Source organism: Orcinus orca, chromosome 2 (genome assembly GCF_937001465.1).
Source record: "Orcinus orca chromosome 2, mOrcOrc1.1, whole genome shotgun sequence".
NCBI classification, from domain to species: Eukaryota; Metazoa; Chordata; class Mammalia; order Artiodactyla; family Delphinidae; genus Orcinus; species Orcinus orca.
Window position 1 is genome coordinate 159,088,913 of NC_064560.1, and position 144,179 is coordinate 159,233,091.

The 144,179-nt window shown below is 41.7% G+C and overlaps 1 protein-coding gene and 1 long non-coding RNA gene across 2 annotated transcripts; both read left to right on the top strand.

The window, feature by feature from the left end:
- The first annotated feature begins 3,225 nt into the window (after nucleotides 1–3,225).
- LOC117196401 (uncharacterized) lies at nucleotides 3,226–54,624 on the top strand. Its single transcript, XR_007475747.1, has 10 exons — nucleotides 3,226–9,217; nucleotides 11,465–11,549; nucleotides 20,548–21,054; nucleotides 31,089–31,167; nucleotides 31,268–32,453; nucleotides 32,832–33,001; nucleotides 43,746–43,816; nucleotides 47,322–47,406; nucleotides 50,317–50,482; nucleotides 50,693–54,624. It is a non-coding gene; the product is annotated as an uncharacterized LOC117196401 (long non-coding RNA).
- A 13,749-nt stretch (nucleotides 54,625–68,373) lies between these two features.
- Nucleotides 68,374–78,574, top strand: DACT1 (dishevelled binding antagonist of beta catenin 1). The gene is made up of 4 exons (XM_033404676.2): nucleotides 68,374–68,940; nucleotides 71,132–71,264; nucleotides 72,348–72,503; nucleotides 75,624–78,574. The coding sequence occupies exons 1-4, from the start codon at nucleotides 68,596–68,598 to the stop codon at nucleotides 77,417–77,419; spliced, it is 2,430 nt and encodes an 809-aa protein (XP_033260567.1). The 5' UTR covers nucleotides 68,374–68,595; the 3' UTR covers nucleotides 77,420–78,574.
- The last annotated feature ends 65,605 nt before the right edge of the window (nucleotides 78,575–144,179 follow it).

Sequence of the window (144,179 nt, forward strand, 5' to 3'; positions counted from 1 at the left end):
TCTGGTGGCATCTTTAGGATTTTCTATGTATAACATGTCATCTGCAAACAGTGACAGTTTTATTTCTTCCTTTCCAATTTGGATTTCTTTTATTTCTTTTTCTTCTCTGATTGCTGTGGCTAGGACTTCCAAAACTATGTTGAATGAAAATGACAAGAGTGAACATTCTTGTCTTGTTCCTGATCTTAGAAGGAATGCTTTCAGCTTTTTACCATTGAGTATGATGTTAACTGTGGGTTTGTCATATATGGCCTTTATTATGTTGAGTTATATTCCCTCTATGCCCACTTTCTTGAGTTTTTATCATAAATGGATGTTGAATTTTATCAAAAGCTTTTTCTGCATCTATTGAGATGATCATATCGCTTTTATCCTTCAGTTTGTTAATTGATGTATCACGTTGATTGATTTGCAGATATTGAAAAATATTTGCATCCCTGGGATTAAATCCCATTTGATCATGGCACATGATCCTTTTAATGTATTGTTGGATTCAGTTTGCTAGTATTTTGTTGAGGATTTTTGCAGACAAGTTCATCAGTGATATTGGCCTGTAATTTTCTTTTTTTGTGATATCTTTGTCTGGATTTTATATCAGGGTGTTGGTGGTCTCATAGAATGAGTTCAGAAGTGTTCCTTTCTCTATAATTATTTGGAACAGTTTCAGAAGGATAGGTGTTTACTCTTTTCTAAATGTTTGGTAGAAATTACCCTTGAAGCCATCTTGTCCTGGACTTTTGTTTGTTGGGAGTTTTTAAATTAGTGATTCAATTTCAGTACTGGTAATTGGTCTGTTCATATTTTCTGTTTCTTCCTGGTTCAGTTTTGGGAGATTGTACTTTTCTAAGAATTTGTTCATTTCTTCTAGGTTGCCCATTTTATCGGTGTATAGTTGCTTGTAGTAGCCTCTTACGGTCCTTTGTGTTTCTGTGGTGTCAGCTGTAACTTCTTTTTCATTTCTAATTTTATTGATTTGGGCCCTCTCCCTTTTTTTCTTGATGAGTCTGTCTAAAGATTTAGCAATTTTGTTTATGTTTTCAAAGAACCAGCTTTTAGTTTCATTGATCTTTTCTATGGGGTTTTTAGTCTCTATTTCATTTATTTCTGCTCTGATCTTTATTATTTCTTTCGTTCTACTAATTTTGAGTTTTGTTTGTTTTTCATTCTCTAGTTCCTTTAGTGTAAGGTTAGGTTGATATTTTTCTTGTTTCCTGAGGTAATCTTATATCGCTATAAACTTCCTTCTTAGAACTGCTTTTTAGCAAAAGCATTTTTTATTTAAAGGTGTTGGTAGTTTTTTCACCCTAATCAGAAAACCTGCCTTTTCTAGTTTAAGGTAGAAGTATAATCTTTGATTTATTCCACTTTGTATGTACTTGAGCTTTTCTTAAAAAAAAAAAAAAGTTTAGTATCTTTTCATCAGTATTTTGTTTGTTTATAGGATTATTTCTGGCCAAGTTTCCATCTGTATATATTCTGCCAAGCACCTCAAACTTCTTGGAGTAAAATTATGTAAGTAAAAGTAAATGGCTTAAAAAAATTTTTTTTTAAAGTAAATGGTAATTTTGATGTTACAAGCTTTAAAACGTTCATTTTATTTTTAATTTTATAATTTCCATCTTCCAGCATGAACTATTTAAAAGACATGCTGTTAATAAGTAGACTCTATCAAGATCAAGGCTGTTACTATTGTTGGGCTTACATGCCAGGGTAACAGGTATTTTAAATGTTTCGTTGGTTTAAATCCTAAAATAAATTTGCTTTTTGTGCATTTTAATAGAATCTTGAAAAAATGTTTTTATTTTCAAAAGATGATTACATCAGTATATTTCTTATCACTTGCATATTTCTGATCTCTTAATTTTTCTTTTAAAATATTAAACATATATTTAAAAGTTTTTCTATTAAAAGCTCAACATTTTTCTAAAAAATAAATAAAATAGCATTTCTTAGTTTGTGGTGGATTACTGCCCCCGATCCAAGAATAATTCTGTAGTTGAAACATTTTTTGAAACAACTTTTAAAAAATGTCCTGAAGCCATCATTTCCTTATAGATGAGTAACTTGAACTTCTGTGATGTTGCTAAGAAGAAACCCACTGAAATATTCTTTTCTACTATACATCTATATATATACCTGTTTAACAAAACTTAACTCTGAATGCTGTTGGACACACAGTGCGGTGTGGATACTTACGGCCCAGGCTGGGTAGCCATCTCAGGATTCGTCATTCTCGCCCTTTGGTCATCTGCCTCTCCTGGAGAATGAAGGTTGACCAAGGAATTGTCTCTTCCTAGTATGGGATCACCATTTGGTCACCTAACATCAGTTACACAGCAGTTTTTAAAACTCTCTTACAGATGCATTGGAAAAAATGAATATTATAATGAGAAATCCCATCATTACAGTTTAGAAAATTTCAGGAGGCCAGTTTTTTACTTGACCTAGCCCATGCCAGGAGAATAGATTCCAAGTCTCAGACTGTCAAACCTTTGAGAGTAATCAGCCTGTGTCTGTACTTTTTAAAAAATTAATTAATTTATTTTTGGCTGTGTTGGGTCTTAATTGCGGCATGCGGGATCTCTGTTGCAGCATGCGGGATCTTTCGTTGGCGGCGTGCGAGCTCTTCATTGTGGTGTGCGGACTTCTCTCTAGTTGTGGTGCACAGGCTCCAGAGCACATGGGATCTGTAGTTTTGTGGCACGTGGGCTCTCTAGTTGTGGCCTGCAGGCTTAGTTGTCCCGTGGCCATGTGGGATCTTAGTTCCCCAACCAGGGATCGAACCTGTGTCTCCTGCATTAGAAGGCGGATTCTTTACCACTGGACCACCAGGGAAGTTCCTGTGTCTGTACTTTTTAAAGGTATTATTTCTTCTTGTACTGAAGTGTTTACCTAGAAACAATCGGAAATATTAGCTAGAGTGCAGATGTCCCCCTGGTGAGGCCAATAAATATTGTAAAGCTATGTGATGGAAAGCAAACAAATCAAACCTCTCTTGCTGGATTATTATAGTGTGAATGGTCTCATTTAATAGTTTCAACCAAAGTAAGGGATAAATTACTGACACATCTCTTAAATTCAGGGACCCCTAACCTAGGTAAAAACCCTCAAGCAAATCAATAGACTCCTCTAAACTTCTGGGAGGTCGCTTCTCTGAGACCTCTGAAGAGACCCAGATAGTGAGACTGAACAGGATTTAAAATCTTGAAGGGAACTGGTAAGAAGTCCCAGGAATAGTTCTTGGTATGCATAGAGATCACAGATAAAGAACAGGCCTGGCGCTGCACAATTGATATGATCTATATGTAAAGAGTTGAAAGTGTATGTCTTTTTCCCTGAATCATTATGACAAACAGTGGTAAGGATTTCAGTCGACACTTTGTAGCCTGCTTTTCCTGAATGAAGATATATTTTTCTTTTCTATTTTTCACGAGATGTTGCATTAGGAATAAGTATCAAGTGAGGAGGTATTTCTACCATGGGGATAGTTTAATGGGATTTCTTGGTAAGCTTGGTAAGTATTTTTATTTCCTCTTTGCATGGGTTATGAAAGTACCATAAACACTCAAGATTATTTTAAGAGGTGATTGGGTTGATTTTTCTCTCTGGATAAAATATTGGCTGTGTGTAATTCTATATAATTATAACAACCAGCCTGAATGTCTGGGTTGGGAGATAATCATTGTAAGTATAAAGGAGATGTTCAGATCATACTCTTGACGGGCTGTTTGCTAGTGTTAAGCAGAGGTATTCCTATGATTTGAGTGACCCCTGGAGTTGGAAATGGGTAACAGGCCCAGCAAGAGGTCAGGTTAGTAGATGAGGAAACATTCTTAGAAACAAGGTGAGGAAGTAATATATTTTGTTTCAGAAAAGGGAGGGGAAAATGAAGAAAAGTAGAGTCATAGAAAACACAGAGAAGGAAATCAGTAGTCCATAGTGACATATTAACAATCTTACAAGGAAGGCAGTAGGTTTGATTGGATATAATAAAGTTCTAGTTTTGTTTCATTGTCTTGGGTGGAATTTGCACTTCTGAAGTTGTCTGCTTGATCAGAAAGGTCTCCGATAACCTGTTTGTGCCTTGAAGCCATCTGCTTCTGGAGGCTTCTTTGGTTAGCCTCAACTTGCAGTCTGTCATGGGAGTGAACGTCCATTGGTCTGAGTTGGAAGTTCCTTTTCATTATGACATATTACACCCTGGGTAGACTTCTGTAGCTGTTGTCAAGAGGACCTGAAATGGCTCCTTTCAGTAATTTAAAGCATTTTTGCATCTATATCACTTAGTATTTTCTGCAAAACAAACCACCCCCAGACTAGGTAGGTTAAAACAACCATTTATTTATTCATGATTCTGTGGAGCAATTTGGCTGGGAACAGCTGGGATAGCTTTGCTCTGCTCTGCTCCTCATGGTGTTGTCTGGCCTTATGCACACATTATAGTCCGCTGATAGTTGATGGTCTCATTCACACATCTGGCGGTTGCTGGCTGTTGGCAGGGCAACGGAGGTAACTGGGCCCATCATCTAGCAGGCTAGCCTGAGCTCATTCACATGATATTGGTTGAGAGTTCCTAAGAGCAGCAAGAGAGGGCAAACTCCAATGTGCGAGCAGTTTTCAAACCTCTGCTTGGGTCATGTTGTTAATGCCTTGTTGGCCAAAGCAAGTCATTTCCAAGCCCAGACTCAAAGAATAGAGAAATAGTCTCCATCTCCTTATGGAAAGATCTGCAGTCACATACAAAGAAGCATGCATATGGGATGGGAAGAATTTGTGGCCATTTTTGCAATTAAACACACACTGATATCTTTTCTGGTGAAGCTGGTCACTGAGCTAGGAGTCATACAAAGATGTGGATGATGTGTCTTTTGGAAAGGTGGCTTGTGCATGTTGAGCATAAGACAGTACACTAGATTGACTTCTTACAGTATTCAGCTAGATCTGCATGCAACAAAATAGAGTGATTGGTGGCATTTTTCCCAATCACATAGGACATCCTGTAATGATGTCCTATGGAAAACAATCTGTATGAGCTCTGAGGAGGTGATCATGTGGCCGTTAACAATACTGACAAAACATTAGACTAAGGCAGATTAAGGATTTTTGATAGTTTAGGAGTCAGCAAATTTTCTCAGTGAAGGGCCAGATAGTAAATTTTATATCGGCTTTGAAGGCCAAATATAATCTCTGTCACATATTCCATATTCTCTTCCTCCTCCTTTTTTTTTTTTTAAACAAAATTTTAAAATACGTAAGAAACACTTTTTTAGCTTGCGGACCGTATGAAGAGTCTGTAGGCCAGATTTGTCCCATGGGCTGTAGTTTGCCAACCCCTGATTGGGACAGTTTTATCTTCAGTGTCTCATTTATTCTTTCTACCTTTCCTGCATGGGGAGTACAGTTTTTATGTTAGGAGAGAAACCCTGCAGAGTTCCTATATGATTGTTACAGTGAAATGAATTCCACAGTCACTGGGTAGGAAAGTAGGCATTCCCCATGCTAGGAACACAAAGTCTAACAACTGTAACATCTGTAGCTTCTCATCAAGGAATGGGTTTTTCCATCCTGAAAACTTACAGACTACTGATAGTAAATATAGCCTAGAGACCTGGCTAGTTGTATAAAATCGGTTACTAAATGTTCAAAGGGCCTTGAGAAGGAGTTTCTGTATTTTGTCTTGACCCTCTCGGGTTTACCTGGGTTATGTTAGCACAGGTAAGATGTAATTTTACCACTTCCTAGTCAAATTTTGAAAATTTTTCCATTATTTATCTACTGTGGAACTTGATTTGTTCCTGATGTAGAAAATCATGGGAAATTTAATTAGCATCCACTGGTTGGATCGTGGTACTCCTGAGCAGTTGTCAGGAGATTCTCAGAACCCATCTTTATGGAGAAAATGTCCCTGTAATTGCCAATATTGTTTTTCAGAAGTTTGGGTTGACTGTTATGAGCCAATTATAGCGAGTCTAAATTGAGCCAGTTTTCCTTCCAAGTTTGGTGGGGATACATGTCAATTTGGTAGAACTCATAGTTGGGGTAATAAAAGCTGCTTGTTAGAATGTGAGTTAGCAAGGGCATTCATTGGTTTCTGGAAGAAGGTGTTGTCTATGAGTATCTCCCTTAACTGACAGGTGTTTTTCAATATCGAATAGCTTTTAGTGAATCATTAATATCTTTACCATTTTCATTAAGGTATCTTAAGAAACCAAAATCCCCTTTTTTTCCCTTAGCATCCCAAAGTTATGAACAATTCCAAAGTCATATATATCTGTTTAATGTTTACCATTTCTCCATTTGCCAGAGTGCAAGTCAGAGAAATCAGTTCATTCACATGGGCAGATTGAACATTAGGCAAAATGGAGCAGCTGGTAGCTGCATGTTCAGTGGTGGCAGTGTATCCTGCTCAGGAAGTGCCTTTATCCTTTCTAAGATAAGAGCCATCTACAAACAGACTTAAATTAGAATTGACTAAAATTTGACCTGGGCATTCTTATGTATATAGTTTTTGCTTTTTCCTGAAGTATATAATTTACACAGAAAATTGCTCATCCTGAAGAGCTCAGTGAATTTTCACACGTGTATACATACCTGTGTAACTACCTCCCAGCTGGAAATAGAACATTTCCTAGCACTTCAGAAGGTTCCTTTGTGCCCCCTTCCCAGTTAAAACATACCCCTTCTTGTCCAGAGGTAACCACCTTTCTGACTTCTACCACCATCAGTTAGTTTTGCTTGTTCTTGAATTTCGTGTAAGTGGAATCATACAGTGGATAGTCATTTCCTTTTGTCTGCTTTTGTGCAGTATAATGTCTCTGCGTTCATCAATAGTTTGTTATATTTATCGTCATGTGGCATTCCATTGTATATATATTCCACAATTTATTTATTTATTCTCCTTTTGACGGACACTTGAGCTATTGCTACTCTTAATTCTGAATAAAGCTGCTATGAATATTATTGTATTCTGGTGGACAGATGCACTAATTTCTCTTGGGTATTTTTCTAGGTAATAGGGTAAGCAGATGTTTATATTTAGTAGGATTTAGGCATTCTTAATCCCCGAGATATCATTAAACAGTCATGGATTCCTCTTCATCTAGAAGGGGAAGTGAGTGGTGGAATTAAAATGTGAATGACGTTAAGCTGCGATACGTGAAGTGCACAGTGAAGAATTTCCTAAGCCGTACAGCAGCTGACAGAGAAAAGCTGAGTGTTGCCTGTAAGTATCAGGGATTGCACAGCACATGGAATGCAGAGTTAGTGCAGAAGTAAGCGCTCATCAGCCTAGAGCAGAAGCTTTGATCAATTAGATGCTGCTGCCCTCATATGTGGGCAGGGAGGGTGGGTTGTGACTCCAGATCAAAAGAGTTGTTCAGATAGGCAACAGACTTCTGGTGTGAACCTCTCTACTAAATTAACACACCTAGCGCTCGCTTCGGCAGCACATATACTAAATTAACACACCTATTAGGCAACCTTGTCTTCCCTGAACGATTAGAAGGGTTTGGCACAATTAGGGACATGCAAAGTATAGAGTTGCTGTGGGGAGCTTCTACCTTAGGAAGGGTTCTGGATTCATGTTTTAGTACTCTTGTTTGGGCAATCCTGAATATCCTCTCAGTTGTTTTTGAGTTTAGGCGCTTGAATATAATGGAATAGTTTTTATTTTGGAGGAGGACAGAGAGTGTCTGCCTATAGACAGATCATGACCAAAATTAAGTAGTTTCATATTTTATAGTTAGTTTGTAGTTACAAGTTTTCAATTATGTAGACCAGAATTACATAGAATTGTAACTTTTCTCTAGACGCTTTGTGTCCTTTTTCAGTCAATTTTATTAAGAGATATTTGAAGCCTTCCTGTGAACAACTCGGATCAGGAGAACACAGCAATAAATTATCTACCTGTTGTATTAGAGTGGATTCTCATGGGAAAATGGAATCATTAAGGTAATTTACTTGGACACTGAGAAAAATATGAGGGTGATTCCATAAGTCCTCAAGCCCCATGGTATTTGCACATGTCCTCAAGCCCCTCAAGTCCTCAAGCAAGAAAGCAACCAATTCTTCTTAACTACTGGTTGCTAAAGAATGCTGCACATATATCCACTGCCATAAAATAATTACTTGTAGAGGGAATGGAGAACAAGGTAGTATTTGGGTAGGAATATGATGAATCTAAGAATCATAATTCTTTTGATTTCTCTGAGGTCTTAAATCAGTAGCATTTCCCATTAGGTTTATTAATTAGCAATGTGAGCATTGCAAGGACTGGTGCAGCAGAATTAGCCCATGTTCTTAAAAAATGGCTTTGAATACGAGATCCTTCAGGTTTGAGTAAGTCTTGGGTAATTTAGGCAGGTGTTTATAAGGATAGATCTGAATCTTAATAGGGTCAGTATTAATAAGCATAGCCCTTAGCCTTTGGATATGGTTCTTATTCCTAAGCTATGGCCCTTCTAGGATTTCAGTGGAATGTTCAAATTGTTTACCGGGCTCCTCTCAATTGGAGGGACTCTGTCTTTCCAGTATTAGGCAACTGTTGACATCTCTACTCAGCTCTTTCATACTTCCAGCTGTTGCTCTCCACTGGATCCTTGGATTTTCACCCAGCACATGTCAGGAGTCAGCTAAGGATTTGAGAGTTTGTATGAAAATATTGCAACCCCCATCTGTGGCTCTCTTCTTTATGGACTTTCCCTGACCAATATTCAGCCTTTCTGAGAGCCCTGAACACTGGTCCTGACTTCCAAGCCCAGCAAAACTGCCCCTTTGCTTGAGTGTATCCTCCACACGTTGGGAAGTACCCCGGATAAATGTGGATCTCAACAAGTGTGTTTTCCTTCTTTCAAGGTATGAATGTTCTCTTGTTCCTGCCTGTTTTTGGTTCCTCTTCAGTGCCTTCAAATGACTGGTTTTTATATTTTGTCCAGAGTTTGTAATTGTTACTGGCAGGAGGCTTAGTCTGTTATAAATACTTTACCATTACTAGAAACCAGAATAGGAGCAGCAGTAAAATGGTGAGTGAGAGGTAGCCAGACCTTCATTTTTTAACCTTCTCCTTCCTTCTGTCTCCCCTCTCTGCCATCAATCTTTCCACCACTGACCCTCACCTAGAAAGGCCCTGGATCTCAGTAAGAAGAAAGGAACAGAATAGGCTATTGGCATGAAGGGGTGGCTCAAGAATTTGGGGAAGAAAGATGATCTCCCTCTGCAAGTAAGTCTCCTCTCATCAATGATATCCTGAAAACACTAGAGTGGTTCCAAATCTGGCTCTGCACAGTTTAAAAACCAAGATGCACAGGCCCCACTCCACACCCACCAAATCAACAGTGGGTGGAAGGGCCAGGTGATTCTGATGGTTAGTCAGTATTGGGAACCATTACCAGAAGAGGCAGGACTCAGATGTCTCTTGAATGAACGAGTGAATGAATGCATATGCACAACGGGCGATGGTGAGGTCATTCCCACAAGTTAAAACTGCCTGCTCTTCCAAGCCCTGGTCTCCAGTATACTGAGTTGTTGAGGGCTTGTCCGAGTGCTGTGGAAAGTAGCAGCCAGAGTGTGTTTTGACAGTGATATATGATGCCTTGCTTCACGGGAAATAGTTCAGGAACAGCCAGGAAGTCTGAAGTCCACTGAGAATGTGTTAAATGTGAGGTGTCCTGTTAGGTTTCTCAGTCTCTCAACAGTCTTGAAATTGGTTTGTCCTTGTTCCAGTTTATATGCTCCTGAAAAAGGCCTTTTATTGTCCTGCGTCTGTCACTTAAAGATATCCTTAACTCAGGAAACAAACCTCACTTATCTTTAGAAGTGTTTTACTTGGATCAAAAAGCAGCTGAATACAAATGCTTTATGATGCCTGAAAAACAACACCCAGAGGCACAGCTCTAAAGCGACTTTGAAATCCTCCCCTTTTAATACGAATCTTTCTCCTTCGGGAGGATAATTTTTTGAGAGGTAATAATCTGGTTCTTGGTATCAACCCAAGACCCTCTTGCTATTAATTGTTGTAAACAAAGCTCTTGCTTGTAAGATGAACATACATCAAGTTTCAGGGACTTTAAGCTTCCCAATAAGAAAAGGGACGATTTGCAATGAATTAATAGCCTCATTCTGTGACCACATTGGAGGACTTTGGTTTAGGGCAGGCAGACCATCCACCAAAGGGCTTACTTGGGGTAAAAAGATGTGGTTCCCATCCTCCAAGTGCTAAAGATGGTATAAGTTGTCCCCTAATAGATTTCTAGAAGGTACATTGTTATATCTTCACTTTTACTGCAAGTTTATTGCAGTAACACTAATCAATGTGTGTGTGTATTTGTGTTGTGATTTTTCTCTTCTGAAACACAATCAATAAACCAGTTTTGTTTTTAGTTGGTTCTCTTTTTTCTTGCTGCACATTCACATCTGGATTTTCTCTTTTGGAGTGTAACTTCCTGTGAAGCAGCAATGATGATTTTAAAGAAAAAATGAATATAACACCTAGCATAAAGTCGTAGTCCTTTAATATACAAAAGTTTTTTGATACTTATTAATGATAATCATATGCACCATTTGGGCGCCTTGTGAAATCATGGACTATGAAAGCAGAGCTCGAATTGTACTTCTTTGCCACCTATTTTTCCAATAGAAAAGACAACTAGGTAAAAGAGAGTATCTATTTAGAAACTTTATCAACATATTTTCTTTTTTTTTAATTGAAGTATAATTGATTTACAGTGTTTCAGGTGTACAGCAAAGTGATTCAGTTTTATATATATATATATATATATATATATATATATATATATATATTCTTTTCCAGATTCTTTTTCATTATTGATTATTACAAGATACCAAGTATAGTTCCATGTGCTGTACAGTAGGTCCTTGTTGTTTATCTATTTTATATAACATACTTTCTTTTTCATGTTAGAGTTTTCTAAAGTTTTTGCCCAGCATTATTGTTTTATTTGATTTAATCATCCACATGGAATAGAGAATTAATTAGAAGGAAGAGAAGTGGAAAAGAATTAAAATGTGTTTTGGGCAACCAAAGAATTTAAAATGTATACTTTAAACTCAAATTGCATTGATCCTTTTCATATCTATTTGGACATAAAGTTTATGAAGGGGCCCCTAAATTCCTTGTTTTTATGGGATTCTTCCTTAATCTTCTCCCCTTTTTTCCTTTCTCCCTTAGAATGCTAAATATCCTCCTTCTATGGAGACTAAATTAGGTGCATCTTGAATTCATTTCTTAGAACATAAGAAGTCTTTCTCTTCCCCATAAGCTGTCAGTACCATTTATATTTTAAATGAAAGGCAACCCTTTTCCTGAAGGAGGAACTCCAACTTTCTTTAGGGATTATCTAAACAATGTCACGTGTCCTCTTTTCTCTGCTCCATCTTCACATGAGAAAGCATAAATCATGTAACCCAACAAATAAACACAACTGACATGTTATTTCTTTTTCTATAGAGACATCAGCTCTTTAATCTCCTATTTCTTGTGAGCAGGCCTACTTTGGAGGACTGAAATCCTAATGTATACACAATGGTATTCTGTAAGTAAGAAGGGAAACTCTAATGGAACAGTGTGTTAGAGAAATTTAATGTAACATGACTACATGAATACCTCTTGCTGTTTTGCTTCTCTCATCCAGTTTGGCTATAAAAACCAGAAAGCATTCCTGCAGAAAGGAAAAGAACAGCTAGCTAAGAAAGTCTAACCGTGAAGGGCTGGCAATGCTCAGTGCCAAGAACCCGAGACTTTCTTTCAAGCATGATGTTTCATTGTTAAGGTTTTATAAGAAGTTAGCTTTAGCCTATTAAGAAAAGGGTGATTTAGAAATTGGGGGAAAAGGAACAATTTTCCCCCATTCATTCTTCTCTAGTATAAACAAGGTATGAGGCTAATGCTTTCTTGGCATAACATGAAGCTCTGAACTAACAAAAGAGTGCAATTAAAGCTCACCTGGCCTCAGAGGTCTTCTTTCCATAAAAGTTAAACTCTAATGATTGGCACTCAGTGGCCAAGATTGGCTCAGGATATTGGCAGCATATTTAATTGATACAGAGCAGTTCTACCAAAATAAAAGTCATTAAACCAACTGGAGGAAGCTTAAGAGAGGAGCAGCAGGGAGATCCTCTTTACATATTTTTTTTAAGGGTGAGCCCTGTGGATGGGGTCTGCTGGTGCGAATGTTTGGTTTGTGAGCCTCTCAAGGCAATCCAGGGGTATCTTTAGGAGGCTGCTTCAGAAAGACCAACAACGTGAATCTTGTTCCCAAAGAAAATTTATTTTATTGAAGTATAGTTGATTTACAATGTTGTGTTAGTTTCTGGTGTACGGCAAAGTGATTCAGTTATACATATATATTCTTCTATACATTCTTTTCCATTATGGTTTATTACAGGATATTAAATATTGTTCCCTGTGCTATACAGTAGGACCTTGTTGTTTATCCATCCTACATATAATAGTTTGCATCTGCTAATCCCAAACTCCCAATCCCCCCTCCCCCTTGGCAACCATAAGTCTGTTCCCCTATGTCTATGAGTCTGTTTCCTATGTCTATGAGTCTGTTTCTGTTTCATAGATAAGTTCATTTATGTCATATTTTAGATTCCACATATAAGAGATATCATATGGTATTTGTCTTTCTATTTCTGACTTACTTCACTTAGTATGATAATCTCTAGGTCCATCCATGTTGCTGCAAATGGGCATTATTTCATTCTTTTTTATGGCTGAGTAGTATTCCATTGTATATATCTACCACATCTTCTTTATCCATTCATCTGTCAATGGACATTTAGGTTGGTTCCATGTCTTGGCTATTGTAAATAGTGCTACTATGAACATGAGGGTGCATGTATCTTTTTGAATTATAGTTTTGTCTGGATATAAGCCCAGGAGTGGGATTGCTGGGTCATATGGCAACTCTATTTATAATTTTTGAGGAACCTCCGTACTGTTTTCCACAGTGGCTGCACCACTTCACATTGCCACCAACAGTGTAGGAGGGTTCCCTTTTCTCCACACCCTCTCCAACATCTATTGTTTGTAGACTTTTTAATGATGGTCGTTCTGACCCATGTGAGGTAATACCTCATTGTAGTTTTGATTTGCATTTCTCTAATAATTAGTGATGTTGAGCATCTTTTCATGTGCCTCTTGTCCATCTGTGTGTCTTCTTTGGAGAAATGTCTGTTTAGGTCTTCTGCCCATTTTTTGATTGGGTTGCTTGTTTTTTTGTTATTGAGTTGTATGAGCTTTTTGTATATTTTGGAAATTAAGCCCTTGTTGGTTGCATCATTTGTAAATATTTTCTCCCAATCTGTAAGTTGTCTTTTCATTTTGTTTATGGTTTCCTTTGCTGTGCAAAAGCTTATAAGTTTAATTAGGTACCATTTGTTTATTTTGCTTTTATTTCTATTGCCTTGGGAGACTGACCTAAGAAAACATTGGTATGATTTATGTCAGAGAATGTTTTGCCTTTGTTCTCTTCTAGGAGTTTTATGGTGTCATGTCTTATATTTGTCTTTAAGCCACTTTGAGTTTATTTTTGTGTTTGGTGTATTTTAACTTCAGTGGTTTACATGTGGCTGTCTAACTTTCCCAACACCACTTGCTGAAGAGATTATCTTTTCTCCATTGTATATTCTTGCTTCCTTTGTCGAAGATTAATTGACCATAGGTGTGTGGGTTTATTTCTGGCCTCTGTATTCTGTTCCATTGAGTCATATGTCTGATTTTGTGCCAATACCACACTGTTTTGGTTACTGTAGCTTTGTAGTATTGTCTGAAGTCTGGGAGGGTTATGCCTTTTATCTTGTTTGCTTTGGTCCAGGTGATTCCCAACTTTCAACCAATAGGGAGCAGGCAGTGGAGCAAGGCATTCTGGGACTCAGGTTTGGTGTGGTAGCTGCACTGATAGCATCTAGGAGAGCCAAGTTGCTTTGTGTGGAATAAATGAATCCCCTGTAACAAGCAGATAAAATGAACTCTTTTTCCCAATCCAAGGCTAGATAATGGGTGGTAAGTATGCCTCCATTCTACAGTGAGGTACTAGACCCTCATGGAGGACCGGCAAAGGGAGTGGTGATAACCTGACCCCAACACTCACCTCAAAGATAGAAAAGGCTGATGCTAGATATTAGAGAGAACTTAGGCAGTTGGGTGTGTTTTCCCCCCAAGCAATATATCACCTGAGCCACAGTAGCCTGTAATGTATGGCTTTAATATATTACCAAGGGAAAATGTTCCAGGGTGGGTGGTGGTGAGTTTGATGGGGCCCAGAACAGGAAGCTTCAAGGAGACCACTTGGAAACCTTGTTGTGTCCTGGGAGTTTGAGGAACCCCCTGGACTATTGTCTCAGGAATGTAAAAGTGAGATGTTGTGGCTATTACCCTGATGCAGCAAGGAGAGAGAGCGAGAACAACTGTGATGTATCAGGAACTAGCTACACTTCCCACCAAGGGGGAGGGGGAAAGTCCAGGGATATGTGAGTGGTTTTTTCTTGGACCAGAAGTAGGCAATGTGGGAGAGAGCCCTGCTGGAGGCATTTTGCATCTTCCCAGAAGGATGAACTAGAGGGGTGATGTGACCCCATCCAGGGTTGGACAATGGAATTCCCTGGGGCTGAGAGGAAGAAAGAAAAACAACCAGCCAGAGGGAAATGCATTACACACGTGAAGAGAATTATAGTCTAATGTTCCCACTGTGATCTCTGAAGAACTCAGAAATGCACCACAAGAAAGGTGGTCAGCTTGAAACATTCACCCAATTTAGGGAGCATCAGCTTAAGATAGGTATACAGCAAGAGGAGATCCACCCCAGGTGATATTGGTGTCAGTCAAGTAAGATCTTTTATGCTGCTGTCCCCTCCCCCTCCCCCATTCTACAACCTTTCAGGAGGCTGGGCATCCTAGTGAGTTGGGGAGAGCAGAAGTGGGAGAAACAGAAAAAGAAATAGAGGGCTTCCCTGGTGGCACAGTGGTTGAGAGTCCGCCTGCCAATGCAGGGGACGTGGGTTCGTGCCCTGGTCTGGGAGGATCCCACATGCCGCGGAGCGGCTGGGCCCGTGAGCCATGGCCGCTGAGCCTGCGTGTCTGGAGCCTGTGCTCCACAAGAGGAGAGGTCACAGCAGTGAGAGGCCCACGTAACACACACACACACAAAAAAAAGAAATAGAGAGGAATCTTCCCTACTGCAGGTCTTCCTGCTGCAGAGCCCTGGTCTTTGAGAGGGGAGAAGGTTTGACTTTAAATGCAGTTCAGAATTCTCACAGTAACACTGGGCATTTCGATTTTTGTGATTTTTTTTTTGTCATTGTCAGTGATCAGAGGATTTTTTGTTAACTAGGAATGAGTGGATAGCTGTGAGTCCTTGTATTACTTGTGATTTTACTTATTATCTAAGAATTAATAGTAATATAATAATTAATCATGCTATTATGCTATTATCATGTAAGAGTGAGTGGATAAGCTGTGGGCCCACATGAGGTGTCATCTGGGGGTCAAGGAACAATGAGCCTCAGACAGTGAACTTGAATGGGACTTGAACAGGAAAAGAGGTATGTTCTGGTTGACCAGCGCACGAGTCAGTTCTGCTCAATCAACATGCCAGGCAGAATTAGGAAATTACTTTATAAAAGAAGATGTTTCCCATCCCTCTTCCTCCCCCTGACATAGATATTTTATGCTCCTGAAGTGCATTTTGGGTAAATAAACAATCAAATAAATGGTTTCTGGAGCAGCTAAAAACGTCATTAGAGAATTTAGTGTTTCATGAAAATGAAGGGGAATACACAGCCTCTTCAAGGTTCACAGACTATGTTAAATGTTACTTTGTCCAGGATACAGGTATGTTTCATAGCGATCATCCTCCCAGTGGGTAAGAATCTGGAAATAAAAATTAATAGGACCATTTTTATGCAGTAGGAGAGACATTATGTGTAGAGCTATTGGTGGCAGGCACATGGCCACTTTAATAACGTCTCACTTTAAACATCCACCAACACTTGATGAGATCACTTGTAGGTTTTTTTTAATGGTGTGTTAAGTTCTAAAATATCCAGTTGGTAATCTGTTTCTGAAGTAGGGCTCTTCAGAGCACGACAAGGTAATCAGTTCAGAATAGCAAAACTCTGCTGGCTAGTGCAGCTCTCTGAGGTCAGGTGGAACATCGGCTCTTGAAGAATGTAAACTGGTGAAATAAATTGTAGATGAAGATAAACTTGTTCATGCAGGAGGAGGAAGGAGACTAACAAAGCTGCTAAACTCTCGAAAAGCATCATTTCTCAATGCATCTATGGAGTCTTTGGAAGGAAATGGTGATTAGCACAAAGGCTGCAGGGTGTCTGATAATTAACGTTTTATTTAGGTTCTTATTTGATTAATGTCTGCTCATCCACTTAGCTTCCTGAGAGCAAGAACTCCTTGTCTCTCAGATTTAAAATGCTGCCCAGGCCTACAATCATTTGGCCTCTTTTCTTTTTCTTTCATTGTCAAGGGTATTTCCCTGGGAAGGACATCATCTACTGTCTCTCTCATCAACAACTCCCTCTACTAGGCCACACACGCTGCCCACCTTCGCGTGTCTCTCTCAGGGCTTGCGGGTGGGGGTAGTGGAGGGGTGTGCAGGCGAGGGGCTCCTGCACACACAGGCCTGCGGCAGCTTGGATACACTCGGGAGACACTGGCCCTTTGCGGCAAATCCAGAAGTGGTAACTGACCTCTAGTGAATATCCCTTTTATTTTGGTTGGTCAGTTTTTCTGGTAGAACATACTTCAAATTGCAGAGAAATGTAAGCCTTCTTACACTGTATCAGGGCGGCTTGGTACAGTGAGAAAATAAAATGCAGAAAAGCGCCAGGGTTTACTCTTTATCCTGGGGCCCCTTCTTCTTCATGTCAGCACTGATAACTCTTGTCAGGCTACTCTCCATTTCAAGAATAGTAAACAGACTGTGGGGTGTGTGTGTGTGTGTGTGTGTGTGTGTGTGTGTGTGTGTGTGTGTGTGTGTGTGTGTGTGTGTGTGTGTGTGTTAAGCAGGGTATAGACCATAAGGAGATAGTAGGAGATATTGTTCACAGAGGAGAAACAGAGCATGTACCCTTAACCCTGTTCTTCATCCGATGTCCGTGGGTCCCCATTCTATAACTTCCTTCATCAGAGTTTGCTTTTTAGGATCTTTGTATTTATAAACTATCCCTCCAACAAGCGATGTTAAACTGTTTTTAAAAAGTGAATGACTTCTGGTTTTATATTTTGGTTGTTGTGTTTGGCAACTAAACGGGAAATTCAGGGCAGGCCTCTCTCCTCAGAATGTATAACTAGGGGACTGGGCTTTCTTCCTTCAGGGAGACTCATGGTAGAGAGACGTTTTAACAATTGTTCATCTTGAAATGCACCTTAAAAATTTCAAGTAACTTGTACACACACACACACACACACACACACACACACACACACACAAACACATTAATTTTACCAATGGGAAGGCAGATTTAAAGCAAAACTAGTGAGATATTCTCATTCCTTCCAGAATGTGGTCCAAGATGAATACATTAAGTTTAGAGCTTGGGATTTACCTAATGGTTTTCAGAAGCCAACTCCATAGCTTTGATTAATGCTGCCTCATAATACCAATAATGTTGTACCCCAGTAAATCATTGGAACATTTTCCCTTGGTAATATATTAAAGCCATACATTACAGGCTACTGTGGCTCAGGTGATATATTGCTTGGGGGGAAAACACACCCAACTGCCTAAAGGCTGTGTTGTACACACTTGGGTGGAATTAAGCCCGGCTACCTTTTCATGGAATCTGTTTGCAGCATTGAGTGTGTTCAGAGAACTTTTGTTTCCTGCCCCCCCGCCCCTGTGCCCGACATTGAAGACATGCTCCTCAAATTTGCATTGGTTTTTTGTTTCAAAGGACCAAAACTCTGCTCAAGTGCAGATGCATGTGAAAAATGTTGAACCAGTTAAAAGTATGGATTTTATAGTCCTCAAAATTGGTGGGTTTGAATTACAGCTGTTTCATTCAATGGGCTACATGGTCTTGAGTGAGTAAGTCATTTAGACTTTCTATGAAATGGGGAGTGTGTGTGTACGTGTGTGTGTGTGTGTGTGTGTGTGTTTGTGTGTGCTGTCTACCTTGCAATGTCACCAAGAGGATGAGCTGAGATCCTGAGTGTAAGTGGACAGTCCAGTGCTGGGCACCTAGTCATTGAGCGGTAGCTAGTTTTGAATGTTCTAGCAGGGACCTCCTGACCAGCATTTCTATACCCTACTTGGAGCCTTCCCACAACAACTGCTTTATATTGAGCTGCTTTGAGTGACTAGGTTTATACAGGAGTTAAGGTTAATGACCCAGGTAATGGCCTTCCATTTGGAAATGGTATGGCAGAGTTGCAGGGCCGTGCGAAGTACCCTGTCCAGCAGGCTCCATCCTCCCTAGACTACCCTCCTTGCCAGGCAGTAATGACCAGCTTAGCTCTGCGATCTGCGCACAGCGCGGACAGGATCTCAGGGAGAGAGGAAGTAGTGGCCATCCTAGTTCTTGTCCTGTGTTTTGGCTTTTGGTGCTAGAGGTAAAAGAAAAAAATGAAACTGAAGAGACAGCTTTTATCACCAAGTTCAGGTAAAATAATTTGGTTTCAAGCATCTCAGATAATCTCTGCTAAACTTTGCCCGCAGCTGAGGCTGCACTGGTCTGATCTCACAATCAGCAAAACCCACAGTTACCTTTTAAAAAATGCCCCACTTGGGTTGTTATAGAAATCTACCTATGCCTCATGTGAACAACTTGTGGGGGGAAATCATATTTATTGTACATGAAACATATCGATAATAACACAAATAAGGAATTCTATAATTTCACCTGCCTGACACAGCTACCACTTTCATTTTCCTAGAATCCTCTCTAAGCTTTACCCTATGCATACATAATTTTATATAATTACATTATTGCATAATTAAAATCATTAATTTAGATTAATTTTATTAGATAAGTAATATATAAATATATATGTGCTATAAAAATGTAAAACTAGAATTCTATAGAGCTAACAGGGGAAGTCTTTATTACCTCTCTCCAACCAGTTTTTGTTTTGTTATAATTTGGGGGTTTTTTTCAAAAATGACATCATCTACAAGTGTTGTCTGTGACTTCCTTTTATTCACTTAATATATCTTAGAATTTTCCTTGTTGGTACCTAGACCAACTGTTACAGCCTTCCTTTTGTATTTAACATTTTTATAAACTTTTCTTCACGTTGCCAAATATTTTCAGAATTTTCATTATGAACAATGAGTGTGAGTGGAATTGAGACCCACATGGCTTATTTCTGGGACATGAAACAATCTAGCCACAAAAGCCTTTTCCCCAGATGAGCAGTGTTTATTCGATACTTAGTTGGTTGGTGAATCATAGAATGGCTCACTGGGAAGGCAGTGAGCCTATTCCCATTTTACAGATGAGGCAACTGAAACCCTTCCCCACGTTTTCCTGAATGGAACACAGCACATCTGAGGATGAGGACCATGTGCTAAGAAAGGGCTTGGGTCCCTTACGACTTCTTTGAGCAGTTCTGTCAGCTCTGGGTTGCCTGCCTCTGGACTTCGTATTACATGAGAGAAATAACCAGCTACTTGGTTTAGTCGCTATAGCAGGGTTTCTATCACATGCAGCCCAACACTTTCCTAACTGATACAGCTGTGTTCTCTCATTTGTTTATCCACTTACCATTTATTGATTTCTGGTCATGTGCCCACAATGTACAGATTATGCACATAAGAATAATAGTTAGCATTTATAGAACACTTAGCATGGACAATGCTTGTGTCATGACTTTCCCATGTCTTCTCATTTAGTATTCACAATAACACTCTAAAGTAGATATTATTTTGCTATTTTTACAAATGAAGAAACAAACTCAGAGAGATGAAATAACCCACTCAACAGCACTCATCTAGTAAGCTCCAAGCCTCTCATTTAACCACAAGAAACTGCACCCCATTTATCCTTTAGGGAATAGGGACCCAACAGAATTTTTTGAGAAGCCAGACCATATGATTAAATAAATCTTTACACTGTGAAGTATGTATGGTTATTCCCATTTTCAAACGAGATCCAGAGAGATCAAATGACTTCAATGCAATTAATTCAGTTTGACAAGCATCCACTGGGCACTGGGTTCTGGAGACTTTCTCAGGTGCTTGAGGCTACACAGCCAGATGAGGCAAAGCCTGGCTGAAGTGAACACTGCAAGGGAGGCAAGACTTTTCTGGAATTAAAGCAGTTGCAGAAGTTGTGCTTTCTCCGGCTGGCATCAATTACTGACTTTCTGTCAGCAGAATATTCCAGATGGGCTGGTTTCTATAAAATCCCTAGGGAGAATCCCAGGGCTTAGGTTCTGGGGGAAAGGAAGGGAGGAAATTGGCAAAAGAGACTGTTTGAAAGGGCCGTTTTTCAGTCTTCTCAAATCAGGTACAAAATAATGAACTTTCACAGAACACTTTCTGTTTGTTAATTGTTCATTTCTCCCAGGCACAGAGAGGAGAGTGAGAGAAAGGCAACCTTTGCCATGTGATTGGACTCAGATCTGTTTACCAGATCAAAGCCCGTGGGTAATGGAAACTTCAGAGGGGGAGAGGGTGGGCCCGGGGAGCAGTGCCCGCAGCAGCTACTTAGCTGAGTGCATCATTCTGTACGCTCTGGAGCCTGAACTGCATGGCTTGGAAATGCTAGCTCTCTTCAGACTTGTCACAGGAGGGTTCTGGGGCGCTGGAAGTGCTCAGGGATGCTGGATGCTAGGAATGTTTATAGAGTGAAGCTGCTGGATCACGTTCCTCTCCTATTCTGTAGACATCTCTTGTTTCTTAAGGGAAAAGCAACAAGTTCTTGGTTCCCCTAACATGTGTGTAGCTAATTTTGAAACTATTAACATTTCCTGATGATAAACTTTTTTTTTTTTTTTTTTTAATAGCCAGCAGAAATGTATTTCTTCTAGTTCTGGAGGCTGGAAGTCTAAGATCAGGGTGCCGGCATAGTCAGGTAAGGTCCCTCTCCTGGTTGCAGAGTTCTCGTATCCTCACATGGTGGAAGGGGATGATAAACTTTCTGAAGGGCTCTCTGTATATCTAATGTCTTCCAGGGAAATATGGAACCTACACTGTTATGGACTGCATAATTCGTATGTTGAATCCTAATCCCCCCAGGGATGGTATTAGGAAATAGTGGGATTTTGGGGAGGTGATCAGGGTTAGATTAGGACATGAAGTGGGGACCTTGTGATGGGATTAGAGCCCTTATAAAAAGAGGAGACAAGGAATCTCTGACTAAACCATACACTGTAATAGTTTTACTGAGAGCCATTTATAATTTAAAAAATTAACTATAAATGTAGAGCAAAAGGGAAGGAAGGATGTACCACAAACTGATATCCTGGTCATCTCCAACGAGGGAAGCGTGGTGGGAAGAGGGCCAGGAAGACTTTTACTTTAAATGTATTGTTTGGATTTTTCTTATAATGAGTCTGTACTAATGTGTTACTTCTATAATTAAAATATTTTTTTCTAAAAAGAAAAAATTCTTTACACAATACTTATTAAGAGTGGTTCTTGCATTTAGTTATTTTCAAACTACGAGGATTCTTATTAATCCTTTAAAAGAACAACTCAGCATAATGCCAGGTCTTGAAGAGTAATGTTTTTAAATGACAAGATAGTTTAGGATTAGAATTCCCTTATAAATTGGAGGTTGTTTGCACTAGGAATGGACGGATAATACTTTGCAAACAGCGGTTGAATGATTTGTGATTGCTAAGTGCCCAGAGGATGAGCAGTCCCCAGTGCATGCTTGGTACTGTTATTAATGTATCTTTCATCTTTTGTGCACTCTGCAAATGTTAACTGGTTCACTCTCAAGAGTGATATGAATAAATTCTTACTGCAGTTGTAACCTGAGGTATAGGGAGAGGTCAAGGGGATTTTTTTTACTATAATTTTTATGAGGGTTGATTTAACAGTGGATGGAATAGTCAGGGTCTGGGAGACAAGACTTCTGTTTAATCACCAGCAGAATGACCTTTATGTTTTATGTCCAGGGTCTCTGCCTCTGGGCCACATTTGGGACACAGGCGTCACTGGTGAGGCTGGGGGTCCCTGTGCCTGGGGTCCTGCCTCCTTGGGCCCACCATTGGTAAACTGTTTTAAAACACCCTTTCCCTTTCAACTTGAGGTTTTTACTTTCTGTTAACTTTCTCTGTTTCCTCTGAAAACCTGAGAAAGGTACTGTGGCAGCTGTGTTATTTCTAGGTATAGTAACTTGTGGCAAAAATGACCCTTCGTGGTGAATTGTATCTGCCCTGGGAGAACTAAGAACCTGAGGGGAAGCATAGCTTTGGGCTTACCTGAAAGCAGTGACTCTTGAAACTGGGCAAGTCCCTTGAGGGCACTGGGCAGCTATGCCTGTGGAAGATATTGGCTCCTGTACAGCACGAGGGTCTAGACGGGGGCGGGGATCCCATACCTACCTCATGTGGTCTCATTCTCTTGTACTGGAACCCTGGGAAGCCAAAGAAAATAGCCCGTGATGGCTATGTGGGTTGCTGCATGGATCACTCCTGGGGAAAAGGAACACTGCTGCTGCCCTGCTGGCAGGATTTCCTGTCTTATATATCCCGAATCCAAGTGTGGTTGACTGTGGTCTTATGCACGTGGATACTGAGTTGAGTCTAAGAAGCTGCCTGTCCGGGTAGGTTTTTCAGATCCACTCTGCAGCCATTTCCTGAGGTCTCGTGCCTCTCAGGGGGTTGTTAGGCATCCAGGCCAGGGCCACTTCAACTTCCTGTAAAATCCACTGACCTCTCCCCTTCTCAGACCATTGGGAACCTCTTATTCTGAATCTCCCCTTGAAGCCTTTTTGATATTCCCATTTTCCTTCCTACTCTTAACACTATCTCTTTGGCAAGTATAGTCCTTTAAATAAGACTGGAAGAGCCATTGCTTTCAATCATCTTTGCCTTCTGCCCTGCAAATATTGCTAAGAAAAGGAAATACAAAAGACCACCTGTTAGGAATGGTGGGCAGGTGATGGAAAATAAAACTCTAATATGTGAAAAAGTCATGCTACCACACCTGTTAATATTAATAATAAAAACTCTTTCTATTATACAGGGCTTGGTTATTTGCAAAGGGTTTCCACAGCCAGTGTCTCATTTCAGCCTGACGATATTATAAGGGAAGCAGGCAGTGGCAAGCCCTGGGAAGGAAGAGGGAAGACTTGCTTTGTAACATTTGCCTATTTCCATGGTGTAAATGCTCACACCGTGGCCAGTTCCAAACTACCAATGACTTAACAAGTCTGAATTTTGGGATATTTAACAATCAGCTTGGGAGAGTTGATGCAATCTGGCTCCAGGATACCACTGGAGTCAAGACACATATAATCACCGTAATTTAAACGTGAGCAAAGCAAAGCTCAGAATTTTTGTCCAGGGTCACAGAGATAGTAAGAAGCAAAGCTAGGAACTTGAACTCACATCTGCTATTCTGTTCCTTTTTCTTGCTGAATCAAGTCTGTCCTTCATGGTGTTGGAATAGTAAAAAACTGAGTCTATTTACCACCTGTGAGAAATACTTTAAAATCCCTTCAAATGTCTGCTTTATCATCAGTCTTACTTCCCTCCTTCACCAACCCCCTGTAAGGAAAAATTCTCTCAGTGTGCAGAATCCTACCCCTCCCCACTTATCTGGAACCACACTCCAGCAACTGATTCCTCTGTCTTACATCTTTGAATCATCTCTTTCTCCCTCTTCCCTCACCTATAACTCCTTTTGCAATTTCTCTAATCCAAGACTGATGCCCTGCCTCTGACTTGCTCACCATCTACTTCTGATGATCATGCTTCTTTTCTTTTTTAATAAATTTATTTATTTATTTTTGGCTGCGTTGGGTCTTCGTTGCTGTGTGCGAGCTTTCTCTAGTTGTGTCGAGCGAGGGCTACTCTTCTTTGTGGTGCGCGGGCTTCTCATTGCGGTGGCTTCTCCTGTTGCGGAGCACGGGCTCCAGGTGCTCAGGCCTCAGCAGTTGTGGTGCGTGGGCTCAGTAATTGTGGCTCGCAGGCTCCAGAGCGCAGGCTCAGTAGTTGTGGCGCAAGGGCTTAATTGCTCCGCGGCATGTGGGATCTTCCCAGACCAGGGCTTGAACTCGTGTCCCCTGCATTGGCAGGAGGATTCTTAACCACTGCGCCACCAGGGAAGTCCCTGATGATCATGCTTCTCGACAAAGTCAGACTTATTTCAGCACTTCCACTCCTGCCTTAGGTCACTGTCATTTAACTTGCACCCCCAAAGTACCCAAATCTCCCCTCCCAAGGCCAAGTCCCCGCTTTATCTCAGTTGTTCTCTAGTTTATCCTTCTTTTGCACTTGATACTCTAACGATATTCTCAAAACGCATTTCTCACTTGGTTTTCCTGCTTGGTCAGGCTCCACGGTTTCTCATTACATCTTTCTGAGTGATCCTCCTCTTGGGAAAGGGAGCCTCATGAGCATCTGGACAGAGCCTGGAGCTAATGCTTGGTTATTCGGTCACTGACTCTGGCACCCTCTCTCTTCCATTTCTCTCTACTGTTTACATCCAACCTGACACTTGGCAGAGCTACCTGGCTGCCTTTGGAACCATCACATTTATTTCACTTTATCTGCCCCATGGCTCTGTGAAGATGATGCACCCACTAGACAGCATGTATCCAGATGGTATATGAAAGGAATACAGCAGAATAGCCTGTGTTTCTAGGAGAGATCCAGAATAGGGAGACCTGATGGAACTGGCCCCTTGACCCACGCCTCTGAGTCTTATGGTCCCTGACTTTACTATTCTCATATACTTCTCTTGAGTCCTTTAGATTTCCACAGTTTAGCCTGTTGGAAAGAATGTAGACTTTGAGGTGAGAAGGATCTGGACCTGAATTCTGGTTCTGTCACTTACTAGCACTGTGGCTTTGGGCATGCCCTGTAACCCTTCTAAGTCTGCGTTGTCATCTGAAAAAGCTAAGACCCTGTTTGTAAGGAGAATGTGAGCTGTGAATAGCATATGAAAAGGGTCTAGCATGGCTGTCCCTCAACAAATGACAGGTCATTATCACTGTCCTTCTAACCAGGTTTGTGTTTGGTGTCTCCCCACAGACTCTCTCAATCCTGGCCACTCACCCCTTCTGGCTTGATCCACTTTGCTTCTGTCTGGAGCACCTGTCCCACAGATGGCATTCCTATTCAGACCCTGGCCTTTGTCTCTTTGACCTCTACTTTATTCCCAAATTGAAGACATATAGGAAAGAAGTTTTCACTCTCTTTTAGCCCAGCTAGCTTTGCCAATTTCCTAGGTTCTCCTTTGCCTGGTTTATGACATAGTAGGGCCACATTTTGGTTTGGAATTTCTAAATAATTTAATGTAAACTGGAATGCTTTTTAGGTGAGGTTTAATATGTGTGCAGGTCTACATTTGTCCAAGTTGGCTGGCTGTTTCTTTGATTGTTTATTTGTCCTTTGAGATCTGTGAAAAACGATCACTTCTTGGTTTGGAAAGAAATGCCTATCTCTTTTGTGCTCCAAACCAGTGAGTTTCTGAAAGCTAATTATGTTTAGCTCAAAGAATATTTTTGTATTGTTTTGTTTAGAAACACATTTCCCAATGCTGAGTACTGAAAAGACACTTTCTCACTAACTTCTGTTTGGGGGATGAATTAACAAATATAGAATTTCTGCCCTAAATATATCATCTGTAGTTTTGCTTGTTTGTACATTTGTTTATACTTGTACCCTACTTAGGACTAGAAAATTGTGAAGATACTTAAATCAGATAATTATCATGTATTTCTGAAAGGATTGAAAAGATTAAAAATCTTTTAAATTATTATTTGAAGAATAATGTATACTCAAATTCAGTCTAGAATCCTTAAGCTATAACACTATTAGCATAACCTTTTAGATGACTTTTTGTACGTGTACTAGCAAATGTATGTGTGAAAAAATATATGTGTATGTGTACGTGCTTGTGTGTGTGTGTATTCACATAATGCTTTGCAACTTGCTTTTCTCACTTACAATGGACTGTTATTTCTTTCTTTTTTTAATTTTATTTTAGTTTTTGTTGTTTGTTTGTTTTGTTATTTCTTTCTGTATCTGTAAATAAAATTTTGGCGTCTTTATTTTTTAATCATATGTATAATAATGCTATTAAACAGAGGTACAGTTTTAAGTCAACTCGTCATTCTCATTCCTTACAACCACAGAACTTCTGGTTCTTATAAGATTTAACTGAATAGTACCTAATTTTTTAAATAGACAGCTCTTCCTGCCTGATAATTTATGAATAAATAATTCATTAGTAACTGGGGACTACCACAAACCTAGATTTCCTAGGAAAGAGGGGGCTTATTGAGTTAGGAGGATTTGTATACCTAAGCAGAAACAGCATGACATAGAAGAGAAAACACTGCACTACAAGCCAAAGATCTTTGGTTCTAGTTCTGATTTTTTTCTGTTGAACAAAGCACAAGTATCACTGGGCTTCAGTAGTGTCATTAAGATGAGGATATTAATATCTACCTGCTTAACTCAAAAGGTTCTTGTGACGGTTCATAAGATAAAATATATGTAAGCACTTTAAAATCTATCATTTTTGCTAATAAGTGTTATTTAATGATTTCAGTGAGTTTGAGCAATTGAGAATAAGTTGGTAGCTTACACTAATGTAGAGATCTCTAATTATACCAGGTCTGGGAGATTTGATGGGCACAAATTCTTTGCTATATCTTCTATTGAGAGGTGATGTCTAATTCTCTTCACCTTGAATTTTGACCCATAGAATGCAGCAGAAGTAGTGTTCTTTGACTTCCAAGGCTAGATCATAAGAAGCCTTATAGCTTATGCCTTGGACTCCTGGAACATTTACTCTAGGTGAATCCAACCAGCATGTAAAAGAAGGACCAAGTAATCTGAAATCACCATGCTGTGAGGAAGCCTAAGCTATTAGCCACAATGGAGAGGGCATGAAGAGAGAGACACCTGTCCAGTCCCAGCTGTTCCAGCCTTCCCAGCTTGGGTTCCAGACATGTGAATGAAGAAGCCGTCTTGGATATTCCAGCATTAGCAGACATGACATGGTGAAGAGCCATCTTGGATATTCTAATACGTATACAAAGTACGTATACTCAGTATATACAAAAAATTCTTATAACTCAATGATAATAAGACAAAGGGTCAAATTTCTCTCTGCCAACCCCCTTGAGACTAGGGTGCAGACACTTGGTCACTTAGCAATCAGATGCATCTTCTCAAGTCGTTAAATCTTGAACTGGTGATGTGAACATACAGAACCATTTAAAGTTCATGCTGGTGGCATCTAGAGTCCAGAGGCTGGTGACTGGGGCTGCAGAGCCAGCAGAGGTATCCTCAGAATCTGTTCCAGTGATGATGTGGCTTTGATTTTGGGTCCTACTGGCCACCTTGAGTTCTGGCCATTTTCCTAGGCTGATTCTCCAGCCTTCTAAATTATCCTGTGAGTCACCAGATACCTTTCCAATAAGTTCCTTTTCTGAGGTCAGTTTCTATAGTTTGTAATCAAGAACTCTCACTAATTCAACAGAAAAACCTTCTTGGGATATCAGTGAGAGAAGATCATATATGCAGCTTCCTTCCCAACTCAGCAATCTGTCTTTTTATAGGAACTTTCCTAATATTCTTTTTGTGTTATCTAACCAAAGGACTGGAATGCATAGTCTCTCTAGGTATCAGCCTGTCTGTAGGAATTTTTTCCATTTAGTGTTGTTGAGTTTTTCTCACCTTGGAAAATTAAAAGAGAAGCCATTCTGACACTTTTGGTGTTAAGTTTAAAGTACATTTTGTCTCAGAATGTAAAAAAAAAAAACTCAAAAAACCTTGTTTTGGTCAAATCCATCTGGCCAGAAGAGTGTCTTGCTTTATTAATTTTTCCCATGTTCCCAGAATAAGATGCAGCAATTGAACATCAGTTCAGGCTCCCTCACAACTCTGACTGAATTTTAAAAAGAAATAAGTCGTGCTTCCCTGGTGGTGCAGTGGTTAAGAATCCGCCTGCCAATGCAGGGGACACTGGTTTGATCCCTGGTCCAGGAAGATCCCACATGCCATGGAGCAACTAAGCCCGTGCACCACAACTACTAAGCCTGCATTCTAGAGCCCGTGAGCCACAACTACTGAGCCCACATGCCACAACTACTGAAGCCTGTGCGCCTAGAGCCTGTGCTCCGCAACAAGAGAAGCCACTGCGAAGCCTGCGCACTACAATGAAGAGTAGCCCCTGCTCACCACAACAGAGAAAGCCTGCGTGCAGCAACGAAGACCCAACGCAGCCAAAAATAAAATAAATTTATAAAAAACCAAACCAGAAAAAAAAAAAACACTTAAAAAAGAAAAAGAAGTCAATGAGAAATAAGCTTTCTGCTTTAAAGGTGAAGTCTCAGAGAAGAGGAATGAGTGAAAAGTTAGAAGAGGGGGCTATAACAGGGGTGGAGAGAAGATAGGGACACTAAAAAGATATGAACTCTGGACACAGACCCAGGCTGCCTCTGTTACCATCACGTTCATATTCTTCAGGTAGTGCCCTGAGACCCAGCTCTACTGCTCCAAACCGCCCAGGAACTGGTGAGAGGCAGGTGGCCAGCTCAGTTAGTCATGGTCCGGGAGCCCTAAATTATATGCTTTCATCATGCCCTCCCAGAAGGAGGAGTGCCCAGACCACAAAGTCTCCAAGCTCGCCCCAGAGAAGGGAGAATAGTGAATGGGCACTGGCTGTGGCTCCCTTTGGGTACAACACCCAAAGTTGCCTCCTTAACTTCTCTCTAATAAAAATCATCATGTAGGGACTTCTTTGGTGGTCCGGTGGGTAAGACTCTGCGCTTCCAATGCAGGGGGCCCGGGTTCGATTCCTGGTCAGGGAACTAGATCCCACATGCATGCCGCAAATAAGAGTCCGCATGTCGCAACTAAGGCCTGGCACAGTCAAAATAAAGAAATAATAAATATTTTAAAAAAGAAGTAACATTAAAAAAATCATCATGTTATATCTAATATATATTTTAAAACATGGGAAACATACACATAAGGGAAGAAGCACAGTGATAAAATGGAGACCCTCAATCCCACTACCTAAATTAAGAACTAGATAGTACAAGTATGAATATTAAATTTACCCTTTCCTTTCTTTTTAAAATTCCTAAAGTGGAGTTCTTAATTCTGTCAAAACACATACATAGACTAACAGACTATAAATAAACCATAAACCAGCATCCTTGATAGGTGGATATCCAGTCTTTAATTACATACTTCCCATGACAGGATATTCACTGCCTCATAATGCAAGTTACTCTGTTATTGAGCAACCCCCTTTTAGAAGAGTCTTCCTTATATTCAACTGAAATCTGCATCCTGTAACTTCCATCCATTTTAAAAGGTAGAATTTTAGTTTTCCTTCAAGTAAAAGGGAGTAGGCAGTCCAGAGCTGGTACTTTTCTGCTCTGCTATTTTTAGTGCACGGTTTCATGGTTCAAGATGGCCACTGAGTTCAAACCACCATCAGAGTTCCAGACAGAAAACCCAAAAAGGGAGAGAGGGTGCATGCCAACAACCTTTCTTCCTTTTAAGAAGATTTTCTGTAAATCGTAGTCAGCAATGCTCGCTTACCTGTCATTGGACAGAGCTAAGTCACGGGGCCATCCTTGGCTATAAGGCAAACTGGGAAATGTAGTCTTTTAGCTAGAACATTACCATCCTAAATAAAAGTAGGTTTCTGACACCAAGAAAGAAGAGAAGAATGGATATAAGACAGGCAACTTGCAGTCCCCACTACACGAGTGAATCAAGCAGTAAGCAGTGCAGAGTGTATAGACATAGTGTAGAGTCAGTGTTCTCCAGAGAAAAGAACCAATAGGATTCATTTTAAGGAATTGGCCCATTTGACTGTGGAAGAGGACAAGTCTGAAATCTGCACGGAGGCCCAGCTGTAGATCCAGGGAGGAGCTGAAGTTGCAGCTTGAGTCCAAAGACAGTCTGCTGGCAGAATCCTTTTTTCTTGGGGGACCTCAGTCTCCTCTCCTAAGGCTTCATCTAATTGGATGAGACCCACCCACATTATGGAGGCTAGTCTGCTTTACTCAAAGTCTACTGGGTTAAATGTTAATCACATCTAAAAAATGCCTCGACAGCAACCTCTATACTGGTGTTTGACTGAGTGCCATGACCCAGCGAGATTGATACACAAAGTCAGCCATTACACATGGTCACAGATACAAGCAGATATCAAGCAGGCTGCTCTGTGCCTTTGTTTCTAATGGATTGAAGTGGATGTGAAGTTCAGTGGATCGCCAGCCCTGGAGGAACTTGCCAGGTCAGAAGAGCCCAGAGCCTTGGCTTGTTGCCTTTTGCATCTTTTCAGGCTCGGGGGTGGGAGGAATGCTTTGACACTCTGGGGTCACCTTTTCACCAGGGATTGGAGTCTCTGTGTTAGTCACAAAACGTAGTTACTTCCATGTTTTATTTCTTACTGAGTCCTAAGGCCTAAGCTCACTTTCAGCGCTACAGGCCTAGTTGGGGCCCACTGAGAGTCACGAGTGGGTTCTGTCAGCTCTCTCACCTAGAACTCTCCCAGCATGGGGCTCAGCACAGGCCAGGGCTCAACAAAGCTCTACAAAGACCTCATTCTCATTCCTTACAAATATCTGATTGTCACTCTCATGTCTTCTCATAAGTATTTCTTCTCCTACACATACCTGGTTTCGGTCTTAGCACTTTGTAACCCTAAATGTACATTGTCGTGTTGGTGGGTGCGGGGTGGTGGTGATGGGGGCATGGGAAATGGGATGGATTAGCGCATTTGCTCATTGTAACAGATGTTGGTGCACAATGTAGCTAAATGCAGACTTTAAACAGTGGCATTTTGCGTTTAAGTTGAATAATAAAAGCAGTTTGCTTATATGCACTTAAATAACTCTTGATAGAGGAAAGAAATCCTGTGTTCACGGGGGGCATTTCTTTTGTGGGTGTGCAGCTCCCTCCCATTTCTGATCCGATGAGGCCTGATCTGGTGACAGCTCATTTTGCAGACAACACAACTGGAGAAAATCCAGGTCAGAGGAAAGGAGGGGGGCGGGTGGACTTGTATTTATTATTTGGTGATACTCTGTAGCTAAATGGTAGCTTTACTATGCTTTCCCCCAAATCTTCCAGGTATGAAGTCCAGGTAGAGTCGATGGGATAGAGGTAGAAAGAGATCACTATGATGTACTTGCAATTATGTCTGGTGACTTCTCCTTGCATTCTTACATAAGCCAGATAAGTATGTCTTTATTAATGGAGAGGGGTAGTGGCAAGGGGTGGGATGGAGGAATGCATTTCACAACTTTATATATATATATGTCTTCAATTTGAAACTTCTCTTGGTTTCCATAGCCCAGCTGCAGAAGGCCACCCAATTAGTTAAAAAGAAAAAAGGTTTGAGATCATGGCTGGGTTACTTCATGTGGACTAAAATAGAGGAAATGGCTACAATTGCTTTGCCAGGGATGTCCAACCCTGCATTAGACTAAAAAGGCATCTTACAGCATCGGACAACTTAAAAAGATGTAATAAGGGAACTGCCTACTTTGCACATCTGTTAAGAACATCTGGCTCTGGCCTGAGCCCTGGTAACTTTGACAGTTAGTTGGTGGCCCACAGATTGAAAAAGAGACAAACCCTCAACCTGTCAGCCTCGTCTGTGGAATTTCCTGGTGGCATAACTACCAAGCTCAAGGGCGAAAAGCAGCTGGGGCATTTGTGCAGCTGCCCACATTGCCTGTGCTGAGCTTACTTCCTGACGGCGGATTTAAAAGAGAGGGGCTTTTGAAGACTCAGGTGCTGGCCTCAGAAAGCAGTACCTCTGCACCCTGCCCCAGAGGGCCCTTCACCATGAGCATCTTGGGGGGCGTCTAGGAGGCTTAATCCCTCAATTACTGCTCTCTTTCTTTTGTGGTACTGGGTTGTTGACGAGATGTGCCCTGTGGCAGGTTGCATTTTCCAAAGATGGTTGTGACGACATCCCTCATCCCACGTGCTCGTCTGCAGTGCTACTGTCAAGAGGCAGAGGCTTCTGTCCCTGCCCTTGAATGGAACCGGCCACAGTGACATGCTTGCATCCAATAATGTGGCATGGAGGTGGTGACTTCTGAGGTTAGGCCAGGAAAGCCATGCAGCTTCCTCCAGGTTTTCTCACAAGACTTGCTTTCTGGACATCCCTCCTGAGGTGCTCTATCTCAGAGCTGGTCGCCATGCTGTGGGAAACCCAAGTCACATGGAAAGGCCACACACGTGTGCTCCTGTTGACAGTGCCAGTGGAGGCTGGCCTTTGAGTCATTTCAGCCTTGGTACCAGACATGTGAGTAATGAAGCCTCCAGATGAGTCCAGCTCCCACATGGGTTTTGTAGCTGAGGCCCCAGGCATCACGAAACGGAGACAATTCATCCCTGCTCTGCCCTGTCCTAATTCCTTGACCCACAGCATCTGTGAGCACAATAAAATGGCTGTTTTAGTCCGCTAGGTTTGGGGTGGTTTGTTACACAGCAAAGATAATCAAGCATGTCCATAAGAGACACTTTTGGAGGAATCTGAATGCTGTTAATCAGCACATGCCATTCTCTCTACTTCCATCCCCCTGCCCCACCCCAGGATCCTTCTAGGTGTGCCCAGCACTATATTACACAATGTGCACTCTGTAAGAGACGTACAGGGCTACCGCTTGCCCCTCCTCTGTAGGTACTGGAGAAAGATGCCCATTCCTCTGGGACAGTGCAGTCCTGCCCCACAGCACACAGCCTCGCAGGCGAAGTGCAGGCTCCTTTCATCCCCCTCCTGAACCTGGTCAGATATCTTCGGCAGCTTACACACTGCACAGTTGTACACAGCGGCCCTGGAGAAGTGTAAAAGTAAGTCTCTCCTTAAGGAATTTACATTCTTATTGATGCAAAATATGTGTACTTTATAATAGGAAAGTGTCAAATGCTAAATCATGTGCTAACACTGATTTTAGAAAGAGTTTTGTAAAAATAAGAAAAAACATGGAGTTGTAGAAAAAGCACTGAACTTTTAAATAGGAGCTCTGGGTAGAAAAGCTGGGCGTGAGTCGTGTTCTGCTGCAGACTGGCATCGCCTTGCTTGGTGCCTGGGTTCTTTGAACTGTGGTGTCTTTCACCTGGGGAGTAAGAAGTTGCTCTAATTGGTGACGGTCAAACATTCCCACTGAGATATCCTTATGGCAGCGTGGGGTCTGAGGGTGTGGCAGTCAGAATTGGCTGCCCAAAGCTGGACTTAAAAACTGTACGCACATTTTATTTATTCATAAGCCGCAGTTTTCAGGGGGAAAAAAATTCACCTGAGTAGAAAAGTCTTCCCCAAACACCATATTTAAAATAACACAGCTAGGGCTTCCCTGGTGGCGCAGTGGTTGAGAGTCCGCCTGCCGATGCAGGGGACACGGGTTTGTGCCCTGGTCCGGGAAGATCCCACATGCCGCGGAGCGGCTGGGCCCGTGAGCCATGGCCGCTGAGCCTGCGCGTCCGGAGCCTGTGCTCCGCAACGGGAGAGGCCACAACAGTGAGAGGCCCGCGTACGGCAAAAAAAAACCCACAAAAAACAACACAGCTCCTTCACCCCTACCATTCTCTCTCTGTAGTGGATTAGAGATGGCCACAAGTTCTTTGATCCTCCTCCTGTGGAGAGACAGGGTCTCTGTCCACTTACATGTAGGCGGGTTCGGCGGTTGCTTTGAGCAACAGAATATGGCAGATGTGGTGCTGGGACAGTTTCCAGGCCCAGGCCTTAGGAGACTGGCAGTTTCCACTTCCTGCCTCTTAGAACAGTTTCTCTGGGAGTCCTGGATTTGATTACCTGAGACCGCCCTGCTGAAGTGGCGATGTATAGGCACTTCAATCAACAGTTCCAGCTGAGCCCAGGCTTCTGGGCATCCCCCTGGAGGCCCCAGACACATAAGCAAGGCCATCTTGGACCCTCAAGACTAGTCCATCTGCCAGCTGCTGTCACTGACTAGAAGGACTCCCCATCTGAGCCCTGTGGGAATGTCGGGCCCACAAAATTATGCGATATTATAGAACAGTTCTTATTCCAAACCACTAAGTCTTTCTTTAAAAAAAGATTTATTTATTATTTATTTTATTTATTTTTGGCTGAGTCGGGTCTTAGTTGCGGCACGCGGGATCTTTGTTGAGGCATGCGGGATGTTTCTCTGCGTTGTGGCTTGTGGGTTTTCTCTCTCTAGTTGTAGCACACGGGGTCCAGGGTGTGTGGGCTCTGTAGTTGTGGTGCGCGGGCTCCAGGGCACATGGGCTCTGTAGTTTGCGGCACGTGGGCTCTCTCATTGAGGCGTGTGAGCTCAGTAGTTGAGGCGCCGCTGGCCTAGTTGCCCCACGGCATGTGAGATCTTAGTTCCCTGACTGGGGATCGAACCCACGTCTCCTGCATTATAAGGCAGATTCTTTACCACTGGACCACCAGGGAAGTCCCCCAAACCACTAAATTTTGAGGTGGTTTGTTCCACAGCAATAGGTAACTGGAACACCAACCCTCAACTGGCTTTATTTTCTTCACTGCCAGTGGTGTCCTGGATCTGGCTCATACTGGCTCGTGAGAGCAGGTGGTTAAATTTTCAGGAATTCTGTGAGCCAGTTATTAAACAAAGCCATTATTAAAAATTAAATAATTCGACTTACAATGAAATGAATTATATTAAAAACAAGAGTAATATATCCTCAAAACTCATAACTTCCTAGTTCTTTTACTATGTGTTACTCTCATCTGTGCTTTGAGGTTGTTTATGTCGCTTGTGTCTGTAGGTGGTGGGACTACTCTGCAAGAGTGCATTACAGCTCATCTCCTCCCAGCTTCATGGTCAGGGATATCACACTGGGAGCTTGAAAGTGACTGTGGTGAAGGTATTTACACCATGGAAATCATCGAATGCCTTCCGGAAAGCTGGTCATTAAATATGTTACCAGACACCATTACCACTGGTCACTGCACTTATAACCAGCTGATACATTAGGTATTTACTGAGTATTTCCTTATCGTTTTCCCCGTCAGTGGAATGTAAGCATGAGGAGCTTTGTCTTTTTTGTTCACTGTCCTCTCCCCAGAATCTAGGAAAGTATCAAGCACAGAGGAGGTGTTCAATAAATATTTTTGCATGAGAGCATTCTGCTCTGTAACATATGTGTAGTGAAATTCATAGGTCGTTTGCCACATCCTCTTCTCTGGACTACTGGCTTCACCCTCAGCAGCTGTGAGACTTTGCCGTGCTGGCCACAGATACATGGTTCAAGCTGAACCAGTAAGCATCCCTAAACTACACATTTGGAGTTAAGTGAGGGAACCCAAGATGATAGTGGGTGTGTGACGAGGACGGAGTGAGAGCACAAGCCAGCAATTGGAGTGGCTGGTACTTTGAAACTTGCAAGCTTGCAAGCTATTGGTGCCCATTTCCTGTTCATCATGGGGACTGAGTAGCAAAGAAAGCTCTTCTTCCAAGAAGATGAAGTCATTTCTCAGAGTGATCCAGTTATGAGTGTCAGCCACTCCTGAGGCCTCATGTATTCTTGACCTTGGGGTCTCCCTGTATCCTTGATTTCTGTTACTTGTAACCCCAAATGTCCTAACAAACACAACCTCCATGATTGTTTTAATATAATCTTTTAAATTACTTATCATTAGGGGGGAGAAAAAGAAAACAGCAGTGGGCCTCTATGGTTCCCTTTGGTAATTTTGGAAGGATGAGTCATGTTTAGTCTATACAATCTGAAAACACATATGTGAGGTTTGGCTCCCAGCAATTTGTCTCCTCTTCTAAGAGTCACAATATGTTGAAAATTAGGTTAAAATATAATTGTGGGTTGAAATAGCAACTTGTTTCATCAGTTTACAATGTGTGTTAGGGCCATGACTAAGGAAAAGATACTAGGAATTGACATGTGTGCAGGTCCACATTGGAGGGAGTTTCACTTAACTATTTCTTATTATATGGTCAGTTTTGGGGAGAAGGAAAGTATGATTTGAGACAGTCTCTTTTACTATGTCAAAGAAATCCTGGTCAAAGGACTCTTTCATGAACAAAGAGGATTCACGATGTTTATCTTGCCACTTACCCTGAAATTTTTATCACGGGTAAATGAACTGAAGATTTTCTATGACTTGTATTCCTCACAATCAACATGTTATGGCTTTTCAGATTTCATTTTCCTCACAACAGCCTTCCTCTGTGCAGGGAACACGTTTGCAATCTGGCCTTCCACTTGACCACGGGGAGTGGTTAGTCTCGACGTTTGCAAGTAAGCCCACTTTGGGAGACACTTTCATGGTTAGGTTGAATACTGAATTAACTCACCCTATCTGGGTTTTTCCTCTTTGTTTTGATGGTATTTTTTTTTCTTCATGAGGAAACAAAACAGATCAGTTCTGAATTTGTATTCTGGTGATAGCTTTTCTTGGTTGTGCCAGCCTATGTTTGCAATAGGAGGGTTTTCAAAGCTACTTCGCATTTCATCACCATCCTGTCTAAACTGACTAGTACCCAAACTATTGTCTTGTTGTTGTTGCCTATTTGTTAGATTATTTAAATTTATATTTCATACCTCACTGAAGTCAGAGAAAAAAGAAGAGCGCTTTGAGTTGAGCCCCTGCTGGTGAGTTCAGGGGCAGCATCCCTTTGCCCAGGCCACCTGCCCAGCCCTTTTTTCCTCCTTTGACTTAAAACAGATTTGGCTGCAACAAAGGGAGTGGATTTTTCTTCGCACAAGCTGTACCTTTCAGCGTCATTCTGAAACCCACTCGAAGGAAGCTTTGAGCTACTCCTCACTTACTTTATTTGCTTTTCCTTGTGCTGTTATGAGTCAAGACTTCTCTCTTTTTAGTTGCCAAAAGCTCTGCTGCTTTTCCTTCGAAATCTACACAATTATTTTAAAATATTTCAAAATACTTTTTTTTTTTTTTTTTTTTTTTGCGCTATGCAGGCCTCTCACTGTTGTGGCCTCTCCCTTTGCGGAGCACAGGCTCCAGACGTGCAGGCTCAGCGGCCATGACTCATGGACCCAGCCGCTCCGCGGCATGTGGGATCTTCCCGGACCGGGGCACGAACCCGTGTCCCCTGCATCGGCAGGCGGACTCTCAACCACTGCGCCACCAGGGAAGCCCTTTTTTTAAAATTAATTAATTTATTTTTTGTATGCATTGGGTCTTTGTTGCTGCACGCGGGTTTCTCTATTTGCGACGAGCGGGGGCTGCTCTTAGTTGCGGTGCACAGGCTTCTTATTGCGGTGGCTTCTCTTGTTGTGGAACATGGGCTCTAGGTACACGGGCTTCAGTAGTTGTGGCACTGAGGCTCAGTAGTTGTAGCTCACGGGCTTAGTTGCTCCGCAGCATGTGGGATCTTCCCGGACCAGGGATTGAACCCGTGTCCCCTGCATTGGCAGGTGGATTCCCAACCACTGTGCCACCAGGGAAACCCAATACTTTTGTTTTAATTGGAGTATAGTTGCTTTACAATGTTGTGTTAGTTTCTGTTGTACAACGCAGTGAATCAGCTATACATATACATATATCCCCTCCCTCTTACACCTCTCCCCCTCCATCCCATCCATCTAGGTCACCACAGGGCACTGAGCTGAGCTCCCTGTGCTATACAGCAGGTTCCCACTAGCTCTCTGTTTTACACATGGCAGCGCAGACACGTCAATCCCAGTCTCCCAGTTCATCCCACCACCCCCAAACACACAACCAAGTATAGAGAGTGACATAACAAATACCTGCCTCACTACATAGATCTAACAAATATTTACATGTTGCCTTAATTGCTTTAGGTCCTTTTTCTTATGGAAATTCAGTATTACAAATGGAAAGAAAGCTCCTTTCGTAGCCTCCTCTTTCCAACGCCTCTCCCTTCCTCATGTCTGGTTTAAAAATGTCATTACAAGTGTTATTCCTCGGGGCTTTCTCATGTGAGAGGCACTGTGATTTAGGCCCATTTGTATCTTCAAAATAAGAAAGCCCGTATTCGAAATGAGCATCCAGACACATATTCTGTGCTTTGTATGTGACAACTGCATCTACGCTTTGTAGAGTGACTCACTGTAGTGGGGACTGTGCTAGTCTCTTGTTTCCAGGGCACACGAGGCTCTTCAGGCACCTCATGTCTGTCAGAACCTCACATGGTTTCTTTCAGTTTTTAATTTCTCTTATATTCCATAGTTTCACCAGTTTTCTGTTTATGCTTCAAACTTCCCCCAACCCACGTTCCCAATTGAAAATCGTTACCCTTTTTATAAGGTCGATGAAGAATGGCACTTAAAGTTACAACACCAAGAATGTCTGGGACCTCTGTGCTAAAGCAAACTCCAGAGGCACTTCGGTGAACAAGCAAGGGGGAAACAGCCAAAGGCTAAATCCCCTGATTCCCTTACGTGTGTGATCCTCCGCATACACGAATAGGTTGTAATGTGTCAGCCTCAGATCTGAGCTGCACAAGGCAGCCTGTGTACTCGCTTTCAAGAAGGTGACTTCCATTTAAGACGAATGAAGATTCTGGAGAAAAATTGCAGACAACCTGCCACAGGCAATAATCTATCTCCAAGTTGCCATCTCTCAAGTCTCTGATTCTAAAGCTACAATATATGAAAAGTGTGTGGGAAACAGTTGAGCTAATTCAAATGGCACATGTCTGAGCTACCAAATATTAGTAAAAGGGACTCTCTTTCTCTAGGAAAGAAAATTGTGCTGAGTTTAAGAGGCCTTTGTACCAGCGGACAACTTTCCCTTCACCACATAGCAGGTGGCCTTCAAGGGCAGGCCCTTCCAAGGTCCCATTCATTGTCATCTGGGTGATTGCGGCCCCTGCCAGCTCTTTTTTTTTTTTTTTTTGGCTGTGCTGGGTCTTCGTTGCTGCACGGGGTTTCTCTAGGTGCAGTGAGCAGGGGCCACTCTTCGCTGCGGTGCGCGGGCTTCTCATCGCGGTGGCTTCTCTTGTTGCGGAGCATGGGCTCTAGGCGCGTGGGCTCAGTAGTTGTGGCTCACAGGCTCTAGAGCACAGGCTCAGTAGTTGTGGTGCATGGGTTTAGTTGCTTCGCAGCATGTGGGATCTTCCCGGACCAGGGCTCAAACCCGTGTCCCCTGCATTGGCAGGAGGATTCTTAACCACTGTGCCACCAGGGAAACCCCCCTGCCAGCTCTTGTGTGGGACCTAGTGGGAAATCATAAAAATAATAGCAAACATGGGCTTAGCATTCGCCTGGCACTGCCCGAGATGGTTTATACCAGTTTATCCTCATAGCAACCCTGTTGGGCCCTGAGGTCACCCAGGAGTGAGTTGGAAGGGAGGCAGTGTGACCTGGAGCCTGGGACCCTGTGGTGGTATTGCCGCGTTCCTCTCCACCCAGCTCTCATTCAATTGCCACAAAACCACCTGGGCAGCCAGACACGTCTAATAGCTAAGTGTCTAGCAAAGGCTGCATTGTCTTTGGAGCCTTAAACACAGCCCTTTTAATTGGAATTGCTTCCTAATTCAGCTTCATATATCTCCTCTGCTCCCACACAAAAGAATCCATTGTGTTGGTCTCAGGGACAAACTGGATGCTCCTTTGATATGCTTTGCATGTAAATGTAAGGAACAAGACTCATTTGATTTCATTATATGCTTTATTGATGCGCCTGCAGCACTTTAGTGTAGGTTTTTGTGACTAGAATTTCTAACAAAGGAGGGAGTGGGCTTCCAGGCTGGCAGCTCAGCCTAAAGAGGATTTACCACATCTGGCTCTAAAGAGATGCTCACTTGTGGCTGATGTCATTCCTAAGCTTTTAAAAGGGCTGGAGGCTTCAGGAGCTGCTGCTATTCTATGACTATAAAAGTGTTATCAAGCATGAGACGAATGCTCCTTGCCACTATGCGGGGGGAGGTGGGGAGGATTTACTGAGCCCCCGAAAAGACGGGCAGGATAACTTGGTATCACTGGGGGAAGTAAATGTGCTCACATGCCAGGACTGACAGAGCTGGTACCTAATCCTTCCTACCTGCAATGACAGGCTCCTGGGACTATAGCATGGGGTTAATTATTCCCAACGTTCTTCATTATAATTCTAAATGAGATAATGATTAGAAATAGTACCTAGTCATTGAACTGTAAATGCCCAAGGCATTCTCTTGCTGGAGAAACTAGCATTTTTTCCTGTGGCGTGTTAATTCCTTTGGCACTATCTTTTGTTTTTCTTCCTCCCAGGTTTAGTTGGTCTTTTAAATAATTGGAGCCTCTACAACTCTCTCGTGCCAAATAGAAAGAGTCAACAACGACTAAAAGCTGACTAAGCACTGGGTACTTTATTGTGTTGTACTTAATCCTCACAGTAGCCCTGTGCAATTGGGATTTTATTATTTCCGTTGTATAGGTAAGGGATGGCACAGAGTGGCTAAGTGCTTCCACTGGTGACACAGCTAGTATGCTGAGGTTTCAGGACTTGAATCCACGGAGTCAGACTGCAAAATATAAGACATTGTCTCCTAAGACCTTGAGCTTTCTTCCCTGAACACCTGGCTTGGAGGTCTGGCCATGTCTCATCTAGAAGCCTTTGAGGTCTATAGCCTTCCTGATGGACATCACTTTTTTTTTTTTTTTTTTTTTTTTTTAGCGGTATGCGGGCCTCTCACTGTTGTGGCCTCTCCCGCTGCGGAGCACAGGCTCCGGATGCGCAGGCTCAGCGGCCATGGCTCACGGGCCCAGCCGCTCCACGGCATGTGGGATCCTCCCTGACCAGGGCACGAACCTGCGTCCCCTCCATCGGCAGGCGGACTCTCAACCACTGCGCCACCAGGGAAGCCCTCTACTATCTTTTAACAAGGCCCATCTGGGACCACACCACATCAGCCAAGGTTTTGTTAACTGAAAAATAAAAAACAAAACCGCCAAATGTGAGAGCTGTGAATTCAGTTTTATTTGGGGTCACTGAGGACTACAGCCCAGGAGACAACCCCTCAGATAGCTCTGAGGAACTGCTCCACAGAGGTAGGGGGTAAGGTCAGTATTACGTATGATCTTGGTGAAGGGGAAAGTGCAGTCAAGCACACGTCTCGGTAGAAGGCTGCTGCTAGTCACAAGGAGCAGATGTTTCCGTTAAGGGTTTTAGTGCTTTTCTAGGCATAAGAAGGTACAAGAAATTGGATTCATAAAATTTTCTCCTGAAAATACCTATCTGAAGGCCTATTCTGTCAGTTTTTCCCAAAGCACAGAGTGCCTCATTCCTGATCTCCTTTCAAGGTGTGTTTAAAGTCAGCGACTGGACTGCAGTGGCTGGTGACCTCATCCTTTTAGGACCAAATGGAGAGCAACATTCTTTAATTTGAAGTTTCAGTGGGCACTGCACCTCACGAAAACTAATTGAACCTAGTTTTGTAAAATCAGTTCTTCACTATGAAAAGTCTTGGTATACAAAAGTATGTATCAGTAGAACAGAATTCTTAGGTTGCCTAATTGTATACACCACTAAAAGCTTTACTTTGACTTACTGTAGAAACCCTTCAAATACTGAGCTCCCTGGAGCATTTAAAATGAGATTCAATTGATGACAAAATGGATTCATTTAAGAATGAAGGCATAAGGAAAGCAACACTCTTTAAGTAAATTCTTTCATATATATTCATATGCTTCCTTTAACCTAGAAGCTCCAGTGCTAAACATGACTAAAGGTTTTTCAAGGCTTTCACACATCAGTGGAGCCCAATTCTCTTCCCGTTCTCTTTCATTCCATTTCTAAATTGAGTATCAGAATGATAGAAAATCAGTCATCAGATAATACTTTTTAGTGATTCTAGAACTCACACACTGCTTTCTTTTATTACTCTTTGAAAAAATACCTTCAGGTTTTCTAGCTGATTGGAGAGCTGGATGAGAGCACAGTAGGGTCTAAATACTATTATCTTTCAAAGATATAGCAAAGAGCCAGAGTCGCTGACTAATTCACACAAGCACTTTGGAGGATATAATCAGTAACCTTGAGAGTATGTTTCTGGGTTTTTTGTTGTTGTTGTTTTTTGGGTTTTTTTTGTTTTGTTTAAACCAGCTATGATTATGGATGTGCTTCAGATGGTAATCAAGTGAGTGGTGGCTTTTATTTCAGATCTAAAAAGCAATTTATTACTGCCTTTCTCACTTATGTTTCCCTGTCAAGTAGGCAGTCCCATGCTGGGCTCTTAGCAGCTGAGCATCTTCAGTTAGCTTTAATTATCATCTAGCTCATGACTTCCTTGGTAGGCTGGGTTCCCTATTTGGCCCTCACCCCTAATTTTCTACCCCTCTCTATTAAGTTTTCTATTGTTGTGTAGCAAATTACCAGAAACTCAGTGCCTTAAAACAGCATACATTTAGGATTTTACGGGCACTGCTTAGCTGGCTTCTGCGCTCAGAGTCACACAAAGCTGAAACTAAGGTGCCATCTGGGGTTAAGGTCTCATCTGAGGCTTGGGATCCTCTTCCACCTTCACATAGTTGTTGGCAGTTCATCTTCTTGCAGCTGTAGAATTCTTGACAGCTTGCTTCTTCAAAGCCAGCATCTCTGAACTCTAGACTCTCTTTTAAAGGGCTCACCTGGTTTGGTCAGGCCCACCCAGGATAATTTCCTTTTAATTTGAAGTCAACTGATTATAGACCTTAATCACATCTGAAAAATCTCTTCATTTTTGCCATATAACATAACAATCATGGGAGTGATGTCCCATTGCCTTTGCCATATTCCACTGGTTAGAAACAAGTTACAGGTGCCACTGACACTCAAGGGTGTCACTGTTGGGGGGTCATCTTAAAATCTTCCTACCACATTCTCTTTCTGAATAAGAACAGAAATGAGGGCTTCCCTGGTGGCGCAGTGGTTGAGAGTCCGCCTGCCGATGCAGGGGATGCGGGTTCGTGCCCCAGTCTGGGAAGATCCCATGTGCCGCGGAGCAGCTGGGCCCATGAGCCATGGCTGCTGAGCCTGCGCGTCCGGAGCCTGTGCTCCGCAACGGGAGAGGCCACAACAGTGAGAGGCCCACGTACCGCATAAAAAAAAAAAAAAGAACAGAAATGAGGCTAGTGAGCATCCAGTAGCCACTCTCTCATGCATTCAGTACACTTTAGTGTAGATTAATCCTCAAGAAAGTGTCTTATGTCACCTATTTACATCATTGACTCATATCCCAAAGTCAAAGGTCCCTGTTTCGAGAGTTTAAGGGTTTTCCTTTATTGGGCAACTTTGACTATAGATCCATTGGAGGTGAAAGGTGTGTGTGGTCATTTTGGATGTTTAATTGTTCTTTTCCAGAGGATATCAAGGAACAAAGAAAGCTGAATCTATTATAGAAATTTTCTTCCACCTCAAGTGGAAAAGCAAAGGTGTTTCAGGATAAGATCAGTAAGGGCCACAGGTCCAAGGGCAGTATTCAGCCTCTCCTGTGTTTGGAATAAAGTGAGTTCTTCCTGTTCCCTGGCGTCCTCAAAGGGAAAATGGCTCCAGTCATGACATTCGTAGTAAGGCTGGGCCATGGCTCTATTAGTGTTAAAAATGTTTCTCCATAAACACTTTAAAGTAGTATAATTTTCATTACCTGTACCCTTCTGCTTTCCCATGAACACCTTCTTTTCATTGTAGGTCTAGCCCTGGAAATCCTGGTAAAGCTACAAGCAGACTAAAAAGTATCATTCACAGCACAAGTGACGTGTGTAAGTAGATTCTGTAGAATTTAAGATTCTAAAATTTGTACATTTGGAGATGTACTATTTGGAAGAGAGAATTACAGGAACACCCACAACACATGTGTGCACATGTATGCATGTATAGTCACACCTCTCACACTTTCTCATTGCTACTCAGGTATGACCCTAAAATAACAACAATACTAATCATTTATTGAGAATAACCATGTTTCAGCCGTGTTACATGTAATATTGCTTATCTATCTATCTATATATCTATCATCTATCTATCAATCATTGCTAATGTAATACAGATAATGCTGGGCTTGCCCTACCTTTGAAATTTACATAAAATTGGTTTGAATGTCCTAACTTTCTGTGGAAATCCAATTTTCTCACCAAGATTGGGATAGATTCTTGTGGTCACTGCTAGCTCTGATTTCATGTTCCTACTGCATTCTCACTCTCATGGATGTCTGGCCTTTGGAGCTCTTCCCTTGTCTGTCCCGCAGACCCATGGACCGCATAAAAGAACACAGGTTGTGCTCCTGGAACAGGACTGGTTACATAATTTGTAGAGCCCAGTGCAAGAAGAAAATAAGGAGAGACCCTCTGTCAAAAATAATTAAAAATTTCAAGATGGTGACAGGAGAACATTAAACCAAGAATGTGGCCTTTCTAAGCTTGGGGGTGCGACCGCACAGGTCACGTGCCCACAAAGGTAGCCCTGTCCTAGAATTTCCCCAAATACCACTCCTTACGAGGCAATCAGATGAACTACATATTTATTAAAGTGCTTAGGGTAATAGTAGAAGAGCACTGGGTCTAGGGATCACAGCAACTCACAGCAGAGAACTTCAGATTAAATGTTTCCCTCAAATTTCTGTCCATATCTACTGAAATTTAGTTTATCTATAACTTCCTCTTTTTTTTCCTAATATCTTTCTAAACCATGGCCCATGCCCAGGGTTTGAGTGTGGGTGCTCATCAAAGCATTCTACTGGGCAAAAACTTGACCTACTCCTAAGAGAAACTGTCTCCTTCCCTAGGGATGGAAGTAGGAATAGTTGTATTTTAAATAGCAAATTATTCTTATTCCCACGGCTCAAATTATTCTCTTTTGTGCAAGGTATTATTATTATCATCCTCATTTTACAGGTAAGGGGTTCTGATGCTCAAGAGAACATAGCTGGTGAAATGATATCTAGCTTCAACTTTTGTATTCTTTCCACTAAGCTTGCTGCTCTCTAAATCTGGAAAGGTTTTTGAGAAATCACAAATTAGCCCCCGAATTTGCCAAGACTATCTCTATGGAGGTGCAGCCTGGTATAAATCTTTCAGTGGTTCCACTAGAACCCAACAGTTTGGACTACTGGTGTCAGATTATTGTGTGAAGCAAGGTTAGCCAGAGGGCTGTCATGGAGGAAGGTTAGACTATGTCCCTCTTCCTTTCCTAGGCAATATGGGATTTAAGCACTGTTTAAGATCCCTTTCTTCAACTCTTTATGGAATTGGAGACCATCATTACTACCTTTATGCTCTATGTACAGTGAAAAACATAGCTATCCTCTTGGGACTGTCAGAGCCACTCTTGTTACTGAATTTCCCTCTTTCTCCACAAGGGAGGAAGAATCCTCCAATACTTGGCAAACATCCTTGGAGATATTTTGTGCATTGTTGGTGTGGTCCATGTACTGTGGTCAGTCCATCATTCAGTCTTAGGATAACCTAATTCAAAACCACCCGAGCCATCAAACCATTTATGTATTTAAGCTGGGTACATGTGAACGTGCTGCAGTCCACTTTTTGGACCAAATTTCAGTATGAAAATGCCTCCTTATGAATAGAGTGATTATATAATTCATCATCCAAATCTGGACAGTTTTAAGAATGAAAGGGTACTAAAAAATTAATTTAAAAATGTACATTTACTAACCAACAAATTAGTTTTATTAGAATGGTAGACCTATGAAGTCTGTTCAAAGACTATTTTCAAAAAAGAAATTATTTTTCAAGAACAAAAATAATAGAACAGTGTACATGAAGAAAACATTTTAAGTTATTTATATCTATTATCTGAACTTTGAAATGATATCATCTGAATAATTAGTCTCGATATATATTAATGTGCTTTAATCAGTTGCACAGTGTTCTGTCTGATAATCAAGCCGATTGTATTTTCCTGATTTTTTTTCAATATGTTGTTATTAAGTTAAATGTTCACATATAAATGCTCACAATCATCTTAAAGATTATATTTTAAGGTTTATAAATTTTCAAATTGTTAACACCTTAAATTGGCTCTTGTCTGAGAAAATACTCTCTATAGATGCTGAGATACTTGTTAAGCTCAGAGCAAGCAAATTCTGCTAAGTAAAATATATTTTCAATTTAAATCTTTAATTTGAATTTTCAAATTGAATATTTCAGCCAAATAATTTCACAAAGACTGTCTTTTTGTCTCTATTTATGATAACTATTTCAACAAATAATTTTATAAACAAAAGCTCATTAAATAAAGTTTTCACCATTTATAAATCTTTTGACTCTTTTACCAAATTTAAATGCCCCCAAACTGTAGACCTTCTCAAGTTTCTTTCTGAAACAAAATATAAATTTATCCAGTTAAAAACAGGAATTTTATCAAAAGATACTTCCTACAAGATGAGATATTCCCAGGTACAATCACAGAATTTCAAATCATACTTGGGGATTATTTGAACTCTCCTTTCTGGGTTGTTTACTTTCTATCTTGCTTGTATAGGGATACATTTCAATATCTTCTTATTTTTAAGCTTTGTTTTTAGTAATTGTGATTTCATTAAACTTCAGAAGCTGAACTGTTTGGCATTCCATTCAATAAATACTTTAAGTATTTCCAGCTAATTTTGAATGAAATGGAGCCAAATTTAGAAAACTTGTTTATAAAAATGTTCAATGCCATTGACGGGCACTTAAGTTGATATAGAATATAGTTCTTCAATACTCAAGCATTTCTAAATCTTATATCAGACAGGAAGGAGGGAAAGCATGTAATGCCATGTTGGTATAATTTAGAGTCTTTAATATCAGGTTTGTAATTCAGTAATGCTATGTGTAGGTAATTATATTTATCCATTTTCCTAATTGAATCTTCTGTGGATATAACTACTGTATAAATTATATGAGCACTACACTAATTGTTATACACTTCTGTTCCATAACTGGAGAACACTGTCTTTACCATGACGGTCTGTTCTACCAAAACTTGAATTATTATCACAAAAAATTTTTATTTTAAGTGTCAAACTTCTAAATGGAATTTTCAGTAGCATTCACAATAATATCAGATGTGGAAGAATCAACGTCTAAAACCTCTACTTTGATGCCATGAACTGGATGAAAAACAATGAACCAATATTGCAATTAAAAGATTTTTCTATTTGAAGTAAATGATGACACTAACATAAAACTGGTGGCATTTAATTGTGATTCTAATATTACTGGAGATAACACATAACATCTCTTGTTTTACTTTTTCTATGTACACGAGAAAACTTGGAATTGAAAATATATTGGAATGTGTTTAGGAGAACAGTCATTTGATTTAAACATGATCTAAACACATGCTTCACACGGTGAGTATAAATGCACCTTCCGAAGCTTTAGTGGTTAACATTTTTCCCAGCGCATTCTTCTTAAAATAACTATTAAGCATCGATATTGATGCTTCCTTAGCAGATTTAGTCTTCTGGCTCTCATGTGGTCAGTGATATCACTGTGACCCCCATACAGAGAATGATAAACGTCAACAAACGTTTTGTCCAAGAAACATGTTCATCATCAACTTTCTTGGATGTTTAGTACTTAATTTTCCACTAAATATACTCCTTCATTTTTATTGAATTCATTGTGGTCAAAAGGACTTATTTCAGTATAAACATGTTATCAACAAAATAAACAGTTGTAGATTTACAATAAATGGCTAAACTACCATGTAAGAACTTAATATCTAGACTCTCTCACATATGTTACAGTAGCGTGTCTCTATGTCTCATGTTTCTCATTGATCCCAGCATCTCTCTGGCTCTGATGGAGTTCTCTTAAGTCTACTCCAGCTTATCTTAATGCAACAATTGCTAATTATACTTTGTTTAAAAATGAAAAATCGAGAAAAAATTCTAAACCACATGAGATACTGGACAACAGGCATAAACCAGGACTGTCCCAAACAAAATGAGACATAGAGACATCCTGCTGATGAAGAATGTAAGCTCTGCTCTCCAATATTCTAGGATTTACCCATAAACCCTGCACACTTGTCAAAATATCCTCAATTAGTGTTATTATAATGTGAGACCTTATGAATTAATTTTCCATGCCAGGCTGACCTTTATTATTATTTTTTAGGTTAAAAAAAGCTAAAGTAATATTTAATGAGGTAGAATCTGTTATAAACATCATCAAAACTTGCATATTAGAAGTGAAAATTATTAGTTTATTTTTTATTTTTACTTTATTTTTTATAAAGTAGTTAGGAAGTTAAGTTTCATTGTGTTTATCTCCATGCTTTCTGAGATACTGTTGCTATTAAAAATGCCTTGTACTTAGAACTGCTAAAATAAAAATAGTGACAATACCAAGTGCTGGTGAGGATGTGGAGAAACTGGATTTCTGACACAGCCATTCTGGAAAATAGCCATGGCCGCTGAGCCTGCGCGTCTGGAGCCTGTGCTCTGCAACAGGAGAGGCCACAACAGTGAGAGGCCCACGTACCGCCAAAAAAAAAAAAAAAAAAAGCATTTACCATAAAAGCAATTGTACTTGGGCATTTATCCCAGAGAAATAAAAACTTATGGTCAAACAAAGACATGTGCATGGATGTTTATAGAAGCTTTATTTGTAAAAGATAAAAATCAGAAACAACCCTAATGTCCTTCAATAGTTAAACAAGCTGTGGTACATCCTTACCATGGAATAGTACTCACAGAGAAAGGAATGAAATATTGATCCATGTAACAACTTGGATGAATCTCAAGAGCATTACGTTGAGTTTAAAAAGCTAATCTCAGTAGGTCACATACAGCATGATTCTATTTCCGTAATATTCTCAAAAGGACAGAATTATAGATATGTAGAACATATTAACAGTAGCCAAGGGTTAGAGACAGGGGTGAGTGCAACTAAATAGAAGTAGCATGAGGGAGTTCCTTGATGGTGATGAAACAGTTTGTATCTTGTGGTAGTGATTATATGAATCTACACAGGTGATAAAACTTCATAGAATTACACACACACACACACACACACACATACGAGTGCAACTTCCTGGTTTTGATATCACACTGTAGTTACCAATGTTCTGAACTCTTTGTCTGGTAAATTGTTTATGTCTGTTTCATTACACTATAGCTATATAAGATGATGACTGGGGGAAACTGGGTGAAAGGTACTATTTTTGCAACTTTCTGTGAGTTTATAATTATTTTCAAATAAAAAGTTAAATGAAGAAACAAAAATACATTTGCCCCTTTTATTTTGTATCTGATATTATGATATCTGCTTACCTGGAAAGGAAAAGTAATGATCAAATGATTTCAAGTTTCAATTATCTTTTTTTCTTTCTTCTTATCTGTATTTCTTATTTGTTTTGTGGTGAATACATATTATTAACATAATAAAAATAATGAGGAGATAAAGTAAAGTTTGGATTACTAATGTCAAGGTGGATTGAGGTGAGGGAAGAAGCAACAGCAGAGATAGTGGCCACCAGAGAGAAACAGGGGCTGTATTTTTTTTTTTTTTTTCTGGTACACGGGCCTCTCACTGTTGTGGCCTCTCCCGTTGCGGAGCACAGGCTCCAGACGCGCAGGCTCAGAGGCCTTGGCTCACGGGCCCAGCTGCTCCGCGGCATGTGGGATCCTCCCGGACCGGGGCACGAACCCATGTCCCCTGCATCAGCAGGCGGACTCTCAAGCACTGCGCCACCAGGGAAGCCCCAGGGGCTGTATTTTTCAACACAGGGCATAATGCATGCATAATGGACACCCCCCAATAGGTGCGCAATGATAGTTTACTGAATGAAAGAATGAATGTTCAAAAGGTGTTAGACACAAGTCAGAACAGATGGAAAGAGGTTCAGAGAGAGGCTGGAAAGCCATCAGGTAGCAAATAGAATGGCTTCCAGGGCACATAACTGGAATCTGTTTAAAAAAAAAGGACTGATAATCTCTAAATGTGGAAGAAATCTAGGTCAGAACTGTTTAGACCAGGCTTAAATGCTAAAAAAGTCTCATTGAGTTCAGAGAATAAACCACTTGGACCACTAATACTTCCTTGGAGCTGGTAAGCCAACATTGTGTCAGGTAGGAAGGTAGCTTTTTGTTCTAAAGAGCTAAGTGGGTCTACGATATGTTGAAGTCCTGCTAGGCATAGGTTCCATACCTTAGAGGAAAGACCAACATCCCATGTCTCTCAGAGCAGAACCGTGTGAGTTTTAAAAATGATCTGAGGGTTTCTTGGAGTAAGTCATTACCTTAATCCCACAGGTCAAGTTTAGCTCGTGACAAGAGAAGAATGGAGATTGGATTCTTTGCTGGGCCTAAGTAACCTGAGATTGTCTGACGGGGGCTTCCATTAGCCCCGTGTTCACTAAAGCTTGCCACACCACCAGCAATGGTTTGCACCTTTTCTCAGCGTCTTTGTGGATGCCAGGTGAGAGGCTCAGCCTGTGCCCCGTGCGTGGTGCGGGCTCTTCATCAGTCACGTGTGTCAACCACACAGGCACATTTAAGTGCTGCCTTCCCTCTTGTAGTAATTGTTATTATGTAAACAATCTAATCTGAGTGCTAATACATGTAATTTCACTGAACTGACAGTACGGAATCTTGAGTGTGCTGTTCCACAGACTTGCTTCTTTCCCAGGTGAGGGGTGGCAGTGATGAGCATCCCTTCTGTGGCCACACAGAGTCCACGGGTTTTCAAGGTCTTCAGAGGAGCACTTCAGTTTTCAAGTCAACACCCCTTTTCTTCATCAACTTTGAGTGAAAATCGTAATAAAACACACAACGGGTTGTAATGGAGAAGCAGCATACTGTAATTTGAGAGAAGAATTACAGATTTTTAGAATAATATTTGATGGTGCTTTGGAATATTTTTATGGTTGAACACTTACGTCCTGGGAGCAGGACTCTGTGAGCCTACCTACTTTTCCCAACTAAGCCACCCAGTTTCACTTCTAGTCTGTGGTCAGTTGTCTTCACGGTCAGTCTCCTGGCTGAGACATATACGCAGAGCTTCTGGTTCCAACCCTCGCATTTTAGAGTTCAGAGAAGCGGAGGCCACAGGTATAGGAGGGACAGAGCTGGTCCCAGAACGTGCCTCATCCTTCTCATTGCAGTGCCACTTCTCCCAGGCCGTGCACCACCTTTACAGGCTGCAGGACACCAGAGGACCAGGGACCAGTTGTTAGGAGAGAGGCCAGGGGACAGTTAAAAGTGATATTACTTTGTGGCATTCACAGCTGCGAGGAGTGATGGCAGCCAGATGTATTCATTCGATCCATTCAGTGATTATTCATCCAGTACTTTCTCATCCAGTACTTTCTATGTGCTGGGGACTGGTTTAGGCACTTGGGAAACAGAAATGAACAAAATTGCAGAATTCCTCATCCTCATGGAGGCCACATTGTAGCAAAAGGAAAAGGAAGCGCACAGTCCTAACTGTGTCCCAGTCCTGTCCTCAACAATGTACATATGTTAACTCATTGAATCCTCACAATGGCCCTTTGAGGTAGGTAGGATTGGTTTTTTTTGTTTTTTTTTTTTTTGGTAGGATTGTTAATCACATGTTGCAGGTAAAGAAACTAAGGAACAGGGAATAAAAATTAAGAAACTTGCTCAAGGTCATGCAGCGAGTAAATAACCAGCCTGGGATCCAGCACTAGCTATTTGGCTGTGAATTCCTGCTCTGAACCACTGCACTTGACTGCCTGATTCATGAGTGAGGTTAGAGCCGTGGTCTTCTTTCTTTTCTTTCTTTTTTTTTTCCTATAAGCAGCGGAAGCCTCCCTCTTTTTAGAAATGAACTTCCATGTGGAGGACCAAAAAATAAAATAATAAAAGTGGCCCTGTTCTGGATGAAGAGAATGGAGAGGGTGGGGAATTCACATTGTTCTCGCTGGATGGCAGGAGCTGATCAGTAGATGCCTGCTTCCAGAGAGCCTCTGCTCCTCCTTGGTTCCCACCCTGTTAGACCTGGCACCCTGCACCAAGGCTTTAGAAAGAGCTGGAGTGGATGTACGGAAAATGGGACAACAGACACGTCTGGGTCAGCCCTGGGAGGTTAGAGGAGTTGTAGTAGTGGTGCCAGCAGAATAACTCAGGAATTTTCAGTCTATACCCCGACAGTGTGTGTTTGGGGGACTCTCTCCCATCCTTTGAGAATAACTGATGCTGTGGTGCTCTTCTGTGCCTGATGGCAGAGGGTCTTATAAGGGGGAGAGTGGGAGGTTGAAGGTACACTGAAAACCCGGGGATGCTTTTCTTCTTCTCATCATTCCTTCTTTTGCCTCCTGCCTTGACTATCTCTGGCCCTGCGTGATGGAGCCACAGACAGTGCCAGAAAGAGGCCTCACAGCTCTCGGGCTGATGGTGTGTATCCCTTTGAACATCCACTGAGGTCAAGTTTTACAGACTTCTAATGGCTACTGTGGCAGTATCGAGGCAATGGCCTTCTAGTGGCACCGTTATTTCACCATCTCTTAAAAGAGTAGAATAAATATTACCCCTGCTCTTCCCAAGGAACCTGCCCAAAGTTGCCAGATTCAAAGTTTCAAAGGGCAGTTCCTGGGGTATTTTGTTTCCGAAAGTCCTGGAACGGAGCAGTTTATAAAGTCATTTTGCTAAGCCTTTCTTTTGCAGCCACTCCCATTCCCAGCCCTCAGTAATCAGCTGGAAGTTTGGAGATCACTTGCCCTGGCCAGCCTGGAGGTAGCTTTTCCCCAGCTACTCCTCCAGGTTCCTTTTCACTGGCCTCTGCTTTGAATTGTTAATTTCCTCTCTGAAGGCACTGTCTGACTTTGTTAGCAGGTCTGACACTGTCTGGCTGCTTGCAAAGAGCAACTAGTGCCAATAAGGTGCCAGCACTCTTCTAGGCATGGGAGACATAAAGGGGAAAAAATCCTTTTTCTAACCTCAAGGTGCTCACAGTTTAGTGGGGAGACAGCCAGGTAAACACGAAATCACACCGTGGTGTGATATCGTATTGTAATTGTCAAAGGAAGGCTGTAGTGGGAACGGGACAGAAGGATTCATCATGTGCTTGGGAGAAGCAGGGAAGGCTTTCCGTGTGAGGCAACCGAGAGCTGAGACTTGGAAGAAAAGGAAGAACTTCAGGGGTATGTACATCAAGTTGGAAGAAAACCACTGCCAAGGGCTTTGTGGCATCACGCCACATGCCATATCTAAGGCACTGACTGGGCTGTGTTACCAAAAGAGAGAGGCACTGGGTTCCTATTCCTACCTCTCTATAATCAGGACAAATCAAAAGTCTTAGTTTAGAAGTTGATCATTGCTTCCTTTGAATTCTCGCCAGAACCTCCTTGAAAACCGGTGCTTTTTAAAATTTCACCTTCCCCTTTCCCATCCCATCTCACCCCCAGGAACAAATATAATGACTTTGCCAATTAGCACTAAATAATGGGAGCTGAGTTGAACAACGAAAGAATAAAATGGGAAATAAAAGATGGAAATTAGCCAGCCAGATTGGGGAGAGCCTTCAATATCAGGCTAAGGCATGTGGGCTTTACTTGGTAGCAGAAGCAAGAATCTGATGAGACAAGTAGTAGTAGTGGAGACAAGTTGGAGCTAGAGCTAAGGTTTAGGCCGTCTTCAGTATGCTGCGAAACATTAGCTGAAAGCAGCCAGATGGTAAAAACTTCTCAGTGAAGAGAGAACCCGAAAAGAAAAGAAACGAGAGCTGCACATGTAATCTTGAAGACACAACAGTTAGAGAGCAGACCCAGAAAAACCTGTCTTAAAGCATTGGCTTCCACGTTTGCGGATATTAATAGCACCACCCAGTCTGTCTGCTACTAGGAGTCATTGAAATAATGCAAGAAAAGTGCTTAACACATTGCCTGGTGCAGAGCACTTAATAAATATTACTCTTCATTATTATTATAGAAGAGTGATTTTTTTGTTTTTTGCATTGAGATAAGGTCAACTGATGTACAAATACTAATTGTTAATATATGCATTGATGATTTGTTGCCCGGTAACTATGATTTTTGAAGTGACAAACTCATTTCAGTGTTTGCCTTTTAATTAAAATGGGTACTTCGGCATTTTAAAATTCATTTTTGAAGGAACCCCCTACTGAGCTGCAGCATCTCAGGCACAGCAGGGGTATACTACCATTTTTAAAAAGCCAGCTAACAATTAATGTCATAATTTTATATTTATCCTGCTAATTACGGCAAAGACAAATCCCAGTTTGTCCACGACTGTGCAAACAAACAAAGAAGGCTTAGCACCATGAGGCAAGTTACTTGCAAATTTGCATATTAATTACTGTTTACCACCTCTGCTCCTGTGGCTGATTACTTCTAACAAAGAGCAGACGTATACAGTGGCTTGGATCGTCTGAGACAACCTGAAATGCAGCCCGCCACTCTCTGAGCAGGCTAGGAGGCTGCTGTGCTTACTAGTGGTGACATGACCAGAAGGGAACAGTCCACACTCCTGGCTCAAGGGATCTTTATGTGAAGAGGCATTAAGGTTTCTGAGATGCATTTTATAAAGCATAACAGACAACAAAAGTGATCCTACAGATTCTCACTCAAATAAGACCATCTTTGCTTTTTTTTTTTTTTTTTTTTTTGTAGTACGCGGGCCTCTCACTGTTGTGGCCTCTCCCGTTGTGGAGCACAGGCTCCGGACGTGCAGGCTCAGCGGCCATGGCTCACGGGCCCAGCCGCTCCGCGGCATGTGGGATCTTCCCGGACCGGGGCACGAACCCGTGTCCCCTGCATTGGCAGGCGGACTCTCAACCACTGCGCCACCAGGGAAGCCCTGACCATCTTTGCTTTAATGTACTTTGGAGCAGTATTATTCTTGATGTGTGCTATACAGTGTGAAAGATAATATCTATTTTTCTGTGTGTGCTTTGAAAGGTTACTCGTCCGTTATGATTAAGCTCTGGGTACAGCACCCTGGAGTAAAAGATTTCCTTAGACTCATGAATCTACTTTCTTTCCTCAGTTTTGGCGCCAGTTGCCAGGAGGACAGGGTGCTCTGGGTGGAGACACCCAAAATCCATTCCTGTTTTCTCCTGATGGTGTTGAATGGATTGGGACAGTCTTATGCCTGTCTAACCCGGGAAGGGACGTTTAGTGTGTATTGGAGAATTTTAACTTGGCTGTAATTGGAGACAAAAACCACATAAGTTGATTTAAAGACACTAAGCCTGAAAGAAATTCTTTGTGCTCACAATTCGGAATAAGCAAAAGCAGCCTCCTCTTGAGACAAAGTCCTGTCCAACAAAACCCCTGATGGAGGCAAGAGAAAAATCAGTGGAAAAATTTTAATGCTGACATAAGCATAATATATTATGCATGATAATCTTCAGACTATGAAATCCACTTGCATGCAAACATTTGAAAAAGCAGGGGCTGCTTTACAAGGTGACTTCAGCTTCCTGTAGTTGTGTGAAAAATGTTCAAAGTGTAAGAACAGGACAACTCCTGTCTGTTTTTAGTCTCTGAAAGAAGAAAACAAATACTTGTATTGGTAATGGCTCAATAGCCACTCCTTAGGAAAGTCACAGTAATATTACAGTAATAATAACAGTAATAATAGCTAACAGCTATCAAGTGCTTACGCTGTTCCAGGCGCTTAATATGCATGATCTCACTTAATCCTCAAAATGAAGAGGGTTGAATTTTTCATCCCCCTGAAAATAGCTGAAGAGACTGAAGCTCAGAGTGATTAAGAAACTTGCCCCAAATCACAAAAGTAGAAAGTGGAAGAGCTGGGATTTGAACCCAGGCAGACTGACTCTACAGGCCACCATGCTATGCTGCTTCTCATTTTATATATTAGGAAGCTGTAGTTTATTTTCCTAATGCCCCAGGTTTTGTTGTTAAGTTGGAATTCTATTCCAGTTTTCTGAGCTCCAAAACTCATTATCTTTACATTCCTCCATGCTACCTTCCCTAATTAAAACAAAGCATTAGATTTGAAATATCCTAATATATTAGAGCAGAGGTCAGTGAACTGACCAAATCTGCCCACTGCCTGATTTTGTAAATAAAGTTTTATTGGAATGCAGCCCTGCCCACTTGTCTAAGTGTTATCTGTGGCTGCTTTTGTGTTACAGTTGAGTCATTGTGATAGTCAGTGTAAGGTCCACAGCCTAAAATATTTCCTGTCTGGCTGTTCACAGAAAAAGTTTGTTGACTCATGACTTATACAAAACATTTCTTTTCTTTTTCCTAACTAACCTGTGGCCCAAGTCTTCAACAGCAGCAGCTTTGAGCAAGAGAATAGGTGAAGTGATGACTAGCCTGGCTAACTGTGCTTATTTTAAATCTGAGAGTGCCTGGGGCCTCTGGGGACAAGTGAGCACAAGGACAGAGGCTGTGGGTGGCTTGTTATTAGTCTTTGCTGTTTTCTCTCTACCTGTCCCAGAATCCCAAGAAAAACCATTCCCTCCTGTATCCCCAGCACCTTCAACACTGCCAGAGATATAGTGGATACACAGTAGATAATTGTTGAATTAATAGTGAGAAATATCTTGCAATAGACCGTGAATTCTGTCTCCAGTCAGTCTCCAGGATGGAGTTCAAGCGCCTTAGCCTGACAGTTGCGATCCTGTCCCCTCCCCCTACGTATCATAACTCATTTGCGTATGCAACACTTTCTATTTTTTCAAGACTTAACTCCTGACCATTTGACCACTCAGGAAGGTCAGGTTTGCTAGGTGGGCCAGATCACAGCTGGCTTTGGAAGAGGACTGATGTGTTCAAAACGATGCTTATGATATGCAAAAGAACCTGTAGGGGGGAGAGACTAGAGGCTAAGGGATCAATTAGGAATCTATTTGAGGTGATAATTGTGTAGACAAGGGCAATGAGAATAGAGAGGAAGGGACAAATCGGAGAGACATTTGAAAGGAAGCATCTTCAGGAATTTGATGACTTAGTGATCTGAGGGATGAAGAGGGAAGTGTAACAGAATAAGAATTTTAGTGTTAGAACTAGTAGATTTTGTTGTCATTGACAAAAATAGATACTCTCGGAAGAGAAGCAGGGTAAAGGGAGCGAGACAAAGTGTATCTGGAATTAAGATTGGGATTATCCTTCTGATGATACCTGTGTGGAATAGGATATGTGGCATTAGTGCCACTTTCGAGGTGAGGCCTAGAGATTTTGACCCAATAAGAACTGACAAACACAACATTGTAAATCAACTATACTCCAATAAAAACTTCAAAAATAAATTTAAAAAAAAGAATGGACAGGGCTTCCCTGGTGGCGCAGTGGTTGAGAGTCTGCCTGCCAATGCAGGGGACACGGGTTCGTGCCCCAGTCCGGGAAGATCCCACATGCTGCGGAGCGGCTGGGGCCGTGAGCCATGGCCACTGAGCCTGCGCGTCCGGAGGCTGTGCTCCACAACGGGAGAGGCCACAACAGTGAGAGGCCTGCGTACCGCAAAAAAAAAAAAAAAAAAAAAAAAGAATGGACAAACTGACTCATTGATTCATTCACTCAACAGATATTTGAGCAGGCATAGTGTGCCAGGCACAGTTCTAGGCCCTTGGGATATATCAGTGAACAAAACAAAGATCCCTGCTTTTATGGAACATGCATTCTAGCAAGAGACAGGCAATAAATAATGAACATAATAAATAAGTATATAGTGTAATAACGTGTTAAGTGCTATGGAAAAAAGACAAGGTAAGGCAGGGCAAGGTGGCTGGAGGCTCTGGGGGCAGGTGAAGGCCTTTGCAATTTCCCAGATAACATCTAGAGCTCTTTTTCTCTGATCAGTGGTTTGTTATTCATTTTCTGACCAAATTGTCAGAAGAAAAAATTGTAGGGCATTGGCTACTGTGTGATATTTTAATAAAGATACTTTGTATGCCACATCTGGTGGCAATTAAAAAAAGGGAAACTTCTCATGGTTCCCATTTCCTGAATGAGTAGCACTGCAATGAAATTTCGATGAGTTGAGGCTGATAATTTTCAGCAATTTAAATGTCGTTGCCTTTCCTAGAAGGAAGAGCTTTGTTTGTAAACACTTGGGTCAAAAGAAAACGTAACCTCATTATTCACATTCTTCTGATAGGCTCCCAGTCAGAACATATGGGGCAGAAGGGATATACAGGGGCCTGAAACATAATCACCTAGCTTTGGGGCTTTGTTCTTTGTGATGATGGGGGAAAGGTAAAGAGCTAATTTCATTCTTTCTTAGAAGACAAGTTGGACGGGATGACAAACTTTTTGTAAAGACCAAGAATTCAAGCAATTACCTAGTGATGCATAGCAACATATCTGCATGCTTGCCTTCTTGGATTATTAAGGGTCAAAGTCCCCGCTTGGGTCACACGCTAAACAGCTCTCAGTTTTCCGTGTTTCTTCAACAGGATATGATATGCCAAAGATCCACTTTAATTTCTACTGCCTTCCATTGCCAAGATGCTTATTTGGGGTCCTCAGAGGAGAGGGGATATTTAAAAAGGAAGGAGGGAGAAAAGAGAGGGTGATGTGGTTTGGACAGTGTCAGGAGACACAGTTGGTCCAGATTAAGAGAGTGGTATGCGTTGTAATTCTAAAATGGCCTCAGCTCTATTGAAAATAGAGAAACTTAATTCTTTGATGTGGAAATGAGCTAAAAGGGGAAGGAAAAGGTATACTTGTAAGCTCTGGGCTTTTTTTTTTCCTGTGTTGCTTTTCCTAAGCCAGTGAAATCCTCCAGGTGCAAAGGGCAGCCTGATGCTTGAAGGGACACCGGTCATGCAGCAGCCCCAGATTTCCCTCCCTTTGTAGTTGACTGAAGCAGCTGCAGCCACAGCAGTTGGCAAGGTAAGATCCTGGCTTCCTGGAAAAATCCTGAGACGAACCCAGCGTCAGTCAGAGTATATTTGGGTCTTTTCCAGGTGCAGGTTAACTAGGAAGAAGGGCTTGAGGTTGGAACAGTTTTTAACGTAAAACTTTCTGTGCTCAGGGAAGTGGGCTCACATGCAGCCATCTTTGGAAACGAACCATTTAAAAAAAAAAATTTTATTGAAATATATTTGATTTACAATGTTGTGTTAGTTTCAGGTGTATGTCAAAGTGATTCAGTTATATATATATATTCTTTTTTTACATTCTCTTACATTAGCAGTTATTACAAGATATTGAGTAGAGTTCCCTGTTCTCTATAGTAGGTCTTTGTGGTTATCTATTTTATATATAGTAGTGTGTATATTTTAATCCCAAACTCCTAATTTATTACCCACCCCCCACCCCGCTCCCCTTTGGTAACCGTAAGTTTGTTTTCTTTGTCTGGGAGTCTATTTCTGTTTTGTAAATAAGTTCATTTGTATCATTTTTTTAGATTCCACATATAAGCGATAGCGTAGGAAAGGAAACATTTTCAGTTAGAAGAGCCCTCACCAAAGTATGTCTTCAGTGGAAATGCATTTGTTTAATATTACATTAGTGATTTCTACCCCTTGTACCTACCCAATTCAACAAGCATTTTATTAAACTCCTAGTACGTTCTTAGGACTCTGTGAGGTGCTACAAACTGTCATGAAGGAGTAAACCTGAATTAATGACAAAAGAAAATGAAACCATTTTTTAAGACTCTTCATAGGAATTCCATTATGGGAAGCAATAAGAAAGCATGGATCCCACATTAGTGATACCCCCTGCCATTCCTTATCCTTATACGCAGCACACACACAAACACACACGGACGTGCTCAGGTAGAAATGCTCTTTGGGTAAAAATACCCATGGCTTTTTACGCAGGGCCAGTTGGCCTGGCTGGGCTACCCCATGGTGTTGTCTCATTGATGAAATGCTGATTAAGTTGCTTTATGCTCCATAATGGACCAGTGGGTCATTCTCTGTTTCTTGTCAACTTCAAACAGGCTGGGCAGTCTGAGTTTGTTTTAACTCTACTGACCCCAAATGCCTTTTGTCTTTATCAGACTTTATTCTTACCTTTTCAGAAATGGAATGGCTCCTCTTTTTCCTGTTTCCTCAATATTTTCCTAAAAGACACAAACTTACAGAAGTTGTTTCTGAAAGTGGAGCTGACTGGAAAAGTACCCAGTTTTTTTTCTAGATATCTATTTGTAGAATTTTCCAAAGTCAGTCCGTCAGAGACAGGGGATTCCATCTCAATCTACCTTGAAAGGCGATTGAATTAAACAAGCATTTGGTGAGTATCTGCTTTGTATCTGGCTTTGTTCTGAGGGAGTTAGAGAGGAAGTAGGATTTGTCCCTGCCCTTGAGGAAGGAAGTAGGATTTGTCCCTGCCCTTGAGGAGTTTAAAGTCAAATTGAATAAGAGGCAACACTAATTAAGCCAAGAATTTACTTATGAGTTTTTGAATTCACATTCTTGGCTTCAGTGTTTCTATGTATAATGGCCAAAAGGTTCCAGTACTTTTAATCTATGTATCATAGTAGATTTAGTTGTTCATGAAAAAAGGCCTCTCTAACCCAAATGAAGGAAACTCAGTCTAGACGTCGGGGATGCTTTAACTAATTTTCAAGCTAATTTGGCTTAATTAGTTCTTTTCCTAATAGTACTTTGTTCCAGACTCTATGACTTTGAACATTAAGCACTCACCCAGCCACTTTCCCTGCAGAGGTAAAGCTGCATCAGGCATGAATCCAGTTCTCAAGGAGCTCACTGCCAAGCTCAGCAGGTGAGACAGAGCATGAGGGGAAAAGGCATTGGTGCACAAGAACAAGAACCACGGGACCCGTAACTGGGGCCTTGTCCTGAGAGGCTGTGAGAATCACTCCACTGCTTTTTCTTCAGGGTAACTTCATCTCCCCACATCATGATTTACTGTAAGGATTGTGGGAAATGCTTTGCCCCCTTTGGATGAAAGGTGTATTATATAAGGTCTGTAAAAGGTTTTTGGATACGTTTAGGAAAAAATAAGTGATAACAATGATAGTAATATCTAGCATTTATTGAATGCTTATTATACGCCTGGCATTAAACTAAAGATGGGAATACGGCTTTAATCTGTAACTCTATTTTATATCCGTTGAGCCCCAAATTATCAAAATATTTATTTCTAAATGTGCTGCCCTGTTCATAATCTGTTTTTAATTGTTAACCTGGGTGATGGTTTCATGGGAATTCATCATACCATTCTCTCTACTTTTGTGTTTTGAAATTTTCCATAATCAGAGGCCACGCAAAAAAAAGGAAGGGGCCAAATAAACTTCATTAACCTAAATAATACCTCAGATAAACGATGAAGGTGAAGAAAGAAGGAAGAACACCGTTCTTCAGCATTTATAATGTACCAGATCCTTCATATACTGTCTGTGACTTAACTGTGATCCCATTTTACAAATAAGGCAACTGAGGCTCAGAGAGATTAAAAGACTTCTTTAAGGAGTTGAACGCTGGCCAGAGCTTATGTATGCTCTTTCCAATACACCATATTGCTCTGTGGGTCCCTATAGTTTCTAAGGGCAGGATCCCTGTGTTTCATCTTGGCCGCCTCAAGTGCCAGTGGGTGAAATCACAGTTCAAAACCAGATAAAATGTTTTGAAAACAATATGACATGTATGCTTTAGGAAAAATTTCGAAGCAATATATGAAAACTGGCAAAGCAATGGTGAATGATAATTTATATCTGAGAGGAACGTCCTTAAATGTCCATTCTGTGTGTGGGAGGGCGCAAGCACGTATAACATTGGGGACTTTGGGGTAACCAACATTTATTTCCAGACATTTCACAACCCCCCTTTAAGGTTAGGTATAAGGCCCATCTTACAGATGAGTAAAACGAGGCTGAGAGAGGTCCAAGTTGGCAACACCAGTGTATGGTGGTGCAGCCATGGAGTGGGGCACAGCTGGAGTTCAAATCCAGCCTGGCCTGACCCTCAGTGTACATCCTCTCACCACAACAGTGAGTGCTATGTTAGAATCGGATTCTTTCTTCTGTGGAAACAGCATGTATTAAAGGTTAGAGGGGGTCAACCAAATTCCTCCATGGGGCCTGGGAGGGGGAAGAGTTGGGTGTGACAAGATGGCAGCGTTTCTTTATCACGAGGCAAAACTCCCCCCCACTCTGTTTGGATTTAGTCTGCACGGACCAAACTGAACAGAAGCGAATTGTCCCATCTGTTGTCAAAACCATCCTCCCTGACTTCAAAGAGTCCCGGCCCCGGAGGGAGAGACCCCCGGGGCGCAGAGGGAGATGGAAGCGGAGCCCCTCGGCCTCCTGTCAGCCGCTTCAGTCTCTGGGGGCTGGAGCCGCTGCCTGTCATCCCAGCTGACTTCTCTTTGAATCTGCGGCTCTTCACCACCCCCTGCCTTCCCCTCCGCTCAAACAGACCCAAGGCCCGATTTCTGTTTGAAGTGGACGTGCTACTCTTCACACTGCGGGCGCTGCCGCGGAGGTGCAGCGGCATTAGAGGAAGCGGCTCCCTGTGGGGCGAGGCCACCTAAGCCTCAGGCGGCAGCCTGCGCTTTCAGGCGCTCTCGGGGCGATAATGGCATTCTAGACTTTTCCACAGGGGTCCTGAGGCCCCCGAGGGATCTTAATTAAAGTGGCTTTGTGGGTCTTGGAGGCAAACACGGGCCCAGAACTCAGGGTGGGAGCTCGTTATAAGTTCTGGTTCGGTTTTCCCCTGCCCTCAGAGAGTCTAGGTTCATAGGAGCAAAGGAAATGAAAGAACTGGACCTACTGTCTAAATCCTAAAGCAGAAACCTCTGCTTTCACCTGAATAACCAGAGCTCTCCAGCAAAGCATCACCTGGTCATTTCCCTTTGCTGGTGTAGAAATGATGATCGGGAAACCACACTGGAAATCGCTCAAAGTACCATGCACTGGAGCGAAGCTTTCTCCTTTCTGAGATTATTCTGAGGAAAAGGTAATAAACAGATCTGTAAGGAAATTAGTTATCTTAAAGTTTACTTACATATATTAGTTACTACCTTTTAATGAATGATATTTAGATGAAAATTTTGTTATAGATCAAGTATCTCCCTATAGACATTTCAAATGTAGCTCTAAGGAGAGTAACTATTTTTTAAAAAGATGAAAAGTTAAATATAAGATTCCCTTCTCTGTAAAACACTTTTATAAAGGTCAATAATTTTGAGGGGTGTGTGTGATTTCACTTGAGTATTACTTTTTGGATAGAATCATAGACTATATCTGCTTTGAAAATATTATTTTAAAAAAGAAAAATGAAGTGTGGGTGCCATTTTTTAATACAATATCTATAATTTACTTGTTAAGATGACACAATTAGACAGGATTAAAAGAAATATTAGTCTCCAAGGATAATTTATATTGATGCCTTTCTCTCTGTTCTTAAAATATGAAATTATTTACACATCCCACTATATTATTTTGCAAATTGTGGTAGTTTCACAATTTGGAAATATATATATATATCTCACAGATGTGTGTAATTAATTAGTGTCAGTTTACCTCCTAGACCTTAAGCTCCATGAAGGCAGGGACTATGTCTGATTTGTTTACCATTTTGTCCCCAGCGCCAGACATGTATTAGGTGCTCAAATATCTGTTGAATACATGAATAATCACTCAAAGGGGTGCAACGTAATGATGATGGTATATATTTGATTTTATCTTATAAGAATGCCTGCTTTAAATTTTTTTCTCTTAATTAAGAGACTCAGGTTATACACTTGGACTTTGTGATTTTAAGAAATCACTAACGCTTATCTACAAAAAAATATGACTGAAAATGTTCTTTGGATTGTCAAATCAGATGTGCAATGGTTTGCCAGTTCATGGGATTGAAACTTTCAAATAATTGGTGACTGGTCCCAATAAATCAGAGTAAGGGCAAAATCCACTGAATATAATTGTTTAAAGAGGCCACTTGTAATTGAAACACTTTTCAATTTTGCCTAGGGATGAAGTAGTCTTATTTCATGGTGGTGTTACCAGAGCAAGTAGTTCTAGGGTATTTGCACGGTTGCTATGCTGCGCTTTCCATCTGTAAAGATAACCAGCTGAAACGGCAGCGCTAAGGGACTGAAGTCCAAAGCTGGTGGAGACATCAGTGATTGAGAGTGTGGGCAGCGCCAGGCACTGCCAGACAGATGTGCTGGGAATCCACCCCCAAACTTCATGGAATCACCTTGCGTTCGCTCCTTCAACAGAAATCTGGTGCCGGGGAACTTCTTTCACAGTGCTAAAAAAGAGCTAAAAGATAACCTTTTCTTCCAGGAATAAGGATGCTTCTGGATGTGCACGAGTCAGTGAGGGTGGAAGAAGCTGTTTCATAGCCTTGCAGACAAGACCAGCATTGTCAAAAGTTTGCTGTTTCCGCTGCCATTCCCTGATTCCCCTCTGCCCTCAAAAGATTTGTAAAGTGGTCAGGGCCATGATGTTGCCCAGTTTCGCTACCAACCTTCTTTTCTCTTGATCTTTTGTTTCAATGTCTGCTTTCTTTCCCCTACGTGCTCACTGAAGCCTGATTGTGGGGTCAGGCTATAATTAGTTTATATATGAAGTTTAATTCACTGTGGCTCTTCTGGCATTAGACTCAGATGGGCTTTGATGTCTGGCTGGAGCTTTGATCCCAGTCCCTCGAATGGTGGTCATCACCCCAACTCAAAGGATTGCCCTTTATTTTTTTCCCCTCCTATTCGGAGACAGCTTTTCCCAATTACATCATTTGTGTTTGGCCATAAAAGCTGCAAGGCATCATTTTGTTGCTTTGCTCTATAGCAAAACGTGCAATTGATGCTCCTTACTTTGCTTGGCTGCAAAAGAATGTTCACTGCTGGATAAGGGCATTTGTACAGTGGTGCTCAGACTTTGTGAGGGTGCTGTTGGGAGTTGTTCTGCCCAAGGGCAAAGCTTCAGACTGTGTGATCTGAGGGACCCTTTCTGACTCTGCCCAGGAAATATCTTTAAGCATAAGCTGCACGACTGTGATATATTCAGTCGAGACTCTTTTTCATGCTGGCAACTTTATCTTACTCTCCAGATCTTCTGGGCAGCAGATCCACCCCATCTTTAATGTCACACTTTCTGAGCGTCGATTAGCAGCTTGTCTGAGAAGACAGAGGCCTCCAGGGAAAGCAAAAGAAGTAAGGAGAGCTGAGCGATACTACAAAGAAGATGAAGTGGCGTTAGAGGAGGAAGAAGCACCAGCACTTGCTTTAAAAAGAAAGGGAAAGAAAAATCAAATCGGGGGGTGGGGGTGGGGGGACACTTCTCTGGTGGCGCAGTGGTTAAGAATCCGCCTGCCAATGCAGGGGACACGGGTTCAATCCCTGGTCCAGGAAGATCCCACATGCCGCGGAGCAACTAAGCCCCTGGGCCACAACTACTGAGCCTGAGCTCTAGAGCCCGCAAGCCACAACTACTGAACCCGCGTGCCACAACTACTGAAGCCTGCGCGCCTAGAGCCCATGCTCCGCAACAAGAGAAGCCACCGCAATGAGAAGCCCGCGCGCTGCAACGAAGAGTAGCCCCCATTCGCCACAACTAGAGAAAGCCTGTGTGCAGCAATGAAGACCCAATGCAGCCAAAAATAAATTAAAAAATAAAAATTAAAAAAAAAATAGGGGGAAGTGAGATCCTGTCTCTGACAGGAGGGAGCAGTGAACAGTGGGTGATTATCCTCAACTGCATCCCAAATACCTGCAACCAAAACAAAGAATCAAAGTGGAAAGAAAGCCAGAGGACTAAATTGGAGAGGAGAAAAATTGGCTGTTGGGTTAAGAAGAGAAGAGGGGCAACCCAACCAGGCACACTTAATCTGACGACATTGCGAGTTTTCCTGGAAAAACAATTACAGCATTGAGCTCCTTGCTTCTAACTTCACTTGACAGCCTGAGTTTGTTTTAATTGGCGCGTGAATGAGCAGCATTATTTATTAATGTGTAATGGACACTTTAGAAAGCATGACCTTTTTTCCTATTTGCGACCATTTTATTGGCAGAACCATTTGAATACATTACTTTTAATATTGAAACTTGCTGGGAACACTTTTTCATGGAGATGTACAAGCTGTTAGGGCAAATGGTTGGCTTTGGACTAATGAGCCAGCTCAAAGTGGCATTTGGTGGGTAGGGGGCTTGGGAGGTGGGGAGGTTTGGAGACACAGCGACTTGTCTGCTTGAACAAGATTTATTAGTAGTGTGTAAAAACATGTTTCAGCTTTTTTTCCCCCCTCAACTATATAAATATAGTTGTCGATGTGTGACATAACACAGGCCACAATAATAGATTCCACCCAGCCAGAAGGAATCTAATTCAGAACTAGAAAGGAAGAAGCTTGCCTAGAAATGAGTAGAATGAGACAATGACAGAGGACATGGGTGAGTGGCATTTGGTAGACAGGATTAGTCATTATTCTTCAGTGCCTTACTAAAATTAGGGAGGAAAATTTCGTTCCTGTATTATCAAGTATGGTGTCTGGCACACAGTAGGCATAAAGCATAGGTGAACTGAATGGAATTAATTTTGTTTGTTGATGAGCACCTAAGCATAATTCCATTTTTAGATCTAATATACAATCTGGTTGATTATGAGTCATAGTTGTAGTTATAGTTCCAGTTAGTCTGTGAGGGGCAGCAATGGGGAAGTCAATGGAGGGTGGCAAGAGAACTCTTGTTTTTGTTTTTTGGTACATGTCAACTTGACTCTATTTGTTGCAGAGATTAAATGGGTACTATTAAGTTAGTTGGAAAGTAGGTTAATGAAAAAACAATTTACAACCAACCTGCAGTTTCTTGAATGCTTGCAAAGGCATTGTCCTGAGTACAGTAATACTAAGAGGATATTAAAACAATCACTGCCTTCAGGGAACTTTAATAATGTAATCGGAGAGAAGGGATACACATAAACACCTACGTACATAGATGTAAGTGTACATACCCATATAAGTAACCATACAAATAGCATTTGGTAAGAATCAAATATTCATGCAGTTAACAGGAGTTCAGAGGAGAGAACTGAACTGATCTTGGAGGGAAGAAGGTTGGACTACGCAGAGGGGAGAAATGGAGAATTCTTAGCAGGGCTAAGCAGCTGGGTAAAGGCGTAAGAGTCTGAAATAATGATATAGGATGCACTCCTTCACACAACACTTTGCCTGAACTTCAGCAAATTGCAACTTGCTGGATTCGATTTCTGAGGCTCTTGGATGTACTGCTGTTTAAAAGAGATATGGTACTTTCCCCTAGACAAGCCAGCTAGTGGCATTTCCAGACCCCTATCCCACTGAAATTCCCTGTGACCAGTGTCCCAAGCAGAGATGGCCATACCACAAATGCTACCGCAGGGGAAAAGTTTATTAGTCCCTCTGGAGGAAAAAAAAGATACAACTCATATAACCTTTACTATCTATGTGCCTGCCACGTTGTAAACACCCCTACTCCCATATATATTATATACTGTATATTATTATAATTCTTACAACAGGCTCCTTCTGTTAGTAGCTTCATTTTACCTTTGAGGAAACTGAGGCACAGAGAGGTGAAGTTACTTGCCTGCACAGCTAGTCTTGGCTGGAAAGGGGATTCAGATTCAGGCAGTCTGGTTTCAGAGTCAGAGTTCTTGTGATCGCAGACTAAATAACAACAATAAAAAACTCAAACAAAAATCAAAGCGCGCAGGCGCGCGGACTCACTAAACCCGGTGCTTGCAAAAGAACTGATGCAATCGCTTGCTATAGAGCGACATCCTCCTGCCTAATTTTATTGATAAATGCCTTCCGTGAAAAGATTAAAACAACAGCAACAAAACTAAGAGTGAAACAGTTTTAGGACAACGTTGCACTGTGCCTTGTAGTGCCTGCCTTTACAACTTGGAGTCCAAAAAGCCAAACCCAAGAAATGGTCTTTGAATACATTCGCTGTACCTTGCTGGGTAAGGTGAAAGAAACCTAAATCAGCCTGAGTGGGTACGAACAGTGGACGGGTGGGGAAAGGGTTAACGTTGTGTGCTTCAACTCGGTCGAGTTTCGGAAAGTTCTCTGGGGAGCCCAACTGCCGCGTCCCTTCGCGGACCCTGCCTGCGAGGCCGACTGTAACAGGATGCTGGGGCTCGAGGTGCTCGCCCCTTGCTTTGTGCGAGGGAAAAGAACCAATAAGGAGCGAGGCAAAAACTGGGTGCTGTAAACCCGAAAAGGGGGCGAGGAGGCCCGCGGGAAGAGCGGGGGAGGAGAGAGGGAGGAGCGGGGAGGGCCCGGCGAGGAGGAGGCCGGCGCCGAGCGCGAGCAGCGCCCCTGACACTAGAGGGGGAAGCCGGGGGGGAGCGGGCCTCGCAACCGAGGGGCCGGCGCGGGGAGGCGGGCGCCGGGCGGGGGTTCGCCGGGCCGCCGCGCGTGACGTAGCGCCGGGCAGGGCGTTATCAGCTGCGGGGCCGCGGCGAGGGACGCGTGGCGGCAGCGGACGGCGCCGCCCGGTCCCGGACGGCCGCAGGCAGCGGCCGCGCGAGGGTTCCGAGCGCTCCGGGTCTCCGCCCCTGCCGCCGCGCCCCGGCCGCCGGGAGGCATGAGTCCGCGGCCGCAGCCCTAGCGCCCGCTCCTCCGCCCGGGCGGCCCGGCTGCGGGGACGGGTGCGCGCTGTAGGGTTGGGGGCCATGAAACCGAGTCCGGCCGGGACGGCGAGGGAGCTGGAGCCGCCGGCGCCGGTCCGGGGCGAGCAGCGCACGGCGGAGCCCGAGGGGCGCTGGCGGGAGAAGGGCGAGGCGGACACGGAGCGGCAGCGCACCCGCGAGCGGCAGGAGGCCACGCTGGCCGGGCTGGCGGAGCTGGAGTACCTGCGCCAGCGCCAGGAGCTGCTGGTCCGGGGCGCCCTGCGCAGCTCTGGGGGCGCGGGGCCAGCTGCAGCCCGCGCCGGGGAGCTGCCGGGGGAGGCGGCGCAGCGCAGCCGCCTGGAGGAGAAGTTCTTGGAGGAGAACATCTTGCTGCTGCGGAAGCAATTGGTAGGTCGTGCCCGGAGGTGGGGCACGGCTGTCCCTGCAGACGGGCCGGGGTCGGGCAGGTGGCCTGCGGTGGGCGCTGGGGTGCCTCTGACTGGGGAAATCCTTTGGCTCCCCGGGACCCCCGCCCGGTGGCCCCCTGACCCGGGTTCCCGAGGGCGCCCGCGGCGCGTGGGCTGCTGACGCCCACGCGATCCCGGCGTGTGCCCGCTTTGTGTCAGGTAAAGGGCTGGCAACCCCGCGCGGACGGCCGGGCGGGGGTGGCTGCTCTCCCCTCCTGCTCTGCCTTTGGAATTCTTGGAGTCTCCTGGTTGTTACCTTCAAACTCTCCAGTTTGACGAAAGCGTGCCCTCTCCCCGAAGGTTTGCAAAGCCTCGTTTAAAATAGCATTTCTTTGGGGAGCTTCTTGGCTTCATGGTCTCCCGCCGAGAGGGGACAAAAGCCGAGGAGGGGGCTTGTGGCGCGGTTGACTGTCCAATGCCGAATTTTACGATTACACGGAAGCGGCCGCGGGGAACCTGCCCCTCCCAAGGCTTTCCCCAGCCTGCCAGCTTTTGCCGGGGCTGCTGCTTAATTTAAGATAGAAGCCCTTTTGTATAAGGCGGCTAAAACCGATGCAAATGATGGAAATTTGGCTGGAGAAAGTGCCCCCTCCCCTCATATTTTATATGTACCGCTCGCTGTGACTTGAGGTGGAGGTGGGCGAAGAGAAAAACCTGCTCTCAGGGAGCACTTATCATTGGATTTGTGTCAGCGTCTCAGACATTCTCTGCCGTCTTCATTAATGGGGAAGAAAAAGAACTTCGGCGCTTAATGTATTGATGAACAGCTTTTGACCCAGCCTCAGAGTAATGGCGGCAGCTTTGTTTCGGTGACCTCAAAAATGTAGTTTTGAAAACAGGAGAAAAAAAAAAAATCCTTATCTGACCATGTGATACTATCTGAAACTAGACGCATGCTAGATAATGTCCCTCCTACGATTACCAACAGTGATGCTGTGTGGTTATTTGTCAAGTGTTTTCTTGTATTATCTCTTTTCAGATAATTTGTCTCTTTTTTTGAGCATCAAAGTGCTTCGACTTGTTTGGTTCATTTTTTCTGAACTCATTCTAACAAACAAGCATGTTATGTCTCCAAGCTTTTTAAGTCAAAGAACAGACAGGAGGGGTAGATTCATATGCATCTGTTTTGTAAGGAGGTACAATATGTATATGGTGGTTTGTGCAATACCTCTGTTTTGGCATTTTGCTGTGCTTTTTGGTAGCAGACACTGATTTGAGCCAATTCTTGCTGGTTATGCCTGTCATTGACATTGTGTGCATTGTCTTATACAATAGCACCTTCTTGTCTTCATGAATCTCACAACTGTGAGTGGCGCATTGCTGTTGACCCCTGGAGGGGAGCAAGGCAGCATGTCAGGAGAATTCCCGTCCACTCAGTGTTTGTGGTACTGTTTTCATTTGTAGACTTGGCATTTGTGATTTGAACCAGATGCCTTTTGAGTTTTGTTTTTTTGCTTCCCCAGCAATAGGAAGCACTAGGTGGCGGTGTGAGTTAGCACTATGGTCTGTCACCTTTGGAAACCCGAGCTGAGTTCAAATCTTGATGGACCTTCCCTTGAGGGTTTTGGATTCTGCCAGCTCACATTATACTTGGCACTGGCTGTTGGTATTAGTTTCTCACTTTCAAAGGCCCTAAGACTGATTAAACCCCACAAAGCAACTAATAGAAAACAAAACTGCAGGACATTTGGCCAGAAAATCTCACCTAAGTAAGATTATAGTGTATTGTAGGAAATCTGTTATACTCTGACAAATTAAAGAGTCTACAGTGAAGTACTGTTCTGTAAAAAACTGGCTGTACACAGAGGTTTTTAGAAAAATCTCAGTGGGTTTTTCTCATACTACCTATAAAAAGTAAGTTTATATATATATATATATATATATTAGTTGAAACTAAAAGCAAGTCTTGTTTTTATGAAGAAACTATATCACCACAAAATGTGAGAAAGTGGAATTCAACGTAGGACATATTCTTGAAGTTTTTCTTTGTTTCAGGTCATCCAGTAAAAATTTTGGTTTTGGAAGACTTAGGGAACTCTTCAGATGGTAATTTGAATACTTAGAGCCAGACTTTCTGGTTCTTTGTCACCAAAATGTGTTTGTTTTTCCTTTCTCCCTTTCTTCCTAATCAGAATTGTTTGAGGAGAAGAGATGCTGGTTTGTTGAACCAGTTGCAGGAACTTGACAAGCAGATAAGTGACCTGAGACTGGATGTGGAAAAGACATCTGAGGAACACCTGGAGACAGACAGCCGCCCCAGCTCAGGTGAGTGTGGCAGCACAAGGAGGAATTCTGCGGTCATGAGTTCTGCCTTGGCCCCCTGTGCTTAGCGTTCCCAGACCTGCAAATGGCAGTGGAGTTGTTTCCAGTGCAGAGAGAATAAAACAAAACAAAACAAGAGAAGTCTGCCATTCAGTTGCATAAGAGGGAAACAATCAGAAAACAGAATTTTTTTAAAATTTGTTTTGTTGAAGTATAGTTGATTTACAATGTTGTGTTAATTTCTACTGTACAGCAAAGTGATTCAGTTATATGTATATATACATTCTTTTTCATATTCTTTTCCATTATGGTTTATCACAGGATATTGAATATAGTTCCCTGTGCTATACAGTAGGACCTTATTGTTTATCCATTCTCTATATAATAGTTAGCATTTGCTAATCCCAAATTCCCAATCCATCCCTCCCCCACTCCCCTCCCCCTTGGCAACCACAAGTCTGTTCTCTATGTCTGTGAGGCTGTTTCTGTTTCGTAGATAAGTTCGTTAGACAACAAAATTGTTAATAATGAGATTGATCTGACTGAAGCCTCCTGAGTTTAAAAATAAAAGCTTCTATTCAGATTTCTGGAAGAGTGCTCCTCCTTTGAAACTTGAGAAAGTCAGAACTGGGCTAGAAAATTAGTCACACTTCAACTTCCTGAGACCACTTCAAAAGTGTGTTCTTTTTTTCTTTTAAACCATTTGGCTACTTAAATAGATTCGTTTTTCTCTTCAAGTTATTCTTTCTGAAATGTTCATGAAAAAGTTGAAGTTTGACAGATCTAAGTCTCTTTCCTTGCACATCTTTAAAGGTGGGGTCTCGGAGTAAGGTCAGTTTGAGAGTGAGGGTGCTCTCAGCTTTGAAACATACCCATAGTTATGGGCTTTTTGCCTTTTTCCAAAGATTGCTGGAAATGAAACCATAAAGTCAGGACACTAAATCTCGTGAACCAAAATTGGTGCCCCTCCCTCTCATATTCTCCCTTTCCTACCTTTTCTACATGATTACCCCTTTTCCTTTTAGGCACAAATGTGTGTTATTGCTTGATATGATCTTAATCCCAAATGGTGTTTTTTATTTGTAGGGTTTTATGAACTGAGTGATGGGGCTTCGGGATCCCTTTCCAATTCCTCGAACTCCGTCTTTAGTGAGTGTTTATCCACTTGTCATTCCAGCACCTGTTTTTGCAGCCCCTTGGAGGCAACCTTGACTATCTCAGATGGTTGCCCCAAATCTGCAGGTAAGACTCTTTACAATTGATAGACATTTTTAATTGGAAGGGGTCAAAGGTCTTTAAAGGTTGTCTAGCTTCTACTGATGAAAAACAAAGGCTCAGAGAATTTCATCAGCTTTCTGCATTTAGTGCCATAGTTGCATCTAGAATCAAGATCACCACTATTCCAGTCCTCTTTGGGTATCACCTGGCTTTATATTCTGCTGATAGCAAGATGACTTAGTTTTAGAAATCCTGTCCCAATATTACAGTCCTTGAGCTCTGTTTTTGAGCTTTTGCTGTTCAGTTGTTTGCATTTTCTTTTCAAAATTACTTTGGATCTGTTTTCTTGTTCTGTTAATCATTTAAAGCTAAAGCTTACATTAAATGTGTATATATATATATATATATATATATATATATATATATATAAAATAAGATAAATATATCTGTCAGCCTGGCTAAGAGCTGCTTGGCACTTCTGGTAGCAGTGGCCCCTCCGTGTTCTCCAGAATGCCTTGCATGATGGCAGCTCTCTTCTTTTAGCAGGTGGATAGGGTGAGATCCCCTAGACCATGTTGCCCATTTTGGGCTATTCTTGCAGTGACCTCTAGAGAGAATCATGCCATTGTTGATACAGGAAGAGTTTCTGCATTTCCACCATGTGTCACACACTGCTGTGTGCTCTGCATACGTTTATCTGCTTTGAATCCTCCCGACAGTTCTTCAGGGTGCAAGTGTTGTTAGCTCCATTTTATGTATCAGAAAAATGAGGCCTGCTGAGGTTAGCTTAGGTGAGTTGCTTAAGGTTATATAGAGAGTAAGTGACAGAGGCAGGGTTCAAGCTCAGGACTATCTGCCAGGTCCATGTTTTTCCACCACACCAAGGGAATCCAGAAATTGTTCTGTTCAACCTTCTTAACGAACAGAGGAGGAATTTGGTTTCATATGCCTTTGTCAGAGGCTTCTCATTTGCTGAATGGCAGAGTTGTTGCTGAAACTCGGGACACCTTCCTTAGTTCTGCTTTAGTACGATTCCTCAGAAGATCAGAGAAAATATGGAAGTTAGAGGAGCTGTGGGTCCTGGCACAAGTCACTGCACCCTTGCTTTGTATGTGTTGTCCACTTGGGTAAAAGGTTGGATTTCTGAGGTCCAGGCAATGCAAACATAACACTAAACAACTGAGGCTGCTAATTGGCTGATGTCTTTGTACAGTGTGTGTTGTTAGCAGCAAACGATTGGTGAAGCACAAATCTGTGTTATCTAGAGTATCTGGGCCTCAAGTTCATTGGTAATTGCTCCCTTTCACTCTGCAGATCTGGTTTCAGAGGGAAATTTTATAAACCTATTAAAGGTACTTTGGTATAGGTTTTCCTTAAAGACAGACTCCTGCTATCCCAAATGCCACATCTTCACATAATTGAGACAGTTGGGCTGGCCCTTGCCAGCTGGGATGCCTGTCTGTTTCCTTAACTTTATGGAGGAAAAAGAGATGAAAGATGTCGTTTAGGTTAATGTGGCTTAAAGTAAGACAAGGATAGGCCTTGGGGTAGTGAGGAAGGATGGGCAAGGATATTAGCTAGAGAGGTTTCCCCTTCTTACAACAAGTTATTTATTGGCAGTGGAGGTGGGATTGGGGACATGGCACTTTTATTTTACAATAATCTTTTGTTTACAAATGGATCATATCATTTCTGAGTCTAGACTGTATTCCCCCCTTCCCCGCCCCCCTCCCCTAACTGCTAATTATCATTGGAATTCGTGGAGCTTTCCTTTAAATTAACAACGTAGAACCTAGCATGCAGTGCGTTTTCAATATTTGAGTGAATAAATATAATTATAATGGACAACAAATTAAATAGTGACAAAAACTTTGATTTTCTCTAACTAAAGGTCATTCAGGGGATTTGATATTTATAATGTATGCCAAGACGAGAGCAAAATCATTTAATTAAGCAAGAAAGCTTGATGTCATTGTATTTTGGCAGCTACATTTTTGAGATGTGGGAAATTTATTCATTAATACTACTACTCAGTCTTTTAAAACATCATCAAGAATTCCCTCCTGAAATATTGTACTTTATTTTTTAGTGTCACTATTGAAAACATAGGGTGATTATTATTTAAATTTAATTAGTCTCTATTGAAATTTGGTTACCCTGACCTTTCAATTGACAGTTATACTAGAACACATGTCATTAAGAATTAGGTCTAAAAAAAAAAATTAAAAATGAGGAGGAAGCCCATAGAGAGTATAGTTTATCTGAAGTATTTTAAAGGGAAACCAGGAATAGAACACAGAAGGGAGAGTGGCCTAGAGAAAGAACAACTCAAAAAACATTTATTTTTCCAGTTATAATGCAGTACATATTTACTGAAAATTTAGAAAATAGAAAATAAAGAAGAAAGTAAACATTACTTGCTTTCCCACCACATTGAGATGCTAGTGCTCTATTGGCATCTTGGTGTGCTTCATTTCAGGCTTTTTTCTTTGAATATATCTAGTCTTAATAAAACTATAATCAATAGTCTGTTATTATGATTTTCACTCCACTTTAAGGTGTTTTCCCCATATTATTCAATAGTTTGAAAGAATTTTTTTTTTTTTTTGGCGGTACGCGGGCCTCTCACTGTTGTGGCCTCTCCCGTTGCGGAGCACAGGCTCCGGACGCGCAGGCTCAGCGGCCATGGCTCACGGACCCAGCCGCTCCACGGCACGTGGGATCTTCCCGGACCGGGGCACGAACCCGCGTCCCCTGCATCGGCAGGCGGACTCTCAACCACTGCGCCACCAGGGAAGCCCTGAAAGCATTTTTAATGACTGTATTTTTCCTTCAGAGTTATAGCTTGTTAAAAATTCCTTTGTTAATTATTTTTTCCGTCACCCAGTAGTGTGAACTGTATGTGAAATAGTAGAATAGCTTGTGGAGTATTTGTTGATTCTTCGGCATTCTCCCTCTACCCATGAATTTGTCTTCGTAGAAACTGGCCAGAGGCGAGATGGTGCTGACCAATTCATTTCTTCAGAGTGTACCTTTAAAATGTTTTTCAGATCTCATAGGATGGTTGGAATATAAAGAAGGCCACTGTGGCAGTTGGCCGTTCCCCCTCCACATCACAGTCTAATTCCCTTGGTGTCATTGCAGATGTGAATCCCAAGTACCAGTGTGATCTGGTGTCTAAAAACGGGAATGATGTGTATCGCTACCCCAGTCCGCTTCATGCTGTGGCCGTGCAGAGCCCAATGTTCCTCCTTTGCCTGACCGGCAATCCCCTGAGGGAAGACGAGAGGCTCGGTAGCCATGCCAACGACATTTGTGTCGGATCTGAGCTGGATGCCGTCAAGACGGACACTTCCTTACCCTCTCCAAGCAGTTTGTGGTCTGCTCCCCATCCTTCATCGAGTAAGAAAATGGATGGTTACATTCTGAGCCTGGTCCAGAAAAAAACGCACCCTGTAAGGACCAACAAGCCGAGAACCAGTGTGAACGCTGACCCCACCAAGGGGCTTCTGAGGAATGGGAGCGTTTGTGTCAGAGTGACTGCGGCCGTCTCACAGGGCAATGGTGGGAACCTTAAGAATTCTAAACAGCTGCCTTTGCCCTCTGGCGGGGTCCCCTCTTTGGACAATGGGACGTTGTCCCCACTGAAACAGTGGTCAAAAGAATCAAAGCCAGAACCACTGGAAAGCAAGAGGTTGCCCGCGCCTGAGGGCATTTCCCCAGGCACTGCCACTGAACTTCCAGGTAAGCACCTGCCCAAAAATGCCAAGCCAGCCTCCCAGGAACTTGCTAGGTGTCCCCCTGCTGGGGTAGGGGAGTCTCCTAAGGAAAGCGGGCAGATCCCAGCTGCCTCCCCAAAAGAGAGCCCTGGGAAGGTCCCCGCCTCGCTGCAAGAGAACAAGGTGGTCCAGCCACTGAAAAAGGTGCCACAGAAAAACAGCCCGCCGGCTCTCCCTACGGCGGCGCCCCCTCCCGCCGCTTCCGCTCTGGTGTCTCCCACTTTCCCAGTGGAAGAGCGGCCTGCCCTGGATTTCAGAAGCGAGGGCTCTTCTTCTCAGAGCCTGGAGGAAGGGCCTCTGGGGAAGGCGCCGCCGGTCCTGGCGCAGCCGCCCAGCGTCAGGCCACCCCGGGGTACACGGCCCGTGGCCACCCCGAGGGGCTCTGCCCTGAAGCCCCGGGCCCCGGCCGTCCACGGGCCGGAGAGCGCGCTGCCCGCCGTGAGGGAGAAAGGCCGGGCGGCCGGCAAGAAGTGTCGGTTCCCCGATGATGCGGATACAAATAAGAAACTCCGGAGAGCCCCGGCCAGGGGGCGGCGGGGCGGGGGCGGCCAGTCCGACGTGGGACCACCCAGCCGGCCGCTGGGGGCGGGCCACCGGGCGGGGAGCCGCGGGCACGGCCACGGCCACGGCCACGGCCGGGAGGCGGTGGTGGCCAAGCCCAAGCACAAGCGCACCGACTCGCGGCGGTGGAGGTCGGCCGCCGAGGTGTCCTACGAGGAGGCGCTGCGGCGCGCGCGGCGGGGCCGCCGGGAGCCCACGGGGCTGTTCGCGGCCAGGCCGCTGCCCTACGCCAGCCCCTACGCCTACGCGGCCAGCGACTCCGAGTACTCGGCCGAGTGCGAGTCCCTGTTCCACTCCACCGTGCTGGACACCAGCGAGGACGAGCGCAGCAACTACACCACGAACTGCTTCGGCGACAGCGAGTCCAGTGTGAGCGAGGGCGAGTTCGTGGGCGACAGCACCAGCACTAGCGATTCCGAGGAGAGCGGAGGCTTGATTTGGTCCCAGTTTGTCCAGACCCTCCCTCTGCAGCCGGTCCCGGCCCCGGACCTTCGCCACAACCCCACCAAAACCTTCGTCAAAATTAAGGCTTCGCACAACCTCAAGAAGAAGATCCTGCGCTTTCGGTCTGGCTCTTTGAAACTGATGACGACCGTTTGAGTAACGTCCTTGGTGTAGAAAGTGGGGTTTTTCTAGTTCCCGAAAAAACGGCGGCGTCTTACTGTTTTGTGCGTAATAATCCCATGGAATGCTTTCCTTTGGTTTAGATAAGACCGAGGTGAATTTTGTCTCATCTTCGTCAAGTATGGACACTAGTGCCTAGTGCCTTTAGTGGAAGGTAAAGAATGTCTTTGCTGGTTAGAAGTGAATATTGAGTTTCTAATGGTGGTGATAGTGACTTTTGTGGTATCAGATGGTTTTTATTTGACATTTTGTGAGCATCTGTGAAGGCACAGGTTTTGATGGTCAAGTGTTAATGGGATGAGACCTTTTGATCTGGAGGTCAGGTGGATGGAATTTAGGACATACATTTGCTGCTTTGGTTCTTTAGGGCAGCGTCTCCATGAGGGTTTTCCTGTTGGGGGTATCACATACAATTGTGTGAGGTAGATACAAGGGGCAGTCATGGTTTTCTGTAGTTTTTTATATACTCTTCTTTTCTCGGATGTATCCCCATTCTGTATTCTCCTCAGAACTCTTTGGTTTACTGGACCCAGAACTTGAAGACCAGACCCTACATCCAGAGAGGTGACCTGGATAGGGAGGCTGGTAATACCTTAAAAGGATTCACTAAAACCTTTGCCACACTTGGTGCCTAGGCCCTGGTTACAGTAACCCCTTCTAGGGCCATTTACCCGACATTGATGCCTTTCTCCTCCTCCCTAATTTGCAGCAGATCCAACCATTCCTCCCTTGGAGACTTGCCTTTGGGATAACATTTTGGTCATCGGGTACAAAGAAATTCACTCCTAGTGAAATAACCCTTGGGTATGACTCCAAGCTCAGAACTGCTCGCGGGGCACTGTGCCACCTAAGCATTAGCCCAAACGTATTAGTGCAATCCAGTCCAGATCGGACCCCTGACCCTGTTTGGAAGGGCTTTTAAAAAAAAAATTTTTTTTTTGGTAAACAGTATTGTGTAAAATTCCTTTTTTTATACCAGTATATGCATGTTTTGTGCATGAGTAGTATTTGTTTTGATATTCCTGTTGATGTTAAATGACTGTATGATATAAACAGTATGTGTTTTTATATATCTTTGTGTAAATTTAATATAACGCATTATATGCTGTAATAAACGATTTGTTTTACTGCTGTTAAGTTTGTTATTTGGGTATAAAACCAGATGTTTACACCTATAAATCTTGTGCTGATTATTGTGGGATTTATATTAGGCCTATTCTAGCATTAGAATATTATTTGCAATAATAAGGCAGATTTTAGGAGTATTGGAATGGATGGTGAATAAACAAATGAGGAAAAGCAAGCTACTTCTTTAGAATGGTTAAGGTGCTTCTTTAAATTTTAAGGTACATTTGATCTCTTCTAAGGAAAATAGTTCTGAGAAGACTTCCCCTCTCTCCCTCAACTTCTGAGTATGAAAAATTTTCAACATGGAAAAGTTGAAAGGATAGTACAATAAACAACTGTACAGCCACCACCTAGATTCAACAATTGTTAACATTTTGCCATGCTTGCTTTAACACTCTTTATGTATTGATATATATTAGATAAAACCATATTGCTGGTTTTGTGGGTCAAAGATTTTGGCAATCCTCCCTCTCCCCACCACGCTACTACATTATTTTAAAGTAAATTTCAGGCATCATGATATTTCATCTCTAAAAATTTAAGTATGTATTTCCGAAGAACAAGGAGATTCTCTTATATAATCACAACACCATGATCACACCTAAGGAAAATTGACAATAATTCTTATTACCATCAAAAATTTAATCTCTATTCAAATTTCCCAATTTGTTTCAAGAATTTTTTAGTAGCAGCTTCCCTGCTCCTCCCAACCAGGATTCAGTCAATGTTATACGTTGCATTTGGTTCTAGATCCCTAGTCTTTTAAGTCTGGAATAGCCTCTCCATATTTTTTTCAAATGACATTGGGTTTTTCAAGTCAGAGCAGTTGTCTTGTAGAAGGGCCCACATTCTGAATTTGGTTGTTTCTTTATGTTGTCTTCTAACATCTTCTAGTCCCTCTATTTCCTGTAAACTGTGAAGGCTTGATTGGATTCAGGTTAAACATTCTTGGCAAGAAGATTTCACTAGTGATCTTGTGTATTTTATTGCTTCACGTCAAGAAACAGAATATCAGGTTGCCCTACTATTACTGAATTTAAGAGTGATCCCTTTAAGAGTCAAGTCGGTGAGCAGAATTTTCTCCACTATAAAGGTTTTGTTTTTCCTCTTTGCAGATGGTTAGTGTTTGTGGGTGACTCTTTGGTAGTGTGTGTGGATATCCTGTTCTTCATAACCTTCCACTTAATGGCTTTAGTTTACTTTGCTGATCCTTGCCTGAATCAGTTATTGCCTTGGGGATGCAAAATGGTTTTCTAAGTATCTTTTCTTCTTTTACTAGCTGACATTCTACAAAAAAAGAACTTTCCTTGTTTTTTTTCCCTTTCTCTTTTTAAAATATGATGATGGATTCGTGGATTTTTATTCATTTGATTCTTTACAATCACTTACGGTTATTGTTCTTTTTGATGCTCAACATGTCCCAAATTTGGCCAGTGGGAGGATACATTTCATTAAAAGGAGACTCTGGAATCAGCTCAGTCTCATAATTCATATATTTATTATGAGATGTACTGCATTAAAATGATTTTTTCACATGCTAAACTGCAATGCAACAAAAAATCCCTTATCTATCCATTTTTTTATTCTGTCTTGGAAATGATCTCTTTTCCTATATTTTATATCCCTCTTATCTCTAAGAAGGCTTTTAACTTTGAAACTATAGCAAATTATTTCTTCTATAAAACTGTATCTTTATCTTATAAGACTTCTTTTTCAACAAGACATCTTTTTTTTACAAGACATCTCAGACAATTTTTGAAAATGTAGAGTTGCTAGTCTTTTCACATTCATATGTTTTTATATGCAATCATTCTTCTTTGACTAGAATTTCTTTGGTTACCTGATTAAATCTAAGCCAAGCACAAACAAGGGGATGATCTCTCCATGTTTTCTAATGGTGTGATCCAATCTCTTTGGGGGCAAGTTATAAAGTTTATTGTGTAAGGCAACTGGGACCTGCAAGTCAGTTCTTGAATCATGTCCAAGTTGTTCTCAATAAGCATTATTCTCAGAAGGGGACGCTTCCTGAAAAACAGCTTCTGAATAATTACATGTTAGGTGACAGAATGCCAAAGGAAGAGAAGCATGAAAAACAGGATTTTTCAAAGAACTTTGGGTTTGTCCACCTCTGTCTATTGCTTGACTTCCCTGTAGCTAGCAGTTGTACCGCACTTGGAAAATTGGGTTTTGTCCATTATTTTCAATGACAAAATACCTGCTATTGTTGTTTCAAACGAAATGGCTCTTTAAAATATTTTCCTTTATTTAAATAAATTACAAATACTCATTGTCAGAAAAGAAAAAGATATCAGATATATACACAGGTGTTTACACTCTTCTCTGTCAATCCTCCTCAAATCCTACTCTTCAGTAACGTTGGTGTATATATTTCCATACTCTGTTATATGCACAAATATATAACCTTTATATTTTTTCTTCAAAACCAAGTCTCAGTTTATACGTATCATTCTGTAACTTGCTTCCTTCATTTCGTGAATATAATTCTCTCTTTGTAATGGGGTTCCAAGTATGTCCTTGGAAAATAGGCACCAGAGGAAAAAGGCATCAGATTTTATGGGGCTACTTTTTTGCTCTGCTTAGAAAAATTCTAATATTTAGCAACAAAAGTGTTACCTGAGTGCTATACTTTTGCACACATATTGCCTTTCTAGTTTTCTCATGTATTTTGTATTGTGAGGTCACTTCAGTGGGGTATTATCGCGGGAATCCTGTGAGGCTTGATTAAGGCTTTTGCCATACCGAGGAGCTTTGTCTTTTTTTCTGTCAGGTGCCTCAGGGACATTTCCAGGCTGGACCACTTTTAAGTTCATTTCTCTGCTTTGAGGTTACCTGACTACAGAGGTAGTATAAATTCAAATCCTAAATCCACACGGAAGTTCCATGTTCTCAGAGGAGACCTTTCCCAAGGTGGAAGAGCTTCCTTATTTTCATCCTGGGCCAAGAAGTGGGTTTCTTTTTTTTGGACCAGCCCTTCACTGAGGGTGTAGTGCTTCTGTGCCTGTAGGAATATGGGGAAGTCTCAGTCCCAAATCCCACCCTCGGAGAGCCAAGTCCTTGTCCTTGTGTGCCTTGCTTTAGGGACCAGAAACTTCTCCCTCTACTCTCCAAAAAGGTAGAACAAACTTGGGTTCATTTCTAGTGAAGTCAAATACACTTAACGAGGATGTTTGTTAATAGTTTACCCATCATTTCCAAGTGTTTTACAGTGAAACGATTAGGTTGTCTATCCATCAAAAGGCTGGAAACAGAAACCATAGCGCTACCCATTGCCTTTGCCAATATGTTGGATTCTCCTTTCCCCCTCTTACTTTTGGTACAATATTATTGAGGTACAACTGAAGTATGATAAAATGCACGTACTTGAACTTCACAGTTGGATCAGTTTTGATATATACCCGTGTAATCACCACAATCAATAATAACGAACATTTCCATCGTTCTCAAAACTTTCCTTGAGATCTTTGTACTCCATCTCTGGCTCCACCCCTTTCCCCAGAAAATCACTGATCTGCTTTGTCACTATAGATTACTATGTATTTTATAGAATTCTATATAAATGGAATTAAACAGTGTGTACTCTTTTTTGCCTGAATTTTTCATTCTGCATAATGATTTTTAGGTTTGTCTATGTTGCTTCATGTCTCAATAGTTCATTCCTTTTTTATTGCTGAGTTGTATTCTTCTGTACAGATAAATAATGATTTGTTTATCCCATTTACTTGTTGATGGACATTTGGGTTATTTCCAGTTTGGGGCTATTACAAATAAAACAGTGAAGAACATTCATGCACAGGTCTTTGTGTGGACAGATGTCTTTGTTTCCCTTGGGTAAATGGAATGCGTTGGTCTTATGGTAGGCGTATGTTTAACTGCAAAGATATATTCCAAACGGGTTGTACTATTTTACATTTTTACAAGTAACATATGAGAGTTTTGGTTGCTCCATATCCTATCATTTGGCATGCTCCGTCTTTTTAGTTTTAGCCAATTTAATGGATGTATAATGGTATCCTGTTGTGGTTTTAATTTGAATTTCCTTGATGACTAATGATGTTGAACATCTTTTCATGTGCTTATTGGCCATCTGTCCATCTTCTTTGGTGAAGTATCCGTTCACATAGTTTGTGCATGGGTTGTTGGGCTTCTTCTTATTATGTTGTAAGAGTTTTTTGTTTTTTTTTTAATTTCACGTAAAAGTCCTCCGGTATATATTGTGAGTATTTTCTCCTAGTCTGTAGCTTGCCTTTTCACTTTCTTAATGGTGCCTTATGAAGAACAAGCATTTTTCATTTTGATCAAGTCCAGTTTTCTATTTTTTCATTTACGGTTTGTGATTTTGGTGTCCCATCTAAGAAACCTTTGCCTAATCCAAGGTTGCAGAGATCTTCTCCTATGCTTTCTTCTAGAAGTATTATGGCTTTAGGTTTACATGTAGGTCAATGACTTATTTTGAGGTAATTTTGGGGTATGATGAGAAGTAAGGACAGATGTTCAATTTTTCCAAACAGATATTCAGTTGGTCTAGCACTATTCACTGAAATGACTTTCACTTCTGAATTGGCACCTTTGTAAAAAAAAAAGAAAAAAATTGAAATATATATATATTTCTGGATTCTATTCCTCTTTTTTAATAAGTTTATTTATTTATTGGCTGTATTGGGTCTTTGTTACTGTGCACAGGCTTTCTCTAGTTGTGGCGAGTGGGAGTTACTCTTCGTTGCGGTGCGCGAGCTTCTCATTGCGGTGGCTTCTTTTGTTGTGGAGCATGGGCTCTAGGTGTATGGGCTTCAGTAGTTGTGGCTCGCGGGCTTCAGTAGTTGTGGCAGTCAGGCTCAGTAGTTGTGGCTCACAGGCTGTAGAGCGCAGGCTCAATAGTTGTGCACGGGCTTAGTTGCTCTGCAGCATGTGGGATCTTCCCGGACCAGGGCTTGAACCCATGTCCCCTGCATTGGCAGGCAGATTCTTAACCACTGCACCACCAGGGAAGCCCCAGCACTGCACCACCAGGGAAGCCCCTCTGGATTCTATTCTTTTTCATTTATCTATATGCCTAGTTTTTCACCAATACCAACTGCCTTGATTTTTGTAGCTTTACAGTAATTATTGAAATCAGGCAGGGCAAGTCCTCCAACTTTGTTTTCTCATTCTCCTGCTTCTTAACTCCTTTGATTATTCTTGATCCTCTGCATTATTATGTAAATTTTAGAATCAGCTTATCAATTTCTACAAAACAACAAAACAAAACAAAACCCTGCTGAAGCTTTTATTTGTATCACATGGAGTATAGTTCACTATAGAGATACTGCCATCTTAAAAATAATGAGTCTTTCAATCCATGAGTATGCCATATCTTTCCATTTATTTAGGTATTCTTTAATTTTCTTCAGCAATGTTTTATAGTTTTTAGTGTAAAGGTCTTGGTCATTTTTTGTTAGATTTATTCTATGTATTTTTTTATTTTTGGTGATACTCTTAAGTAGAACTTTTGAAAATCTTACTTTCTAGTTGTCTGCTAGTGGTATATAAGAATACAGTTGATATTGTATATAAACATTAAACTCTGCTAAATTCATTTATTAGTTTTAGTAATTGTTTTGTAGAATTCCAATCCTAGAGTTTTTGATATTGTCCTAAAGATCTGGAAACCATTTTTCCAATATTTTCTCTCTTCTGTTCAGTTTAGATAATTTCTATTGCTCTATCTTCGTTTTCCTTTGCTATCTATGTTCTACTGTTGAGCCCATCTAGTGAGTTTTTAAAAAAATTTTTTTTTTTTTATATGGAGGGGGATATTTATTGACATAGAAAAATGTTTCTATATTTTTTTATGAAAGAAAAAGAACATTTATTTTTAATGACTTATTAGAACAAATACCTATAGATATCATTATATATATGATATATAAATTAATTATACAATATATCATGTATTAATTATTAAAACATACTCTGGTAAATATTATATATTCAATATGAAACAGGAGGAAAGGGGGCAGGGCACAACCTTTAAAAGAGTTACATAGCCCGAGGACACAACATAAACTGGTTAGAACAAAATAGGTCCAAGATGGCGGACGAGTCTACTTCCACTAGACCTTGAGCCTCAGTATACACTCATTGTAACACATCAGCAAGCTAAGCGACACACCCACAGGTGCCACGACAGTTCCAAGGATGACCATAAAGGTCAAAAAGTGGGCGGTGGCTCAATTCCTAGAAATCCCCACCCCTTCCCCAAAATAGCTGGAATACTCCTCCCACTCATCAGCGTATGAAATTACTCACCCCTATAAAACTAACAACCCCATACCCTGGTGCTGCCCTCGCCTTCTTTTTTTTTTTTATTTTTTTAATTTTTTTTTATAGGTATACCTGGATTTAATTCTCACTTCTACCGCTTGGTAGCTGGATAGCCTTAGGCAAGTTTCATACCTCCCTGAAATTCACTTAATTCAGTCTGTAAAATGGCATAATAACTTATTATAGCATCCTTTTAGGAATTTTAAATCAGTTCTTGAAATAAAAGTACACAATATATAGACAAGTATGGATTCCTCAATAGATGTTTGACCTTTCATTTCTCCAGTATCCCACCCGCATCAAATAAAGAAAAATACTTTTTAAAATTTACGAATATTTCATTGTTGTAAAGTTAAAGCCATAAAAATAATCAAATGGCCTACTATCATACCGTTAGAAGAAAAAAGAAAAGGTGTTCATGAGAGTTCCATATTAGAATACAAGTTTTCCTTAGGCACCTGTTTATGTATGCTATTCTGCTCTTTACAATAAATAATTAAATTTAAAAGACTTAATTCCTCACTTTTAAGACCTTATTAGTTTACAAATTACATATTGACCTATGCTAAATTTTATACCGACCCATGCTAATGAATTCAGTACAGAAAACAAAAAACACTGCACTCAAGCAAACTACATATATATATATATATACATATATATAACTTATATGAGAATTGCTACTCCAGCTTTCTTTTGGTTTCCATTTGCATGAAATACCTTTTTCCATCCCCTTACTTTCAGTCTGTATGTGTCTCTAGGTCTGAAGTGGGTCTCTTGTAGACAGCAAATATATGGGTCTTGTTTTTGTATCCATTCAGCCAATCTGTGTCTTTTGGTGGGAGCATTTAGTCCATTTACATTTAAGGTAATTATCGATATGTGTGTTCCCATTCCCATTTTCTTAATTGTTTGGGGTTTGTTATTGTAGGTCTTTTCCTTCTTTTGTGTTTCTTGCCTAGAGAAGTTCCTTTAGCAGTTGTTGTAGAGCTGGTTTGGTGGTGCTGAACTCTCTCAGCTTTTGCTTGTCTGTAAAGGTTTTAATTTCTCCATCAAATCTGAATGAGATCCTTGCTGGGTAGAGTATTCTTGGTTGCAGGTTTTTCTCCTTCAACACTTTCAATATGTCCTGCCACTCCCTTCTGGCTTGCAGAGTTTCTGCTGAAAGATCAGCTGTTAACCTTATGGGGATTCCCTTGTGTGTTATTTGTTGTTTTTCCCTTGCTGCTTTTAATATGTTTTCTTTGTATTTAATTTTTGACAGTTTGATTAATATGTGTCTTGGCGTATTTCTCCTTGGATTTATCCTGTATGGGACTCTCTGTGCTTCCTGGACTTGATTAACTATTTCCTTTCCCATATTAGGGAAGTTTTCAACTATAATCTCTTCAAATATTTTCTCAGTCCCTTTCTTTTTCTCTTCTTCTTCTGGAACCCCTATAATTCGAATGTTGGTGCATTTAATGTTGTCCCAGAGGTCTCTGAGACTGTCCTCAGTTCTTTTCATTCTTTTTTCTTTATTCTGCTCTGCAGTAGTTATTTCCACTATTTTATCTTCCAGGTCACTTATCCGTTCTTCTGCCTCAGTTATTCTGCTATTGATCCCATCTAGAGTACTTTTAATTTCATTTATTGTGTTGTTCATCGTTGCCTGTTTCATCTTTAGTTCTTCTAGGTCCTTGTTAACTGATTCTTGCATTTTGTCCATTCTATTGTCCATTCTATCTCCAAGATTTCGGATCAACCTTACTATCATTATTCTGAATTCTTTTTCCGGTAGACTGCCTATTTCCTCTTCATTTGTTAGGTCTGGTGGGTTTTTATCTTGCTCCTTCATCTGCTGTGTGTTTTTCTGTCTTTTCATTTTGCTTATCTTACTGTGTTTGTGGTCTCCTTTTTTGCAGGCTGAAGGTTCGTAGTTCCTGTTGTTTTTTGTGTCTGTCCCCAGTGGCTAAGGTTGGTTCAGTGGGTTGTGTCGGCTTCCTGGTGGAGGGTAGTAGTGCCTGTGTTCTGGTGGATGAGGCTGGATCTTGTCTTTGTGGTGGGCAGGTCCACGTCTGGTGGTGTGTTTTGGGGTGTCTGTAGACTTATTATGATTTTGGGCAGCCTCTCTGCTAATGTGTGGGGTTGTGTTCCTGTCTTGCTAGTTGTTTGGCATAGGATGTCCAGCACTGTAGCTTGCTGGTCGTTGAGTGAAGCTGGGTGCTGGCGTTGAGATGGAGATCTCTCGGAGATTTTTGCTGTTTGATATTATGTGCAGCTCGGAGGCCTCTTGTGGACCAGTGTCCTGAAGTTGGCTCTCCCACCTCAGAGGCACAGCACTGACTCCTGGCTGCAGCACCAAGAGCCTTTCATCCACAGGGCTCCTTAATTTGGGATGATTCGTTGACTATTCAGGTATTCCACAGATGCAGGGTATATCAAGTTGATTGTGGAGCTTTAATCCGCTGCTTCTGAGGCTGCTGGGAGAGATTTCCCTTTCTCTTCTTTGTTCTCACAGCTCCCAGGGGCTCAGCTTTGGATTTGGCCCCGCCTGTGCGTGTAGGTCGCCGGAGGGCGTCTGTTCTTTGCTCAGACAGGACGGGGTTAAAGGAGCCGCTGATTCGGAGGCTCTGGCTCACTCAGGCCGGGGGGTAGGGAGGGTCACGGAGTGTGGGGCGGGCCTGCAGCGGCAGAGGCCGGCGTGACGTTGCAGCCTGAGGCGCGCCGTGCGATCTCCCGGGCGAGTTGTCCCTGGATCCCGGGACCCTGGCAGTGGCGGGCTGCACAGGCTCCCCGGAAGGGCGTGTGGCTAGTGACCTGTGTTCGCACACAGGCCTCCTGGTGGCGGCAGCAGCGGCCTTAGCGTCTCATGTCTGTCTCTGGGCTCCGCACTTTTAGCCGCGGCTCGCGCCCGTCCCTGGAGCTCTCTCAAGCAGCTTTCTTAATCCCCTCTCCTCGTGTACCAGGAAACAAAGAGGGACGTAAAAGTCTCTTGCCTCTTCGGCAGGTCCAGACTTTTCCCCAGACTCTCTCCCGGCTAGCCGCGGTGCACTAACGCCCTGCAGGCTGTGTTCACGCCGCCAACCTCAGTCCTCTCCCGGCGCTCCGACAAAAGCCGGAGCCTCAGCTCCCAGTCCCGCCCGCCCTGGCGGGCGAGCAGAAAAGCCTCTCGGCTGGTGAGTTCCGGTCGGCCCGATCCTCTGCGCTGGAATCTGTCCGCTTTGCCCTCCGCACCCCTGTTGCTGTGCTCTCCTCCGCGGCTCCCAAGCTCCCCCACTCCGCCTCCCGAAGTCTCCACCCGCGAAGGGGCTTCCTAGTGTGTGGACACTTTTCCTCCTTCACAGCTCTCTCCCGCTGGTGCAGGACCCGTCCCTATCCTTTTGTCTCTGTTTAGTTTTTTCTTTTGCCCTAACCAGGTACGTGGGGGGTTCCTTGCCTTTTGGGAGGTCTGAGGTCTTCTGCCAGCGTTCAGTAGGTGCTCCGTAGGAGTTGTTCCACGCGTAGATGTATTTCTGGTGTATCTGTGGGGAGGAAGGTGATCTCCGCGTCTTACTCTTCCGCCATCTTCCCGGAAGTCTCTAAAAAATTTTCAGATATTATATTTTTCAGTCTTAAAGTTTCCAGCTGGATTTTTTTTGTTTGCTTATTTTTGTTTTGGGGTGTGTGTGTGTGTATAGTTTCTGTTTCTCTACTGAGAATTTCTATCTGTTCATTCACTTCAAATGTGTTTTTCTCATGAAGCATAGTTACAGTAGCTGCTTTAAGTCTTTGTTTGATAGTTTCAACATGTAGGTCATCTTGAGGTTGGCATCTGTTGATTGTTTTTCCCTTGAGAACGGGTCACATTTTCCTGTTTCTTTGGTTGTCAGGTAATTTCAGATTGTATCCTGAACATATCAATGTAATACTGCGTATGTTCTGAGTCCTTTCATAATCCTCAGGAGAATGTTGATGTTTTTGCTTTAGCAGGCTATCAACCCGGTTAGGCTCTGACCCTAAGTTCTTCTCACCTTTGTGGGCAGTGGTTTAACTCTGAGTTCAATCATATAAGCCTTTGTTGTACTGTTGGGTCTGTTCTGTACCTGCATAGTTCAGGGGTTAGTCTGACACTTAGGTAGGTGGTTCATATCTCATTTAAACTCTCAATGCCTTTGCTGTGTTGGTTTGAGTCTGTACCTTGCATGCTTGGCTCAGATGTTAGATTGAACCAAGGATTCATACACAGAATTAGGGGACCCCTTTCTCTAGTTTTTTCCCCTCTGGGATTTCTCCCACTCACTCCACCTCACAGAGTGATCATTTCCTTGTTCCTCTGGCTAGAAAGACATGTTTTCTATTGGAATTTTAGCTGCCTATGGCATGCACTGCTTTGAAACTGGGATCTGTTCTTAGGATAAAGCTGCATGAGAAAAGAAAAAAATGGAAAACACACCCATCTCCCCCAATCCATCTGCTGTTGTTTACTTTCACAGTCCTCAGGTAGTCTTTTCTCCGCATATTTTTGTCAGAGTTTTTAGCTGTAATTAGTAGGAGGAATAGGCTGCCGTGGCAGATCCAGAATCCACTGACCCATTTATTTTTAATATGGATAGAATTCAAAGATGCAGCAGAGTCCTGAAGGAAAGCCAATCATGTGCTTCCCCAGAATTCCCCACCCGACTCTGAAAATCACAAGGCTTTCTGTGTTGTGGTTTTTAAATCTCATAAAACAGTAAGAGTCATTAAAAGCAAGGAAATCCTTTATCAATGTGCAAGAAGGGGTATTTAGCATTGGTACAGTCAATTTTATTTTAATTTTTTCTAGGTGTAGACCTTTAATCTGGAGGATAGAGGGGAGCTATATAATTATTTATTTCTTTGATTCTTTCTTTTGGGGCTAAGAACAAAAGATAACATTCTCTCTACATAGGTATACTGCTTGAAAGGTAGTATAAAAGTGCCTTTTATTTCCTTGAGAGTCATTTTGTTTAGTTTCAGACCTGTCACTTTTAATTATTTACCTGATCATCATATCTCTGACTATAATATAAATACAGTATATAATTACACTTTTGAAAATGGTTATTTACTCGTTGGCCCACAGTGGTTTTTTGGAGCTGCTACAATCTATCTGTGAAATATAAGGAGTAGCAGCATGAAGCCCAGAGCTGATTCAGAGAATTATTTTAATTTGAGGACCGTTGCCCAGATAAATAACAGCTGCTTTGGAATCATTACAGCTGAAGTGGTCAATGAATAATTTACCTTTATTTTTAACTATAACAGATGAATATTTCAAGGTTATCAAAATATAAAAAAATGTCTTAAATATCACTAGTTCATCTAGCTGTTATATTTTAAAGGGAATGCTATACACAGATACTAGGATGTAGAGGTGCAGCCTGGAGAATTTTGTTGGGAGAGTGTGATTAATGATGGGTAACATCAAAATGATCAGAGTATGAACGTGGTTTTGGTAAATAACCCTAAAATCTATTTATTTATCAAAAAATTATGCAAAATGTGTTAAAGCTCTGAACTGGCAAACTTGGGCAGGTAATCTTGCAAAAGCAACTTTTTCCCATGAGATTTTCTTTTTAAATTTATGTTCTTTACTTAAGAGGATGCTTCCCACACTTCTGGCTTTCTATGGGTCTGACATTTTATTCTGAATATTGTACATAGCCAGAACCAGGAAAGGCAGAGGTCTATTTTTAAAACAGAAGCGAGCTTTTTTTAAAATTGAAAATATTCTTTTATTATTACAAACACAGTGTATGTGTATTATAGAAAATTTTTTAAATACAAATAAGGGAACTTCCCTGGCAGTCCAGTCCACCCTGTGCTCCCAATGCAGGGGGCGAGGGATGGATCCTTGGTCTGGGAACTAAGATTCCACATGCCGTGCGGCATGGCCTAAAAAATAAAAAATACAAATAAGCAAAAAATAAGAATATAAAACACTATTTTTATTATCCAGAGATGATTCCTGCCAACCCATCATTGTATATCCTTTTGGATCCCTTCTAATTATGTTTATATATATTTTTGTCCCTATAATGAGTTTGTACCTTACTAGCTATTTTGCCACTTGATTTTTAAAGTCAAGGATCTCCACCTTTCCATGTACAGTAAATGCATTTTCATCTTATCTATTACCTAGTTCACATTCATATTTTCCCAACTGTTTAGAGGAACTTAAAAAAAATGTTTTAATTAAATTCAAAATCAACCTTTGATTACTAAGGATGTTATTCTAAATATTTGCCTGAATTGATTGGATTCAGAGAATTCATGGGAGGTCTTTGGCAGGCCTGATAGTTGGTATTGATAATCATGTGGTCAATTGGCATATGTATTAATTGATTCTGATCATAGCTCTAGAATTTCCAAAACCAAAGATCAGCTTGTGCTCTGGTGAAATGAGGAACTAAAATGACTCCCATTCCGTCAAAAAGTTCCTAATAAAAATGAGAAAATATATAATGGGAGAAGTATAATAGTACTTATATTTGTACCATTTCCCTTTCTTTTGTATTGCTTTATGTGATGCGTGTGTAAGGTTTACCTTGGGAGCAAGTGAGAACCTTTGGAAAGGACCCAGGTAATTGCTGACCATTACAGTGTATCCCATAAACAAGGTTTTTGAGTTTTGTCCCCTAAATGATATCCCATGTCAGGAAAGAGTTACAGTTATTCCCAAAGAGCCAAAAGTAGTCCAAGGAAGGAACATTCTTTCTCTGGAATCTCATCAGTGGATATTTAGAGGAAAGGATTTAGGAGGCTGAAAATATGGCTCGCTGCCTAAGACACACATATTTTATTCTTAAGAAACAAATTTCTGGAAGAGTAGCACTATAACATTTAGATAAATAGATAAATGTGCCTAATTTTCTTTTTGTCCTCATATCCAAGTTTTTAAACATAAAAGTTTAAAACCTGCACCTTAAATAAAATTTAACAAACAGAGAAAAAAGGCAAATCATCATTACCTTCCTACTCAATTATTAGCATTTTGATATGGTTCCTCCAAATATTTTTTCTATGCATATGCCATAGCTGCTATCATATACGTGTATATATATGTATATACACATATACATATATACTTATACATAAGTACATACCATGAATATATATGTGTAAGTATATATATATATAGTTTTATATACATATAGTAAGTACTGATACATTTTTAATATATGCATATGAATATATACATATACATGATGTATACTATACGTACATAAACATATATACTTAGCAATAGTTGAGCATTTTTCTCTGATTACTACAGTCTTTCTAATCAGCATTTGGTAATGGTTACATAATATCTTATTCTGGTATTCAATAATTTATTTAGCCCTTCCACTCATGATGGAAGTATATTTTGTTCCTATTCAGGACCCAGCGTTTCCTGGCCCACCCACCAACTGCGCCTGAGATGCTCTGTGGAGGGTTCTTCCTCCCGTTCCCCTCCCGATCTCAGGGCATCGCTCCAAGATCCACATTCTAGAATGTTCCCTCAAGGAGCCTGATCTCAGGGGTCAAGACTCATTTTGGCTTTCTCGCTCTGCTCTACCCTGATGGACTTGATATTTTGAACTCTTCTTTCTTGTAAGTCTGCCTTGCCAGGAAGTTGGACTCAAGCTCTGCGTTCTTCTCTGCTTCTTCCCAGCCCCGTCTGCATCTTCCCAGCTAGTCCTGGGTTTATGGCTCTCGGCCTGGGCCAGAGTGCTCGGCCTCAGCTGAGCACTGGATGCGAGTCAGGGTGGCAGGGGAAGGTCACTGAATCTCTGGTTCGTGCCTATTATAAATGACTCTGGGAGAGCATTTTTTTCCATAAAATTTCCCCTCATACTTAGGATTATTTTCTTAGGATGGAATCCCAGAAATGGATTTACTGAATTTAAAATTATGGCTATTTTTAAAGCTGTTAATATTTATTGTCAAGTGAATATAGCTAATATTTAATAACTGTTTCTGAGACGTTATCTCACTTAATTCTCACACCAGTCTTATACATATCCCCATTATGGAGGCATAGAGGGGTATGTGTAACACCACAGTGCATTATTTTGAGCTATCATTGTGGCATCATCATTGTTTACTATAATTTAAAAGGCAATCATAGACTTTGTTAATGTGTTTACCTAATTGGGGGGGGTAGGTATGGCAACAGAAAAGGTTCGTTAAGTAATTTTATTTCTTTTAAAAAGCAGCTGTGATTTTTTTCTTGAGCATTATTTGTGCAGATATCCTCAGACATGAACACAAAATCTGTTTTAAACCAAAAGATAAACAGGAGGGCTCTTTGTTGACTTGTTCACCAAATATTTCAGCACCTACTAGATGCCTTGGTGTGTGGAGGCTGAGCTAGAATGTAGGCTCCGTGAGGGGACGACAGGAGAGGGACTCTGCCTGCTTTGGTCACTGCTGTATTTCCAGAGCCAGGATGTTCAGTGCCTGACACACAGTAGGTGCTCAGGAAATGTTTACAGAATGAATGAAAATACAGTCACTGTTCTTATCAGTTAGGATTTGGTTCATCAGTGAGTGACAGAAACCCCAAAACAACAGTGGCTTAAACCAGATAGAAGTTTATTTCTTACATAACATAAATCTAGAGAAAAGCATTCCAGGCTGTTTAAGGAAGGTTCATAATATCAGGGCCCAGTTTACTTGTGTCTTATTGCTCTGTATTCCTTGGCATGTGAGCTTTACTTCAGGGTCCCAACTCACTGCTTGAGCTCCAGCCATCACATCAACATTTCCAAGAAAAAGGAGAAAAGAAGACCACGTTCCCTCTCTTTAAAGGCCCTTCCTGTAAATTTCACACAGCCCTTTTACTTACGTCACACTGGCCAGAACTTAGTCACATTGTCAATTCTAGGGCAAGGAGGCTAGGGAATGTGGCCTTTGTTTTGGGTGGCTATGTTCCCCAGGTAAAATCAGGGGCTCTATTACTCTGGAAGAGTGAAAAAATGTACTGGGAGGACAACTAGCAGGATCTCTGGTGAACTTAAATCTTCTTAAGAGGTAAAGCTATGCACACATTAAATTTTAATTTACCACATAAAGCTTTTATATTATTGAAACCAAACAAGTCGTACAAATGATAAGAAGCACAGAGAGACCAACTGAAAGAATATAGTTAAGAATGGCATCATAGCGGAGGGGGTGGGACTGGATACACAGAGGGTGGTAGGGAGAATTGGAAGCTAGTTCAAGGGCAGCAGATGTTTTATATTAGGTAGAGGTGGTAAAAATATAAAAATAAAATCGTGATGGTGATGAATAAAATTCTATCTACTTTTGATCATCAAGAAAAGGTCATAGTAATACAGTTTCAAAATTAATATTTTATTTAAGGGGTACTTTTACTTCCTTTAAGCAAATCTTTAAAGCCATGTTACTTGGACTTCCCCCTTCAAGCCTCCTGTGGTTCTTCTGGGTTTAATCAGTGGTTCTCCAAGGCCTCAATTTTCTATATAAGGCTCTTCTGTTCCTTTATGGGGCACAGAACACTCAAGGAATCCTTGTGACCAGTGGAGATTTCTCCCAGAGTCAGGCACCGTAATCCTTTGCCCCCAACCCCCCAACCAGGCCCAGTTCAACAACTGCTGTCTCCTAAGTCCCCAATATAAAAAATGGAACAAAAAATTCCCCCATGTATTTACAGGCTGAATTTCCTTCTCTTAACTTGTTATTTTTTCAAAAAAATCACACATATAGTGCACATTCACCAAAGAATTAGAAAACAGGGGTGAGCAAAAGGAAAAAAATAATCTGTAATTTCCACTCTTCAGAGTTGGCCACAGTTCATTTTTTTAAAAAAATTGAAGGATAGTTGATTTACAATATTGTGTTAGTTTCAGGTGTACAACAAATTGATTCAGTTATATATATATATATATATATATATATATATATATACATATATATATATTTCAGATTCTTTTCCATTGTAGGTTATTACAAGATACTGAATAGTTCCCTGTGCTATATAGTAGGTCCTTGTTTATCTATTTTATATATAGTAGTGTGTATCTGTTAATCCCATACTCCTAATTTATCCCTCCCCACCCCTTTCCTTTTTGGTAGTCATAAGTTTCTTTTCTTTGTCTGTGGGTCTGTTTCTCTTTTATAAATAAATTCATTTTTATTATTTTTTAGATTCCATTTATACATGATATCTTTTAATATTTGTCTTTCTCTGCACAGTTCATATTTTGATGTTAAGCCCTAACAGACATTTTAACCCCTTTAAAAAATATATTCACATAAACATTTATTTAAAAAAAACTTGTCAGATTAATGTTTTATAATCTTCATTATTAAACTGAAAATTTAATAATCTAGTGTGGACTTTTTTTGGTCAGTAGATGTAACTGCATCATCATTTCCAATGGCTGCCTAATATTTTATTGGGAGGATGCGGAAGGACCAATTTTTGGTGATCTTAAAAGCCTGTGTGCTGTGCTTCTTTTCATCAGGAATTTAGGAGAACTGCTAACTCACAGGACCTGAGGGGGAGCAGAAGGCTTGAAAGAAGGTCACCAGGAAAGGTTAGTCGCACAGTTGCCCAGGGCTGAGAGGCTGAACCTAATACCTGGACAACTGGTGTCTCCCGAAGGACGCTGTCTGGAGAGGTGGCTGTCGGCGGGGATCAGTATCACCCGTAGCCTGGGGCTCCCCCAGGAAGCGGCCTGGAGCCCAGGTGAAGGCCTCTTTGGAGGCAGATGGCTCTGGAGAAGTCACCTCAGGCCAGCTGGTGTTCAGAAAGCGCTCATCTGCCGGATGAGGACCTTGCCTTTTCTTCAACTGGTGTTAGAAAGCGCCCTGTGTAACTGGGTGTAGTTTTAGAACTTCTTTAGCTGCTACATCATTCCTGTTACCTCACCCCTCATTCTGCAGTTGCTCAAATTCCGCTACCACTATCTGATGGCCATGGAAAGCAATTACTTCATGAGCTAGGTATGTGCACATAAGCCTTCCCGCTCAGGAGCCTTTTGAAATAAAACTCAGATTAGGTAACTGCTAGGGTAGGATAATCGTGTACATTTTTTAACAGTGACATAATGACTTTTCTCAGTTATTTCCTATTGTTTGAAGGGGATCATTATCTCTCTGTGAAGCCACATCTGATATGGAGGCTGAAGTGAATTTCCGAGATACCGGTCCTTACCTCTGAATGGTAAGAGCCCACCTGCCTCAGTCTAATTGGCTTTGCACCATCAGGACACGGAATGGATGCTAGGCACTTGCAGGCTGCCCTGATGTTGTGCATTAAAGGTACATTTCTTATAATGTGAGAACTACATCTGATATAGATTCTGCTCCGTAAGAATAAACTTGTTCTTTTTTGAAGATAAATGACCTTGGGGATCACTGGCTTTTAAGTGTTATAAATTTTTATGACATTATGAAAGGAATGGGGGCTACAGTAAGCCACTTAGTATTATATTACCATTTTCTGGATAATGGATTATGTATAATGTCCCAGCAAATGTGAGTAGACTCCAGAGAGGAGACTAGAAATGGAATAGGACTCAATATATGTACAACAAAATTGCACAAGAAAGTCCAGTTAGCTCTCCTCTGATATGACCAATTATTAAAATACAAAATACAGGGTAAATGCCCAGGAGCAGTGTTAATGATTGATGGGAAATTAAATGAAAATAAAACCTAACTAAGTTCTTAGAGGACCTTAAATCTGGAATTTGGAAAGGGTAAAAGTAGCCAGAATAGCAGAGACTCAGGCTAGATAACAAGCAGGAAACTGGGGAAGAAAGTAGAGATTAAAACAGAAGAATTCAGAAGGGATGAATGCAGAGATATGAACCTGAGGAAGAGAAAGAAAGAAAGAAAAAGGAAGGGGGAGAGAAAGGAGGGAAGGAGGATGGGAGAGGAAGGAAGGAAGGAAGGAAGGAAGGAAAGAAAAAGGCAAGAAAGGAAGGAAGGGAAATAATGGCAAATATAATCTCTATCTGGAAATAAAAATATTTCATAATGCTAATAAACAAGGGGTTTTCAGCTAGGAGAGCAGGAGTTTGAAAAGAATTCACATATTAATAAGGATTAATATTCACATATTAATAGGATTCTGCATATTAAAAAGATCATTTTTACCCTTTTTGATAAGGGGAAATGGAAGGATAGTGAGAAAGATGCCTCATGTTGCTAGGGGATAATGTTTATGGTTTTTATTTTGCAGTATGCGGGCCTCTCACTGTTGTGGCCTCTCCCGTTGTGGAGCACAGGCTCCGGACGTGCAGGCTCAGTGGCCGTGGCTCACGGGCCCAGCCGCTCCGCGGTATGTGGGATCTTCCCGGACCGGAGCACGAACCCGCATCCCCTGCATCGGCAGGCGGACTCTCAACCACTGCGCCACCAGGGAAGCCCTAGGGGATAATCTTTTTGAGGTACGTTGCCCGGAAACTATTTTTCCTTGTAATAGTCATAGAGTTAAAATAAGTAGCTTTTTTTTTTAAGGGAAACTGAGGTCAGAGACAAAAGGAACCTTGTGATTTGGTAGTCAAGGCCATTGGCATTGGGCTGTGTGTCCATGGGAGCTGGTGTGCAGAGAAACAAAATACCCTGAGAAACAGATGGGGAAACAGAGCCAGAGAACCATAAAACGCTTTGCTGGACATCACATTGCTGAAAGTTGACAGCAAATTCCCTCATCATTTAGACAATGCTAAGGAGTTCAGTGCCTCTGGGGCAAGTCACGGATTGATTGGCAGGAGTCAGGTGAAAGGACATTTCAGCGCTGTACATTTAGATACTGTCACTTTATGTCTGTCTCGGCCTCTGTTTCCACATCTGTGAAATGATGGTGTTGGAATAGATTGTTGTGACCCTAGTGATTGTTGGAAAGGGGGCTAGGGCTGTGCAGTTGGGAAGGTTGAGTTGAGGGTTGTTATCTAAGATCATAGTGAATTGGTCTTCTAGGCAGGAGTCATGAGGCTTAAGTCGTGGTGGGTCAAATGTGGAAGAGCGAGTTTCTAGGACACAGTCTCCAGACAGGGTCAAATGGCCAAGCTTTGGCATTTTGCTGTTAAGGGCTTCTTTCTGTCTTACTCTGTACCTGAGCCTTGTCAATCTTAAAGCAGCTATATTTGGGAGCAACTGTCAAACACAGATGTTGTATTTGTAAGAAAAAGTTTGTAAGTAGCAGAATACAGTGGAGCCAACTAAGGAAAAAAAAGGGAAGTGATTATTAGGAGACAGGGGTGCTTGGAACGTTAGTAACAGACTCAAAGCAAAGACTGGAAGGCTGTTGGGACTCTCCATCTCTAGTCTTTGTTCCTCTCTGTGTCTCTGCTTGGTCTGTTAGGCATAACCTTATTCTCATCAGCACTGTCAGTGCACAGCTGGAATACGGTATCCTGGCCTGGACTTTACATCCTGAGGGGGGACATGAAGACTGTTCAAAGGAGAGACATAGGAATGATTAAAGAGCTAAAAAAATTTAGCCCTGAGGGGAGATGCTAAAGGACTAGGGATAATTCATCAAGAAAAAGTCTGCTATTGGGCATAATGCAGGCGTAAGGATATGACAGGTGATTAGTGGAAGAAGGTGGTGACCGATATTCTTTGTCTTCACTAAGGATAAACCAAGAGGGGATAGACTCCAATCACAGCAAAGAGGATTCAGGCTGCATGAATGATAGGGGGTGATGGCAGTGGAGACTGGAGGCGTCTTGACGGCTTTCAGGGGAAAGCTGAGACCCCTCCTGTAGCTGCTTTGAGAAACAGGTGATTCTTGTCTCTCTGGAATGATGTTTGTTCTGGCTTCAGGCCGTGTGATGACCTGGACGGGTTGGCCAGCCGTTCTTAATCTGGGGGGCAGATATTTGGTTGGGTCAGAGAAGCACCGATTTTTTTCCGGCAAATCAGTATCTGAAGGGACTTCTTATGCACGTTGGTATTGTCTCAGGTTTACAATCATATCGTGCTATTAAATAATCTTCTCCCTTGTGTTCATTAGTCTCAAGTTGACAATGTGCATTTATGTTAGATTTGCAGGTTTGGGACATGTTTGTTGCCGGTTGTTTAGAAAAATGCATTTATGTTAGATTTGCAGGTTTGTCTAGCTGACAAAGTGCATTTATGTTAGATTTGCAGTTTGGGGACATATTTATCGCTGGTTATTTAGGAAATGATTAAATAATATGGTGTCTAAGCTGCCTTTTGCCTTCAAAGCATCCGGTGGCTATTTCACAGATATGAGCCTGAACTGCTTATTCATTTTGTTTTCAATCACATGATTTGATTTTTCAAATAAAAATAATATGTGCCCTTCAACTGCAAAAGAAAAATAATTACTGTTTTTTCCACTTAACTGCTTTAAACTCAACCGTTATCTCATTCAGGTACACGTGATCCAAGTAATTGAAAGCTGCTCGACTCACAGTGTGAGAGCAGAGGGCGGGTAACATTTTGTAATGAAATCCTTAAAACCAGCTGTAAACGTTGGCTGTTTTACATGTTACAAAAACCTCCAGATGATAGCAAAAAGTCAGTTGCAACTTTCGTTTATCAGGAAAATGGCTTCAGACGTTTCCCAGCTAAATGCACAGAAAAATTATAACAAGAGGAAGAGTGTTGTTATGGGTTTTTTAGTGCCTAGAAAATCATTAGAATAAAACTCACCCTCACATTTTGATTCCTTTCTCGGGTACATGCAGCCCTCAACTGTAAGTCCCTCTCTAGGTTGGTGGTATCTCTGACCAGCTGCAAGTGGTTTTAGTGGTGAACAGGACTCTTTTCTAATAATACGAAGCTATCACAAAAAATAAGGCCTTGGAATAACAATAAACTATTTCTGTGTTTGATAATTCCACACAGAATTTGTATGTAGCACACATTTTGACAGTAATAGAGTGTTTTGCTTCCAGATGGATGTCAGTTTCAGTCACCCTATAATGCCTTCTCCCATATATTACCAACTTTCCCAAGATTATAGTCCCTAATGATAGAAATTTCATATCGATCTTAAGTTATTACGGCCCCAAATGTTATATTTACTATGGTTTTGTTTTATTTCTCTGTCAAGTTTGGGTGAAATTACAAAGAACTGGGTTGAGAGATGCGTTAGCCTTCCACAGCCCCCATCACTCAGGTGTGAGGTATCTTTGAAGAGAGTGCGGCCTGAGCCATAGCTGCTAACAGGGTCAGATGACAGGGGGCAGGGGAGGCTTACGGGCAGGGGCTGCTGCAGAGGGCTTGTGGGTGCAGTGGGAACCTAGGGTGTTGAGAGGTGGCTTCTCTTTGGGGTGGGGCAGGCAGTGAGAGGCCAGAGAAAGAGTCAAGGGCCTGGTGAGGCCGCCAGAGTGGAATTCAGACATTTTTTTGATGAATGACTAATATGGGCGTTGGAGGCCTGGCTACTGCAGAAGCAATGTCCACCCGAAGGCCTTCACCCCAGTTTTCCCTGAAGTCCTTTTAGAAATGTTGCTGTTCTCATTAGACAGGGTGTTTCATCCTAATTCTCCCAGGCACTAGTCTTGAAACCATTAGGTTTCTCTTTTTTTTTTTCTTTTGTTTAATGATAACATTCTTTATCCCAGAGAGATGTTATTTCAGTAAATAGCCCAAGGCAAAGACTGAGTGCCCCTCCTCCATTGTCCAGCCCTGCAGCCCTTGGGTGCAAGGCCAGCCTAGATACTCTCCCTCCCCCTGATCGTGCTTAGGCTCTGCTTTCAGTTGCATGGGCGTCCCACATCTACGCGGAAGGGTCTTTTTAAAGCAACGCTGATTGGGTTATGAGTCCACATCCAGTGAGGGAAAAGCATACAGTTTCACTTAGACAAAGCTGGCTCACCACATTACACTATTCCCCTAACTGGTTAAAAATAGAACTCCCTAAGACGATTAATCTACTTTGTAGACATTTTGCAACAAATAGAAATAGCACTTTTCCTCAGAGAGTAGGCAATGCCCAAGTCCCACCACTGAACTGTGCTGGGCTATTCCTGTCTCTTGTCAGCTCTGGGGGCTTTGAGCCCTTTGGGCACAGAGTGGGATAGGAATGGGGTGGGTGAGTGGAAGATGACTGGCAAAATCCTGAAGTAGATACGCTTAAGTTTAATCTCTTCCTGACGTCTGTTTTTAGATTTGCTAAAGATAGATGGCCGAGCTTTGAGCTTTGAGAGCAGGAACGGTGGTGGAGAGGGCGTCTTGTTAAAAGGTGTTAGGGGGATGGGGTCAGACGGCTTCAGGAAAGCTAAGGATTTGTTCCTAAAGGTAAGGGCAGTGGACTTGGGGCCACGTGTGGGCAAGTGAGGACTGAACCAGCCAGCCCAGGGCAAAGCAAAATGAATTACCGAGGGTTGTGGGGATTGACCCCTGCTGCCTGACCGATTCTTAGAACCGCAGGGCCTCTTGTTCTAAGTAGCTGACAGCATGTGCTCCTGATTTGGAGCTGGGGAGAAAGCGTTTGCCAGAAGAGGATGCAAGCAAAGTCTCTACCCCAGGCTCTGGAATAAGGAGAAGACAGCCTTGCTACCCTGTATAGTGACAGCGGAAAATCACAAGGGAGCCTTCTGTTTGGGTGTCATGACCTTTCCTGTCACATCTCCACATTCTGGCAGGCTGTTGGAGAGGAGATTTGTGTGACAGGCTCACCTTTCAGCACGCCTCAATCACACCATTTAGATTGCAGGAGGGAAAAGGCAGGAGAGAGAAGAGAGCTGGCCCCTGTTTCCTAAACACTTTCTTCTCTCCATCAGGACCAGGTCACAGAGGTCACCTGTCATGTGGAAACATCCTGACGATAAGTGGAGGCCTCTCTCTAATCCCCTGAGTGTGGCGTTTGCCTGGGTTATTAAAGAAGGGATGTTTATCTCACCTGGGCTGTCATCCACACACACACATCCCAGCCCCTCTTCTAACCCCCTCAGCTAAGACACCCGCCTCAGTTAGAATCCAACATTCACAGTGGAGAACTCTTGATTTTTAATTATGCAGGAAACCACTTTCTCTTCTCCCTCCCTTTAAAAATGATAAATGACTTAAGGAGAAGCAGACACAACTGTGTCTTTTCAGCATTGTGTAGGAGATTTGGAGGTAGAGATATGATGGACTGGATTTGAATTCGCTTAGCTCTGACTAAGATAAATTGTCACGAAAATCATAAGGTTGCATATTTTCACAGTCAAGCCCATTTCACTTTTGAAACTAGCTACTCTCTATAGGCTTTTTGTCAGCAACAGGGAAGAAATGGGATAATAATTATCAGATGAGAGGAATACCATTAAAAGTACTGACAAAGTCGATTTGCTTGGTTGAAATATTTGGTTAGGCTGCTGTTCTTGCTTTCCCTACAGCTGGAAGTGTGAGAAAACGGTTGGCCTCCGTGGCCACCGTTGCAATGACACTTACACGTACCTGTCATAGCAAACGCCGTGATGTTCCACAAGTACTTGAAAGTGACCTCTGTTCACATCACCAGACAAAATACATTTCTAAGTCATCTTCATAATACCCAGATAAAAACAATAGACTTGCTCTGGGCAAAATTTTCCCAAAGATGACATATTTGTAATTACTTATATGCATAGACCACCTCTGAAATAATACACAACAAACTGGTAACTTTGGTTGCCTCTGTGAAAGAGAACTGGATGACTGGCAGAGTGGGCTATTATTTAATCATTTAAACACTACCCATTAAAATATTACCTATTAAAATAAAAACAAAAAAAGTCCTTTTAAATATTTTCCTTTATTGAAATGTGGATACCGTGCAGTTACTACACGTGGTTGACCCATTCACCTGCCCTGGCTTGAGTTGAAGACACATACAAAGATGTAGGCACAGGCATAAGAGGAGGAACAGAAAGCAAAATCTATCAGAACAATTGTCCCACCACATCTTCCTGGAAGGTCTATGACTGTACTTGGCTAGAGACTGCTAACTGATGTTAATTTAAACATGAATTTAAGACCAACCAGCATTTACTATTTATGTTATATACGTGCTGTCTTTAGTAGGACATTTAGAAATGTTGATAAAAGAAGTCGCCCATAATCTAACTGCTCTGACATCATTGTTGTTAACCTTTCAAAATATATCTGTATAGGCCCTTTTCTATGTTTATCTGTTTCCATATGTGACTGTGTCTGTGTGTCTGGGCATGTGTGGTGATGCCAACTCAATTCCCTCTAAGGGCCAGGCAGATAACATAAACATGTGAAATGAGAGAATGATGAGGCTATGCTGAACTGGAGAATTTACACCAAGCCTAAAGATACTCGGAGCTTTAAAACTGTGCTGCCAAATATAACAGTTTGCAGGTGGGATTTAGCTTGAGGGGCACTGGTTTGTTTCACAGGAGGCCACCACGGTTATTATTCTCTTCTGTGTCCTTTCAGAGATATTCTGCCTGGGTATGTATGTGTGCGTGTGTGCATTTTATAGGTTCACAAACACATAAATCCATTCCTTCCCCCCTTTTTTTGTTAAGCAAGTGACAGCAGGTCAGTTGCAATTTTAACTCGAGACTCAAGTCGAACCTTTTGGCTGCACTATCATCCAGTCTGTATTATCACCTGTTACTTCTCTTCTGATCACCTCCTAGGTTTTTCTTGATCCTCTTCCCAGAGTGTAGGGGTTCAACCCTACTGCAGTATATTTGCATTTCCGTTTTAGTGAAAAATCTCTTCACTTTAAACCTTAAACTGTATCAAGTTCCTTTTTATTTTCTTTCCCCTGCCTTATTAGTATTTCCATCACCCATCAGTTGTGACTGTCTTCAGATTCTATTAGCATGTAGTTATGCATGCTGCAAGAATCCTAAGAGATGTTAAATAGCGGTAAGCCTGAGCTTGACCCTTGGGTCACTGAATTAGACTCAACCACCTTCCCTAAATTGAATACTATGTCATCCATCATTGTATATTCTAAATGCTCTTGCCAACAGCTTTTAGCTGTAACGAGCTGCTTTCAATATCTACCATCTGCTACCAACCCTCATCTAACCATGTAACAAGTTTAATGAAGACTCTTCTTCCACTAATGAGATTATTAGGCATGATTCTGTTGACAGTGCACGCATTGGCAGCTTTTCCTGGGAGCTTTTTAAAAAATTGCTTGGCTGAATATAGTTTGTATAAAATAGCCCTTTCTTCCAAAGTGCTTCGAGGGAACAAAGTGAATAGAACTGAGTTCTAATCTTGATTTGATTGATGTACGATCTTGGTAGGCATTTAACTACTGAACCTTGATTTCCTTGTTGATAAAACAGGGTTAATAATATCCATTCCAGTTATGTCATAGGATTATTGGAATAAAGTTACAAAACAAATGCAAAAGCAGCCTTATTAAATGCTGTATGCATTGATACTTTTGCACTCCGGGGCTGCTCCACAGTCAGTTGAGAAAATAAGATAGCAGTGGATTTACACTTAATGCTATTTTAAAATTGTCATTTCCCCCTGAACCTCCTTATTTTCCTTCAGTCTCCCCCCTAATACTCCTCATACAACAGGTGAATTTGACCTGAGGCTCTAGGCAGAGGCTTCCTCAGTGTCTCTCTTCTCTGACTCCGAAATCCTCACTTTCAGTCTTTCTTTCATGACGGCACTGAAGATGGCAGGCTCAGCCCTTGATGCTGGTGCACCCCCAGCCTGTGACCTGCATTCTCTCCCCTCCCTGACTTTGCTCTACCCTTCTAACGCATAATTTTTCTCCTTCTCTATCGGCCCCTTCTCCTTTCCCTCAAGTGTGCTTGCATTTTGTTTTCTAAAATCCTTCCCTTGGTGCAGCTGTCCCCTCAAGGCTAACACTCATCCTCTCTTCTTCCTCATCTCACCACCACACGTCTGTGCCTCCCCATTCCCTTCCCACTCCTTTTGGACTTAGCATCTTGCAATCCACCCCTCCATACAGTCCTGAAGCATCTGATGCCTTGAAGACCACATTCTAATAACCAAACTCACTAGTTTTAACTCAATTCTCATCTTTCTTGAATTTATTACATCATTTAACGCTATTGGTAATACTGTTTATTACATTCCCGATAAAGGCTGGTTTCTCTTCTTTCTGCTCCTTAAATTTAATTGTTCTTCAAGGTTCTGTTCCCAAACACTGGTGGTTTTATCAAATCACACATCTTCTGTGGCTAGTCCGCCAATACGAGGTCATATCCTCATTGTAGTCCCAAATTCCAGACTCGCATTTCCAACAATCTGCAAGGCATCTCCACGTGAAGGTCGTGATGAAGCCAATCCAACTCTGCATTTCAAAGTCAAACTCATCAACTCCTCAAAGCCAGTTTGTACACTTGATTTCCCTGTTTCCATTCAGATAACTTTTCCTATAAATTGACAATTACTTCTAAAGCTGCAAAATGAACTGGACCTAGACTGCTAGGCTAGTGAGGAATTAGGTGGAAAGCAAATCAGAAAGAATATTAGAGTAGTAGTAGGCCAAGGGAAATCAGCGTGAACCTCAAGAGAAAACCAGGCAGGGGGACAGGAAATTAACGTCGTGTATTTTGCTTAGAATAGAGTCAGAAGATCAGGACTTCTCAATATGCCAGTGTTTGTATTTCTAGTTTTCAATCAAGGCTCCTGACTGGCAGATACAAAGCCTGGGCCCACACCACAGTAACTCATTGTTTGAAAACTGCTCTGTGATAAAAATATCTCTTTAGACGAACTCCTTATACTCACATTTTAAATTTACACATCCTTCATTTTTCTCTTTCCTCTTACTATGAAATATTTTAAACATACAGAGAAGTATAGATAACAGATACTTCACTACCATAATCACTTTGTCATTTTGTCATATTTGCTGCAGTTATTTGTAAAACATTTTATCTTGAAATAATTTTAGACTTAAAAAATTGCAAAAATAATAGTCTGCATGTACCCTTCATCTAGCGGCCTCAAATGTTAACCCTTTACAAAACCATAGCACAATGATTGAAACTGGGAAAATAACATTGATACAGTACTCTTAACTAACCTACCGACCTTATTCGGATGTCACCAACTTTCCCCACTAACGTCCTATGTTGCCACTAGGATAGTTCCTTGTATTCTTTTGTCTTTTATGATTGGACATGTGAAAAATACTGGCCAGTTGTTTTGTGGAATGTGTCTCAATTTAATTTGTCTGGTGTTTTCTAATGTTTGAATTCATATTATGCATTTTTAGCAAGAACACCACAGAAGCGACTTTGTGCCCTTTTCAGTGCATCACATCAGGGTGTTCTCAATGTGGATATGTTCCATTACTGGTAATGTTCACTTTGATCATTTGGCTGAAGAGAATTTACTCTTTTCCCCTTTGCAATTAGTAAGTATTAATGAGTATCTTATGCAGAAATACACTGAGACTATGCAAATATCCTGTTTTTCATCATATCTTTAGCATCCACTGGGGGCTCTTGCCTGCCACAATGATTACTTTGGTGTTTGCCAAATGGTGATTTTTTTTCTATTTCCATCATGACTTCTCTCATTTATTTATTTAGTTAATATTTTATTATATCAAAGTGGACTCATGGGGTTTGCTTTATTTTATAAGCTATAATTCATTACTATCATTATTTTGTCGTTCAAAATATCCTAGATTTAGCCACTGATAGCTCTTTCAAGATGACTCCTACATACTTTCTACACGCTCCATCCTTTCTGAGTTCCTCCTTCCTTCCTGGTACCACAAGGTGTTCCAGACTCATCTTGTCATTTCCCTACTCCATCCCTGGATCTTTCTTTTTTCTTCTTCTAAATAAGCAAAACATCATGGAAATCCCCTGTCCCCTGTGAACACTTTCTCAATCAAATTTCCTTGTTTCCCTCATCAGATGTTTTTACTCTCCTGATGCCAGACATATCAACCCTGTATATGTTCCCGTTCATGATTTTATATTTTGACTACATGTATGTGTATCCATAAATAATGTAGCTTGGGGCATATTTTATAATACTAGATGAATGAAATAATATATATAACTAGTTTATATATATAATATATATATAACTAGACATTTACAGGTTCCTATTGGTACATTTGGCTCGACACCTCATTCATTTTAACTGCTGTATAATATCCTGTTGTAGGATTACACCAAATGTATTTATTTTTTTATTACTTTTATTACTTGATAGACATTTGACTGTACCCAATTTTTGCTGTTATAAACATGTTCTTGTAAGCTATCTGCTTGAACTATTATGTTAGAGTTTCACTGGATTATATACTTGGAAGAATACTAGGCCTCAGTGTGTGCACGTCTTCAACTTCATTAGTTGTTTTCTCTAAAATGTTTATTTTTATTTATACTACTACCAGCCTGTGTGTCCCTATGTCTACACATCTTCACCAAACCTTGGTAATATCAGTCATTTAAATTTTTGCCTAAGTGATAGGAGCGAAATGGTCTTTGTTGTTTTTATCTGCATTTCCCTGATTATTAGTGAGGCTGAGTGGCTTTTAATGTTTATTGGCCATTTCTCTCCTGTTTGTAATCTTTTGCCCATTATTCTGTTGGGTTGTTGTTCTCTTATTAATTTGCAGGTTTTTACAAGTTTCACCTACTGGCACTTTGCTGATTATCTGTGATGCAAGTATCTTCTCTCAGTTCATGGCTTGTTTTCTAACCTTGCTCAAAGTATCTTTTCATCCTTCTCATTTCAATTCACTCTTCCAAGTGGGTTTCCTAATTGGACATATTAATGAAGTGGCTATTTTTTTTTCTTTTTTTTATGAAGGGGCTTTTGGCATGCTACTTGTAAATCAATTTCTTTTAACTAAATTTTTTTCACCAGGAGTTTGAAACAACTAGATGAGTTTAAAATGAATTTTTGGACTCAAGGATCAGAAATCCACTCAGAGATGCCAAAGAAAAAGAAAGAAAGAAAGAAAGAAAGAAAGAAAGAAATCAAAAAGCAACTTTGATCCTTTCACAAGTGAGGTGTAGCCTTCATCTGTTTCTTTGTAATAGAATCTGAGGCTGGGAAGGGGGTTCTTTGATATCTGTAATATCCAATTTAAAATTCACTGAATTTTAGATATAAAGGACTAGAAGGATTCACAGGGACCATCTGGTTCAGCCCTCTCATTTTACAGGAAATAGAGGCTCAGAGAGATGAAATGAAATATTTAAGGTTGAGATCTAGTTTCTTTTAACCCAAAGATTCTGATTTTTTTTTTTTTTGCGGTATGCGAGCCTCTCACTGTTGTGGCCTCTCCCGTTGCGGAGCACAGGCTCCGGACTCGCAGGCTCAGCAGCCATGGCTCACGGGCCCAGCCGCTCCGCGGCATGTGGGATCTTCTCGGACCGGGGCACGAACCCGTGTCCCCTGCCTCGGCAGGCGGACTCTCAACCACTGCGCCACTAGGGAAGCCCAAGATTCTGATTTTTGAAACGATGGGTCTAGCCCTACATTATCTCAAGGGAATGAGACCCTCATAACTTGACTTGGACACACATAATATCCTGTAAATTTCACTCTTCTTTTGAGGAATAACCATCTCCTACCCCCTGCCATTTACTATCACTCTTGGAATTGAATATAAGTCCTGGTGAAATGCTTTGGACACAAAGCAATTCATATTCTGCTGAACCTAATGGGTATTATAAATCAGTCTGCAGAATGGAGGGGGGACTTCCGTTTTCTCTGTTTTCTTTCTTCTTTCTCCTCCTCTCCCCCTCCTCCCCCTCTCCCTTCTCCTTCTTCTTCTTTTTCCTTTATTAAGATCCATTTCCCTTCTCTAGGGAGAGAATACAATAATATTCTTTCTTGGATTTAGGAAACTTTGGTTAGAAATAAATCTCTCCAAATGGTTAGCTGAGAGTCCCTTAAGCAAGACTAAAAGGCCCCAATATTTTTTTCCCACTTATTTTTCTTATGCAGCGTCTGCATCTAAATGGCCCACAGTTTATTTTGGTAAAATCAGTTTTCTTTTCTAAATAAAGTGCTAAATGCGGGGTTATGTTTCTAGTTAGAGTCCTTTTTGGAGCTAAACATCTATGAATCTAGGATAAGATACATCAAAAGGGCTTTGAGAAAAAGCAGAGCAAGCAACTGAATGTAGAAATCCTTTGGGATCACCAGTAATTACTATCGATCTTAACTGCCCAGTGTTGTTAAATCACCACTGGCTTTCCCTTAAGCTACTTTCTGTAGTAATTGTCAGATTTCTCTGGGTCCTTTCTTTAAATGATAGCTCTCCACAAACAACTTAGCATGCTAGAAACCAGATGGTTAGCTCCTCCAGGACATGTCACCTTTGTTTATTAGTGTTGCCTAATGATAACAATGATGAAAATGGTGGTCCAAGAAAAATAAACTAGTTATGCTTACTATATGCCAGACAGTGCTCCAAGTATTTCGTATGTATTAATAACTCATTTAATCATCATGAGCCTAGGAAGTAAGTTATTGTTATTTTCTACATTTTATAGATGGAGGCATGGAGAGGTTATGTAATTTATCCAGAGTCACAATGTTTATCAGTCAGGATCCAAACAGAGCATAGATGACACATAAAAATAGTTAACTTGGGAGGGTTTATTTACAAAATGGGCTAATTATAAATGTGGGTTTTGGGGAGGAATTGATGGAACTAGGAGCAGGCAGGCTGTTACTACCCCAGGTCTGAAGGGGTGAGGGTAGTGAACAGTCAGTAAAACGCTGGAGGAGAGAGGTACATGAAGCCAACAGCACCTTGCAGGGAGCAGTGATCTCTGGGGTAGGGGCAATGTTAGCCCATGGCAGCCTTGCAGAGAAGGAGCCATGGGAAGAAACACCCTAACCCCTTTTCCGTCCCTCTGGGCTCCTGCCAGGAGTCTTTAGTGGTAGACTTAGGCAGACTTCATCAGAAGTTCAAGTTTACTGAAGCCTGTTGATGTCATCCATACAGCCCAGCAACAGAGCAGAGATGCAGGGTCCATCTGGCACAGACCACACAGTAAGTAGCAGAGCTAGGACTTGAACCCAGGTAGTCTAACTCCAAAGTCCGTATTCCTAACCGCTGTGTCATATAGTGCCTTGTAGATTGAGGAGGCACTAGGGCACACAGTGACTAGCATATAACTGGAATGTATAAGATAATGCATCTAAGAGGCAGTGATTGGTTCAGTAAATCACTGGACAGGTTCACATACCACTAATGTTTGTTAATGTTTGTCCTGATGGCAAAAGAACCAACAGTACCATGTTGATTTCATTATTTATTTATTTATAAGTGCCTAACAATTCAGAAAGGATTCCAAGCTGTTGGACTCATCTTCCCCTCCATCATTAATCATATATCGATCTTTGCTTTTTAGGTTGAGCAAAAATCTACTGATTTCCTTCCAATTATATAGGCTTTCTTGCAGTTGTATTCTCTGGTTGAATTATTCCACAATAATTGGATTACAATTGATCTGTAAGTTGAAAGTTGTTACAGGTTAAACTGCTCCCTTTTAATTTTCAATTTCGGGGGAGATCACATAAATTGAGCTGAATACAGAATCAAATTTTATAAGCAATTACCAATTACTTCAAGAGTCACTCATGGGCTTCCCTGGTGGCGCAGTGGTTGAGAGTCCGCCTGCCTATGTAGGGGACACTGGTTTGTGCCCCGGTCCGGGAGGATCCCGCGTGCCGCGGAGCGGCTGGGCCCGTGAGCCATGGCCGCTGAGCCTGCGCGTCCGGAGCCTGTGCTCCACAACGGAAGAGGCCACAACAGTGAGAGGCCCGCGTACCGCAAAAAAAAAAAAAAAAAAAAAAGAGTCACTCATCACCATTTTGCTATTATTGTTTTCAACTTAGTTTCTATTTTACATAGTAGAAAAATCCTGGGGCACCGTGTGATAGTTCTGGAGTAGAAAAACTGGCATAAGGAATCTTTGGTTCTGTATGAAAATAATTGAGGCCAGGGATGGTGGGTGAGTTTCATCCTGATAAAGTGGCCTAAGGGCAGATTTCATATCAGAGGATTCATTAAGGAGGTTGCCCAAAGGGAATGCACAGTCTTAAGGCCAGAGGGAAAAAAATAGAGTTAGGAGGAGAACACAGAGTGATGTTTTAAAAAGATATGTATGTCTTTGATTTTCTTTTTTAAACTTTGGGGGTTGAAAAATTGCCAGTGGGAATAAGGATTCTGATTCAAATACGACTGTACAAGTTGCAATTTATTCTGAAGTTTCAAAAGCAAAGAGTAATGTAAGAGAGGCAGTTACAATGCTCTCCAACTTCTTTAAGTTGTGCGTACCATCAGCACTTGTCCAGCTGCTCTGGAGGGAAAAAGCCCTGGGACTCAGAGGACAGATATCTCTCTTTAAATAAAGGAACTCACTCTGCAAGAGAAGAACAGCTAAGGTCCTGTAGTTGAAGATCTTTCCTCTCAATTACAGAAAAAATACAAAGCATAGAATGGAAGTGTGCTTCACTCTCCCTTTGTGAGATGTGAACTATGTTAAATTGCCAAAGAATGTGGAGAACAGTTTTAGCGTTATGGACCGCAACACCACTGTGAAGATTGTTCAGGACTCAGTGAACTGTCACCAACAACGATGGCGCTGTCAAGAAATGGTATGTTCAATGGGTGGCGCCCTGTCAACAAGGCCTGGGAGGGGAGAGCTGCTCTGCTGAGTGTGGTGGGCTTGCTCTTCCAGAGGAGCTTGCAGCCAGAGATTATAGTTCTGTGTTCCCACCCCTCCTCTTGCTTCAGGAAGAGGAGGTTGCTAGGTGCTTCATATGCAGGCAAGGACAGAAACTAATTCTGAAACACAGTTTCCTTATACTTTAACAGAATCGCTTGTGTGGCCCCCCTGAGTCGCATGCATGAATGATTAGGTATCGTGATATGGAGAGAGATGCTGGAGCCCATCCTCACTCAGCCTTCCTGGGGTCGGCTGGCTTACTTGGAAGTGGCTATTTATGTGAACTAAAAGGACTGATCACTAACAGGGTAACACCCAGGGCTCAGGTCTTTGAGGAGGGGGTCTGATGAAGAGGAAGAAATCACCATGTCTTGAAGACTGGCTCAGTAGCTGTGGCTCACGGGCTCGAACCTCTGTCCCCTGCATTGGCGGGCAGATTCTTAATCACTGCATCACCAGGGAAGTCCAAGTTTCTCCAGTTTTAAAGTTGTTTATAAAATAATATAAAGTATGGTTAGACATTTTATTCTGTGCCAAGTGATTTGAATACCTGGGTGCAAAGAATTGGATGAGTAAAATTTTAATATATTTTTTAAAACCAAAAAACTATAGGATAGAGGTCAAGGAATAAAAATCCTTTATAATATTGCTGTCTTTGCAGACATTTATTTGAAATTTGATTCAAAGGCTGCCAGGTTTCTCTTGGAAAGGTTTCTGCTGGCCTTGAAATTCTTCAGCGAGCATTTGTGGGGAGCTGGTTGGCGTCGCCTGGCGTCGATTCCTGAGACAGCAAATGAGCATATTCCTACTTGGCAGGGTGATTTAAGTGCTCAGTGTTAAGTAGGTGTGATGGGGATACCCAGAATGAAATGGTGCCCTGCTTTATGATTTGGTGCTGAGCAGCAGAGCAGAATAAGAATAGGACTCAAGGAGAGGCTTGTACATTTTAAGCACTAATGCTCTTTTCCCTGAGATCATTAGCTCTAAGAGAAAGCTAAAGTATTAGGGTTTAGGGACAATGGAACTGGGCTGAATTATGCAATTGCGTACTGTGCTGGCGAAAAAGAAATCACCAGGTAAGCTCTGAACAACTGAGGGAAAAATCGCTTTTTTTGTCGCTTCGAAGAGAGTAGGCTTGAGCCCCAAAGCTCCTTCTTTTGTTTCCTTAAATTGAGAAGGAAAGTTGTGATCTCTTTTGAGGTGGTCTAGAGGCACTGTATCTGACTTTTATTTTATTTTATTTTACATCTTTATTGGAGTATAATTGCTTTACAATGGTGTGTTAGTTTCTGCTTTATAACAAAGTGAATCCGTTATACATATACATATGTTCCCATATCTCTTCCCTCTTGCGTCTCCCTCCCTCCCACCCTCCCTATCCCACCCCTCTAGGTGGTCACAAAGCACTGAGCTGATCTCCCTGACTTTTTATTTTTTTTAACATCTTTGTTGGAGTATAATTGCTTTACAATGCTGTGTTTGTTTCTGCTTTATAACAAAGTGAATCAGCTATACATATACATACATCCCCATATCCCCTCTCTCTTGCATCTCACTCCCACCCTCCCTATCCCAGCCCTCTAGGTGGTCACAAAGCACCGAGCTGATCTCCCTGTGCTATGCAGCTGCTTCCCACTAGCTAGCTATTTTACATTTGGTAGTGTACATGTGTCCATGCCACCCTCTCACTTCGTCCCAGCTTACCCTTCCCCCTCCCCATGTCCTCTATTCCATTCTCTTTGTCTGCATCTTTATTCCTGTCCTGCCCCTAGGTTGTATCTGACTTTTAAGCAAGAGTTCTTCTAAAGCAGATCACTCCCTCAGACAAGTGTATGGGGTACTTCCTCTCCTGTAAAGTGGAGATTTCATGAGAGTTTTAAGAGGTAAAATGAGAGTGGGGCTGGTGAGACAGGCTGTTCATTGCCAGCACCTGTGGAGGGATCATACGTGGTAGAAAGCAGTGGGCATTTGTAGGTCCTCTATGTGTCAGGCAAGGGGATGATTATATAATAATATACTGTCCTTGCCCTCAAGGCACTTAGAACTTTTCTCTCTCCCCTTACAACGTTTTTGGAGACCACTGACACTAAAATTCAGTGATATCAGGATTCAATTAAACTCAAAGTATTTATTGGATATCTCTGCCTTGTACCAAATGTCATGCTAGTACTCTTCAGGTACTTTATCAGAAATTATCCTAGCTTTCAACAGACTTGAACTTGAGACAAGAAAGGATCAGAAAGTAATATCTGAGCAAATACCATCGAAAGCTTTGGTAATCAGGCACCCAATGGCTGCTACTGCCTGAAGATTTTGTCTGCAAGGAAAGCAATATTGTACTTCATGGAGGAAATCAAATCTCTTCAAACTTCCCTTCCTCCCTTTGGTCCCCAGCTAGAGTTGCTTCAGTGGCTTTCTTTGTGGTAGTAATTGGCTCTGAATACTTTCCATCTATTTCTAATTCATTTATTCTTGTTTATGTTCTACAACTATCCGAGTGCCTCCCATGTGTGAAGTACTGTGCTAGGCATGGGAGAAGCAGCAGAGAGCAAGGCTACGCTTCCTGACCCATGGAACTTACTTTCATGCTGGAGAGACAGATGTTAAACACGCAATCACATAGTGAGTTAGTTGGATGTGTTAAATGCGTAAAGGCAAAATGCATGTTATAAGAGCAGAGGACTTGCCCTGGTTTGAAGAATCACGGAAGGATTTTAGAGTGAAGGATGTTTGAGCTGAACTTTGAAAGATGAGTAGGAATTAAAATTAGACAAAGGAATAGGGGGAAACATTTAAGCCAGAAAGAGCAGCCTGTGGAAAGGCCTGCAGCAGGAGAGGTCATGAAGGGGCTTGGTGGATGTTAGTGTTCACCATCGCTTTTACAATGAGGAACCTTCGAAAGATTTTAAGTTTCACAGGAACATGAACTAATTTGCATTTGGAAGCTGTGGTTCTGGGCAGGGTGTGGAGAATGGGTTGGAGGGAGGAGAGAGTGGAGGCGATTGTGTCCGTGCAGGGAGGAGATGAAGGTTCCTGAAACAGTGTGGAGGAGATGGAAGGAAGTGAACAGATTTGAGACATGCTTAGGAGGTAAAATAGGACTTGGAGATTGATTAGCTCCAGGGGTGAGGGAAAGAAAGGAGACCAGGAAGCCAGGCTGTGGTGGAGAAGGACCAGGTTTGGTGGCAAGAAGGAGATGCTGGGTTGAGAGCTGGACGTGATGATTTTGAGGCGCCTTTGACACAAGTGGAGATATTCAGCAGGCCCAGGTCCATTGGAAGAACAGTTAGTTGGATAACCCAATAGTCATTCCCAACTCCCTCTTCCCTTTCTCAACTCCCATGATAGAATAAACCAGAAACATTCTTTTTCCCAGTCTCACAGACAGAGGCGACCCTGTTACTAAACTCTGACCAATGAAACGAAGGGGAAGCATATTGGTGAATCTTTGGATTCCCTGATAAAAGGAACAGAAGCAAGAGAGGAGTTGCTTCATTAAGAGAAATGAAAACATATATTTACACAACAATTTGTACACAAATGTTCATAGTGACATTATTCATAATAGAAAGTATAAATAACATAAATATTCAACAAAATGGATAAACAAAATATGTCCAAGTGTGTGACAGGGGATTTAAGTTTTATTGTCTTGTCAAATCCCTCCACTGAAAATAGATTCTCAGTTTGAAGTGGGAGTGGGGGAGAGAGGTAGAAAAAGGAAAAGGGGGAATTTGCTGGTGGTCCAGTGGTTAGGACTTGGTGATTTCACTGCCGAGGGTACGTGTTAAATTACTGGTCAGGGAACTAAGATCCCACAAGCTGCATAGTGTGGCCAAACCCGCCCTCCCCCCAAAAACCCCCCCAAAAAACCCACAACCCCTCCAAAAAAAAAGAAAAAGGAAAAGGGATAAATAATGGGAGGACAAAAATCAGTTAATATTTTAAAATATGATATCCCATATATGGTAATTTATAAAGAGTCTGCTCACTCTTTTCACTGTAAGTTGCCAATCACCAACAAGGTGAACAATGTGCTTCTCTTCAAGGGAGAAAGGAATCTTCATATTCTGTGCATTTTCTCTGAGATATATTTGCTCTAAAGCAAATAATTCAGACACACTGATTCAGCTTTCTGATGGGATGGTTCTACCTGAAGCAAGGTGTTCACAGCTCCCCTATCAGTCCTCTCTGAGGTGGCTGACCTGTCCAAGCAATTATTTTTGCATTGGGAGGACTGAATCCAAGTACCAGTCAGAGCCAGGGAAAATCCACAGTAAGTTCAACAGCTAAGTGTCTAAGTCAGGAATGGTAAATATGTGGCATGCATGCTACTAGCACACACCTTTCCTTGCCCACGGCAGACATCACTAATCTACTGCATTGCTTTTTTCCTACCAAACCCAGAGGTAGCCTTGGAACATTTCTCCAAAAGGGGCTCCAGATAATTGATCAGTTTAGCTCACGAGGAGAATCCAATGTGCCATCCTTGGTCCAGGAGGTCAACTTAAGAAGTCCAATTCTTCATAACCATAAATGTATGTTAAATACTTTTAATGTTGTCTATTTAAGAGTCACTTAATGCAGACACTTTATCTTTGGACCCTTCCTCATCAAAGGTTTTATCCATTGTGAATGAGGGGTAGTGCGTGCAATGGAAAGCTGTTGTCCTCTAGGTTAGAACGGCTGCATGACTGTGAGTCAGTCCCTTAATGCTTCCTGACCTCACTCTTAATCATCTGTAAGATAGGGAGTTTTCAATGGAAACAATTAAATGTGTCTGAACAGTGACATTTATGTAAAAGTCATAATGTGTTTTCTGTATTTTTTATGTCACAAGCAACCATAAAACACTATATTTAGCTTTTTAAAAATGATTTGGAAAGCTTTGCCCCAACTTGCCTATTCTTGGTCAGGTTTTTCTGTCTTAATAATCTTGTTAAGCACCACCTAGGATCTAACCAGAATCCAGAGCTCTTATTATCTCTTAATCCTTACATTAATTGCATAGAGATTTGACAACCTGGCTCTATGCGCTTAAAGTTTACACCCCTTTTCCCTTCGCTGGCTTTCAGCCGAGTGTCTGTAGAATCCAGTCATTCTACGCTCAAGAAGGGAGACGTAAAAAAAAAAAAAGAAGGGAGACGTGAGCTCAGCTCCCCCAAGATGAATGCTTTCTCAGTTATACCCATCGACTTGTTTTTTAATTTTGCTTTGGAATATTTAAAGCCAGACACTTGCTGATCTGCTACTTTCACGTGGTTTCAGTGGGGATGCTAATTCCAGGGTCCTGTGGGATAAAGGAAACAAAATAATTTTGATTTCCTTTTTGGTCCATTCCTCAGATACTGTTTCAGAAACTTCCCAGGGATATCGAGTGTCATGCTTTAAAGGTAAGCATGGTTTGTCTTAGAAACAGAATTTCACATCTCTTTAGGTGGTGTTTACTGTGTATAACTTCTGGTCAATTGTTTAGTTAGTGAGTGGCCAGTAAATCCTGCTAAGTTTTACACATTATCACAGGGTCAGAAGGAAGGTCAAGGTCAGTAACCAAAGTGAGGTGTTTAACTGTCACTTGGGTTGTGTCTAATCAATAACCAGAGCAAACAACCGATACACATACAATCGAGTGCGATTGTCAGACATTTGCTGAGCATCACGCTAGGTCCTGGGGATACAAAGTTGTGCAAAGCCTTTGTGACTTCTGCCTTTGAAAGGCTCACCGTCTCTCTGGAGAAGAGGAACCTGCTTGCAGAGGGATAACAACCTGAGGGAGTGTATCTGAGTCTGTAGAAGTCTGTGTCACCTGGGTTCAGAGAAGGGTCTGCTTCTGAGACCGTGGGCCTTAAGAGAAGGCATCATGAAAGGGAGGGACCTAGGAGGGGTAAGTTGTGAGGTGGCGGTAGGAGAGGGGGAGAAAGCCAGAGCTGGGGGAGGCGTTCCAGCGCTCTGAAGGACACGCGGCAGTGGGTTTGCCTGGAGCCAGGGTTCACGTAGGGTGTTACAGGAGAGGACTGGGGACGTCAGGCTGGGGCCAGGCCTTGGATGCATTTGAGTTCTAGGCTGTGGCATTTGGAGCTTTTTCTGGTGTGTGGACAGCATCTGCCGACTGCGTTTAGATGGCATCTTAAAAGGATTAATCTCTCACTGTTGTGTGGGAGGAACCACAGTGGTGGAGAGACCAGAGCTAGGGAAAATATTTAGGACACATTTAGTTACAGTTTTAGTTACAATATTAAATTTTTTTTTTTTTAATCTAAGGACAAAGAAACAAGTTAAATGTCACTGAGCAGTTGGGATGAAGGAAAAGTCAGGTAGTCAAGAATTTACCAGTATGAAGTTTTCGTTTTGATTGACTACTTGTGAAAAATAAAGGATTGGATCTGGACCACGATAGACCCGCATATCCACAGATCATCTTGGATTGCAAGTGGGTTTTAGTACGAAATGCGAGAGGTTCCCATGCACTGGAAGGTGCTGGGAGGCCATGGCAAGTTGTTCAGGGACAGTGTATGCTTGTCCATCTCTGCACCCTCTGTACTGCAGAGTGCAGTGCCGGGTCAGCTCTGGTACCTGACACGCTTCCTTGAATAATTGAAAGCCGTTAAAGATAAGAGTGGAAAAAAAAAAGATAAGAGTGGATAAACAACAGAATTGCCAGAGGAAAGATAAAAGAAGAGAATAAGAAGGCAACTAGAGAAACAGGAAAGAGGTCACTACGAATCCCCCAAATGGGAGAAGCTGGAGAATAAAATGTATATAACTTGTCAACACCCACTGTGTTGCAAGTGGCGAGGTCAGAGCCAGATCTGCCTACGAGTGAAAGCAGGGTTACGATTAGGATTCCAAGGAGAATCAAGGAAGACAGGTGGTGACTTCAGGATAGTTAGTCCTCAGTTTTCTGGTCACCTGGCAATTTATTCAACAAAAGTTAACCAGCTCTTACTCCGAGGAAAACTAAGCAGTTGGGATGTTTGGATTGAGGCAGCATTTGCAAAGCCATGAAGATATGAAAAAGCAGGGTGTTAGTAGATATTCAGAGTATTTGGGAATCGCCAGAGCAAACAGATGATACAAACCAGCAGCCTACAGAAGTGTAGTGTTTGGCTGAAACAGTGCTTTGTTTTGTGGTTTAAATTTACATTTTTTCAGTACTATAGTTGGTGGATTTCATACAGAAATACCTGTTCTGTTTGTCTATTACTGTGTAAGAAATCGTCCCCAAACTTAGTGTTTATTTATTTTTTTAAATAAATTTATTTATTATTTAAAAAAAGAAATTTATTTATTTTTAAAAATAAAGAAATTTATTTATTTTTAAAAATAAATAAATTTATTTATTTTTGGCTGCATTGGGTCTTTGCTGCTGCACATGGACTTTCTCTAGTTGTGGCTAGCAGGGGCTACTCTTTGTTGCTGTGCGCAGGCTTCTCATTGTGGTGGCTTCTCTTGTTGTGGAGCATGGGCTCTAGGTGTGTGGGCTTCAGTAGTTGTGGCTCATGGGCTCTAGAGCACAGGCTCAGTAGTTGTGGTGCACGGGCTTAGCTGCTCCGCGGCATGTGGGATCTTCCCGGACCAGGACTCGAACCCATGTCCCCTGCATTGGCAGGTGGATTCTTAACCACTGAGCCACCAGGGGAGCTCAGTGTTTTAAAATTTAACTATAATTTTAGTAATTCACACTTTTCTGGGAATTGACTGTGCTCAGTGAGAGGCTCTCCGGCGGGGTCTTTCGAGCACTGGTAGCCTGAGGGTGGCTGGAATTGGAGTCATCTTGAAAGCTTCTCACCCACGTACGTGGTGTGTTGAGGGGACTTTAGCAGGGCGGTCAGCCAAACATCTACACATGGCCTCTCCGCGTGGTCTGGGCTTCTTCCCAGCATGACTGTTGTGTTCCAAGGGCAAGTGTCGCAGAGACAGGAAGTGGAGGCTCCCAGTTTCTTAAAGCTTGGGCCTAGAAATGGACACAGCATCACTTCCACCATACTCTAGTGGTCAAGCAGTGTTATGGACCAAATTGCTTACCCCCAAAATTCATATGTTGAAGCCCTAATCCCTAGTACCTCAGAATAAGTGTATTTGGAGACAGTCTTTAAAGAGGTAATTAAGTGAAAACTGTGTCATTTTGGTGGGCCTTATTCCAATATGACCAGTGTCCTTATAAGAAGAAGAGGTTAGAGCACAGAGAGGGACATCAAACATGTGCACACACAGACAGAGGGGCAACCATGAGAGGACACAAGAAGATGGCCGTCTGCAAGCCAAGGAGAGAGGTCTCAGAAGAAACCAAACCTGCCCACACCTTGATCCTGGGCTTCCAGCCTCCAGAACTATGAGAAAATAAGTTTCTGTTGTTTAAGCCACCCAGTCTGTGGTACTTTGTTATAGCTGCCCTAGTGGACTAACACACCACTGAAGGGTTTTGGGTCACAGGGTAGGGTGACTCCATCTCTCCCTCTCTCTCTCTCTCTTTCCCTCTCTCTCTGGACAGCGTGACTGTTGTGCTGAAAGTTAGTGGTCAGAGGCCAGAAGTCCAGATAAGCATTTCTTTCAGTAGTCAGATGACTGGGCAGGTAATTAACAAGTATATTGGGAATGCGAGGACCAGACAAAGCAGATGTACAATTTTAAGATGTAAAATTGGCAGTATTTGTTGATTGGATATTTGAGGTAGTGGTGGAGGGTTCCCTAGAGGGAAAGGCCAATGAATGCCAGATGGAGAATAATTGTCCTGTGGAGGGGGAGTTTGGTGGGCAACATTCCAATAGCATCTTTCACTGACAGAAATTGATAATGACACAAATAATACAAAAAGCATATGGGCGTGCCTCAGAAATCAGAGCCCCTTATTTCACCTTCCCCCTTCTAGGCTAGGTGGGCTAAGGCTCTATTTCGTGGGGCGGAGGGTGATTGGCAGAGGGCATTCTCTCCTTTTCCAGATAACTCTCTGTCAAGGGGACCCTGAGCACACCCTCACCATGCCCAGGATACACCAACCATCCTGAGGGTGGCTCTGTGACCATCTGGGCTGGGCTCTGTCCCCACAGACATGTCCAGGACCAGGGACAGAGATGGAATCTCCTCTGCCTCACTGCTGCTGCCAGCCGAGCCAGCTCTGAGGATCCCAGCATGGCCATCCTGTCAATACCCTGGCTGAGTTCGTTAATGAGGCACCACTGCAAAACTGTTATGATGGTAAAACCGTAGGTGTGGGGCAATATTTGACCAGGGAAAATAGATTAATTTGGAATCTGTGATTATTCCTAGTAGGAGCTAAAGTTGACATTTTCTTTAGAAATATTAGGGGAAAAAAGAGGAAAACAACAAGCCAGTGAATAGAACAGACAAAAATATCAAGAAGATGTTTACTTCCTCCAGGAAAGGAAGTGTTTTCTAGTGCTTTAGAAAAAATCATTTGCACATAAACAAAGCCCCTTCCGGCTGAGGCCAGCATGGCTCAAGCTGCTGTCTCAGAGTTAATTATAAGTCATTTTTCTTCTTTAACTAAAGCCATGTCTCTTCCACTACACCTTTCTTGCTTTGATGCTGCCTGCACTTGAAATTAAGAAAATCACTTTTCCTCATTCATGAACACCATTTCATACTTTCTTAATTTAAGCAGATTCTCTTTCTCAAATACTGGAATACAAATTAGGAAGCAGAAGAAAAAAAAAAAGGATGAAAAGAATTTACAGAACTTAAGTACAAATGAATATCATTTGATGTGTTCTCCCTCGGTCCCCACTTCCCTTAATTTCTGTTTGCTGCTGGAAGGCCTGAGCTGGGCGCAGTGCCCTGGGTTTCCTCGACCCCGTTCACAGCCAGCCCGAGCACTCCTCTTCCCAAACTGTATCTCTGGCAAGCTGCAGACCCACTATGTCTCACGTGGCAACTGCACGGGGAATTTTCCCCTAAAAGATGCAAGAGATGGTGAAAATTTGATGAACAGAAAAAGGAGAATCTGTATAGATTAAAACCCCCTCCACTCATGGTGTGCACATCCACAACGCCACCGGTGTTCTCTTTCCGTGACCCTTAGGTTCCTGGCTGGAACTTCTAGTCTAAGGTTTGGACGTGAATGCAGTGGCGCCACTCTGGGCACAGACAGTGCTCAGCTCTCTCATTGTTTTCTTCTTTTTCTTCCCATCTCTGTTTAAACCTTTCAGCTCAACGTGCAATGTGTCTGAAAATGGCTGGGATGTAATTACTAACAATGTTACCTCTCTGCTGAAGCCTGTAATTCCCTCTTGATTAAGATGGTGATATTGATTTTGCTGGGAGTGCATGCAAATAAACTGTGACATCGGGAGAGGTGTAGCTTTTCAGTTTGCTGTGTGTCTGTGATTTCAGTCTAGTAGTCAAGTTTCCCCCACCCATGTGGTTTGACTACAGCATTTATATGGATTAATACCTGTCTACTAGGCTCAGATGGAAACTATAGCCATCAAAAGTTCTCATCTGGAGCCTTTGTTTAGCTTGTGCCTATCAACCACAGCCATCTCTGCTCTTACATTTATCAGAGAAATTGAAGAGGAATGGGGTCTCTCAGTCAGGCTGCCTGTCAAAAGGTCATGGTACTTCAGAAGGACACAGGTGGAGGAGGGGATTGAGAAAATATTTAAGACAATGGAGGGATTTGGTAATTGACCACCACAAAAGAGTCTATTCTACATTTGCCAGCCAGGCATTGAAGCATATGATCTCTTAAAAGAAATGATCACCAGTTCATATTTGTTTAGAATGAAATTTGCAGCCATGAGTCCTTTTAGGGCTAAGAAAAAGAAATGCCTTGCGAGGACATAACTATACCTACCATTCAGACAGACATCGTGTTGCCTGGAAAAATGGATCAGACAGGATGAGTGCCATTGAGGGCAAATCTGGGGGCTAGGGGTTGTCAGGGATTCCTTGGCAAAATTAATTTGGTAAATGTGTAATTTAAATGAAACTGGTGTCTGAATTAAAATAGATGCCCTTTTTTGATTTTTTTTTTCTGTGTTCCAAATAAAAGGAGACCAAAGAGACATGATAATTAAATGTAATACCTGATCCTAGGCTGATCCTTTATTAGAGGAGAAAAATGCTACAAAGGACATTATTAGGTCAACTGACAAAATTGGAATATGAACAATAGATTAGACAAAATTATTGCATCAAAATTAAAATTGCTGAAGTTGACAACAGTGGTGTGATTACATAAGAGAATATCACAATTTTAGGAAATATACATGATGTACACAATTTACTCTTAAGTGATTAAAAATTATATGTATATATTGTATAGATGATGTATATACGAATGAGAGAGGGAGTAAGGGAAAGAGAGAGAAAGAGAACAAATGATAAAAAAGTAAATGGAAAAAAAAGTCAGTGGGTGAGATGTTAATAGTAGGTGGATCTTGGTAAAGGGTATAGGAGTGTTCTTTTTTCTATTCTTATTCTTGCAATTTTTCTGTAAGTTTGAAATTATTTCCAAATAAAAAGTCAAAAAAGAGGAAGGGATGCCTTTAAATGTCTGATCCAAAAATTTGTCTAATCCAAAGCTCTTTTGCCATGGGGTAAGTAAAAATTCTGACCTTGCTTTTTTGGTGTCTTTGAACAAACATTAGTGTGCTACTTCTTTCCTGTTTTCCTCTTTCTACCCAGACACTTCACTGGGAGAAGGTGCCAAAGCCTCATTTGTGGTGACATAGATGTTGAATTACTCAGGATGCATGACAAGAGCAGATGTACTTTGCCAAAGTCAAAACGCTAACAGGGTGAAAGAAACATAAATCATGGATGTGCATGCTTGTGCATGTTGTTTTAGCTGCCAGGAATACTGTAGAAGGCCTTTCTCTATTCACCCCTTCTCTCGTCTCTCCACCCGTTTCCTCCTAGCAGTTAGAATTACCTTCAACCAGCATTGTTTTCCTCTTGTATTGTCCTTATTCAAGCACTTAGAATTCCTCCTGTTCATCTTTCATCCATTCTCATCTTCATGTTCCTATAGTTTCCTACACTCCATCCGCAAACAGAACTTCCCTTCATCTCTGCTATCACTCTAATTCTAACTTCATACACTTCAGCCGACCCTAGCTCTCTGATTACTTATATTTTCTTCCTTATATATAATGTGATTTTTTCTGATAACTTATGAAAATAATGCATATTTATCATAGAAGATTTGGAAAACACAGAAAAGTACAAAGAAAGAAAATGAATGAGTCGCTGATAATTCCACCAGTCCAGACAACCACTGTTTTTTGATATATTTCCTTCCCTTTTTTTCATGCACATGTTTGTAAATGTGTAGAGATTATATATTATATAAGGTCTTTTCTCTTTTTTTCCCACCTAACTTTCCACTGTGATATCATTAAACATCACTTACAAACATGACTTTTAACAACTGTATGGTTTTCAGCTACATGGAGGGACCCTAGGCTGATATCCAGCTGTTCTATGACATGGTGGCTAGAGGTAGGGTTATTTACAACTTCAGTCTAAGTGGCTGGTGAATCTGTTATGATTGGTTGGTCTATTGGTTTTGATTGGTTGGTGTGTTGGTTATAATTATAATTGATTGGTGCCTGTGCCATAACAGTTATTAGATATTATGAATACCACCTATAGTTATACCATCACAGAATTAACTTTCCCTATCATTGGACATTTAGGTTGCATTTAACTCATGCTATTATAAGTAAATCTATTTTTAAAAACCTTACACAATATATATATTTTAAATAAATGGCTGATAATTTCCTCTGGTTAAATTTCTAGAAATTCAATAACAGTGCAAAGATATGATTATTTTAAAGACCTCTCTACCTATTGGCCTGCAGAAAGATTAGATTCATTTGCGGTATACTCCTGCCAGAAGGGCACATAGGTTTCACTGAACTCTGAAAGCCTGAATATTATCATTTTAAAAAGATCTTTGTCAATCTGATAGTTGAAAAACTGTGTCTTGCTTTAATTTGTATTTCTTTTGGTTATATTTCTAATGTGAACATTTGAACATTTTTTTACAATGTGTTTTGCCATTTTTCTCTGCTCACTTTTCTGCTCTACATTTCCTCAGTGCTTCTAGGCTCTGTCTTGACTCTTTTTATAGATATGACAGCTGTCCCTTCACTGATTGCCAGGGTTGGTTTGGCTACGCTCCTTTGCAAGGCTGGTGCCACTTTCTTCCTTTGCAAACCCACTTCCAGGCCTTCTAAGCTGTGCCCTAGTTGGAGGAGATTGGTTTTATATTTGCGGATGAGTTATGTTGTAGGGTATATGTGTTGCTTTCTGTGGGTGTGTTGCTGTTTCATCTATAATCTAAGTTCTCCAAAGGCAAGGCCTTTGGTTTTTAATAAATACAAAACATTTATTTGGAACTGGTTTGATTATCTATTGCTATGCAGCAAACCACCCCAAAACTCTGAGGTTTACAACATCAATTTATTACTGTCACTCATGTATTGTATTTTTGGTGTGTTGTGTTAGCTGGGCTGTTCTTGGTTGAGGTCTCTTGCAGTTGTAGTCAGAAGATGGAAGAAACTACACTCATCTGAAGGCTTGACTGAAGGATGGGCTGGATGTCTGGCTAGCTTCTTCCAGATCAAATACTGCAAAGAGATCAAGGTGGAAGCTGCGAGGCTTCTTATGATGTAGCCTTAGAAATCATGCGGCATCGCTTCAGCCACATTCTGCTGATCAAAAGGAGTCATAGAGTCTCAAAAGTGAGAGCCCTGCTTAAAGGGGAGGAGCTCCATAGGGGAGTAAACACCAGGAGGCATGGTTGGAGGGGCGTCTTGGGAGACAAGCTACCCCAGGTGCCTAGTGTTGATTGTATTACATCCATAGTTAGCATTCAATGAACTCTTATTAAACGAGCAACCTAGAAACGGGAGATAAATTGTTCAGTGAAAAAGCCATTTGACTTTAATTTTCTTTCTGATGGGTTGGGCCCAGGGAGTGAGCCATGAAAAATGAGACTTTGACATAGCTGCAGTCTAATCTCAGAAGAGCAAGTAACCTCAAAGAAATTCACTTATGGGTGTAATCATATCCTACTGACAACTGGATATTTTATTCCAAGATTCTATTATCCTTAGTTATTTAACCAATATTTTCCTATTATTCCTCATTTTCTGCCTCTGAATAGGGAGGCAATTGCATGGATGCCAGATCTCCCATCACGTATGCTGTTGCTAAACATTGTAAAGTTATTTCAGTGCCGTTGATTATTCTTTCCTAATATTAGAAGTTTGGTGTTGGTTACAGTGACAGCCCATGTTCTCATGAGACCTAGATACCAAGGTTTGTTTCTGAATATGGGTAGCAGACAGGGGCAGCCATTGTGTCTCTGACTGACTCAGTTAGGGGTATTTTTGGTCATCTGCTTTGGCCTAAAGTATAATATAAAATTGATCCGCTCAAAAAAAAAAAAAAAAAATTGATCCGCTCATCTCTCAGACAATAACAACTCCTTCTTCTAGTCTCCAAATAGAAAACATGCGTTGCTTTAAGATTTCATTAATTATTTAAAGATGATTTATTAATTATGTTATTTATTTACTTATTTATTTCTACTGAAGTATAGTTGATTTACAATGTGTGTGAGCTTCTGGTGTACAGCAAAGTGATTCAGTTATACATACACACATATATATATGTATTATACTATATATATATATTTCATATTCTTTTCCATTATGGTTTATTACAGGGTATTGAATATAGTTCTCTGTGCTATACAGGAAGACATTGTTGTTTATCTATTTTATATATAGTAGCTTGTATCTGCTAATCTCAAACTCCTAATTTATCCCTCCCCCCACCCTTTTCCCTTTTGGTAACTACAAGTTTGTCTTCTATGTCTGTGAGTCTGTTTTGTGAATAAGTTCATTTGTATCATATTTTAGATTCCACATACGAGTGATATCATATCCTGTATTTGTCTTTCTCTTTCTGACTTACTTCACTTAGTATGATGATCTCTAGGTCCATTCATGTTGCTGCACATGGCATTATTTCTTTCTTTTTTAGGGCTGAGTAGTAGTCTGTTGTATATTTTTTATATATATATATATATATATATATATATATATACACACACACACTCACATCTTCTTTATCCACTCCTCTGTCAATGAACATTTAGGTTGCTTCCATGTCTTAGCCATTGTAAATAGTGCTGCTATGAATATTGGGGTGCATGTATCTTTTTGAATTAGAGTTTTCTCCGGATATATGCCCAGGAGTGGGATTGCTAGATCATATGGCAACTCTATTTATAGTTTTTAAAGGAACCTCTGTACTGTGTTCCATAGTGGCTGAACCAATTTACATTTCCACCAACAGTGTAGGAGGGTTCCCTTTTCTCCACACCTTCTCCTGCATTTATTATTTGTAGAGTTTTTGGTGATGGCCATTCCTGTATGAGTTGGTATCTCATTGTAGTTTTGATATGCGTTTCTCTAATAATTAGTGATGTTGAGCATCTTTTCATGTGCCTCTTGGCCGTCTGTATATCTTGTTTGGAGAAATGTCTGTTTAGGTCTTCTGCCCATCTTCTGATCGGGTTGTTTATTCTTTTGTTACTGACTTGTATGAGTCATTAACTGTGTTTAAGATCATACCACATGCCTTCTAGGAACTTAGAACAGAGAGGGAGATAAGACATATAAACCTAGAGACCAAGCCAGGAAGCCTCCACAAAAGGCCATATAGATGATATAGGTGTGAGATGCTACGGGGATTCAGAGTAGGAAGAAATCACTGACCAAGATGGCATTTGTTGGCTTCTGAAAAGGGTTTTGACAGATAAATGTGTCCAGTTTTAGAGCTGAAAGAGCCTCAACGCAGAGCCCAACATAACTAGGAAAGGAATGGAGCTTTGTTTCTCTGGCAGCATTTTCTAAGCATGCTTAGGCGGCCTGGGGAGACCAAAGCCGGTTAAGCCCCTCCATGCCCTCTAAAAAGAAACCAGACACCCAGAGGAGGAGCCTCCGTGTAGCCCCACGGAAGGCGGCCTCCAGTTCTCTCAATGTGTGCCAATGCTGGAAACGTCAGTGGGTGTGGTGGTTTCTCTGCTGTAGGTTTGCGGGTCCCTGATGGGCGGGGAGGCCTGGCAGAGGAACAATCCCAGCACACATCGGGAAACAAACGTTCGGATGTTCACTTGGGGGCCTTGAGCAGCACACACTGGTTGGGCTCTGGAGACAGCAAAGGTTCTCAGCAGGGAAGCGGTTAATGTGTCACAGCACACTTCTAAAGCCAGAGGAATCTCACCGTCCCCTCCCCCCATCAGGGGCTGGATTCTAGCTGAGTTTAGGGGATTTGGAAGGAATTTGAGGTGGGTGTGGTTCTGGTGATTCGGTTTCTAGGAAATAAAACAATCCTTTTCTTTGACCTTTAATGTGATTCACATCAGCGTCTCCTTGGCATGAGGCCTTTTCTGTGCAGACGGTTTGCAGTGCGTGTAGCCCCTCGACTTCAGTTTCATGCTTCTTCTCTCCATCACTGGCAGTCTGAATTCTGAGTGGGAAGCCCGGGGATTCAGAGCTCAACCTCTGACTCCTGTATTGGCTGAAGCTTGAGAAGTTCAAAACCCAGCTCAGAGCCTGACTCCTCCGATAATTGCTTCCCCCCCCCACCCCTTATCTGTACATGCTGAAGGGGACGAGGCCTCCTTTCACACTTGGTGAACGGCAGAATTGCAGGGGCTTAAGGAAGGACTTATAACTAGTGATGGGATGGTCTGCAGCCACACTTTGGAATTGTCACCTGATCCCAAATGGCATGCATCGTGCTCTCCGGGGGGTGGGGGGGAAGCTGAAAAGCAAAAATCAAAGAAGCTAGGGACAAAGGAATGTACAATAAACTCCTTCACAAACCAGGGATTTGATTAATCCCAATGGAGTCATGAATCTGACTGAGGGAAGTTCTGTTTTTCAAGTACTCCGCGATGCACGGTGCCCCTCTGTAGAAACAGAAATCCTATCATATGTTGCATGCTGCCTTTCCCCCCTCTGCTCTGATGTTATAACATGGTTGGGCTGTGTACTTTGTAGCTAAAAAAAAAAGCCACAGTTTTACAAAGCGTCCACATTAACAGTGTAGACGAGGTTATCAGGTAGCTTTTGAAATCTGGAAAGACTCAATATAAGAAAGATAATTTTTTTTTATTGCTAAGGAAACACAGATTTTGTTTAATCAATGGAGCATAAACAGGTTTAACTACTAAATCAACAAAATTTGAGGCAGACAACCACCCTAAGTGATAAAGACTAATCGTTCAATCTGGAGTCAGTATGCAGAGAAGCATTGTAAGAAACAGGAAGGGCAGCAGCGTTCTCAAAACGTAGGGGATAGGGCTTCCCTGGTGGCGCAGTGGTTGAGAGTCCGCCTGCTGATGCAGGGGACACGGGTTCATGCCCCGGTCCGGGAAGATACCACGTGCCGCGGAGCGGCTGGGCCCGTGAGCCATGGCCGCTGAGCCTGCGCGTCTGGAGCCTGTGCTCCGCAACGGGAGAGGCCACAACAGTGAGAGGCCCGCGTACCGCAAAAAAAATTAATAATAATTTTAAAAAAATGTAGGGGACATAAAAACCTTCAAGAGGATATGTTAAAGATGTAAATTCCCAGAGATTTTGAGACAGCAAACCCATTTTGAGGGCAAAAACCCAGAGTTCTAAATAAACACTCCAGGTAATACTGATACTCTGGAGTCCACAGGTTGAGATGTGAGCTAGGGTTCTAAAGTGGATCTTGATCTGTGCAAAAGTGCCGACACCGAGATTCAGAACCCAGGTAGTTTAAACTAATGATCAAGATCCACCGCTGAAATCTTCCTACCGTCCTCACTGAGTCAAGCAATCTATTAGTGAGGAAATGTATTTGGCTGTGAGTTACAGAAGCCTGGAAAACAGTGGCTTAAATGAATGAGGATTTTTACTTTTTGGAGCAGAGAGGATAAATGAGGCAGGCAATCTAGGTATAGTGAGTTTGATGGTGACCCCCCCAAAAGAAATGTCCACGTCCAAATCCCTGGAAACTGTGAATGCTACCTTATTTGGGCAAAGCATCTTTGCAGATGTAGTTAAGTATCTCGAGATCATCCTGGATTCCTGGGTAGCAGTGGCGGCTGCTGTCTCCTCACTGCCTCCATTGCCTGGTTTGATGGCTATATAACTTTGTTGCAGAGCATACTAATGTGAAACAGGATTCCTTGAGCCAAGATTTTACCTTCAGTGGTTCTCAATGTGGAGACACTGGCAGTGTTGAGACATTTTTATTTGTCACAACTCTGTTGGGGAGGGAGTGGGAGGTGGTGCTACCGATATCTAGAAGGTGAGGCCAGGGATGCTGCTAAACATACCACAATGTACAGAACAGCCTCCACTACAAAGAATTATCCAGCCCTAGATGTCAGTAGGGCTGAGGTTGAGAAAACCTGGGATAAACAATAACTTTTAAAATAAAATAAATAACTTTAAAACTAAATATTAAAGACCTTAAGTTAAACAAACAAACAAACAAAACCCCCAAACAACCAAAAACCTTTTCTTAATGTCCTTCCAAATCTTCCATGAAAGCGAAGGAGGCAAATGAGACCCGAGTTGGCTGCTCGCTATGGATGGAATTATTATTGTTATTACTTTTGTCTGAATGAGGAAGATTCTATTTCTAGGTAAGACAACAGCAAGTAAGGTTTTTCAAAAATAAATAATTAATGTTTTCACAGTGTTATCTTGCTTGGGCTTTGTGCAACTTTTTAAATGGAGAGCGTTTGACGTTCCCACCACTTTCTGCATTAGTCATCCTAATAGCACTTCCTGGGAGGGGAATGGCTGAGACCAGCCTGTCTGGATCTTCTGACAAGTCCCAAATGATCCCCTGACCATCAAGAGGGGGTGATTTGCCTTCTATTCAGTGCAAATGGAATCAAGGCTTTTGAGGTAGCCAGTTACTAATCACTAGGAATGCGTCAGCACATATTGGTCAAAGGGGTGAAGCCTGTTGCACAATGTAACCAGACATTTTTGAGAAAACTTGTGTAACGCCATGGACTAACGGTGTTAGTCTATCTTGTGTGATTTTTCCGTTCCATTTGCTGGTCTCTTCAGTTCCCATCCAAGTGAGGATCTGTTAAGTAGATTAACTTAAACCCGAGAGAGATAACGTTAGTGTTTGAAGCATTACAAACAAGCCTGGGATGGCTTATCTTTTAGGCTTCAGTTCGTTTACAATAAAAGTTGTATTCGAATCAGTTGATTGCATACAAATCAAGTGCATCAAACACTGTTCCTTGACAGTTTTCAAGTTGCTTCATCATCTTTCAACTGCAGCTTTTGCCCTTAGTCCTCCAGGGTTAGTAGACAGACAGCTCAATCAGATGCTTAATAATAGTTACACTTCCTTGGATGCTCTAAGAGAAAAAGTTTGTAAAAACATCTGTGGAGAATCCAGTCCTTCACTGCCTGGAAGGATTAACCACATGAGACAACCCTTATGAATCATGTTTATTCCTCTTTCAGGCACTATTTGTATCCAAGCTTTGCAAAAGCCCAAATTCAAAAGATACGTTTCCTTTCCTGAGTATTGTTATTTACATAACTCTGGACCTTGGAGTTTAAGCTCATAAAAGCCAGTACATAAATGTTCTTCTTAAGCTTTTTAAAATTGTAGATGATCTTTAGCTACATTACAGCATTTGCCTTTTGGGAAGAGAAGTCTATTAAATGTCTGCTTTTGACTGTGAAATATAACTGAGATTGGCTAGCTGCTTGACGATTAAGACTGAACTATCTCTGGGCAGAGAGAATTTCTATTTGAGTCTCTGACCCATGGTTAAGAAATGTGAATATATGTGAGCTCGTATGGCAAATCATTCCTGTACTGACGGAGAAATGTGTGGAATTGATTTTGTTTGTTACTTAGTTTCTAGGTGGATGCATCTTTTCTATTTCTCCTCCCCTTTTTCTCCTTCCTGTCTTGTTTCCCACCATTTCTGCTAACCCATTGACCCACTGTTGAGTGATTTCCTAGTTTTGAGAAAACAGACTACAGTGCTACTTCTAGTTGCAGATGGACTTGCTCTGTCACATTTTGACTCTGAGTTAAAAAACAGTTATGCTTTGGAGGCCTTTGATTTGATAGGAAAGCTTTCTCAAAGTCCATACCACTTTGCATCCTTGGGTTATCTTAGAAATTTCCACTTGGAACTTCTACAGTCTCGGTTATTTGAAAGCAAATAGAACAGTTTGTGCTGATTTAGGACATCTCTTACCCAGTTAACTACAAAAGGCATGCATCTTAATCCCTAGTACTTCAATCAAGAAAAATTTTCACAATTTGCACAGCTAGAACCATGTTATTTGGGCAAGTCATTTAATCTCTGTGGTTCTGTTTCCTCATCTATAACATGTTTCTTCAAGGTGTAAAATTATATGATTCTATGATGTATTTTTCCATGTGCACATTACCCTTCATTGAATTGAAGTTGAAGGTCTACAGCAAACACCAGAGCTACATAAAATCCAGTTTATAGACTTGGGATAATATCCTAGCTCCCCACCATTTTTGAATTTGAACTACTTATGTACATTTCTGGGATGGGTTCTTTCTTTATTTTTTAAGTTATTTTATATATATATATATATATATATATATAATTATTTTATATTTTTAAAATTTATTTTTATTGAAGTATAGTTGATTTACACTATTGTGTTAATTTCTGCTGTACAGCAAAGTGACTCAGTTATACACATGTATACATTCTGTTTTATATTCTTTTCCATTATGGTTTATCCCAGGAGATTGGATATAGTTCCCTGTGCTATACAGTAGGACCTTGTTATTTATCTATTCTATATGTAGTAGTTTGTATCTACTAACCCCAAACTCCCAGTCCATCTCCCAATCCTTCCCTCCCCCACGTCCCCTCCCCTTGGCAATTACAAGTCTGTTCTCTATGTCTGTGAGTCTGTTTCTATTTCGTAGATAGGTTCGTTTGTGTCATATTTTATATTCCACATATCAGTGATATCATATAGTATTTGTCTTTCTCTTTCTGCCTTCATTTAGTATGATAACCTCTAGCTGTGTCCATGTTGCTGCAAATGGCATTATTTCATTTTTTTATGGCTGAGTAGTATTCCGTTGTATAAATGTACCACATCTTCTTTATCAATTCATCTTTCGGTGGACATTTAGGTTGTTTCCATGTCTTGGCTGTTGTGAATAGTGCTGCTGTGAACATAGGGGTGCATGTATCTTTTTGAATTATAGTTTTGTCTGAATATATGCCCAGGGTGGGATTGCTGGATCATATGGTAATTGTATTTTTAATTTTTTGAGGAACCTCCATACTGTTTTCCATAGTGGCTGCACCAACTTACACTCCTGAGGTAGGGTCTTTCATCCATGAAGTAGGGATAGTATTACCTGTCTCATAAGATTCTCATGAGAATCAGAGATAATTTTAATTAAAGAGATAAATTTCAAGTTCTTGAAATAGTGCCTGGCCCTTAGTAGATGCTCAATAAATGTTAGTTCCTCTCTCTTAGAACCTAATAATAAAACTCTTAAATGCCCTAATTTCCTCTGAGTTTGTAAATCATTTCTCATCAGATAGATATTGGCAGGATTGCCCCTCTTTATTGAGGGGAGGCCAAGTGGGACAAGGTGAAACCAAGCCCAAGATATCTGTCTCTTGCTGCAGACACAACTTCCTCATTTTTGTCATTAAGGGCTCTCAGCAGCGAAAACAACTTGGGATTTAACAGGAAAAAGCTATCAGCCAGGTTGACTCCTGTCAAAGGCTCCATGTCAATAAACATTTACAAGAAATGAAGCTTGATAAATGTGGCTTCATTCCAAGAAATGTGTGGCACGGGCAGCTTTGTGCCTGATGCTAAGATCTTTCGAGATTATTTCTCCATTTGGCATCAGCTTCCCTCCAGTACAGAAGTCATTGAAACCCGAGTGCCTGTGAAGAATTTCCTAGACAGCGACACTGACTTGTTTTAACCAGGAAAACAGTAACAGAGGAGGAGATTTCCTTCTAAAATAAGACTTCCTTGTGCATTTAAGACCTAAGAATCCTCATCTTCTTACTGAAGATGAACCTGCCATTCTTCATGCTGGTCAAACATAGCTGAGATTTGTTTTGGCCAAAGAAACTTTATTTGTTCAGGCTTTGTTATGCTGATGGAATTGTAGGATTCTGGAACTGAAAGAGGGCTCAAAAATGACTGAATCCTCCTCCTTCCCCCCTTGTAAGTGAATGAGATGAGCAAAGCTGGGAAGTCAGTGGAGCAATCAGGGCTCAGAGTAGAGAGTGAGCCAAAGTCCTCATCCTTTTAGGAGAGTCAAGAGTCAGGACAGCAAAGTGAACCACCTAACCAAGGTGGGCAAGAGGGAGGCTGCAGAAGGAACCAAGAGAGGGGGACCAAGAAGGAGCTGGAAGAGAGTAAGTAGGGTCCTGGACCATTGCTCCAAAGAGTGGGCGTATATGTGCCTTACAGTTTGCAGGTGCCTGGGGCATAGGAGGGTCAGGCTGGCTTGAAAATTCAGGCAGATGATAAAGTCAGACCTCATCATTTTTCACAAGAGAAAACTGCTGCATGGAGAAGCTAAGAGACAATGCTAACATTGACATAGCTGGTTGTTGGCAGAAAGCACTAGCTCTGGGGTCTCCAGATTTCGTGTTTATCTCTCTTTCCCAGGACTCATTTTTTCTTTGTTATTTAGTTCACGGGCCCCCATTTACACTTGAGCCATCCTGCTTATTACAATGATTCTCTGTTTCATTTACATTTCTTGTTTAAGGTGAGTAGAGGATGATATTCTGTTCAGGGTGGCCTATTTCTTATTACAAGACAAAGTTATAGTTAAAATGTGTCTGTTCACGAACCCTCCTATTCAGAAATGGATTCTTCACACAGAACAGCATTCATAAACATGGAGTGAGAGTGAATTTAGAAGTTGCAGAATAAGACTACCTTTTTCTTATAGTTTTTCACTATCCTTTTTCTATGAGTTTAAAGGGGGTTTTCTTTTCTTTTCAGCTTGTACTTTTCTGGTATCAAGGGGAAGTTACACAAAATTATTTAAAAAATCTTATTAGACTATTTTCCTTAAAATATTTGTATTAATGGTATTTGTTTTATTAATACCAACTTATAAATTTACATTTCAAAATAATTAGTTCAGGGAAGTCTGGTTAATTACAGCAGCATGTGTACTTGTGTTTATAGCCACTTCTTCATTAAATGAAACTTCATTAAAAGGAGAAGTTTATTAGGAATTAAAAAAGAGATAAACCCAGAGAGCAAAGATTACCAGTGAAAGCAACATCACCAGATGAGAGAGGTCCATAAACTCTGGAAGAAAGAAGCAGTTGGATGAGCAAGAACTAAACTAGCAGAGTGTAGAACACTGAAATCCTACATGAGCAGAGGGAAAACCAACCAGAAGCACCCCAGCTTGTGCTGTGGAACCCTAGAAAGGCTAAAGAACTGGAAGCACCAGTTATCTCTGATGGCAAAGGTGAGATGTGGAGCAGAAAACAGATTGGTCGAATAGCCACCTGCAGACTGGTTGACAACAGACTGGTTGAATCTTTACCAGCTCTACCCCTATACCTCTTGTTCAATAAGAGCTGCTCAATTTCCTTTTTTGTTTTTTAATGTTTACAGTGATTCACTTTACATTTTATATAGAAATGTGTCTCCACACACACATGAAATTGGGGAAAAGTTGGATTTAAAAATGCTCATTTTGGAATTAGTTTAATCCGGTGAACATCTGAGTATTTACTGTGCTGAGATGATACAAAATGACTAAGGCAAAAACTTCTTCCCTCTGAGTCTCAGAACTAACTGCGGAGACAGACAGCCCAGCTAATTATAAACATGGCAGAATGTGCTCGACGGCTGTGAGAGAGGCGTGAACCACAACAGGATCACAGAGGGAAGAGCCCACAGTCGAGCCTGGGGGAGACACGGAAGGCTGCAGAGCGGGGTGGGCATTGAGCTAGATCAGGAACTGTGCATCTGGGGAGAGAGAGGCTTTTGAGGGGCCAAGAGCAGCGTGAGGCACACTTAGGGAAAAAGTTTCTAGCTTCTGTCTCAGACCATCACTAATAGTACCACACTGTCCGACTGTGAAGCTCCAGAGAAATGTAAGGAACTAGTTTTGTCGTTAGTGAGTTGTTGTTGCTGTTGTCATTTAATGAGAGTGCTTCAAGGTGTCTTCTAGGATAAGCAGGCTGGCACAGATAACCTTCTCTGGGGGTGTCACTCCCTGAATATCCAGGAACTCGTTTGAGGGTGACTCCACTGATGGAAATATCAGACATCATGAAAGCCCTCAAGGAGATATCTTTGGGGGCATGTGGGGCTTAGTGAGAAGAGCCCACTTGGGCAGTCGCACTGGTCCTAATCTCCAAGGCTGCTTCACCTGGTATAGGGAGAATAGCAGTGAGAAGACAGTGAACTGACAGAGCCCCATGATCTACTGTGGGGCTGGAAAGCAAGGACCATGGTGTACGTAGCTTGGCATCCCCAGAGCCCATGTTGGTAACTTGCCAACTAGGAGTGAATGGTACTGAATTTCCCCTTCTTACTGGTAGAAGTTAGTAATGATCTTACCTGTTCTACCAACTTAGCCACTCCATAGCGATTAGTTAATTCAATAAATAATTCCTGAATAGCTTCCATGTGCCAGACACAGTCTTGACTCATTCTTACCTCCTAAAAAGCACACCTGCCTCCTTGGGTTCCCTGGGTTTTGCAAGGATGAGCCTATTCCTAAATTTTCTTGCTAAAAGTTCCCTGAGTCCTGGATAACATCGACTCAAGTCACCATATTGTATTTGTCAGATTTTATGATTTAAACATTTATTATTTGGGCTTCCCTGGTGGCGCAGTGGTTGAGAGTCCACCTGCCGATGCAGGGGACACAGGTTCGTGCCCCGGTCCGGGAAGATCCCACATGCTGCGGAGCGGCTGGGCCCGTGAGCCATGGCCGCTGAGCCTGCGCGTCCGGAGCCTGTGCTCAGCAGCGGGAGAGGCCACAACAGTGAGAGGCCCGCGTACCGCAAAGAAAAAAAAAATTTATTATTTGACCCTTCAGTTCCGAATTTTATTGGCTACTTATAATGATTTATGTTCTACTTATTTACCTAACCATTTGGAGTTCTAAGAGTTGTTTCATAAGCATCAAAACTGACTGGACTGGATTAAGTATCCGTTTTAAAAGTTCCTAGTATTTGCTACAAATCCCAAACTTAACAAGTGCAAGGTTTATTTTGAAATCACAGGGGTGAAATTGTATGGTCTTCAATGTCCATGAGGGAACAGATTTCCCCCTGCATTTTGGACCACAATTTATTATTGTTTAAATCAATGCATGACTCTTTGCATACCAGCCTGTACTTTGGGTCATACGGACTTAACCTCAGAACAAAATCACTTTGTTCAATGAAAAACAGGGCCCCTCCAGTCCTCTGGACCCCTTTCCATGTATTTCATAAGAAAAAAAGTTTATTTGACTGCATGATAACCTCAAGCACAATTCCTCATAGAAATAACCTGACAAATGTCTTCCCCACTCTGCCACAGAGGGGAACTTAATACCGGCTATAGCTTAACTCCTGCAAGGCAGGTAGACAGTACTCCAAAAACACAATAGCTTAGGAGCGCAGGTACTTCTTAATAAAATAGTAATAATGAAACATTCTCATATGTATTCAAGGTTCTTTTACATACATTCTCAATTTTATCCTTTCAATAGTTCCAAGTCTTTCACGGTATTATGCTACTAAAACAATTTTCTAGAACCATGGAAACTACTTCAGCTTTAATTCCCCTGAAAGCAAGGTGGTTAATAGGTGAGCAGGGTTTTGAAAGTTTCTGACACGTCTGTGGTTTATCCCCACTTTTAAGAAGGCATTTGTCCAATAGCCCCCATATTTTGGTTTCATCTTAGAGATGGAGGTGCTGCTCCTTAACGGGCTGCTACATGAATTTGGGTCTCCTGGTATAATATTTTGTGATCTTGCTTGGCTAAGGGTATCTAAGATTCTTTCTTTTTTTTTTTTTTGCGGTACATGGGCCTCTCACTGCTGTGGCCTCTCCCGTTGCGGAGCACAGGCTCCGGACGCGCAGGCTCAGCGACCATGGCTCACGGGCCCAGCTGCTCCGCAGCATGTGGGATCTTCCCGGACCGGCGCACGAACCTGTGTCCCCAGCATCGGCAGGCGGACTCTCAACCACTGCGCCACCAGGGAAGCCCTTTAAGATTCTTAGGTGTGATAGAAAAACACTTCTGTGTGTTTCTCCTTTATTCCCATACTAGTAGCATGCTCACTACACTTCTGACACCAGATGTGTATTTTTCTCCCCCCAAGCAATTCTCTGTGACGCCAGCTGTGTGTCCTACAATTCAGTTCAATTCTGACACTAACTGGAGTTAGATCCCACAGGTTAAGGGCTCAGTCACAAGAGACTGTCTCCCTACTTCAGACACCAATCGCAAGTAGTAGTAGGTTCCTAGGTTACCTGCAATTTCTATGTGACTTGGCCACAAATGGGAGCTTCCTATGACTTCCTTCTTGGATTCATTCATTAACTAGAAAATCTCACAGAACTCAGGGAAACACTTACTGATGTTTATCAGTTTATTATATAATAAAGGATATCATAAAGGATATAGATAAAGAGGTACATAGGGCGAGATCTGGAAAGATCCCTAGTGTAGGAGCTTCTGTCCCCGTGGAGTTGGATTGTGCCACCCTCCCTATACGTGGATGTGTTCATCAACCCAGAACCTCTCTGAACACTGTACTTTGGGGATTTTTATGGAAGCTTCATCACATAGGCTTAATTAATGGGTCATTAACTCAATTTCCAGCCCTCTCCGCTCTCTGGAAAATGGAGGTGGGATGTGGTGAGGCTGAAAGTTCCAAGCTTCTAACCATAGTTTGGTCTCTCTGACAACCAGCTTCCATTCAGGAGCCCACCGAGAGTCACCTTGTTGGAACAAAAGACATTCCTATTACCCAGGAAATTCCAAGGGCTTTAAGAGCTCTGTGTAAGGAACCAGGGTCAAAACCAAATATTAGAACAGAAGATGCTCCTAGGGCTCTTATCATTTAGGACATTTTAAGGGATTCAGGAGCTCTGTTCCAAGAACTGGGGTCAGAGACCAATATATATGTATTTTCTATTATTTCACGTAGAAGAGAAGATGTTATTTAAAGTATTCAAACTTTGCAATGTGGAAGCTCCAGGGCTCTATATGTCTACTGTTTTGGATCCAGTAACCTTTGGGGATAGGACTAGTGCTTTATAAAATTGCAACAAAGGCACATCTTTTTTTTTTTTTTTAAAGATTTTATTTATTTATTTATTTTTTAATATGTGGTCTTAATTAATTAATTATTTATTTATTTTTGCTGTGTTGGGTCTTCATTTCTGTGTGAGGGCTTACTCTAGTTGCGGCAAGTGGGGGCCACTCTTCATCGCGGTGCACAGGTGTCTCACTATCGCGGCCTCTCTCGTTGCAGAGCACAGGCTCCAGACGCGCAGGCTCAGTAGTTGTGGCTCACGGGCCTAGTTGCTCCGCGGCATGTGGGATCTTCCCAGACCAGGGCTCGAACCCGTGTCCCTTGCATTGGCAGGAAGATTCTCAACCACTGCGCCACCAGGGAAGCCCCAAAGGCACATCTTGCTCCCTGCCTTTCCACCTCGATATGCATTGTCAGTCCCCCAAGGCCCTCCTGGTCTGGTCTCTCTGATCACTGTTTATTGCTCTCCCTGTCACTTGGGGTGTGTGCGTAGTGGGCAGTCATTTTTCTGTTTGTCTAACACATTTTTTATGTCTGAGAATTACCCTCCTCCCTTACTGAATTTTTTGAGAACGTCTCCTCCCCTTACTCACCATGGGGTTCCAGTGAAGGCTGTCATCTTTTATGAATGTATACTGTGGCCCTCATGGCCATAGCTGATTAGCCCAGAGTTGGCATTGACTGAGTCTGGGCCAATCAGAATCCTTCCCTGTAATTTTAAAAAACTTGAATGAAGAGGAAAGTCGGTCCCTCTCTGGAGGTTCCAGTGGTGGGTGGTAAAGCTCAGGAGAGCTCTTGAGGTCTTATTTCTTGCCATGCAGAGGAGACCAATGTGCAGTGAGAAATGGTGCTGCTATGTAGAGAGAAGCAGAAATGAGAGATGGAACCAGGAAGTAAGTGCTTTCTGGTTGCAAGTGCTCCTAAGCAAAGCTGGATCCTTGCCTTTCTCTCAGTTTGGTCCTTAAACTTTTCCTTGGATTTCGTGGTCTAATGAATCCCCCTTTCAATTCTGCTAGTTCAAATTGGATTTCTGTCACCTGCAACCAGAAGAGTCCTGTCTGATACCCCCCTCCCCCTCCCCCAACCCCCTTCCTCCAGCATTTGAAAGATATCTATCTTGTAACTCATCTTTTCTGGGCCCCAAACATCAACTATCTAATTTGGTTAGATAATAGTTACACACAGTTTGGAGGAAACAGTGTTCCCACTAAGCTCCGGAGACACTTCCCTACTTTGTTATCTTATCAATTCTTGATACTAAGGTGGGATTTTCGGGCTTGGCAGAAGGTTGTTAAGAGGCTTGGTGATATGCCTCAAATAACAGAGGGATGGGTTAGTGGGACCCTGCCAGTGCATGAACACCTTCTGCTTTTGGAATATAGAGCTGTTGACTTGGCATACTTTGCTGATGAAAGTACTGAAGAAATACAAACATGAAAGAGAAAATCTGGTTGTAGTTTTGTGAAACTGTGTAATTTATGCCAATACAATTTCTTGATAATATCTGAATTAGATTTTAAGGAGTTCTATCTGTTCTATCTGATGGATTTCTCAATTTTGCTTACCAATTCTGTCTGAATGTTGTAACTTTTCAGGTTGACTTAACTTTCTAGGAGTAAAAACGTTAATACCTCAAATGAAAGAAAGTCCTGAAAGGAGTGAATTGGATAGAGAAGGGAGAAAATGTAGAACTTGAAAAAGACAAAATGAACAGAAAAGGAACACAACAAAGGAGGTGGGAAAATAAGTGAAGGAGTGATAGGCAAGTATCATGAAACAGGAGAAAGAAGAGATCAGTGAAACCCAGAAGAAGTTAAGTAGGGAGCATGGATCTTCTTCTGTTTTGGAAGAAATGGAGAGCTTCTCATGCTTCCAGAAGGGAAAAAAGTCAAAAGTAACAGCAAAGTTCCAACCCACGGTTTCCTGTCCAGCTGGAGTGAGTGGTTAGCTAAGGAACGAACGCCAGCAGTATGAGTCTAGCAGCCTTTCCTACGCACTTACGGTTCGGGTTGGTTCTGATCTGGCTCAGGCCATGATATTCTGAGCCAGAGTAAGTTCTGTCCAATTTGGAACTAGATCCAGTTTCAGCCGGGCTTTTGGTCCAGAAAGATGCTGCCGGGAACATTCTGACATCCCGAGTCCCATTCCCTGGCCTCTCCTTATGGGCAGACTGAAATACAGGGACTCTTGTAATGCTCTGGCCAGCTTCCTCCTTGACTTAGAACTCTAGCATGAGTCTGCCCATCTCCTTGGAAACACAGCTCCTAGTTTAGGTTCTGGAGTGAGCGAGCTAATTTCTTGCCCCGGAAGATGATATGTCTGTCATGAAGTCTCATTTTTCTCCATTGTTTTCCTTTCTTTTGTGTTGGTTAGATGAGCTATTTTCTTACATTTTCATTAACTCATGCCTCCACTGGCTTGTAAAACACAAAGAATCAGGTGATTCATCTAGAAAACAGCTTCATGCTCCCTACACACTGTGGATTCAGCATAAATGCACTTTAATCCTATCACCTCCCAGACAAAGTCAGCCTTTCAGTTCCTTCTTGAAGGGTGAGCCAGAACAATAGGAGAGTGTTTCAGCGGTTTCAGAATAGTTAGGAGTAAGAATGTCACAAGCCACGGAATATACAAAACCTTTGCCAGCCAATATGTTTGATAGATGATAAATGTGTTTGTAAAATAAATCCACACTTGGGCAGGGACCCATTATCAACAGCTGCGAAGCTTAAAGAGGATATCCTGCAGGGATACTTTCACAAACATAAAAACACATAAATACATACCAGGGTTGTTTCAGATGGACTCTGTCACCACTAAAAGTTCACTTTTCAGAGGTAAAATGTCACCATGAGAATTTCATTGCTTCAAGAATGACCTTAGCTATGTTATTTATGGACTAGAATTCAGGGCTTTTCCTCAGTATGCCACTTTACTGAGCTGGAGATCAAACGGAGCGGAGATGGTGGAGAGGAGTTGTTTTGTGTTGTGATAGACTAGCATGATGATCCCAACTGCTAAAGCAGCTGCATTATAAATAACCCCCGTAGAACAGATGCGATGTGGGTTGGGGAGAGCTGCGGGACATATTTGTGAATGAAATGGTTAGTCACGTAAAACTCTCTATAAATATTGAAAGGCAACTATAATCACTGATACGTATTTTTATGAAAAAGCTGAATTGAAAAGTCAGATCGAAGACTTAATGGTAACGTAATGGCCAGTCTTCATGAATTCAGTGTCTTAGTGAATCTGTATGCCATTTTATGCGGTCCTCCAAGCCAGAAAACTGAGCAGGAACTCTCTTTCTCCTGCATGTCCCACGTCCAGCCGGCCATCAGGCCCTTCATTTCCACCACTTAGATATTTATTGAGTCTAGTCTCACCTTTTTTTTTTTTTTCAAGTTTTATGGAGGTATAATTGACATGTAACACTGTATTAGTTTAAGGTGGACAACACAATGATTTGATACATGCATCTATTGTGAAATGATCACCACAATAAATTCAGTTAACATCCATCACCACACGTAGTTGCACATTTCTTTTTTCTTGTGAGGAACTTTGAAAATCTACTCTCTCAGCAACTTTCGAATATCCAGTATAGTATTGTCAACTATAGTCACCATGCTGCACATTACATCCCTAGGACTTGTTTATCTTATACCTGGAAGTTGGTACCTTTTGACCACCTTCACCATTTCACCCAACCCCCTCCCCACTCCCCACCTCTGGCAATGACCAATCGGTTCTGTTTCTATGAGCTTGTTTTTTTAGATTCCACACATAAGTGAACTCATACAGTATTTGTCTTTCTCTGTCTGACTTATCTCAGCATAATACCGTCAAGGTCCATCCATGTTGTTGCAAATGGCAGGATTTCCTTCTTTTTTTAATTAGCGCCCCCCGCCCCCGTCTTAAACTCCATAACCAATAACCTTGGTTCAGTTTACAGTGAGTCCCCAACATACAAACGAGTTTGTAAGTCCAATTTGTTCGTAAGTCCAACAAAGTTAGCCTGGGTGTCCAACTAACATAATCAGCTATATAGTACTGTACTGTAATATGTTTATAATACTTTTCACACAAATAATGCATTAAAAACAAACACGAAAAATAAAGAAAACATTTTTAGTCTTACAGTACAGTACCTTGAAAAGTACAGTAGTACGGTACAACAGCTGGCATACAGGGGCTGGCATCGAGTGAAGAGGCAAGAAGAGTTACTGACTGGAGGAGGGAGAGGAGGTGGGAGATGGTAGAGCTGAAGGATCATCAGCAATAGGAGACGGAGAGCAAGCTGCAATTTCACTCGCACCTGACGTTATGGCACAGGTTCTGGTCCCTGGCTGGATTCAATTCTATCTACCCTCTTGAAAAAACGATCCAGTGGTGTCTGGGTAGTAGCTCCTTTTTTCTCATCATAGATGACATGGTAGCACTGGATTGCATTCTGAATGGCTGCTGCAACCTTTGTGTACCGTTCTATGTTCAGGTCCTTTGCCTCAAAAACTAACAGTGCCTCCTCAAATAAAGAAAATCCCCTTGCCATTTCCTGTGTCGTGAATCTCTTCAGTTCTTCAGTTACTTTTTCTTCCTCTTGTCCCTTTTCGTTCTTTCTTTGGGCCTCCAATTCCATCAGGTCTTCATTAGTAAGGTCCTCGTGTTGCACAGCAAGGAGTCCAATGAAGTCGTCCTCTTGCAGATCTAGCTCCAGCTTCTAGCTGAGTGTCACTAAGTTGCTAAAGACCTCTTTGGATTCCTCATCCACCTTTTCAAATCCACAAAAATCATGAACAAACTGCGGGCAAAGTTTCCTCCAAATCTCATTACTGGTAATGGCCTCGCTCCGCTCTCTCAATTATTTTCACTTTTGTTTCCATCGTTATCACTTGGCGCTTCTTAGCAGTACCAGCCACATCACTACTGCTTTTATGCTTGCTTTCGGACATCCTGGGCTTGAAATAAAGATTCTGTACTATCGTACTCTATACAGTACTGTACAGTAAAGTACACAAAAGCACAACCACTTGTAGAGGATGCACGCACGTGACAATGTACGCCAGACACGTGAACTAACTTACATGATTGGACATGCGAACACGCACGTTCGCATCTTTGAAAGTTCGCAACTTGAAGGTTCGTGTGGAGGGGACTTACTGTATATGAGATGTTTCTGACTGAGATTCCGCCCCACTTTCACAGCCCTTGTCTCACCCATCCAACACACCTTCCATCCAGCTCAAGAAAGCAAATGCTTGCTTAAGGTATCTGTCTCAATGCTCCCCATCTCTTTGTAAAGGATAAAAAAATGTAAATTCCTGTGTATGGTATATAAAGCCCAATGTGATTAGCCTGCTTAATTGCTTCA

Bases quoted from the DNA above. Each gene is read 5' to 3' on its own strand.
- DACT1 (XM_033404676.2), top strand. From the start codon at position 68,596: ATGAAACCGAGTCCGGCCGGGACGGCGAGGGAGCTGGAGCCGCCGGCG. The intron at 68,941-71,131 runs GTAGGTCGTGCC...CTTCCTAATCAG, and splicing joins TGCTGCTGCGGAAGCAATTG to AATTGTTTGAGGAGAAGAGA. The intron at 71,265-72,347 runs GTGAGTGTGGCA...TTTTATTTGTAG, and splicing joins AGACAGCCGCCCCAGCTCAG to GGTTTTATGAACTGAGTGAT.